We start from the raw sequence: 144,179 nt of genomic DNA on the forward strand, positions 1-144,179 counted from the left end.
ATTGAGATAATCTCTCTCTTTTTTTCTTTTTTTTTAAATAAAAAAAATAATTTCTAAGATACATTGTTTTGGTCTCTGATTTTATCTGAAGTCATTGCTACAACTACATACAGTAGAATCGGACAGGAAATATAATATCTCGTTTACAGCCATTTTGACAACATGAAGAATAATACAGGTTTAAGTCCCTTCTGTGCCATACATCTTAGCAAATGGATTCATATTGCTTGTATTTGCAAAAGCAGTCAACAATCATGGTAGAAATTATGTTAAAGCTCTATTTTGGGAATCCACCATCTTGCAAATATGCACAATAAAGGTCCAGACACACCCAATAATAAAATTAGCTATTCCATTGAGTCTCCCATGGTCAGACACCATGAAATAGACACCAAGTTTGCGTTTCTAGCTCATCTGGTTCAGAAGTTAGAGGCAAAACCTATTTTCTGGGTCCTTACATTATGGCGGCCATATTGTGGCAGCCATATTGGATTTCATGGAAACTTGCAATACAAAAAATGTTCATATGTATACCATTGATCAACCTGTGAAGTTTCGTGGAAATATCCCTCAGTTTAAAATGTTGCCCTATTCACCCCCCATTAAAACTAATAGGGGCTAATATTGAGGCGGCCATATTGGACTTTGTTGTACAAATTGACCGGGTTGTCCATATAGGTTGTGATCCTACTGGGTCATAGATAATATTTCTGGTGGACAACTTTTTATGTCGGGGCAAATGCAGGTTTCCCAAAAAAAGGCTGGTTTGCCCCCTGGGTAAAATAACCCTTTATATCACATAACTGCTCCAATTAGGTGTCAGCCATCTTGAAAAATGTCTGTCATCTTGAAAGTGTCCATTTCAAAGTGACCCATGGAAACTGCTAATGCCAATTTTCACGTTTGTATCATTAACTGAATGATTCTGCCAAAAATAAGCAGTTATTCTCTCCATGGGGCAAAAAGCCTCCGGGGGCTTTTTACCCCACACGATGGGGGGGCCTATTACCCCAACGCTGTCATTGCAAAGAGTGTCATCTTAAATCTTAAACCTTTTTAATTTTTTTATTTTTTTAAGTTGATCATTTATCATAAGGCCTTCCTAATGATATACAAAAAATAAGTGAAGAGGTTCAACTTATTTACACAGAGTTTGGAACATTTTCACAGTGACAAAGAATTAGATCAGTTTATCTTAAATGTGTTTGATTGAGAAAGTTATGACCTGGATTAAGGTGAGACAATGAAATTTGGTATCCATGAAGAGCTAAGGATGCCAGGAATGTGCTGAAATCAAAATTTTTGCCACCTTGTAGTTCTGTAGTCAAATACAGCTGGGGGGCTTATTACCCCAGGGGGGCCTTTTCCCCCACTCTACCCTATAAGTTTGGTTTTGAACTGAAAGAGTTGGGGAACCCCATGCATCCCTTCGTCATGTGAGGGTGTGTGCTCCACGTTCAGATCATGGCTCAACAGAACAAACATGCAGACAGGCAGTTCCCGGGGCAGACAGTGTGGCTTCACATTGCATAGAGGCTACTGCAGATTGAAAGGTGCTTTCTAAAGTGCCTTAAGAGCTTTGCAGTCTCGCCCACAGATCTTTATTAACCTCAATCTGAAGGTGGCGAGGGATCCTAATCCACTTGAGTGTGTGTGTGTGTGTGTGTGTGTGTGTGTGTGTGTGTGTGTGTGTGTGTGTAATTGCCGCTGTCTGTCTCTTGCTCTCTGTCACCTCTATTGTCTCTATTTGTGTCTCTCGTGTGTCTCTCGTGTGTGTGTGTGTGTGTGTGTGTGTGTGTGTGTGTGCGCGCGCGCGCGTGCGTGCGTGCGTGCGCGCACATGTATGCGTGCGTGAACAGAATGTACAGTTTCCACAGCAAGGCCATCAGACTCCTATCTTTCTACTGTCTCAGAATGTTCTCTACTGTGAAAATGCCCAGAATAGTGATTATTCACATTGTGGCCACTAGATGGCCCTGTCAGTCTTACATATAGTCATACTCACTCACTTCTTGTGGCTTCCCAGTAGATGCACTCCTATTCATTCCCAACAGCCGGCCATAGCTTGGTGGGTAGAGAAGGACACTTAACCCACCCCGGCTTGAGACCCACCCCTGAGCAGCCATCTGCTGGGTAAAGCTGAAAAAGGAATTTCCTCTGCAGGATTAACAATACCAAACCTTTTATATACCCATTCCCTTTTCATTTCCTGTTTTACATCCTATAGAGCCGGGTCCAGAATAGGGACCCTGTGGCGCAATGGGGCAGATGTCACTTGATTGACGGTAGTAGTATATGGGCTGTTCCTAGAAGGGAGATCTGTTTTTATATGGCTTATTGCACATATTGCATATTGTGTTTTTCATATTGCCTATTGCATTCCTGGGCCCCTGTCTTGCTGCTAGCAGCTATATTTATTATTACCAGTAAGACACCATAAGGGCGAGAAGGGACCTCACCCTAAAGGGCAAGGTCTCGTACATGGGCGCGTGCACACATCCGACTGGGTGACAGCATACTGCTGGGCGAGCACTGGCACTTTGGCATGAGATCAACTTTCCCTCTGTGTCCTAAAATTAATATTGTCACTTTGGCTACAGTGCGGCCGCTTCTTTGTCTTTTAAAGACTATTAATGGGATCAGCTTTGACCAAAAGAATGCACAGACCTGGTTGGTTGTTTAAGTTGGACAAAATCTGTCCATGTTTTCCCAAATATGGAGATGGCTGACGTCTGACATCATAGATGTTTGATGGTGGTGCTAGCTTGAGGATTGGTTTATTACGGTCAACTTAGCCAATCAGGAAGCAGCATTCTCGGTGACGTCACCATTATAGAGTAAGTCCGTTGAGTTCAACCACACACGCAATTCCCCGAATTGCATCTTTTCTATATTACTTGTTACCGCAAGTACTGAGTTTGGTGGCGTCCCTGTCGGGTGTCTATGTCCGCTTACGCCTGCAGCCAATCACTGACCAGCATTCCAGGTGACGTCACCATCAACAGCTAATGAGCGACCAGCATTCTTGGTGACATCACCAAAAACAAGTGCGACCTGAAATGTAGTAAAGCCCTTTGCACACAGGACAGTTGCGTTTTTTGCGTTTGCGGCATGAATAAAACGCATAGGATTTGGTGTGCAAGGCTGTGTGGAATCGGCGCTGCGGATCCAAAAAGGAGTCATAAAAGGATTGATGAGTTTTTTACCGCATGCGACAAGACGCACGAATCGAACTGGTTTCGATCGAGAAAAAAACGCACGGCGGCAGCCACTCGTCGCACGGCTAATTCGGAGCCGGTGTGCATGAGGTCATAGAGAATCATTGTTTTCTTTTCAAAAAATTATATTGTCCGTTTTATCCGTGCGGTTAAACGCGCCTGTGTGCAAAGGGCTTTAGTTGGCACCACCGCAGAGTGCCAACCTGCCTACCCACACACACATACAGACAACAGTACTTGCGCACTCTGCTGGCGCACAGATAGGTCAAAGCGCAAGTTGGCACCTCGACAGAGTGCAGTCTAGTTTTTTTCACTGTGCTATTTATGTACCCTTCAATTCTTGCATAAAGCTTGAATAATTGCACCCACTCTTTCAACAAACTTGTGATGTACCGTTTAAACAGTAAAATACCAGTACTCATGATTGCTGCTATTCTTCTGTTCAGATGAACGCTTCGGAGCCATGCATGCACCCGGTAAAAAAGACTACTTGTTGAGACTTGAGTTGTGCTCGTGTTCGTTCTCTTTAAGTAAACTTGTGGTGTGACAATAAACTGAAGTTGAAGTGTGGGTGTGAGAAAAGAGATTGCATATTACACAACACACATTAAGCATCAACCGTGCAGGCGTCTTGTAGAACAAACACTAGTTAATCTCCTCTGTCTCTACAGCACAGTAGTAATGAAGAAACCACTGCAGATCAGTAATAGACACCGTCTTTGTATAGGGTGCAGGGCATTCACGAATAGTGATTTTTAGTATTCGAATTATTCGACCTCAAACTATTCGAATAGTCGAATATTCTACAGGACTGGCAGAACTGTCACATATTAAGTAAGCTAGAGGCCAACATTGTGAAAATAGCTATTTTCACAATATTTATCTGCGGAACCGAGTCACATTAAATGTAAGACCTACAATTCCAAGTGCTTGTCAGAGTGGGGGCCCCCAGTTCAAATATGTTTATTTTGGGGGTCACGACCTAAAAAGGTTTGAGAACTCCTGGTATGGTATAGAGATTTTACAAATTCATCCTCCAGGGGCATTTACAACACATTCTTATGACTTCCTATCTAGCCAAGCTTTATAAACTATATATTTTTTAAGAGAAAACTATAAAAAAAGCGAATATTCGACTTCGGTGAACGTCGAATAGTGACTTTGATATTCGAATATTCGAATATTTGGTGAATGCCTTAGTCACTATTTGAGCGGTGCTACCCATTCCACACTTGATTCTTGTAGCCCGAGCCCCGCAAGCATCTGCTCGTTTGCTAAAGTTTTGCTAAAAGGTTTGCTAAAAAAAATGTGCTCAATATGGTCATCAAAGGTAAACAAACTGGGACATGTGTTATTATAAAATATAGAGCTTTAATTTATTAGTCAGCAACATTGACGAGGAAGGAAAGATAGTCATCTATACAAGTCATTACAATAACACCAACTGTGCATCATATCATACATGACTTTACCTCAATGACCCATAGCAGTTTGCAAAACACAGAAAAATGAAATAGATGCATGTCTGCAGATTTGCAAATATATGCACTTTTCAAAAACAGAGAGGTGTGTGGGGGGGGGGGGGGAGAGAGAGAAAGAGACAGAGAGAGAGAAAGAGAGAGCGAGAGAGAGAATGAATGAATCCACAGTTGAAAAGTGTCCTCTGTATCTTATATTCCACCATAAGGGCATGAGTACATCTTTCTTGCACTGATAACATTCCCATATTCCCACAACAAGAGAGACATCCACTGACATCCACAGCAACATAGCATTTTGGACAAATATCATACACATATACTATAAATGCCATGCACACAAGGAAAAAGCCACCGTACTGAAGATGTTGGTATATATTTCCCCTCAGGATTGGTGGTGATCATCTTAAGCCTGATTTATGTCCCGGCGACAAAGTGGCCTGCGACGAAAAAAAATTAAAACGAGCACATTTTCAACTGAGAAAACTGTCCAAAAGATCAACTTTCTTCACTTGAAAACACGTTCTTTTCTTTCTTTTTTTGTCAAGCACTCTGTTGCCGAAGCATAAATAAAGCTGTAGTGGTTGTGAATATATACAATTTTAACTATATGGAGGTTGTACAAAGAGCTTTTGTTTCTTATTCTTACATTAAGTTAGTGGCACATTGAGATGCAAGATGGCAGGGCACCGTCACCTGCTCAGCGGAACTGACCAGAGGACTGAGAATGTCTGACCTTCATCAGATAACCAGTGAATTAGCACAATATTGTTGTCAGTTATAATGCTATATGCACAACAGTCACTTCCCTTACTTGTTACCAATGATATTGATTAAGGCTCTGTTCCATTCTGGTCATACAGAGTCAGGGGTGCTGATACTGTGCATGGTGGCTCACTGGAAACACTCTTGCTACACCAGTGGGTTCTTTCTCCCGCCTATGGATTGAACCAGAGGTGAGCTTTTCCACCGAGAACCGGAGTTGGTTCCGAACCGTAAAAGTTGGTTCCGAACGGGAACCACAAAATCCTTGGTTCCTCTGGTTCAATCTGGTGGAAACGCAAGCCGGTTCGCAAGAACGAACCAAGGTTCCAAGAAAGTTGAACCGGCACTGGTTCTGGAACCGGTTCTTTGCCGGTGGAAAAGGCCCCAAAGTGTCCTTGAGGGGGTTCCAAATGGCCCCTTATGGGTCTGTAACTGTAACTCTGAGAGTGTACGGGTCCATTTGGTTCCATTTGTACACTCTCAGAGTTATGGTGATCCTTGAAATTAAGACGTTTGAGAACCACTGTGCTACAATAAACGGAACAGAGCCTTCATCAGTATCATTGGTAACACCTGTGAAGGAACTATGGCAGGGGCCCAATTTCTTTCTAAAATGGCTGCTGTGCATAGAGCTTAACTGGTACAGCTTAAAACATAATCTGCCAATCGACAAACCTACGAAAACCGATATGTATTCAGCATGGAACTGGCTGGAATGACAACTCAAAGAAGGTTTGGGGTGAGCTTGAGAGCTAAAAGGAAATCCATTGAGCAGACAACATATGCTCTCCTTTACATTAAGCCACATGCAGTATTTTATTTATTATAAAGTACCGGTACTTAGCATTAATCAGCGCGACATTACCAATTTGGCAAACGGAAGGTGCTTTGTCTCAATCTTTTCCCAAACTCACATATAGCTGCCTGCTGGAGATCCTTGTCTCAAATGAGAAAAGAAAAGGCAATGTTATTTTATTTTCATGTAATTTTAGTATTGATAAAATGCTAAAATAAATAGCTCATCACCGTGATCATGTTCATAAGGATACAACATTGTGATGTAATATTCACACACAAACAAAACAAACACCTGACAGCAAATGATTTTTTGGAAGAAATGGGTTGTGCACAGCAAAGTCCTCAGTGTTATGTTAACTCAGAGCAGGCAGAAATGGTCCCTAAGGGTCCGTTTGGTTACATTTGTACAAGCTCTGAGGTGAATTAAAGGACAATTTTCTTTACAACAAGGGTTCCTATTTTACATTGTAGTGAAAGAAAGGTTTTCATTTACTGCCTTCTATAATTTCTGCGATTTTAATGATTTTGATTTCAGTGGGTGGGGGCATGCGTACTAGTGGCTAAATGTGTCTTTTTAGACACAATAATTCCCAAGATGCACCACAATCTTTCATTGGCAGATGTGACTTATGGGGGCTAGAAGTGTTATTGTAAATAGTAATAAAGAAATCACCGGCTTATTATCACTAAAATCACTAAAACGATAGAAAGCAGTAAATGAAAACATTTTAACACCCATCTTTTTTAACACCCATCTCAAATTAAAATATGAAAATATCAAAAATATGAACCCTTGTTTAAAAAAAAAAAAAAAAAAAAATTGTCCTTTAACACTGTGTATTTTACTGTGCGTAGTGTAACTATAAAAAAACAAAACTGCATTTGACTTTTTGATTGAGTCCGGATTGGATCACATGTGCCAAGGGGGTTGCTGGGGGACTGGATTCATTTAGGACATCCCTCTCCACAAAAAGAGAGCTGCGTCCGAAGGAGAAGGATGTCACACTGTCACGAAGGGCCTTTCATCCTCGCGTGACCGCGTGGTCATCGCGAGATCCTTGCAAAAGATGCAATCGGTGGGCATTTCGTGTCTCTTTGCGTGTTCAATGAAATGCGTGTTCAATGAAAAAAAATGCCTTTTTCACACTGTGCCTCTGTGCTTTTTTTTTTGCAGTAGAAAGAACTGTCCATCTTCAAAAAGAGCGACTCCTTCTGTGAGCAGGAGTTTAGAGAAGTTCTGGAATATCACTCAACCAGTGACCTGATTTCCATCACAAGGACTAAATACTGCCAGCAGTCTAATGATCCAACACGGGAGACATTTTCGCTACACGCTCTGTCTGAATGTCTCTGCATCCAACGATCGGTCCTTGTCGCTCCCCGCGTAAACCGCCTTTCAGCGTTTCTTTGCCGTTTCTCCAGAAAAGGACAAAACATAAAGATATCTTCCATATAATGACACACTGTAATAAACAATAACAACAATATAATTATTATAATAACGACAATATTTGCACGAATTGACCTATTCACAGAAAAGAAAAAACATGTCTTCTAGTTAAGTACAAAGAAATACTATTTACAACCTAGAATAAATACTGTGTACTTTTCACAGACAGTTACATAGGACCTGGTTGTTGCTTTTGTTGGCGGCTGTTGCTTTTTGTTGTCCCGTCGTGATAATTCAACCTTCCTGTCGTTTGACAAAGTCTTTCCCCTTTTTTTGAGTTTGGAGGGTGTGTGCGGAGAGGGAATCAGCATTTAGGAAGTGGAGATGAAAGGAACAGAACCCGGGAATAGCAGAAGGCTTTACGCCAAATTCACGCCAGTGGTGCTAGATGGGTGTGAACAACTGAAACCCACAAAAGAGAGACGTGGGTGGGGCTTCATGGATAGTAGGCCGCGCCTATTTCAGGCCAAAGCGCGTCTGGTTTAACTCGCACGTCGGGCAGCAGCGGCAAAGTTGGGCTTTTCTCAACTTTGCCGCACGACACTCTTCGCTGGCTCCACCTTCTGTCGCAGCGTTCCTCTTCGTGGACGATGTATTCACGGCTTTCTCAGAACACAGAAGTGGAATACCGGTGCTGATGTGAATTTGGCATTATATACCGTGTGTGTGTGTCTGTGTGTGTGTACGTGTGTGTACGTGTGTGTGTGTGAATCAGGGGTCATCGCCATGCCGGCTTGTGGTGGTTATTTTTTTCAAAATTCTATGGGGGAGCTATGGGGGTCCTTGAAAAGAAAACATTTGAGAACCACATGTCCTAGTGGACTCCTAATGTGCCATACATACTGTATGTCATAGTAAATCAGTGTTATACCTCATATTCTGAAGAAAACCTGGAGACTTGACATTCAGTAATTGGGTGTTATGATCAAAATAATAACATTATAATGCTGTGTGAGAACGATAGAATTTGCCACGGACGAGGCCAAGTCTTGCCGCAGGACACATTGTTGGTGTAAGCCTGGCACGGCCAGACAAATATCACTGCATAGATATTAGTCTGGAATCTCTGCGTATCCTGCATTTCCAAGGTCCGAATTAACTCTGGTGATAAACCTGGCCTACATTTACATAATGGAGCGCCTGATTGGTCCCTTCGGAGGGAGTGAAATCCAATCACAACCGAGCGGCGCCACAGGCCTTTTTTTCTTTTTTTTTTTTTTTAGCAATGGCAGATCCGTCTGGTTTCCAGACTAACATCAATGACCCCTGGAGTGAACGTGTGCGGCATGCGTGTGTGCGTGTGTGTGTGAGCGTCAGTGTGAATGTGTTTGTACACATGTCAAAAAACAACTTCCTCATGTCTCGGCCGGAGACGCCGCCGCTGTCGTCGTCGTCTCGTTGTCGTCGTCGTCGTGATGCCGGCGGTTCCGCGGCTTCTTCTGCTCCTTCAGTTCCTTCAGGCCCAGCTTGGCCTTGTTGGGCCCCGCCAGCATGCCCCCCGCGTCCCCCTGGAGACCCCCTCCTCCGTCCGCCAGCTGCCAGTAGTCCTGGCAGTACTGGTTGATGAGGCCCATCTCGGGCTGGCTCAGGATGGTCAGCAGGTCCTTGTACTGGCCGGCGCTGGGGGTCCAGGCGCTGGCGGCCAGCGGCGGCAGGGCCGGCGAGCCCGTCTCCACCAGCACGTTGTTGACGGTTCGCCCGGAGAGCACCATGAGCTGTGTGCGCACCAGCGTGTGCTTGAAGTTCTTCTCGGTGGACGTGCACTGGTAGATGCCGCCGTCCGACGGCTGCAGCGAGCGGATCAGCAGGCCCTGCTCCGTCTTCTGGATGCGCCCCTCCGTGCGGATCTGTCGTTAGGCGACGGGACGAGAGAGAGGCAGAGGCCCAGTTAAAATATGATTATGTTGGGGGTCGCGGCTTGAAAAGGTTGAGAACCACTGCATTAGGGTGACTCACCTCCTTCCTCCGGTCGCTGTTCTCTCTCTGCAGGTGCCACTTCAGAGACACGTGGGGCGAGCGGGCCTGACACTCCAGGAAGGTGGTGCTGCCCTCCACGCCGTACTGCACCGCCTCCAGAGTATTCTTATTGGCTGAGGAGGAGATGTGGGCAGGATCATTATTATCCTTAACCACACTTGGTTTCAAGCCCCCAGAACCACTGTAGAGCGTTGAAGCAGGTGGTCAAATCTGGGATAGCCTAATAGCATTTATTTTAAGAGAGTAAAACCTACATCTACTCTCCGAAAATAGCTGATCTATAAGCTCACAACGCCTCGCAGTGAGCTTGTAGATCTGCTATTTTCGGCCAATGTTCCCCAATCACTCAAAGGGTTTGGTGGACCCCTTGTAGTAACTCAGAGGATCCCCTAGGGGTCCCGGGTCCCCTGTTGAAGACCCTTGGTTTTAGACCAAAACCAAAACAAACAAAATAGTCAAAGAGCGTTAGAGCGATGTGCGCGTACTGAAACATCCACCTGATTTATGATACAATTCTATAGTTGGGATTTTGTTTGTTTAACTGCAGAACCTTGTTCCCGTGGTCTTTGACTATCTCAGGCACAAAGTGATGTTGTCGCTCACCGTTGGAGTTGTAGCCGCGACACTGGCGGATCGGGTTGCCGTACTTCACATCCTGCCGGCGGCTTCGCCTAGAGGGGTCAGATCAACATTCCAAAACAACAAGCTCAATTATAATGTGTTCTCAGGATATAATGTGATTGAAATAACATATACTTATAAGGAATTCAGTATTTCATTACATACAGGCGTGTATGATTCACACAATCAATTTATCAATTCTGAATCAATTCACAACTTGCAAACATTGATCATTCTTTTGCATTACTTATTATACTGAGAATTGAGCAATAGCGAAAGGTTTTTTATTCGTGCAACTTTAGCATGAAATAAAAGTACCCTTTTGTCTTAGGTTTTGTGTATTTATATTATTGAAAGAGTTGCCACACAACCTTTCTTAGCGGATCTTAAATTCCTTTTATGTACTGAATTGAGAATCGATGTTTGACTCTGACTTTTAACTGGGAATCGAAACTGAATCGCATCGTGAGATACCAAAACAATGACTTCCCCCTATCGTGTGTGTCTTTACTATGTTGGTACTCACCTCTTCTGTGAAGCAGAGTATCTGGAGCAGGACTTTCCGTCCCAGGCACAGTAAGGGTCTCGGGCCAGACAGCAGTCGGCGCAGACCTCCCCGTACACGTCACAGCGGTGGAGAGCCAGGTGGGTCACGCCCAACACAGAGCCCACATACAGTTGTTGCTGGCAGGTGAAAGAACACAATGAGGATTCCATCATTTGAGATTACAGAACATCAGTTGTTAAGTGAGATGATGGATGGAATGGAATAGAATGAACTATCTTCATAGTCATTTTTAAGGCTCACTGTTACTTACCCGCTTTGATGATATCTTCATCGTTGTGATTGGGGTGGGAATCTGTAATGAAAAGGATAGTACCGAGTATTAATGGACCTAATCCTCTTATGCTAAACGCAAAGCAAATGTCTCTTAGAGATAGAGAAACAGCAACAGTTATGCATGTAGGCCTACTGTATGTATCTAAGAAAGGACACAAGGAAAGGGGGCGAAAGGGGAGAGAGCAGGGGCAAGAGAGACTGACCCTGAAGACCTCCACCTCCTCCAGAACCAGCTCCTCAGTCTGAAGGTCATCTCGAGGCAGGACGATCACCTTCTGCACGGTGCCCCGATCTGACGGACAACAGAAAGAAGAATTGTTAAACATCATCATTACTTCATTTAAAAGGGGTTCTTCACACAATTAGAGAAAGTAGACAAAGTTAGTTTTTTGTTTGTTTTTACATTCGATCATACTGTACTGTAGTTTGCCTGTTATCCCTCTTCTAGCACATCAATACGGGACAAAATCATATCCCACAATTAAAAGAATATACAAACATTTGGTCTGAGAGAGCTATTTCTGTCTCCTTATTCCTAAACTTCTTTACCTTTTTTTTACTATTTTGAAAAAACATTTTAAAATACTAAAGCTACATCGACACGCTGTGAGCTTGTAGATCAGCTACCGGTATTTTAAATATTTAAAAAATGTTTTTCAAAATAGTAAAAAATGGCAAAAGAGTAAGGCATGGACGAAAATAAGTCCCTGTATCTCATCAAATTGGGGTCTGTAGCGCTGATGTCACCCCAATGAGACCCCAATACTTGACGTGCAAAGGATTGATGACCACTGCACCACACCACACTCGCGTCTCCTCCAAACCCAGTGATTTGTTTCACAGGATATTGGACTTACTATCTCTTGTTATGTCGAACAGCGTTCTTCACAGGCCATTCATCATAATGCGGCTGACTACAGTGAATTCAGCAGCTGAGGGTGTGTACCGTGTGTGTGTGTGTGTGTGTGTGTGTGTGTGTGTGGGGGGGGGGGGATCCCACATATGACCCATCCGTGATTAATAGTCGAGCGGGAGAAAGCGTGTGAAGTTCCGCCAAGGCAGGCTAGTATTACAGAATATTTATAAACTCACTCTCTCTCTCTCTCCATTACGTGATCCATTCTCAGATTCGACATTATGACTTTATGCTCAGTAATGGAATGTGATCGGAGCGGTCACTGACACCGCATGATGTCATTAAAAGCAGTGGTGTAAAGCAACTAAGTACATTTACTCAAGTACTGTACTTAAGTACAATTCTGAGGTACTTTCACTCTCCTACTCCACTACATCTCAAAGGCAAATATTGTACTTTTTACTCAACTACAATCATTTGAAAACTTTAGTTAATAGTTACTTTGTAGATTTTGATTATTATCACAAAATATACAATAACCACTTCAGCCCTATACCGGTATACAGTACATTTCGGCCATTTGAAAATAGCCGATCTATCTACAAGCTCACAACGCCTCGCAGCTATTTTCGGCAAAGAGGTTTGGTGTAGAGGGGAGAAGTATTGACAAGTTCAAGTGGTTAAATATCTGAAAACACAAATTGACATGAATCCAAAATACACTAATGATCGTGCTGTCAAACAATGAAACGATATGGAATCGGACGCCCACTGTCCTACTGGTCCAGGCGCATACCACTTAGGCATTGCCAATAAGGCATGGATGCCTGGCGGCGTCGCCGGTTCGATTCCCGATCCGGACAACCTTTGCCGCGTATCTCTCTCCCCATTTCCTGTCAGTCTACTATCCTATCAATAAAGGCATAAAAGCCCAAAAACAAATCCTTACCAAAATGTAAAAAAAGAAAAAGAAAGAAACCATATGGAATCTATGACAAGATTGTGGGGGTCCCTGCTTCATCTCTCTCTCAATTAAGGGGTCCTTGGCCTGAAAATGTTGAAGACCCCTGTCTTAATGGGTTGATAGGTTAAAGACAGGGTTGTGTCCAGCTGACCTGTGCCCAGGAACAGCACCTCGTAGCTCCCGTCGGCGGCGGCCACCTGGTCCACGGTGATGGTGGTGAACTCATAGTCCACGTTGGTCCTGACCACCAGGGGGCGCTTGTGCACCGGGTAGATGGCGTTGTACATGGTGGGGTGGTTCCTCATGAAGTTGATCACCTCGTCAGGGTAGTCCTTGGTGGACTTCATGTTGGGGGTGAAGGTGCCTCCGGGACACTGTCGGTGTTTGACAATGACAAAACCAAAAAGCTCATATGAGAAACTTGCAATAATATACGTAGTCTATGTAGTCTACATGTACTACTGTCAGGGTTCCCACGGTCATGAAATTCCTGGAAATATTTTGATATAAATAAATACATTTGAAACATATTTTTCCAGTACTGGAAAAGTTTTGGAATTGGTCCTGGAAGGTCCTGGAAGGTCCTGGAAAAAATAGCTATGCATTGTCTTTGGTTATTGATTTAGTTAATACCTCTGAAATGACAAATTAAACATTGGCCAAATTGTCAAATATTAGAGGCAGAGATTGTGAAAATAGCAGATCTACATGCTCACAACGCCTCGAATCGGCTATTTTCACAATAAAATTCTTAGTGCTCGTCAGGGTGCCGGGTCCCCAGTTCAAATATGATTATTTCGGGGATCACGGCCTGAAAAGGTTGAGAACCACTGGCATAAACTACCTGTCTTTGGGCATTGCACATAGGAGTAAGAGACTCGTTATTGAGCTGAATTCTTGTTATATAGTCCTGGAAATCGGGTTAAATATTCTGGAATGGTTTAGGAAAAGTTTTGGAAATTAATTGGTAAAGATGTGTGGGAACCCTGTACTGTGTGTGTGTGTGTGTGTGTGTGTGTGTGTGTGTGTGTGTGTGTGTGTGTGTGTGTGTGTGTGCGTGCGTGCGTGCGTGCGTGCGTGCGTGCGTGCGTGCGTGCGTGCGTGCGTGCGTGCGTGCGTGCGTGCGTGCGTGCGCGCGCGTGCGTGCGTGCGATTGACCGATTGAATACTTTATTAGCAGTTCGCAGAGGAAAAGCACAGGATAGTACAGTTCGGATACAAGGTCTACTAATAGGATTTAAACCCAAGAAAGCTTATTTACATTGGGGTCCCTTTGTACTCATGTCAATGTGTGTGTGTGCAACACCCAATTTCTCTTTTGGGTCTTAAGCTAAAAAGTGTGGGAACCACTAGGGTAGGGGATCTTCCCGGCGTATAGGTGCGTGTGTGTGTGTGTGTGTGTGTGTGTGTGTGTGTGTGTGTGTGTGTGTGTGTGTGTGTGTGTGTGTGTGTGTGTGTGTGTGTGTGTGTGTGTGTGTGTGTGTGTGTGTGTGTGCGTGCGTGCATGCGTGTTGGCATAGCTCACAGTTCCAGGGCGGGGGTAGGGGATCTTCCCCGTGTAGGCGACCCACTGGTAGTTGGGTCCCTCCTTGTGCGCGAACGGCCCGTTGAAGACCATGCGGATGTCAGCCATGGAGTAGACGCACACCGCCGAACCTTTAAACACAGACCTAAGGGGGGAGAAGGGAAGGGGATGAGCAGAGCACAATGAGACGACAGCTTGTGGAAACACGTGTTGACTCGTTCTCTCTGAGATAATTAGCTCCACTCTCCAAATCACTGGTCACCAAACACTGGGTCGGGACCCATTTGTGGGACACAGACACTTTTGTATGGGTCCCATTATCTTTGGCTTCCTACATTTTGTTTTTAATTATTAGTATTATTTCAAAATGTTTAAAAAAAGAGAGCAAAAAGTAATTTCATTATTGAATAAGAGAAGTATCAAAAGAAATTCCATAAATTACAAAACAAATGTTTAAGAAGTAGTGAAAATAGCCAATCTACAAGCTTGTAGATCAGCTGTTTTCACTAGTTTGGATCCCATGCAAGCAAACGTCTAATTTCTCTTTTGGGTCTTGAGCTAAAAAGGTCTAGGAACCACTGTTCCAATTATCTCTGCTCTCTCTTCAATCTCTTCATCCCAAAACAACGGACGAGCCTCTCACTGGCGATGTGACATGTTGTGGTGAGCTTGTAGTTTGTGGCTATTTTCGCTATTTACAATTTAGGCTTTTTATAGCGCTTATCCAGAGAGACTTACAAATAGTTAAATATAGTCACACAGGTTCAGTGCAGAGAGAACAATAGCTGCGGTTACAATGGACAATATTATTTTATTCGTTCAGAACGAACTCATTCCAAACAGAGATTCATAGCCAACTGTTTACATGGAACCTGAATAAAAGTATATTCCGATTCAAGCGGTATATACCACCCGTCCAGACCGGAATGGAATATTCTATTTCCAACTGAGGTGTTTACATGAGCATTTGTATTCTGAAAGATTTTTCATTCATTCAGTCATTCTGAATAGAAGTGCAATATACCTGTCCATGTAGCGTTTACCATTGGCTGTGTTTACATGGGCAGGTACTGTATATTCCATAAAAATGCACAGAATGGAATATTCCATTCCATTCTGAATTAATTTTCATTCGGGTTTGGAGGGGTGGTATATGCTGTTTGTTTCGGAATATACTTTTACGGTATTTAAACATGTAATGTTTCATGTAATTTGGGTATGAATCTCTGGTCGGAATGAGTTCAGTTTTAGTGTAATGCCTCAAGGAAACTAGGACGCCAGGTAAACAAGGAGTAGCATCTGTCTAAACAACACGGAAATCGAAATAACATTCTTCACATTTTGTGCAAAACAAAACAAGGGGAACAGTTTTTTTCCCCCGGAACCACAGAAAAGAGCCTGGTAAACGCTAATACCCCCCACCCCCCATGTGAACCTAACAACATGCCCCCAAAAATAGGTACGGCGGGGTGAGAGTGGTTAAGCTTAATTCATGCCTTACTTCACTACAACCGCCATGCACAAGCCGGCGTCTACAAACAGACACAACCGCAGCCGAGCTGTTTGACACACTGACATACAAACACCCACATAATGCCGCTCATCGCCATGGGCCCAGCTATCTGGCCGCTGCGCGTGGTGGGTGGATGTGTTTGTAGCTCCTGTCAAGAGGTCTCTATCATTAGCATCGCGTTTGTTTTTTATCAACCAGGGCTTTAAGTGGGCTTTGGAGCCTGCCTGGTAGAGAGAATGGCGGCAATAACAGCATTTTGTTTCTTTGAATCCATTTATCAAGGTATGCTTATTACGGCTATTATGGCTGGCCGCAGCGCCCGGCGTTGTGTACGGTAATGAGCACTCCGAGCCGACGTCTCCCAATTTTCCTAGCGTATAGTCTCGAGAACCCATCTCTTCAGACGTCACCTTCACCCCCCCTGGCACAGTGGTTTTCAATCAGTGGTCCGGGGACCACCAGTGGTCCTTGAGGGGGTTCCACGTGGTCCTCAGCTAAATAATGCACCGAGTGCCACGCTGCGAGCTTGTATATCTGCTATTTTTCAACAGTTAAAGCAGTCAATAATTCTAGGCCTAAATGGGTTAATATGAAAAAAGGTAAGTTGCAAACCACTACCCTAGCACTCCTCTCTCCTCGTATCCCTTGCTTGTCACCTTTGTTAGGTAGATGCTATTTTACTCTGGAGATACTGTATATCTTGGTCGCTTGTTCTCATGCTTTGTTACTTAGATTAGTTTTTTTCTTGACCACAAAATGTTAAGAATGTTATTTAGATAGCACGTTGTTTAGACAGATGCTAGGTGCATTGTTTACTTCGTATCCTAGTTTCTGTCAGGCACTACATTGTTTACTCAGCACTCTACATACACACTCTACATACAGTATGTGACTACATACTTTTTATTAGGCGCTACACTCCCTCTGCCAATAGCCTATTTAAGCTTTGTACGGCGACAGCAGATGACAACGGCAACCGGAAAGGATCAGTGCTCGATAGATCAACCTGCCGCCGTAGCAGCCATCTGTACTACGCCAAAAGGCCCTTGTTGCACCTAAAACGTCTGCTCCATAGACGCGTCGCCATGGGAACCAAGGCGTTCAGTGAAAGAGGTCGTCGCCGACGGCTCGTTGCTTAACAATTTGGACCGCAACGGCAATTGCGTCATAGCAGCTGTAGTCCCGCCTCACATCGCTGTAGTAGAAATGGGCTCCTTAAATTCCCCAATGTTTTTGTGAGGGTACCTACAATAGGGGACTCGAGGAGAACATGCAAACTCCACACAGAAAGGCCCTTTTGCCAACCCCACCTAGGGTATGGACTACCTTGTTGTTTATTGACCAGAGATTACGCTTACTGTGCTCATTTGGATATTTACATTTAAGTAAGTCGCTCTGGATAAGAGTGTCTGCTAAAATGCCCCAACAACGACCAAATGTTAAAAGTATTATTATTATTACAAAGGACAACTTAGTAGGATGAGGAGAAACTGAACAGGAATCATGATCACCTACCCTGAAACCGAGAACACTCCATAGATGACAGGATTCTTGTTGTCTTGAGTCGGCTGGATGTACACGTCCCCTATAAGACATAACATCATCAAACTGGGATTAGAAAATACTGTTCAACACGTTCACAGCAATCATAACGCAAATATTCTAACCCGACAGATTATGTCATAAATACTGATTTCTGTGAAGCCTTATTTTATACCCTGGCATACACAATGAGGTCACAAAAATAGCAGCAAAAGCATGTCTCTCAAAGTCTTCATTATTTCCACCATTACTCCAGGGATTCTTCAACAACACAAGCTAATAATGCCAATCATGACATAGTAACACTTTTTGGGGGGGCGTGAGGTGTGTGCGTGTGTGTGTGTGTGTGTGTGTGTGTGTGTGTGTGCAGGGACATGCTGGGCCCCTGATTCAGCCCGGGAAAAAGAGTTGGAGAGGCCCTCATTGCGCACTATAGAGAGAGATCTCTCTCTATAGCGCTGCTGCTGCTACTCAAAGATTTGCCATTTCAGATCATGACAAGTGACAAGCCAGTGGGCCAATTATTGTACAGTTATATTTCGTCGTTGTCGGGTGGAAACCTTGTATGTCCAAAACCGTTTGTTTTGTATTTATCATTTAAAAAATGATTTAAACTAGTGAAAACAGCCGATCTACAAGCACACAACGCCTCGCACCGCGAGGCGTTGTGTGCTTGTAGATCTGCTGTTTTCACTACTTTTGTGCAACGGTCTTGTATGATGAAGCAGGGCTTTGCTTTGCGAAAGAAATTATAAATTTGAAACTTGGAGATACAAGGTTTCTGTCCGACAGTGACGATTTACTTTGTTGGCCGCCCAGCCCCCAAAATGGAACGAAGGCCGACATTTTATTTTTATTTTTTTCCTAATGGCCGGCCTGGAGAGGCCGGGAATGAACCGGCCGTTCGGGAGTTGTCCCGCTTTTCCCAATGGCCAGCACGTCCCTGTGTGTGTGTGTGTGTGTGTGTGTGTGTGTGTGTGTGTGTGTGTGTGTGTGTGTGTGTGTGTGTGTGTGTGTGTGTGTGTGTGTGTGTGTGTGTGTGTGTGTGTGCGTGTGTGTGTGTGTGTGTGTGTGTGTGTGTGTGTTGGACATGGGACAACCAGTTGGACAGCCAGTGTTTCACTGCGGTCCTCAGTCCTGACTCTCCCAGAACTGAAACTATAGCATTTAAGTCCCAGCGGGGAATACATGTGAAATGGAGCTCTCTCTCTCTCTGGTGTACCATGGCTTTAATAGGAGCCATATGTTACGCAGCCACTCATACGGGGCTGGGGCGATTGAATCCTGTGTACCCTCTGATGGCTTAATAAATGAAGGAAAAAAAAGCACGGAGAAATAATAAGGGGAGGAAAATTGGGATCAATTTGAAGTAGACTACCTTAGTTGGACGGAATAACACTTGAGAACACAGTTCCATTTAACGCTCTCCACCAGGGGAATGGAGTCAGAGCCACCTGGTTCATGTGCAGCAAAACCCTTTACTATTACACTCTCTGTGTTAAATTACCAGTAAGACTCCCTGATCGGGAGATAAGCGACCGTCACGTCGCATACACAAACTTTAGAAGGCAATCGTAACCAACGAGGAGGGAAATATGGGAAATGGGACAGATCCATGTTGATGACATGACTTTAGAGATACTGTATAACGCTTTGCATGATTTTAGGGCAAGATCTGTAGGAGCAGTGTCCAAAAATGTGTTTAGCAAAAATCGGCCTGATGGTGGCGCTAGAAGAGGGCCATGTGAGAAACCAGGGGCTGAGGATGCTGTGCATGGTGTTTGGTAAAGAGCACAACTAGGCTTCCAACAATCAACTATTTTCCTAGTGATAATTCTATCACTATATTCTTTTTAATTGATCAAATATTCAAAAAAACACATAAAAAGTATACTGTATAGCGAATCGATGTGAGAACATTTTTTTCTTTTTTCTTTTATAATCGACTAAATCCATTGGTCTGATTAGGCTATTTGTATTTAGCAACCTACTGTACACACTCATGTGTAACACAGTGCATTGTTTTTGCTATGTTATTTAAAAGAGAAAAAATGTATTAAAGCAAAATACAAAACTATATATATATATATATAGTTTTATAATTGATTAAATCTATTAGTTTGATTCAGCGTTGCACCCCTAAGCAAGACCACATCTCCACAAGTCACTGGAAATGCCAATCACCATGAATATCTAATAATAAGATCAGGCATGAAATCCAAGCCTCTACCATTTATAACCTGGGACCTTTTTCATGGTCATTTATGAAGCAGGAAGCAAGACATCAATCTGACACACTCCACAGCAATCAAAGAACCCTACAGTAGCTGTCCCTTCAACTAGGGTCATCAAAGATCATCTTTGGACATAAGCACGTGGGGGAACGCACCATGCAGCACAACAAGCATGCAGGTTTTCACGATAAAGGATGTTACTTTGGACACAAGCACATGTGGGAACACACTATGCAACCCGCCAAGCATGCACGTTTTCAGGAAAAAGGGTGATGCTTGAGGTTTAACGCCAAAGATGGCTTCATCCAGGCTTAAACTTGGGGCCCAGCGAATAAACCATGGCAAGCTTAACTTGGCATTAATGGTGTGTAGATAGATCATTTTGTAGCTTTTATGATTTGGCAACATAAACAAAACGTAATCAAATGTATAGGACATTTCATACAACAGGCATGTGCCAGAATAGGCAAATATCAAACGTGACATAACATAAAATAGAACTTTTTTAGCTTATTATTTAGCTTATTGCATGAGAAAAGTTAAAGAATTTATTAAAATAAAACAAAACCTAGCTAAAAGCATATGAAAAGGCTTTTAAAAGAAAAGACTGTACAGTAGCAGACCTTAAATACTAGATAATCCCAGAGACTAGGAACATAATGATTGAAGGCACCATAACCTGATTTATAATGTTTTTTTTATAAGGAGGCCGTTATCTGATAATCTAAGCGATCTGTCTCTATTCAGTGAGCATGTCAACAATGTACAGTGGGAAAGAGCTATGGCATTCCATAGATTTAAGAACACAAACGTTCAAGCCAATTTATTGGTTTCATTGTGAGCCAGTGAAGGGAAGCTAAAATAGGAGTGAACATGCTCAAAGGTTTTGGTCTCAGTTCAAACTCTCTGGCTGCGGCATGCCGAACAAGCAGGAGTTTATGTAACACTTGCATTGTCGGTCCATCAAAAAAAAGTACATTACAGTAATCAAGTCGACTGGAAGTAAACGCAAAATGACTCGCGGCGGCTTTGTAATCATTTCAGACAAAGCTATCTCATTATTTTATGCAAGGGTGTGAACGTGACAGGTGATGTGTAGAGAGGGGAAAGAAAAAGAAAAAAAACAGAAATTAACTTTTGGCAACCAGAGAAGGAGATTTATAACCCATCTGACGCCGGCTTGACAGACCTCCTGGCTACAGCCTGGAAGGGAAGACGGGGGGAAGCGATGTGCGGATAATTGGAGCTCATTGCGTCATTGTGACTCTTGTTTCTGCAATGTTTTTGATGTGTCAGATCTGACGGGAGGATCCTCCAGGCTGTCACACAGGGGCGTCAACTGAGTATGGCAGGGGTATGCAGCTGCCATACCCTGGGTCCAGGGGGGGAAGATAAAAGTTACTTTTAAATATAAATCCATGAAAGTCTCTTTGTCTATCTGCGCTGGTTATTATGTTGTTAAACTACAGTAAAATAACTACAAATGCTAAATATGGTCACTTTAACAAGGTATTATAATTATATTCTCTGCACTTGTATTCTCCCCAGCTTGACAAAATGGTATATTACTAGGTTCCGCAGGTCAGCTGCACACTTGCAATGCATTATTATTAATTGTGGCACGTTTACTAACATACTAAGTTTAGCTGCACTTGAACAACCATTCCAGGCTGCCATATCCAGCCCAAGAAACCGTAGAAACCTGTGTAAAAAAACGACAAAAGTCAGTCGTTTCTTTTTATAAAAAAATTCAGACATTGTGAAAATAGCCTGCGAGGCGTTGTGAGCATGTAGATCTGCTATTTTCACAATAGAACCGTGCTATCCAAAATGTAATGCCTATTTTCCATGAGGACTCCCATCTTTGCCGTACCCTAGCTTTTACTGAACTGACGCCACTGCTGTCACAGAGAGGAGTCTCTGATTGCTGTGTACACAGACACGCACGCATGCCTGGCTGAGACGTCTCCAGAAGATCTAGATTCCAATCACGCGGATCTATCGGGATCCACGTGGGAACAGCAGTGGCTACAATGTGGATCTGGGACTTCATATGTGTGGCCAGCCTGTTGATGTCAGTCATAATATGACATATCGTCATGGTCGGGTGAAAACCTTGTATGTCCAAAGCCTTCCTTTTTGAAGCGGTGAAAGCCGCTTCCAAGGAGTGGCTTTGTCTGTCCCGTACCTGTTTTTTTGAGGATTCCCATAGATTCTCAAGGAGTGAGAATGTCTGTCCCGTACATGTCCCGTACATGTCCCGTGCATGCAGAATTGAGGATTGGTCAAGCTTCACATGACAATTTGGCCCTCCAGACAAAATCATTCATTCATTCAGAATTCATAAAAGTATAGAACTAAAGCACATAGAAAGTATAGATCTAGTTCACAGAATGTATAGATCTGGAACACTGATTTCAAAGCTCTAGTACACATAGAATAAAAATTCATCGCTTCACTTCGAACCGAGGTTTGATTTTTTGTTATTATTTTAAAAACGATTTAAAATAAGGAAAATAGACGATCTACAGTACCAAGCACACAACGCCTCGTGTGCTTGTAGATCTGCTATTTTCACTACTTTTGTACGACACTTTTGTATGATGAAGTAGGGCTTTAATTTATGAAAAAACATACAAGTTTGAAACTTGGAGATACAAGGTTTGTGCCCGACAGTGACGCATGACGGCAACATTTTGATTCATCCCTCGGCACATAAGTCATCGACTTCCATTATAAAATTAAAAGTTATTCATTATTATATGTTTGAAAAACAGGAGTACGTGGCTGGGAGCGCGCACAGGAAATGTGGTACGGCTCGCTCCAGTGGTTTGCGAGATTATCTCCGGACACACATACAGACAGACAGACTGAATCCCTTCTAGAGGCCGTAAAAAAAATCTAATCTCGTTGATCTCAGGGATTCCACATGGGAACGCCATGGCTCCAAGGTTGGATCTCGGCCATAAAGACATGTCATCTTTATGACATATATCATACGTCTGTGGCAAGTATAAATTATATGTAAAAACAACCCCAAAACATTAGTAGAGGTATATTAAGTTAGCCTACTGACAGTGTGCACAATAAATTTGCCGCGCATTGGTCGAGTGGTTTGTGAGATTAGCTCTGGGCATATATCGTCATTGTCGGGTGGAAACCTTGTATGTCTAAAACCATTAATTTTGTACTTAAACTAGTGAAAATAGCCGATCTACAGTGCAAGGCATTGTGTGCTTGTAGATCGGCTATTTTCACTAGTTTTGTGCGACAGTCTTGTATGATGGTTTTACTTTGTGAAAAAACGCACACATTTGAAACTTTGAGATTTCAAGGTTTCTGCCCGACAGTGACGATATACAAACTGTACACACTCGCGCACACATTCACACAGACCGACCGTCTCATAGACGACTAGGCTCCTGCCGAGCAACGTCATAAAAAGAGAAGGTGAAACAGACGCACATACTCTGAGCAGTCATGTGCCTGACAGAGGGGAAGATAAATGACTGCAGATAGTATACGTGATCATTTCCTCTCTGCCCCCTTAAAACAGCACGCTATCTTAAAAGCCATGAAACCGAAAACCACATTGCTCTCTGGGTGACATATAAACCATGTTGTGAAAATAACTGCACAGCCCACAATACAGTAATTGTGGGGGGGAGGGGGTAGCAATGTGAAAAAAAAAAAAAAGGGAAATCTGCTATTCTCTCTTTTTGTCTGGTAAAGAAAAGAACAGAGTATGCATTTTGGGATTTCATTGTTCTAACCTACCCTAACCGTCATTTTGTCGGGCAGAAACCTCGTATCTCCAAGTTTCAAATTTGTAAATTCTTTCGCAAAGCAAAGCCCTGCTTCATCATACAAGGCCGTCGCACAAAAGTAGTGAAAACTGCTGATCTACAAGCACACAACGCCTCGCGGTGCGAGGCGTTGTGTGCTTGTAGATCGGCTGTTTTCACTAGTTTAAATCATTTTTAAAATGATAAATGCAAAACGAACGGTTTTGGACATACAGGGTTTTCACCTGATAACGACGATAAAAAGGCCTGTTTCTGCTTCATTACAATGAATAAAAGGCAATAAAAACATCAATGCACTCACACATTCATTCTAATGGTCGTCCTCCTGACAGACATTATTCTGTCTCTCCGTCCCTGCCTTGTACTCTGTGGTCCCACTCCTCTCTGGATGAAAGACTAAATGCATTCACCTCAACCCGCCAGACATGTAAAATACTAGTACTTGAGTACAATTTTGAGGTGTCTGTACTTTAGTTACTTTGTAGATTTTGATTATAATTACAAAACATACATTACCAACTTAAGCCCTATACATTTCTGAGATCCGAAAATAGCCGATCTACACGCTCACAACGTGTGGCGATGCGATGCATTGTGAGCTTGTAGATGTGCTATTTTCAAGCGAAACATTTTTAAACGTTTGAAAACTTGAAATGGGACATTCTGCATAATGATTACTTTTACTTTTGGTACTTTAAGTACATTTTAATACCAATGCTTTTGTACTTTTACTGAAGTACTTTTGAAATCCGGACTTTTGTCTTGTAGTAGAGTATTTCTATATTGCAGTATTGATATTTTTACTTTTTACTATTTTTAAAAAAGACAACTTTTTCCACCAACACAGGACTATTTCTACATTGTGGCATAGTTAGCTGGCCTAGCGGTCCATGCACTTCACTGACAGTGCGAGTTCGAATCCTAATCCCGACTACCTTTCCTGCATGTCACTCCCCATCTCTCCCCCCATTTCCTGTCTGTCTGATCAATAGGCATAAAAGCTCCAAAAACAAATCTTAAAAAGAGTAGATTACTTCTTCCACCTCTGTCTCATACTCTACGTTCCCACTCCTCTCCTCTGGCTGAAAGACTTAAATGCATTCACGTCTCTCCCACAGCCTAAGGTACTTGGTCCACATCTGAATGTACTCGGCCGGCTCCCCTGGGCCCCCGTAGCAGCACTCTGAAGCCTCCGCTGGGCTCCATCAGGACAGCCTGAGCTGGAGACACACCGTGTGTTTCTGCAAAGAACCAACGACTGCCCCACTTGAGTATTTCTGATTTCCGATACCTTTACTTTTACTCCACTACTGTACATCTCAGTGGCAAAACTTGTACTTTTACTCCACTATGATTATTTTAAAAGTTGAGTTACTAGTTACTTTGCATATTTTGATTATTATTACAAAACATACATTAACCACTTCAGTCTTATAAACATCCACGGGTCCACAACCCTGTTGACTCGTGGATGAGATGTTAAGAGCACCATGATGTTGACAGAGGATGAGCAAAAGGGGGCATAATAATATTTTGACATTCACATTGAGTGTCAGAGCTGCTACGTTTGAACGCATTTTAACGCATGCCAATAAAGCTCATTTGAATTGAATTGAATTGAATTGAATTGAATTGTGTTGTGTTGCCCTGTTTTCATCGAGGTAGCTTTACATCTGTTCTGTGCTCAAACCTATGAAGAATAGCATTTAAAGTGAAACCCTGTATGTCCAAAAGTGTTACTTTTCAGGAAACAGCAATTATTATTTAGAGCTATTATTATTATTATTATTTAGTCACAATTAAGCTTTTCATTGGTTCAATGTTTATGAAACCCACAGACCAACTTCACTTTCAATTAACAATTGTTTAAAATCGGCCACAACGCATCTCTCTCTCGCTCGCACGCTCGCACGCACACACGCACGCAGCCACGCACGCACGCACGCACGCACGCACGCACAGCAGTGCTCTGCAGCTTCGGGAACAGCAGTTAGTTAAGATGTCAGGTCATTCTTATGTCTAAAGGACAACCGAGTCAATGATACACACTATGGGGCCGGGGGCCCAGTGGAGGGCCATCAGGATATTGTAAATGGGGCTGCGAATAACATGGCAAAACACGTTTGTTTATAGTAGGACATAAGAGTACCACGTAGTGTAGTCACATACTGTGTCAAATATCTAATATCACTGGACCAGTAGCAACGTAAGACACTGCGGACAGTTTCCAAAAACCCTGAGGTTTGCGGAAGGTTAACTATTAATAACAAGTGGGTGTGAGGTATTGTCTTACTGTACTGTACAGTATGTATAGTGGTTCACAGGGACATGCTGGGCCCCTGGTTCAGCCCGGGAAAAAGAGTTGGAGAGGCCCTCATTGAGAGATCTCTCTATAGCGCTGCTGCTACTCAAAGATTTGCCATTTCGGATCATGACAAGTGACAAGCCAGTGGGCCAATTACATGAGTTATATTTTGTGATTGTCGGGTGAAAACCTTGTATGTCCAAAACCGTTTGTTTTGTATTTATCATTTTAAAAAATGATTTAAACTAGTGAAAACAGCCGATCTACAAGCACACAACGCCTTGCACCGCGAGGCGTTGTGTGCTTGTAGATCTACTGTTTTCACTACTTTTGTGCGACGGCCTTGTATGATGAAGCCGGGCTTTGCTTTGCGAAAAAATGTACAAATTTGAAACTTGTAGATACGAGGTTTCTGCCCGACAGTGATGATTTACTTTGTTGGCCGCCCAGCCCACAAAATGGAACAAAGGCCAACAATTTATCTATATTTTTTTCCTAATGGCCGGCCGTTCGGGAGTTGTCCCGCTTTTCCCAATGGCCAGCACGTCCCTGACTCTCACTATCTCGACCGCTTAGTCTTTGGCTCATGTGAGGAGATCCATTGATTACACACACCCTAAAGTCATTTCTGACACTTGCATTATACAGTATAACTTCATTATCAATAACTGATTTCGTTTTTTAATATCCGGGATGTATAAGTTGGACTGGTGCGACACCCTTGCCTCTCCCTCTGCGGCTCGGCAGCTAAACTTGTCAGGAATCGCGAACATTTCACGCCAGAGAGATATCAAATGTTATAGATAAGATTTATAAGCAATCGGCATGATAAGAAACATGTAGCCTACATTTGAAGCAGTTTATTCTGGTTGGTTGTTTAATGGAGAATAATAGCCTCTAAACAAATCAGTGAAAAGTGAAAACGGCTCTGTATAGGTCCAGCAGACAGGCGATTTCCTCATTCTGCTGTTGCGTCCTTATATATTCCTTTGTCGTATTGTTTTAAAAGTTTAAAGGTCTACATATTTTTCCAATGCATATCAGGCCTTTGTTGACGGATTGGACGAGATTTCGAAGCTCTGGGTCCAAAACGGAATTAATATTTAATGTGTAAAATCCGCTGTATATCCATTCAAGTGAATGGTGCGGCTGTGATTCTGGTCGGAGGTCTCGGCGGAGAGGTGGGGGCGGAGCTCCCAGTACTCGTGAATTACATACAGATTCCCATGTCTCTTGAAGGTGAACCTCTTAACTCCCTACAGCCCTACAGTACGTACTTAACTGTACAAGCCGCAACGTTATGAATTTGTAGATCTACAATTTTTTGCTAAACGTGCAATGTTTGTTGACTTCATCCTGTTTTTTACTGCATTTATCATGTGCTTTTAGGATGATTTTATTCTTGGAGCTGTTGTTTATGTTTTTTATGTAGTGTTTTTCCACATGTATGTACCTGAACAGTGCGTCTAAGTGACAAAATGAGCTGAAGCTCTTCTAAAGTCTTGCCTACGATAACATGCTCAAAATAGGGAGGCCACGTTGAAAGTGGGTTAAAAAGCGGTTTACATTTGCGAGAATGGAACACAGAGAGAGAGAGCCTTGAATGACACGCGGCCGGTGAGTAAATATAGACCAGGACTCAAGTGGGGTTGAATGGACATGAATATAAAGCTGCTGGCAGGGAGGCGCTATAGGAAGTGCCATATTAGCAAACTCACGGAGCTCGTCAAAGTGCGTCTCGATGCCGTCGGCTCCGGGCACGGAGCAGATGAGACGGGCCTTCAGGAAGGTGCTCCACTTGTTCACCAGACAGCAGTGTCCGCCGTCGTCATTCTGTTGGGGACATAAATACAAGACACAGATATGGTCAAACAATGTGTCAGTCGGCAGAGCTTGCGCCTTTGGCGATCCCAGGCACCGCTATCTCAGTGTATGAGCAGCCCGGCTTGGGTGCGGCAAGCACTGGGACCTGATGGCTCCAACTCAGCAATCCATCTCCCAGGGGTCTAGCGCATTGTAACGGGGACCGGCCGATACCAACAATAAGCCACTCCCCACTCACGACCTACTACTACTGTACATGGTCACACACACAACCCTGTAAAAATGGACTCAAATGTACTGGTTCAAGTGTTTCCCCAAACTTAGGTTCGTGACCCGTTTTTACAGTAGGTTTTTATGGGCCGTGAGTGAATGTCCCATTTGTTTTAAGTTTCCTACAAATGTATAATAATAAGAAATTGCAAAGAAAATGTTATAAAATGTTAAATGTAACTTACACTTTTTTTAATTTACAAGAACAAACCGGAATATCCGATCTATGAGCTCACAATACGATGTGACATGTTGCAAGCTTGCTATTTTCACTATTAAAACAGAGCTTTAGTGGTCAATTCATAGCGTATTCATTGTACGTTTTGGTCCCAAATGTGTCTCTTCGCGTCTCGAGCTGAAAAAAAGGTTGGGAACCCCTGGACTGGTCCGTTCGTCTGTCTGTCCGTCCGTCCGTCCGTCCGTCCGTCCGTCCATCGGCAGTCTGACCCAACAGCTGTTTAAGACAACAGTCCAAGCGAACAGTCAGCGCCCGAGGGGACGTGTGAATAAACTCCAGCTTCGTGTGTCAGCCCCGCTCGCCCATCTGTTAGGGACGCTCGCCAACTTCCACTATACTAAGATGGAAGAGTGAAACCCAGGGGACGCGATTAATGAGCCCGAAAACCTTAACACATTACATAGAGTCTGAAAGATTTACGGAACCGGAGAAACTGGGGGAGTTTTCTGTGTCTGTCTGTCTGTGTTTACCGTTGCTTTCAATGGAAGGAAGGGAATTCTATTTTTTGCCCCACACTGTCCTTATAAAGATACACATTCAGTTATCCTGCATTATCCTCAAATCTATGTATTTTGCAGCCTATATTCTCTGCTTAATTATATACTTCAGGGCCGTGTCATCTCGCCGGCTTCAGCAGACAGAAGGAAAAGTCTCTTGACAAACAGGGCCTCAGTGTCTCTGGGGTAATGTGAGGCGACGCTGTGCGTAAGGACAGGGTTTGGAGGTTTGGACGGACACTGTCCCTTACTGACCCTTCTGCTGTGATAAACACAACTCACAGAAGCATCACCAATCACCAGATAAACAGCTCTGGGTGTTTATGTGTGCATATAGACGGGGGACTGCATCGCGCCACAGTGTCGCTTACAGAGAAGAATATAGAGCAGTGGTTCTCAAAGTGGATTTCGGGGACTCTCTAGGTTTCTTCATGGGGGTCTAAATTGACCCTTACAAGTCTGTAACTTTGACAGTGTACAAATGGAACCATTTGGTTCCATTTGTACACTGTCAAAGTTAGTGGGAGACCTTCAAGTTTCAACGTTTGAGAACCACTGATAAAGAGTATAGAACTTCATTCATACTTTTTCACTCGTTGGTGTCTTGCACCGAAAATAGCAAATCTATAAGCTTACAGCGTACCACATCGCAACAGCTCGTTGTGAGCTCTTAGGTCGGTTTATTTTAGGCACGCGACATTTATTTTTCGTCTATTTTTGACACTGCTGTGCATCAAAGTACATACAGTATAAATCATACTTAAATTAGGCTTTAGGTCAGTCTTTTGGCCAGCCCAAGATTTGAGGGCTGCAAGCAAGTCTGGGATCCGAGGTTTGGCTTTTAGGTAAACTCCGTCAGTGAAACAGAACAGTCCACGCAAGGAACAGCTCCCCCCCCCACACTCCCCTGCAATGGAATGTTTTCCTCACTTGGCTCTTTTGAGGAAAACGTAAAAAAGCCAAAAGGATTTTGTTTGGTTTTATGGCTGCAGAGTGGTGTGTAGCTTACTCTACAGCGGTAATTACTCATGGTGAGTAAGCACAACGGGGAGGAAAGTGGATTTCTGGATCGCTGTTGAGGGCGAGAGAGACAAAAGCACAGGACCCAACACACATGTTCAGTGGTCATCGCCATGCTGGCTTGTGGTGGACATTTTTGTAAAAATTAAGTTTTTCCCACAGACATAAGAAATTAGTGGACAATATGCTATTACCAGAAACACAGCCCTGAATAACCATATCAGGTCTGCAACTCTGAGAGTGTACAAATGGAACCAAATGGACCCTTTTGTACACTCTATATGGGGGTCCTTGCAAACAGGGCAAGAATTTCCATGAAGGCCATGGCCGGCATTGCCCCTCAGTTTGGCCTTGTGCCCCTCAAAGAAATGGCATGACCTGAGGCCACAGTGGCCTTAATGCCCCCAGCTGACTGTAGCACTTTCTCCTCTGTCTCTTTCTTATCAATATGTAGACAGACAGTAAACACCGGTGTCTCTTTCTTGTCATGTAGACACTGGTGCCATCTTTAAACCAATCCAGTGACTTTGATTGATGCAGTGCTGAGCATGGATCAGATTGTAAATACCATAATTTATCTATTTCACTGCAGTCTGCAGATTAGGTTATCATCCCTAAACCTAAAATTCAACAAATTCTTTCAATGGACTAAAATATTGTTTTATTTGATGGCCTTCCTGCCCTGGCATTTGGCCTTTGTGTCCTAAAAAATGGACAACACCAAAGGCCAAGTGGCCGTGCCCCTACAATTATGAAATTCCAGGCCTGCTTGCAAATAAAACCTTTGAGAACCAATAGTGTACCAGTGGACTCATAATGTTCCATGGTGTCATAGAAAATAAGTGTCATACATATTCTGAAGAACTCCTGGAGACTTGACATTCAGTAATTGGAAAATAGGAACATAATGGTGTGTAAAACAGAAAATCTCAAACGAACCACAGACAAGACCATGTCACAGACACATTTGTCCGTGTGCAGACATACAGTATTGATGACCCCATGTTGCAGCTGTAAAAACAACAACTTTTTTTAATTTTTCTAATAATCTGAGGTTTTTGGGTTGAGAGGAAACTCACCAGACAGATCCTGCCTATGCGGGACTGGGCCATGGGACTCTGGCCCATCTCTGAGGCTTTCTCCCGGAAGAAGAAGTAGAGCTTGTCGTCGTTCTTCTCTGCGCTGTCTGGGATGAGATGCGCGTGGATGAACGTGGGATCTGTTAGAGGGGAGAGAGAGAGGCAGAAATGGAATGAGCTGCAGTGCTGAGACACAAGTAAATGTACTTGCGGCACAGAAGTATCGCCAGGGTTGCGATCCTTTGGGATTTTAAGATTCCCGGTTCCTTGATGATTCCCTCTTCACGGTCCGATTCCTAAATGGTTCCCTTTAACGATTCCTATATATATATATCGTCGTTGTCGGGTGGAAACCCTGTATGTCCAAAACCGTTTGTTTTGCATTTATCATTTTATAAATGATTTAAACTAGTGAAAACAGCCGACTGTTTTCACTACTTTTGTGCGACGGCCTTGTTTGATGAAGCAGGGCTTTACTTTGCTAAAAAAATTACAAATGTGAAACTTGGAGATACGAGGTTTCTGCCCGACAGTGACGAGATATATATATATATATACACACACACACACACACACACACACACACACACACACACACACACACACACACACATCCCTCAATTTTGCTTCCATTTCCTCCGATATCTCCACTTCCGCATCCCAACCCTCTAAGTATCTCGCTAAAGCAAGATATCACTGATTGTTAGCGCCTGATGACAGTAGGACGCATCATGCTGCCAGAACCCCTCCCCCCGCTCCTCATTAATTACAGACGCCCACTGAGCTCCACTGCCCTTATAGCCTAAGCCTGATTTATGCATCGGAAAACAAGAATAGATGATCCTCAAGATCACAATGCGTCGCAGCACGACACCGTTGTGAGCTTGTAGATCTGCTTGTTATCCCTGCCCCTTCACTCACTCACTTACTGGGTCACTGCTGTGCCCCCCCCCCCCCCCCCCCCACCCCCACCCCCCCCACCCTGCAGCGACAGAGAAACAACCCAGTAAGGGTCGAAAGCTAAAACGTGTGGGGGGAGGGAGGGCACCGTGAACAGTTTAATGCGTGTGTGTGTGTGTGTGTGTGTGTGTGTGTGTGTGTGTGTGTGTGTGTGTGTGTGTGTGTGTGTGTGTGTGTGTGTGTGAGGGGGGGGGGGGGACGATCTCTCCACCCGTGATGAAGGGGAAAGGGCTGATTAGCAGGACTCAGGTGCCTTGACGGGGGGGAGTGACCCCCCCCCCCACTGGGGATTTGTTGTGGGGGGACGGCCGGGTCAAAGTGGAAAGCCCTGTCCCAGGCAAACATACTGGGGGGGGGGGCAGTGATGGGTGCGGTGGTGGCTGTATGCTGGTGGTTCTCAACGTGGGTCCTTGAGGGAGGGGGTTCTAGGGGGGGTCCTAAGATAAATGATTGATAGTTCATGATCAAATGGACCCTACACTCTCAGAGTTAAATTAACACTTACAGTGTAGATTGGGCTTCAGGTCAGAAAAAAAACTAAAACATATCAAATGGCGGTCCATGGCCTAAAGCATATCAAACCGGGGGTCCTTGAAACAAACAAAAACTAGAAAGGTGCAATTCTGGGAAATTGCCAAGTTGTGGTTGCACTGACGCGAGTCGCGAAAAATAGCAGATCTACAAGCTCACAACGCGTCGCTATGTGAGCTTGTAGATCGGCTATTTTCAAATATCCAAGGTATAAAATAGGTCTAAAGTGGTTTATGTATGTTTTATATTATTATAATTTATACCTGCAAAGTAACGAGTAACTAAAGTTTCCAAATAAATGGTGTGGAGTAAAAGTACAATATTTGGATCCGAAATGTAGTGGTGTAGTAAATTGTAAATACTCAAATAAAGTACAAACACCTCAAGATTGCACTTAAGTACAGTACTTGAGTAAATGTACTCAGTGACCTAAGTTTACACCACTGATAATTTCACCCCCCCCCCCCCCCCCCCCATTACTGTATGACCTTACAGCTAGACTCTGCGACTCCTCCGACCCATTTCCTCGACTTCTCCGTGACTTTCGGGGAATGGATTTGCAGGGAGGCTATCGACCATCTCTAGGAAGCGGAACAGGCACGTGGTGCGATGCAGGACAGTTCAGAATGTACTGTACGCACGGCGCCCGCAAATCAATTGAGAACGCTACAAAGGAATGAGCCTGCATGGTGCCAGCCTGCTCGCTCCGTTCCGCGATTTGTTTTGTCTCTCCGCATCACAGTCTGGAAAGCCTTGTATCTCTATGTCCCACCTGTAGGGAGGTGGGACATAGAAAGCGTCCGGAACACAACCGCGGCTTCCGATTGGTCTGTGGTGCGGTGCGGGGGCGGGGCGAATACACCAGTGTGTATTGGCTGCCCTACTCTAATTCGTTGGAACAACATCTTATCAGCAACGACGTCGCCTACGTCACAACTGACGCTCAGAAATATACGAGTCAACTGAATTATTTCCAGCAGGGACGTGCTGGGCCCCTGCTTCAGCCCGGGAAAAAGAGTTGTAGAGGCCCTCATTGCGCTGCAGAGAGAGATCTCTCTCTATAGCGCTGCTGCTACTCAAAGATTGCCATTTCAGATCATGACAAGTGACAAGCCAAGTGGGCCAATTACACAAGTTATATTTCGTTGTTGTCGGGTGGAAACCTTGTATGTCCAAAACCGTTTGTTTTGTATATATCATTTTAAAAATGATTTAAACTAGTGACAACAGCCGATCTACAAGCACACAACGCCTCGCGGTGCGAGGTGTTGTGTGCTTGTAGATCTGCTGTTTTCACTACTTTTGTGCAACGGCCTTGTATGATGAAGCAGGGCTTTACTTTGTGAAAAGATGTACAAATTTGAAACTTGGAGACAAGGTCTCTGCCCGAAGTGACAATTTACTTTGTTGGCCGCCCAGCCCCAAAAATGGAACGAAGGCCGACATTTTATTTTAAATTTTTCCTAATGCCGGCCTGGACCGGCCGGGAATTAACTGTCCGTTCGGGAGTTGTCCCACTTTTCCCAATGGCCAGCACGTCCCTGATTTCCAGACTGTGATGCGGAGAGGCAAAACAAATCGCGTCACGGAGCGAGCAGGCTTAGCACCCAGGCTACAAAGGAATAGACTGCTTCAGTGGTTCTCTACCGGTGGTCCGGGGGACTCTAAATGATGGCGAGTTGGTAACCAAATGGACCCTTAAAGGGCATAGCAGTAGGCGTGGTTTCCTGGTGCCACTAAAACAATCTCCCATGAATGTTTCCCATAGACTTTTACAAAAAATAGTTATATCAATTTCTTTAAGCCTAGAATCAAGCCATCCAGGATCCTTGTGAATCATGACCATAAAACCTTTGATTCTGTGAAATATTTTTGTAAAAGTCTATGGGGGAAATGAATGGGAGATGGCACCAGTAAAACCACGCCCACTGCTATGCCCTATAATAGATCTTTAACTCTTGAGAGCGTAAAATGAAACCAAATGGACACGTATTTGGTTTCATTTTACGCTCTCAAGAGTTAAATTATTGTTAAATGTCTGCATTACTTAATTTTCAATAAGTCCACACAATTACATAATGTAGAAGAATTGTTATTATGATCAACTTGGTCTGTTATCTCTCCTATGGTAACACATCAATACAGCATGGAATTGTGGACAAAATCTTTATCCGACGATAACAAAATATTCAACGTTTTTGGGTCTGAGAGGCTACATCTTATCAAACAGTGGTCCACGGCCCAAATGCCAAATAAATAATGGACCCCTTGATATGAAAAGGGTTGAAAACCACTAGAATAGACCAGTGTTTCACAAACCTTTTAACTCAAGACCCGAAAGAGAAACTAGCCTGGTACCTAAACTAGTGAAAACAGCAGATCTACAAGCTCACAATGCGTCGCTTCGCGCCACGCTGTGAGCTTGTAGATCGGCTATATTCAATCCTTCTCCTTCACTAACTTCTGATGTTGTTTCATTTTTGTATTTATTTCGTTTTCTGTGTCCACGACCCACAATTGGGACCCTACCGTTTAACCATCTGGAGTTGTACTGGTCCGTCCTCATGGCCGTCTGCTTGCCCAGCGTACGGAAGATGGCCGAGTCCGTCCCCATGAAGTCGATGTAGACGCCTGCGTACAGCTCTCCATCTGTCAATCACACAGAGACGGGAGGGAGGAGACAGTGGTACATTTAAAGTACATTTACTCAAGTACTGTACTTAAAGGAGTAGTTCACCACTTTTCAACCTGTCTTCATATAATAGGTCCTCACTAATGTTCATGATAAAATATCAAAGATTTTTTCTACTCAGTCCAAGTCTCCTAGGAGAGCTGTGGGAAGTTCAGAATCCATCGTCTTGTGACATCACCAGTAAGACTCCCTAATCGGGAGATAAGCGACCGTAGGTGGCTTATCTCCACAAATAGGGCAAAAATTTGTTTTTCCAAAATCTTCCTGATCCATGTTGATGACATGAGTGTAGACATGCTGTGTAGTGATATTCGTGATTTTAGGGCAAAAACTGTAGGAGCAGTGTCCAAAAATGTGTTTTAAAAATCGGCCTGAAGGTGGCACTACAATAGGGCCATGTGAGAAATGAGGGGTGGGGTCTCCGCGTTGCCTTGCCGGCCGAATAGGTACCGGCCCCGGCTCTCCCGGACGCTCCTAGCCCGAGTTACGGCATTTTATGTGCGCTGCAGTGGCAGGGGGTCCTCCACTGGGGGCGCCACCACTTTTGCATCCGTTCTGGAGCACCAGGAGTCGGTGGTCCCCGGGAATTCCCCGTGAGCAGCCCCGTTGGGGTGGTCATTTGGTCATTTTTGCACATTTTGTCTTTTTTTACATCTGGGGGTCCCCCAGGGACCTGGGGGTCCCTGGGGCTCCGGGGGTCCTTGGAGGTTGTAGTTTGGCAGGCAAGGAGTGTGTGTGTAAAATCTGGCATGGATCGGGTCAACGGGTGCGGAGATATAAGCAGGGAAAAAGTGTGACGTGTGACGTGTGAGCACATTTGGTCATTTTTTACATCTGGGGGTCCCCCAGGGACCTGGGGGTCCCTGGGGCTCCGGGGGTCCTTGGAGGTTGTAGTTTGGCAGTCAAGGAGTGTGTGTGCAAAATTTGGCATGGATGGGGGCAACGGTTGTGGAGATATGAGCAGGGCAAAAGTGTGATGGACTGACTGACTCACTGACTCACCCACGGACAGCCGGTGGAGGTTTCTACAGTAAGTAGCTCCCTACGGTCGCAATCATTTTCCAAAAAAAAAAATGTAATCAATATTTTTGAAAAAAATATTTAGATTTTTATTATCGCGAGAACAATGGCTTCCACTTTAAAATTGCAACTTTTCAGGAATAGAAAGCCTGCAGTTTCTATAAGCTGGATTGGCAATCGATGATGTCACAAGACGATGGGTTTCTGACCTGCCCACAGCCCTCCTCTGAGAAAAAAAAAATGCTATTTTTGAGTGAGGACCAATTATATGAACATAGGTTGAAAAGTGGTTGTGCCCCTTTAAGTACAGTTTTGAGGTATTCGTACTTTACTTGAGTATTTCCAGTGTCCAACACTTTTACTTCTACTCCGCTACATCTCGGATGCTAATATTGTACTTTTCACTCCACTACATTTATTTGAACACTTTAGTTACTAGTTACTTTGTAGGTGCATTATTATAACAAAACATACATGAAACACTTCAACCCTAGAGGCATTTCGGCCATTTGAAAATAGCCAATCTACAAGCTCACAATGCATCGCGATTGTGAGCTTGTAGATCGTCTATTTTCAAAGATTTGTAGACATTAGAAAACTTAAAATGGGACAATCTGTCCAAGGAGTACTTTTACTTTTGGTACTTTAAGTACATTTTGATGCCAATACTTTTGCAAAAGTGAAGGTCTGGAAGTGAATTCCAGACCTGTACTTGTAACAGATTATTTCTATATTGCAGTATTGATACTTTTACTTAAGTAAAACTTTTGAGTACTTTTTCCACCACTGATTTATATGTTGTTGATTTAGGCTTTGTTGGACGCTGTGTGAGCTTTGTCGATCCGCTATTTTTGGCAGACGGCGGTGACACACGGCGAATGCAAATTCGTGCGAATAGCACAGGTGGAACATACAAATTCAGACTGAGGATGTCCGCTGGCTATCCTAACACACACGCACGCACACACACACACACACACACACACACACACACACACACACACACACACACACACACACAAAGGGGAGGTCAGGGGCTATATGCCCTGGCTGGAGGGGTCAGGGACAGGGTATGACCACCTGCAATCTGTTGTCAACACTAGACCACCTACACAGCAAAATCCAGGGTGCTGATTTAACTCAAAGCCCATATAATACGGGTCCCTTTTTCCCTTTTTCTCTGGATTTTACTGTATACCCATGTATGCACATTGTACATACAAATAAGTCCTGAACGGAACTTGGCCACGGACCCCCCATCTCAAAATATCTAGTTCCAGGGACCCCCCAGACGCAAAATTTGAAACGTTCACTTTGAAAATACATATATTCAAAGATTTGCACACATTTTCACAACTTTTTCAAAAATAGCAGATCTACAAGCTCGCAGCGCGGCACTCGGTGCCGCGCTGTGAGCTTGTATATCTGCTATTTTTCACTGGTTAAAGCATTCAATAATCCTAGGCCTAAATGGTAAGGAAAGCACATTTGAAATGTACAATATCTTTCATAGTTTATTGAAAAACATTCTCCTTTGGGGAAAAGCTTGATTGGAAACTGAGGAATTACTGAAAGCCTTTGTTTTTCATGAAGAATCATTAACATCTATGCATATTCTACAGCATGCAAGCTATGCACGCGAGGAAGGAAACAAGTACTTACTGATTAATGCTGAAACGCTGTTGAGTTTGGGGTCATAAGGACATTTGCCTTTCCCAGAATCCACTTTGCCGGGCTCCAGACGAAAAATGTATTCCTGAAATAACAAAGGATTAAGCACGTCATTAATAATTCTATTGTTTCCATTTAGTAGGTTTAGTGTGCATTAGAACAATTGCCTTTCTGGGGGGGAAGGCAGACCTTCTCTGAATGAAACACGTCAGGGACAAAGGATATTATAGTTAGATTCAGTTTGGGTAATTTGGATGTAACAGTTGAATCAAACAAGTAAAATATTCAGACAAAGACAAGTGACGGTGATAGGGTATGGGTTGTGCGCAGCAAAATATGGACGTGTAAATCTATATACATTTTCTCTAGATTAACATAGTCAAAATATCTTTTTATAATTTAATTTATTAACAAATGCTGCCTATAATGCAAGTTGAAAGTGGCAATTTAGTGCAGTGGTTCTCAAACTGTGCAAGTAAATATCCCTTTTTACTTTTATTGCTAAAAAGATTTTCATACATTTCTCCAAAGAACCCCAAACAAATCATAAAAAGAAAGAAAAAGAAAATAGAGGTTGTAGATTGGGTCCCCCGAGTGACATCAAATTTATATTTTGGGTTTCGAGCTAAAAGGTTTGGGAACCACCAAATTGGGTCAATTTTCACTCGCACTCTGTAGTGCTGTTAGATGAGTACAGAAACCATACAAGGCCAGTTAACTCATTCACCATGCTTCTATTATGTTCTGTTAGTGGTGTGGATGGGAACCAGTCAGTGGTGGAAAAAGTACTCAATTGTTTTTGCTTAAGTAAAAGTATCAATACTGCAATGTAGAAATACTCTGTTAGGGTGCCCTCACACCAAAGTACCTATGAGAGTGGAATCCGCGTTCCGCCAATGCATTTCAATGAGAGTGAAGCGGTTTCATGCCAGCAGAGGATTTCTGCAAAATTTCTCATTGAAATGCATTGACGAAACGCGGATTCCACTCTCATAGGTATTTTGGTGTGAGGGCACCCTTACAAGAAAAAGTCCGGAATTCAAAATGTACTTGAGTAAAGGTATGAAAGTAGTGGCATCAAAATATACCAAAAGTACAAAAATGTTTGAAAATAACAGATCTACAAGCTCACAACAGCTTGTAGATCGACTATTTTCAAATAGCCTAAGTATACAATAGGGCTAAAGTGGTTTATGTGTGTTTTGTAATATTATAATTTATATCTGCAAAGTAAGTAACTAGTAACTAAAGTTTTCAAATAAATGCAGAAGAGTAAAAGTACAATATTTGTGTCCCAATTTGGCTGGGAGCCAGTCATTGGATTTTTATTCATTTTCATTTTTTCATTTCACTTGAAAGCTGGGGATCATAGCTACAAAATGATATATTGGTTGTGGAGATTGACCCAACAGTTTTGAAGATATGGCTTATAGAATGATGCCATGCTGAAATACTACTTTTGAGATATTCAAGTTTTAAATAAATGTCTAACCTGCAAATGACCTGACGATCTCTCACATTAATTAAAAAAAGTCTTATTTACATGCAGAGTTAAGCTCTGGCGTTTAAGTGAAATGTAGCCTGAAATCTATGAAATGCTTTAGTGGCTTTATCACATTTTAGTGAAAAAAAAAAAAAAAGTATTTTCAGTCCCTGTCTAAAGCTGTACTTTCCGAGATGACTGGCTCTCAGTGAGATTGGGACACATTTGGATCCGAAACAGTGGAGTAGAAGCAAAAGTTTTGGAAATTAGAAATACTCAAGTAAAGTACAAATACCTCAAAATTGTAAAGTAAAGTACTTAAGTAAATGTACTTTATAGTTACACCACTTTACGACACTGGAACCTGTCATTCCGCAGTACAAAAGGACCATCTTGCACCCTCTGTAGAATATGTTTTGTCTAGTGCAGACCAATATTGTCAGACAGGTAGAAAATATGCCAGGGGGGAATTCGGAGTAGTGGAAACAACTTGAGGCCATTCATCTTGTGTTTATAAACTTTGTCTTGACGCTGAAGGGTGACGGCTGCGTTCCGTACAGTACGACACATAAATCACTCTCGGCGCAACGCCGCCAACCTCAGGCTCATTAAAAAATAAATCTACATATTGAATGCTTTCTGGTGGAAAAGAAAAAAAGTAAATATACAGTACAGTTTGAAAGATAGTTTGGCTGTTTCCTGGAAGAGTATTACAATTTCTCTCTGTCTATTAAACCAGTGGTTCTCAACCTGTGGGTCGGGACCCCCAGAGGGGTCCCCAAATTATTTTGGGGGTCCCCAGATGATTAACTTGATATGAAACATTGTTTTCTCATTCAACAGTTAAAATATGACTATTTTGGGGGTCGTGGCCTGAAAAGGTTAAGGACCACTGCATTAAACCACTGTGTTTTAAGACACATACAGTAGCATATTGTCGCTGCCGGCCAGAAACCTTGTATGTCCATATTTATTTTGTCCCCCCCTTAAAGCCCTGGCCGTGGCTTAGTGGTCCGGGCACCTATAGGCTCTAAAGTAGCATAGACAGCGTAGACAGTGCGTCGCGGGATCAATTCCGACGATTCCGTCTCTCCCCATCTCTCTCTATCTGTTTCCTGTCCACCTCCACTTTCCACCAGAAAAAGCTCTGCTATTATAGCCATTTTAGGAAGAGCTTGAACTTGTTTGAAACTTTTAATGCATGCCCGAAATATAAATGAAAAGTATTAACAACAGCGTGTGACAAAAATAATAACTACATTGGATGCACATGGTCCTTTTATTCGCCCATTCCCTATAAAGTAATAGTTTTGGACATACAAGGTTTCCACCTGAGAGCAACCATATTAAAACGACTCCAGTCGGGTGTCCATATTGATTTGACACAACAACGCTGTATAACCTTTGTGGAAAACGGTGACACGGTTGTTTCACTTTGGATAGAACAATGCCCTCCCCAGTACAGCTAAAGGATCTATGTACAGCAGCCATATTGGAAAAAATGTGTCCCCTTCATTACTTCCTTCACAGGTGCAGTGTTTCCCCTATATGCATTTCACTGTGGCAGCCCGCCACACCTTGTTTTTGACCGCCACAGCTTGATTTTTAGGAAAGTCATAGTAGAAACCCGAAAAGTGTGCACACGCGCATGAGGAGCCCAGCCCGCCACAGTTACAACTCCATCCAAGGGGAAGCACTGAATGAGGCGTTACCAATGAGACTAATGTAGCCTCTGTCCCATTCTGGTCAAACGTAATTACTTAGGATATTCTGCATGTTGGCTCACTGGAGACACTCTGCCAAGCCATTGGGTCTGAAAGTGGGGTCTAGGGACCTTGAGGGGTAAGTAAGGGTCCATTTGGTTCCATTTGTACACTCCCAGAGTTACAATTAAAAAGTTAACACCTGTGAAGGCATTTTGAGAAAAAATAATGCTGTTGTTTGTTCCAAAGGCTTTATACCCTGTATATATATAAAATGTCACAATGCAACATGGCTCTGTTTACACAATGCTGTACCCCCTCCCAATGTATATATGTTCCCCATTTTCAACTGTTTTTATTCTATTTGTGACACTTGCTTTGGCAATGTAAACGTATGTTTTCTCATGCCAATAAAGCTCCTTTGAATTGAAAATTGAATTGAAGGAAGTAAGGAAGGGGCCCAATGTCTTGCCGACATGGCTGCTGTAGTGTGCATAGAGCCTATATAGACTGAACAGTAACTACTCCAGGTGGGCGTCAAACCTATACAACCAGCCCACCTTTGCCTCCATAGGCCCTGTAGTTGTGGCGTCCACAGCCCGACTCGTTCTCCCTCCAGACTGGGGGGCTTGTAGGTAGAGGGACCCCTATAACAGAGACACAGGGGACCACAGGGGGGCCGTGTGATTACCAACAATCAACGCTCCAGATTCGAGACCCTCTGATGGTGTGGCTCACGAAGAGGACAGAAGAACAGCCCCGAAAATGAAAAACCCGAGATCAGAAAAAAGAAAAGAAAGAAAAAACACAAGACACAGGAGTATTTCAACTCAAGATCATAAAGACTATAAACACAAGAGATCTAAAAAGGGAAAAGAGGGAAAACTGAAGTGACTGAAGTGATGGACATGCATTAGTTAGCAACCACATCCATCAGAGTTCATGATTAGACAGACTTCACGCTGTTAAAAGTTGTTACAGTAAATGCGTGCACAAACCGATCCCATGCAGGTGCATGCACACTCAAAGCTTCTTTTGTTGTTTCTCCCGAAAGAGAAACCCAGCTCGCTTTTTCTTTTCTTTTTATTTGCTGTTGTTGAAAAGAAAGGACAGCAGCCTGTGACTAATAATACCTGAACTCTAAAACAACAGCCTTAAAAACCAGTAAGACTCCCTAATCAGGAGATAAGCCAACGTGACGTTTGATACACAAACTTTAGAAGGCAATTGTAGCCAATCAGGAAGGAATATGGGAAATGGGACAGATCCATGTTGACGACATGACTTTAGAGATGCTGTGTACCGCTTTGCGGGATTTTAGGCCAAAATCTGTAGGAGCAGTGTCCAAAAATATGTTCTGCAAAAATCGGCGGAGAGAGGGCCATGTGAGAAATCAGGGGTGGAGGTTGTGCTTTGGCAGCCAAGGAGTGTGTGTGCAAAGTTTGGCATGGATAGGGGCAACAGTTCCGGAGATAAGAGTAGGGGCAAAATTGTGACGTGACGTGACGGACAGACGGAGGGAGTGAAAGCCGGTGGAGCATTTCATAGTAACTTGCGACCTGACGGTCGCGAACAATATTTTACTAATTCCAATTAATAGAAGGCAACTTAGTCAAGTCCTCCCAATTGACATGATGGCCAAGTCCTAGGTATTTTGCAGACACTGACCAGTGCAGTTCAGGAACTACACAGAACACAGTGACGGCACAGAACGCAAGCAAAACAAGCTCTGAAAACAAACCACACAGATAACAGAGAAAAGAAGGGAGGGAGGGCGTCGCAGAAGCCTAGCGAGCCACGAGACGCTGACAGCCTCAAGTGGGAACCCTTTCTGTTCTAACAAACAGGACCGCGTCCTCCTAACTAATGGCCTCTGTTTACAACCACTCTCGTCGCGGGGGGAAAAAGAAAACCTTTACAGCGGCAAAGGCAACAAAAGGCCTCGAGGGGACAGCGCTGAGTGACAGGAATGGGGCTGAAATCTTAACCCTTCATTTAAACAGTGAGACTAAACAGCCGGCACAGTGGATGGAAGTCGTCGCGCAGGGAAGGGAGGGAGACAGGGACGTGCTGGCCATTGGGAAAAGCGGGACAACTCCCGAACGGCCGGTTCATTCCCAGCCGGTCCAGGCCGGCCATTAGGAAATAAATAAAAATAAAATGTTCCATTTTGGGGGCTGGGCGGCCAACAAAGTAAATCATCACTGTCGGGCAGAAACCTCGTACCTCCAAGTTTCAAATGTGTAAATTTTTCGCAAAGCAAAGCCCTGCTTCATCATACAAGGCTGTCGCACAAAAGTAGTGAAAACAGCAGATCTACAAGCACACAACGCCTCGTGGTGCGAGGCGTTGTGTGCTTGTAGATTGTCTGTTTTCACTAGTTTAAATCATTTTTAAAATGATAAATACAAAACAAACAGTTTTGGACATACAAGGTTTCCACCCGACAACGACGAAATATAACTCATATGGCTTGTCACTTTGTCACTAATCTTTGAGTAGCAGCAGTGCTATAGAGAGATCTCTCTCTATAGCGCGCAATGAGTGCCTCTACAACTCTTTTTCCCGGGCTGAATCAGGGGCCCAGCATGTCCCAGGGAGGGAGGGAGGGTGTGGAGAACAGAGGGGGGGCTCCGGGGCTGGGTTGAACTACAAGGATGATGATGGATGAAAGGCCGTCAGTAATGATGGCCTTTCGGAGACGGATGGCCTTTCAGAGGCTTCCCCGAGCCGACGGCGGCGGGACGGGCCTGCTTGTAAACAGGTGAACGGGGGGAGGGGTTGCTTTGGATATGCTGTCAACACGCTATTCCCAGCCGTACAGCACTTTGTCAAGTTTCCCCATTCGCTTCTCCAATCTGAGCTTTTAGCACTGACTGTCCACACTGTTATTTGCAAGTGATTAGATTGATTGATTGATTGATTGACTGACTGACTGATTGACTGATTGAATAATCTATTAGTCAGTAAAAAAACAGTAAAAGATTTAGGCTAAAAACACAAAACAAGTCCTGGGGATTTAAGTCTTATTTTACTCTTTCTGCGATGCCGCACGTCAAAAACAGCTGATCTACAATCTCACAACATTTTGTTTGTCTGTCGTTAAATGGTTCGATGAATTGATTACGAAGGAAAAATCCTTTGAATCCAGTTCAATTGAACTGTGCTTTCCTGTACACAAACTGTTAAGTATTCAATCAATCAATCAGTCTTGCTTGCAGGTCGGCTATTTTCGCCAAGCGACGCCGTCATATGAGAATTCACACTTTAGTGTCCATGTGTCCGGACTCGGACACATCTTTAGACCTCTAAAAACAACTTCTGAAAAACACATGTTGCTATAATATACAGTATCTAAAATGACGGGTGCTGTACTAGCTTGAAGTGGCTGGACATAAGATTTGAATCGCAATCTCAGACCATGTGGTTCAAATCTGATTCGCCCCAAAATCAGTTTCCACGTGTTTTTCTGCTATCCCAGACTTAGATAAAACTAATCAGATTCCATTCCCGGGATAGGCCGAATTAATCTGATTTGGGGTGCCCGTCCGAACACAGCCTTGGCTTCGCTCGCCAAGTGCAATTTCGACCGGGGAATAATGGAGACCTAAGAGAGGACTTGACTGTGTGCTTTTCTTCGAGTCCCGCAGACCGTGAAACAGCGGAGGAATCGATGAAAGCTAAGAAGCGGAAAATGACGGCGGAGGAAAGCGGAGAACGTCGCGAGTGCCGAGGAGAGCGAGGAACACAAGCTGCTCCTCTGACCCCCGGGTTGATAAGACCGATACGTTCGCTTAAAGAAAGGAGAAACTAGAAGGTCAACGCGTCTCCAAGGACGCCCCCCCCGGAGAGTGTCCCGTTACCTGTGACCTGCGTCCTCGGTCCACGTAGGTGCAGATGGGGTTGTACGCTCCTGTCCCGCACACATACAGGTGGGTCCGGTTCCACGGCTCGATGAGGCGGATGAAGTTCCCGCATTCCCCCTGGAGCGGAGCAGAGAGCAACAGGTCAGCGGGATCGGAGCAGTGTCCCTTTAGCTCTCAAAATGAAACCTGAACGTGTTCGTTTTGCACGAAAAAGTTAAAGTCATGTTTCATAAAGCATTTTTCCCTGTTCATAATTAACAAGATGAACTCTAACCCTGTCCCCATTCTGGCGTGAAGAATAAGGACACTAGAATTGTTTGGCAAAGAGATTTGGGGCCCTATTTTCGTCCATGCCTTTTCCCTTATCCATAAACTTCTTGGCCTTTTTTTACTATTTCGATTTCTTTTTATATGTTCAAATAGCTGATCTACAAGCTCACCACGTGTCGATGTAGATCGGCTATTTGAAGTATTTAAAAATGTGTTTAAAAATAGTAAAAAAGGGCAAAGAAGTTTACGGATAAGGGGTAAGGCATGGACGGAAATATAGCTGGCAAAAAGGAAGGGACCTTGTTGGAAAAGTTTGGTTAATATGAAATATTTTGTACCAATTTTGTCAAAAGGTCAAACTACTGAACATAACAGATCATCTATTAATTGTGCTGTTTGCCACTCTATGTTCCAAAACAAACCCTGTTGTTCTAACATTGTTATTAAAACAACAACTCTGATACCTTGATACGGCACAAGTGTCTGACCTTCCACTGGTTCAGTAAACGATCTTCACCCTTATCTGTCTGTGACGGCAGAAGCCGTCAACAACCAGATTACCATAATCACGTCAACAACTCTGTTATATTCTATCCACTGATGAAGGCCATGTCCGCCTGTGACATGACCACTCTACACGATGACATCATTATGATATGACCCATCCTATTGTCTTGATCATATAAAACATCATGTCAACTGTCTATTATTGGAGAAGCAACGTGGGTGAATCGCTGACTTGCTGTATTATTTGAATTCTGTTAATACAATTATTTCAAACTGACTTATTGGTGTGCTGCCTCTTCCTTGTGTGGACTGTGGATACGGTATATTCTTGGGGGAAAAAGTCTTCTGGAAATGGTTTACTTTCTAAGGAATTAAAATACCCATCAGACCTGTTATTGAGCCCTGGGGTACCCAGGTCAACGAAGTATATGGGGTTTAAGTGGTTAATGTTCCTTCTCCTTTGGCTCAAAAATGAATACTAAATCTATCATTTTCATTGTTGTTGAGAGTGTGTTTGGCTGCACAGAGTGCACGCTCCCTGCTTCTCTGTGCGGCTGACCAGACTCAGGCTGCACGTCAGCCCAGAATCCATGCTGTTTTACAAGCTCTGTGGCTGCATTGCACAAACCAAGAAAAGCACTGTTCTGTTCTGTTACATTTTGCCTGAAAGGCCCCAGACACACACAATAAGCTTGTTGCATCAAGTTTACAGAATTCCCAGAGCATTGTATTTGCACGTGGTGGAGTTTCATGCTGTATTTACTTAAACATTTCTAATTAGGGCCTACTGGTCCAGGCGCATACCACATAGGCATTGTCGCCGGTCATTTCCCGATCCGGACGACCTTTGCCGCGTGTCACTAGTGTATTATTATTTTATGCTTTAACTATTGAAAAATAGCAGATATACAAGCTCACAGTGCGGCACTGAGTGCCGCGCTGCGAGCTTGTAGATCTGATATTTTTGAAAAAATCATGAAAATTAGAATTTTGACCCGATTCTATAAGTGTCTTTTGAATCCTTCTAAGGTTTTTGGAAAAACCCTATGTTTCTATGTCAGCAATCTGGCCAGCCATCGTCAAAGAAAAGGTCCTTTTCACTTAACTGGAGCTCAGTTAGTCTGTTCTTGAGAGACTACTATGTCAGTGGTGCTCAAACCTTTTCATGTGAAGGACCCCCAAACTGATATTTATTTGGCCACGGACCCACATCTCAAAATATTTAGTTCCAGGGACCCCCCAGAAGCAAAAGTTGAGTTACAAACGTTCGCTTTGAAAATACATAAATTCAAAGATTTGCACACATTTTCACGACTTTTTCCAAAAATAGCAGATCTACAAGCTCGCAGCGCGGCACTCGGTGCCGCGCTGTGAGCTTGTATATCTGCTATTTTTCACTGGTTAAAGCATTCAATAATTCTAGGCCTAAATGTTAAATAGCAAATATAATTGATATAACATACAGTATACTGTATAGTTTAATTTAGCCATTTAGAAGATAAAAAGGTATATCGGGGACAGTTTGAACGTTGCAGACAGACTGGTGAATGGTGTTTATCTGTCTTTGCCAGCTGTCTGGATGCCCTACCAACACACACACACATGCATGCACGCATGTGCACACACGCACACGCGCACACACACATGCACACACACACACACACACACACACACACACACACACATCTCCCTGGTCAGCCTCCCATCCCAGGGCACAACGCTGCTGGTGATGACAGCTGGCAAAAAAAAAAAAAAAAAAAAAGAGTACCATGCACAAAAGAGATTGTATGCAGGAAGGGGGGGATAAGCCATTTTGGCAAATCTTAGCAACATGACAGATGCACATCTCGGTCATTTCTGTGAGTGTGTGAGTGTGTGTGTGTGTGTGTGTGTGTGAGTGTGTGAGTGTGTGAGTGTGTGAGTGTGTGAGTGTGTGTGCGTGTTATTCATTGTTCCCCCACGGAGAGCGTGGATGGGATGATTGCCTTTGACCTCCCTGCTTGAACCCACATGGCCTCTGGATTGCCGCTGAATTGTCATCATCTGTCATCCCCTAAAGAGACAGCATCTGCAGTCTGCACCCAATCTTATTTCTTAGTTTAGTGATGAAATCCCGGCCCCATGCTCTCTCTCTCTCTCTCTCTCTGTCTCTCTCTCTACACACACACACACACACACACACACACACACACACACACACACACACACACACACACACACACACACATGTTACTATACTTGGGAGAACATCAACGTTTGGTAATGTTATGAATACCAAAAATACTCTCTGAGTTTTTTTTTAATCTTGTCCTCATTGTAAGCCTAATTCTAACAAATCTTTTGGAACCATAAAACAGCAATTTCTCTTGTGAGGACCAGGACAATTATTGTCCTCATGATGTCTATCAAAATGCAGCGACCGTTGTGGGGACATTTGTCCCTCAACAGATGCCATAGCACCTCAAAATCACTGACTGTTGACATTTCACACTGGACTTCAAGCAACTCTGACTTCAGAAGGTTGACATTTCTCTCGTTGTTTGGTCTCAACAAGAGAAAAATTGGTTGTGGTCTCATGTAATATTGTAATATTCTGACAGACACACACACACACACACACACACACACACACACACACACACACACACACACACACACACACACACACACACACACACACACACACACACAGATGTGCTGTTTCAAATCTTCAGTATTTATTGCTATTTTCCTGATCATTTCCTGGTTTCTTTCCCTGTGTTGCCTTTCAAAATGTTATGGAGAATTGAGCGTATTTTGGCAGAGACTCACACATAGCAAGAAACCACTCCATTCCCATTGTCAGAGAAGTTCATTAAAATAGCAAAAATAGCTGATCTACAAGCTCAATGTTCTGCCAATCCACTAGAAATCTACTGTCTTGCCAATGGCAGGACGTGGGATGTTTTGAAATGGCACATCTGTACACACACACATCTGCGCACGAGCACATGCACGTGTCGTGCACACATACAGGGCAGGGGCGTCAATTGGGTATATAAATCCATGAATGTCTGTTCTGGTTATTATGTTGTTAAATTACAGTAAAATAACTACAAATGCAAAATGTAACAAAACCGTCACTTTAACAAGGTATTATAATTATATTCTCCACACTTTTATTCTCCCCAACTTGACAAAATGTTATATGCCCAGGTTCCGCAGGTCAGCTGCACAGGTGCAATGCATTATTGTTAGTTGTGGCACGTTTAGCTGTACTTGAACAACCATTCCAGGCTGCCATATCCAGCCCAAGAAACAGTAGAAATGGGGGAAAAAATAGAATGTACTTCTTAAAATAAATGTATCATGCCTGTTGCTAAGGTATGGCAACATGACTGGTGTCTTGCACGCGCGCGAAGGCGCGCGTGCAAGACACCAGTCATGTTGCCATACCTTAGTTTTTTCTGAACTGACGCCACTGATACAGGGGCTCCTTCCAATACAATGCGGCCAGAGGCTGTGCATGAGAGGTGCGGGTCAGCGAGCGCTGTTCCAAGTGAGCATTCCAGTTGGATAAACAACACCCTGCTCTGCTCTGCTCTGCTCTGCTCTGCAGAGAGCAGGGTTATTATCCACAAAGCCCTCATCACTCCCCTGGAAGCCAGCGTGGATGCCCACCTCCGTACCCCCAACCCCCCGGTACCCACTGTGAGTGGGGAGGAAGCCGTGTGTGTGTGTGTGTGTGTGTGTGTGTGTGTGTGTGTGTGTGTGTGTGTGTGTGTGTGTGTGTGTGTGTGTGTGTGTGTGTGTGTGTGTGTGTGCGTGCGTGTATCGAGCGCAAATCGTGCCACATGGACGTTGCTACACTCGCGCGCACGCATTCGATTTTATCTGTGTTGTACTGAACGCATGAACGTCTCCTGTAATTTTCAAATGGCTTTTGAATCATAACGCGCAAACGTCGCCGTCACGCGTCCCTGTGTGCCTTCTCTTTTGTGCCTCACAGGGGAACGCGAGGTCGCGTAGTGTTAGGCGTTTGTGGCGAACGCATGTGTTAACGCACGCATACATCTAATGGCCATGTGGCCATCATGCGTGAGACGACACGGTCAAATGCAGCGCCGCCATGAACTGTACGCGTGATTGACTTGTTGCTCTGCTCTGGAACGCACGTGTGAGATGTGTGCCACCCATTTGATTCTCAGCGCTAAACCTGCGTGTGTGTGTGTAGACGTGTATATCAAATAAAACATCCAGACGTTCATGCGAGCATGCGTTGGTCTGTCTCCACTCTCCACTGTGGGCTGCATGCTCTCTGTGCTCCTTGGCTGACGTAGCAAATTTGCTTTATATAGGCCTATTTGAATTGGGATAAAATACAGACCCTCAAGGACCACCGGTGGTCCTTTGGTGAGTTGGTGGTCCTGGTGGTCCCCCCCCCAAGGACCACCGTTGGCCAAGGACCACCGTTGGTCCTTGGGGGAAGTTCCAAGTGGTCCACAGCTAAATTATGGAGAGTTGTTAACCAAATGGATCTTTTAAATCTTTAGAGTATAAAGTGAAACCAAATAGATTTCGTTTCATTTTCTGGAAACACCCCGCCATTCCGAATATATTATTTATTATTATTTGGGCGATGATGTGATGTTGAAATGTAACTTTCAGATCAGCGCATGCATGAGTCACGGCCTTGCGCCCTGCTGGTTGGGACTAATATATTAAGTAGAAGTGTGTTGTGTTTATGGACTAAAATAACAGATGCTGGTTATTTTATTTGTTTTGCCCATTTTTATATTTGCATTTTAACCAAATGTTTTAATCCTTGACTGATTGAGACTATACATATTTCGTTAATTTATTTATATTTATTTATTTATTTATTTATTTATTTAACTGTTTTTGTTTTGTTTGGTGTTCCTAAGTTGAGCCCTTCGGAATGGCTGCCTTCTGGTTAAGTTGTCAGTTAAATTGCTTTATTTATTATTTGTTTAGTTCTGTTCAGTTATGTTGTGTTTAGACCTTTATTTCGTTATTTGTTTGTTTTGTTGTTAACTTCAGCTCTGAGCAGCGGCCTGGCCTGCCGGGCTCAATTTGTCACGCACATGTCGGGCTTTGGGCTGGGTCGGGCTTGAGAAAAATAAATAAAGAAAAAAATTGGCAAGATCTGTGCTTTGCATCCCGGCCAGCAGCAGTTCCAGTGAACGGGTTTTCAGCGCTGCGGGCAGAACCATCTCCGAGCGAAGGACATCGTTGAACGATTTTCTTCATCACAATTTATCGGTGAGTATAAATTATAAGATCGGTGAGTACAGCCTAGCCTTTAACTGTTGGCAATATATACCCAATGGCCAACGTAGAATGTAGTCATCTTGGTCTCTTGTGATCTTATCATTTATTTATAAATGTATTTTATTTAATTTCAGCTGCTTGCTGTCTGATTGGATTATTCGCCGGTGCGGCCTCCCGGTGCGGCCTTGCGCCCAGCGCTGGATTTTTGGGACTATTAAACTGAACGAATAAGTGTTGATTCATACAAAGAAAAGTGCTGTGTTACGGACTAAAATAACAAATGCTGTTTATTTTATTTGTTTAGCCTATTTACATACTTTAATTTAACCAGGGAATGGGAATGTTTCGTTGCTTGACTGATTAAGGCTATTCATTCTAATATTTTATACACATACTTAACTTGAGATTGTTTATTTTAATTGCACAAATGTCGCACAACGCAAACTCAAAGGATTGTTCATTGTTAAATTGTCCTCGGGAGTCGGGACCTGTTTCACAATTGAATAAAGACAGTTGGAAAGGGGTATCATGTCTCTGTTCTTCACCAATATTTAAAATGTAATGAAAACAAAAGGCCGCCGCTACACGCACTCTGCAATTAAGCTTGTTTAGAAAAATGTCGGTCTTCGGGCCGGGCCGGTCTCCAATTGTCAATTATGTATCGGGCTTTGGGTTAGGGTTAGGTTACATTAGATTTCTGACCATTCTGGCCGCCTCCTCCCCTCATTGATTTAATTTCTGATCACCCCTCCCTCCATCGCACATAGTGTATTATTTGTGAGGAGTTGCTCACATTTAGATGAAAGGAAAGTGCTTCTGGAGTCACTTGTATATCATATATAGGCTATAGGCTAATATAATATAGGCCGATGTGTGGGTCTCTCGCCCTAGCTCGCGCGCGCTGCTCTCTGTGCCAAATCATGTCCAAATGGAGACGCTTTTGCGCAGCGAGTGAGCCAGCGGAGGGCAAGACGAGGGGCAGAGAGAGAGAGAGAGAGAGAGAGAGAGAGAGAGAGAGACGTTGCCCTCTTCGTAGATATTCATATCTTGCTAAAGTATTTTCTGTCTGGTTTATTGCTGGTAGATTTTGCGAGACTCTCCCGCCGCCGCTGGTTTTATTTTTTGATTGCCCGTTTACGAACGTTGACCGCTGATAAATAGGCTAATGGAGGAGGCATTATTATGCAGCTTGGATACATTCATGTCCCTGGACAGACGTGCACGGACGATTCCTTGTTTCGGATGACAAAGTGCAGTGCGAGCGCAAACGTATCAATTAAATATGCAAGAATGTGGCAACTTCACCCCTCCCATTCGCACGACTAAACCGAATTATATTATGAGAATGTGGCCTCACCATTTAGGCCTACTGCTAATCTGCATAGATTCTCTGCCATTCCGCCATTTTTTTTGTACCATGCATGTTCCAAGCTCCTCCATGCTCCGGTTTAGATAACTACTGTACAACGCATTTGCCCTTCGCAATAGGGCCAGGTCTGTCTGTCTGTCTGTCTGTCTGTCTGTCTGTCTGTCTGTCTGTCTGTCTGTCTGTCTGTCTGTCACGCAGCAATGCATGCATGCGCTCAGCGGAGAGGCAGCCCCTTGCCTAGTTAGTAAAGCCTGGTGTGCGAGGTTACCTAGTTAGTAGTATAGTAATAAGGGTAATAATAACCCCTCCCCCTCTCTCTCTTTCCTTTAGTTGTCTTGTTATAGGCATATAGGCATAAAACGTACGGCTAAAGTGGATCAATGGATGTTTTATAATATAATAGGCCTAATCATATCTTTTAATTACCTCAACATTTTACTTGAGTATACAGTATAAGTAAATCTACTTAGTTACTTTGCCCCACTGCGCCCAGTGAGAGCAGAGAGAGAGAGAGAGAGAGAGAGAGAGAGAGAGAGAGAGAGAGAGAGAGAGAGAGAGAGAGAGAGAGAGATCTCGGCAAGCGCCGAGGTCCATTTGGTTACCAACTGTCCAACTCCATCATTAATAAGCTGGGGATTGTGGACCACCTCAAGCCTCAAGGACCACTGGTGGTATTTGAAGCAGATGATCAGATCGTGCAAAACTCGGAATACCCCGAAACGCTTTGCGTGGTGTCACAGGCGAGAGAGATGAAGCAGGGATCCCCACAACCTTCATAGATTCCATATAGTTTCATTGTTTGACAGCACAATCACTTTTTTTGCGCAGCCTCCTCGCCAGCATGGTGCTTTAAAACGGCGAAATTAAACAAATATAGGCCTATTCGCTATATAAATATTTTGTTCGTGGGCCTGTGTTTCGCCGTTAATAGTTCTCCTTGGCTTTATTTATTTTTTCCTATAGGCCTACGCCAATGTAATGTGCACAGGAGTATTTTAGTTGCACAAAAAACAACCACTCGCCCAGAACGAACCAACGGCGCAGTACAAAACCAAGGCAGGCAGGGTCCATTTGGTTTCATTTTACGCTCTCAAGAGTTAAGGGTCTATAGTTCCGTTTGGTTACTCTCCATATTTTAACTGGAGATCACCTGCATGGAAACCCTAACCCCTCAAGGACCAACACAGCACTGGTGGTCCCCGGACCACTGGTTGAGACCCACTGCTGTAGACTCAATATACTGTAATCATATCGAACAAAAATAAATACCCTATGAATTCAATGAAATGTCGGCTTGACAAGTGTAACGCTGACACTGCATGTGTAATGGATGTGTAATGAATGGATGGATGAAATAATAAAATGTACTTTTCATCATGTCTGTTGCTAAGGTATGGCAACATGACTGGTGTCTTGCACGCACGCGAGGGCGCGCGTGCAAGACACCAGTCATGTTGCCATACCTTAGCTTTTGCTGAACTGACGCCACTGGTAAACCCCGACTCTGCAGGGTCTCCAGCGAACAAGACAGCGCTGATTTGGGACAAGCGCTAGAGCTGCAGGCAGCTCGCCCCGTGTTGCGTATCTATAGCAGATATACAAGCTCATAGCGTGGCGAATTGCGACGAGTTGTGAGCTTGTAGCTCTGATATTTTCAACGCGCGTCACCATCGTACGACGAATAGGCTGATTTTAACAGCGCACAGCACAGAAGAAGCGCAGCACGCTCACCCTTCGGGATTTAAACCATGCTGACAGATCATGATACAAAAATGATGATGTTGTTTTAATGGTTGTAGCCTACTACTTTAACCAAATAATAATAAGAATAATAGGCTTAAATCTGATAAAATAGCCTAAAGGGAGCCAAATGATATAAGGGAGACATTTTCCCAGCCGGTCACAGTGTCCGGTGGACTTTATAATTACCGGCCAATTAAACATTTTAACGGTCAATGGCACAACGTATGCTTCGCCAATATCTTTATATATACAGACAGACAGACAGACAGACAGACAGACAGACAGACAGACAGACAGACAGACAGACAGACAGACAGACAGACAGACAGACAGACAGACAGACAGACAGACAGACAGACAGACAGACAGACAGACAGACACCTGGCACCCCCTCAAGAACCACTGGGGGGCCCCGGACCACTGGTTGAAATCCACTGTCAGAAAGAAAGTAATGACGTGCTGCCGTGTATATCACCGAGAAGAAAAAAAAAAAAAGTAGGCCTATACCTCTGCCCTCATGAAAGTCAGGCAAGACTGACGTTAACCTTTATTTTATTTAGAACATAAGATGAAACCAAATGGACCCTTGTGTTCATGAATGAGTTAGAGCTTAAAATGAATAGGCTACAACACCTTACAAAGGGATCCGAAGTGTAGTGGAGTAGAAGGAAAGTAGGCTACTGGTAATTGGACTCATCTTTTTACTGTGAAAATCAGACAACTGTTTCTGCCTAAAACAACGTCACAAGAGTGCACAGTGAGCAGCAGCAGAACCAGGGCATGCAGTCACACACTTGTCGGCTGGAGTGCATAGGCCTACTGAGGCAGCAGCCTGCACACAAGAGCTTAGAATTTCAGCCCGAGCCCGACGGGACCCGACGGGTCGGCGCGGCGCGGGCCGGGCCGGGCTCAATTTGTCACGCACATGTCGGGCTTTGGGCTGGGTCGGGCTTGAGGGGGAAAAAAAAAAATACAAATATATGTGCCTGTTGCACCAAGACCAGATGGAGAGGATGAGGATGCTGCTGCTGCCGCTCCTCCGGCCCAAAATGCAGACAACGAGTTTGCAGAGTGGCAAAATGAGCACAGAGCTGACGAGGGAGAGGACGAGGTTGACGAGGTGTCTCTGTCTCTGAGCGAGCGCCCTGCGGCGGTGGGGCCTCCCGGCGCGGCCTTGCGCCCAGCGCTGGATTTTTGGGACTATTAAACTGAACGAATAAGTGTTGATTCATACAAAGAAAAGTGCTGTGTTACGGACTAAAATAACAAATGCTGTTTATTTTATTTGTTTAGCCTATTTATATACTTTAATTTAACCAGGGAATGTTTCGTTGCTTGACTGATTAAGGCTATTCATTCACACATGCATCAGCGTATAGGCAGAAGCGCTGTCATGACAGTGTCAGATCTTCTTTCAAAACTGATTCCAAATGTTCAGAAGTATTGGAGAGTATTGGAAAAAAAAGAAGGCTGTTTGTCATGACAGAACATCACATATAGGCCTAGGCCTATACAATGTATACATATCATGAGAGAGAGAGAGAGAGAGAGAGAGAGAGAGAGAGAGAGAGAGAGAGAGAGAGAGAGAGAGAGAGAGAGAGAGAGAGATAGAGACCTTTATTCACGTCGCTTTCGCTAATTCGCCGGTGAGGACATACCTTAACCGTGACAAATTAAACATTGGCCAAATTGTCAAATATTAGAGGCCTATTTCTGTTTATGTGCAACCACTTTTAACAGCTGTCTATCTGTGTGATGAGGGGCTGTGGTGCTGAAACTGACTGACTTGACGTTCTCTATATGCATGTGCAATGGGAAAATGAAATCAATCAGTCTGTCTGTCTGTCTGTCTGTCTGTCTGTCTGTCTGTCTGTCTGTCTGTCTGTCTGTCTGTCTGTCTGTCTGTCTGTCTTCCACACTGGATGTGTGGACAAATTGAATGAATTTTGATATTTTGATAAATGAATTAATAGGCCTACTGTCATTGCATAGGTCGGCCTAGGTCAACGAGTCAACCCAATTAGCGCTCCTGCAGATGGTCTGATTGGACTCTGACCAGCTCTGCGCTTCTCAAAGTTACATTAGATCATTTAAAACATTGTGGCATTATTCTCAGCCAACTAATGATAGTCTATTCTGCATTCTGGTTGTCGTCACCCCAAATAATGGATTACTTCTTCATATAATTTATATAGGATATAATGCAGCAGCACTCTTTATGTGCAAAGCCCTCTTCTATAATAATCAGATTAATTTTTACTCACAACAGAGTAAAATATATTTAAACTCTTAGATCTGCATTGTTAAACAGGCAACAATAGTGGATGGCAATGGCATAGAATTGAATGGTTTGGTCTGTATTTGAACTGGAATGAGTTACTGCTTAAAACGAATACAATTAAACCATTGATATAAGAATCACTGTACATTTACAGAATTAAATTCTGTAAAAAAAAAAAAAAAAATCTGAGATTTTTTTTTTTTTTTTTTTTTTTACATGACATGTCACGCGTACCTTCGCGGAACCATCGTGTAAAGACGCGATGCGTCCAGACGCTTTGATGCAGCGCAACGTGTGCCCCGGAGTGCCACTGGAGCAGAACTAACGCATGCATGCACGCACGCATATGTAAACAAAAAGCCATTTGCCACACATGCGTCGCTTCGCTTAGCTGGCACGGAAAAGCCGCCATAGTGCGTGCGTGCGTGTGTGCGTGCGTGTGTGTGTGTGTGTGTGTGCACGCGCTCGTGCGTGCAAATTGCATTAACCCTTTACACAGGCCTAGTCGTGCAGAGCTGTAGCCTATAGCCTTGCTGTAATTTCACATTATCTGATGATCCCCTGGTCAAAGGGATTATTGTGGGGAAAAAGATGACATTTGTTTGTCTGATAAATGGATTAAATGTTTAGCCGATTCAGTGATCTTTCTGATCTGCTGGTCATGTTAACCACTTACTCTAAGCCCTGTATAACTTTGACCCCAAAAGTATATACGTACATGGCCCCATATTCTTTTTCCTTTTAACATCAAATCTCTTTGCCAAACTACAAGATCCCACGCAGGCATTTTCCTTGAATCTTTGCCTATTATGACCTGCCCCAGGGACGTGCTGGCCATTGGGAAAAGTGGGACAACTTCCGAACGGCCGGTTCATTCCCGGATTTTTCCATTAGGAAAAAATGTAACTGTTTGCACAAAAGTCAAAATTAAACTGTTTGCACAAAAGTAGTGAAAACAGCAGATCAGGTCAGTTTCCACCCGACAACGACAAACTATAACTTGTGTAATTGGCCCACTGGCTTGTCACTTGTCATGATCTGAAATGGCAAATCTTTGAGTAGCAGCAGCGCTATAGAGAGAGATCTCTCTCTATAGCGCGCAATGAGGGCCTCTCCAACTCTTTTTCCCGGGCTGAATCAGGGGCCCAGCACGTCCCTGACCTGCCCAGGCTGCCCAGAATAAGGATAAGGTCCATGCGTTTGGGGATTAGCCTTTCATGCCACAACACACTGCCCCTGCACTCAACAGCGAACAGTGCTCGAGTGTCACGGCGTCCAAGTTCCCGTTAGAGGCTTAATTGGCGGCAGCTGTACGCAATCAGCAATCAAGAATGCAGCGATGGTAAATAAAGACTCTGCGGCTCATCACGCCGTTTGGAGGACACTTTAAAGGACCTCCTCCAGGAAACCTCATCACGTTCACAGTTTCACACATCAAATTCCAAAGATTCTCTGAAAAAACACTCTGTCCTAATAAAATGCTGCGTGATTACTGTATCGCGGCGTAATTGCAAACAAAATCAAGTGCAGCCCCGCTGCGGGGTCAATCACGCACATGGGTTTACAGCTGTGCCTTTTTCTAATTAGCGAGCATCAGTGTTTAGTCTTGGGTTTTTCTTCACAAGCCAAAGGACTGCTTGAAAGGATTGTTTGAAAAGAAGAACGAAACAAACAGAGTGCAAGTCGTTTGATGTGTGATACGACGAGCGTACACTTTACTTACGTTTGTGTCCTTCCCCGACAAGACGCACTCCGTCTTTCTCTGTGGGGCCACGGGCCAGTGGATCTGAGGACACAGCAGACAAGGTTAGTTCCAAACAACAAAACGACCTCACGTAACGTTTTCCTCAGATCTGGGGGATCAAGTGTGTTTGCGCCAGTGTTGTTTTTGACAGCAAATTTTGATTTAGTTTTAGTCATAGTCTTTTGAATAAAATCTCATTTAGTTTTAGTCATAATTTAGTCTCCTGAAAAGTTTTAGTTTTAGTCAAATTTTAGTCGACTAAATATCATGAGATTTTAGTTAACTAAATCTACAGTTGATTTAGTCAACTAAAATGTATTTTAGCAGGCCTTGGCATCGTAATGACTGATTTTACACTTGGTTGCATGCTGAAAATAGCCGGTCTACAAGCTCACAACACGGAAACGCAGTCGACACACACTTTTCGTCATAGTTTTAGTCGACGAAATCAACACTGGTTTGCGCGTGGAACTTTGGTCTTACGATGAGAGGCTCCTTGTTGATGTCGTGCAGGTCCAGGGACAGGATGTAGTCCTTGCTGCCCACGTACATGCGATCGTGGTCCTCGTCCATGAGCAGGATCCGGTAGTCGGTGGAGTTGAGCAGGAAGGAGAAATGGTGGGCGGTTCCAGTGGACCTCAGCTCTGGGAAAACAAGGGATGGAAATATTAAAGCCTGACTAATGTCAGATTCTTTAAAGATATATGTAAGCAATTTACCCCGAGTGAGAGGACATTATGCTCTGATAATGTCCTGTGTTAGGGGGTGATCGGACGAGGCGAAGCCGAGTCCGATAACCCCCTAACACAGGACATTATCAGAGCATAATGTCCGACCCCGAGTGGTAAATAGCTTTTCTACCACTTTTTTCCGTATACATGAAAGAAAACACATAGTTGTAACTTGCAAGGATCTTAAGTTACAATCATTATTGCCTATAAAACTTCCGCCATAACAACAAATAGTGCCACAAACAACATCTTCTACTCACCACCAGATGGCGCCAACTCCATGCTGAGACAGATGTCTAGCTTACGCGACCGAGTATTTCCCGGTGAATCTGTGCGCAAAGGTGGGGGCCGATGGGCAAGGAGGGTTGCGAGCTTATGAGAAACAACTAAAATAAGACCTTAAAACCTGGCGAAAACAGTTGCGTGCATTAGCGCAAATGGAAAACATTCAATTAACTTCTGAAAAGCCTACACGGCCTTTAAACAGCGTGCATACGGTGCATTAGATGAGGATAAATGAAATCATTAAATGGAAATCATTAAATTAACTTCTGAAAAGGCTTCTTCTAAGCCTACACTATATAGCCTACTAAAAACGAGTGAATCTTGCCACACGTGAATAATTGTGGTTCAGTGGTTGTAAACAATAACACAGACAATATAAAATCCTTAGTCTAGTTGTGGGAAGAAAAGGATATCATCATCATCATGGCCCCAAATAACTTTTAAATATCTTGCAATTGGAGACGAGTCTCTTACTAAATCGGCAAGAGTGCCTCTCATTTTCAATACATAAAGGCTAAGCTATAGAACCTCTCCATCATCAGCAATAGTCAGTGGTGGTGCGTGTCCCCCAGACCCCCACACTCCCAAGCCCCCACCTTTGCGCACAGATTCACCGGGAAATACTCGGTCGCCTAGCTTACAGCTAAGCTAACGTCAGTTAAAAGCACCGTTCCGGCCGTAAATAGAGGCTGTTCGCTTCCAGAAAGGCATAGGTTCAGAGAAAAGGGGCTTTAAAGTTGGCGGATTGCATTGGATCCAAATAAATCGGCGACGATAGTACGCACGTTAGTAAACAAAGGACCGCTGCGACCGTCATTTGTTGGTGGGGGGAAAGGTGTTCCGACCATAGGGTTCCGACTCCCTCCTGAAGTCCCCGGATGCGTTCATCGCGTATTGATCTCGGAAATGTGCCTCATTTGCATGTACATCCGGGCATTTCACACATTCCGGCTATTGTGGCCTCATTTACTACTGTTTTAAGCCAATCACAATCCAGTATTTGAACACGTGACTAGAAAAAGTGGTAGAAATATATTTTATATGAGATCTACTAAGCTGGATATCAGGGACGTGCTGGCCATTGGTGAAAGCGGGACAACTCCCGAACGGCTGGTCCATTCCCGGCCGGTCGAGGCCTGTCATTTGGGGTCTGGGTGGCCCAAAAAGTTAATATAACTCATGTAATTGGCCCACTGGCTTGTCTCTCATGATCTGAAATGGCCAATAGCAGCTAGCAGCAGCCCACAGAGACATCATATTGGCCCCACTGAATGCAAAAAATATTGCTGCGTGGCCTTGCTATAGCCCCACGCACTGAGTGCCTCTCCAGCTCCTTTTCCCGGGCTGAATCAGGGGCCCAGCATGTCCCTGCTGGATATGCAATCATTTTAAACGTTTGTAACAGTTTTGAAGGTTTTGGGCTATAACTAATGCCCGAATTAGGGATGCTAGGCTAAATGTGGTTACGAATCAGGACACATAGGCTGCATAATTACTGATACACTGAAAAGAAATTCAAGTAATGACCGGCCAGACCGATATCTCGGTCTAGCTCTAGAGAAGATTGTTTCGAATGTTTAGCCGCGGAAAATCTAGGAACCGTACCGAACACAAAACAAATCGAGAAGCAGACCACAGACGTGGTAACAGGAGATTTGCGTAGGCAGCTCACTTCTGGCACTGAGTTTTTAGGCCCCTTTGTGTGCCAAAAGCATGAAAGTGCATTTCTTCGTATTTCTGACAATCATGTTCTCTCCGTTTACTCTTTGCTGCCAAACAAATCTGGACACGCACGCACGCACGCACGCACGCACGCACGCACACACACACACACACACACACACACACACACACACACACACACACACACACACACACACACACACACACACACACACACACACACACACACACACACACACACACACTCAAACCGATTGTAAAAACCATGTTCCAAATCTGTTCCTCAGATTCCCCTAACTGGATTTACAGTAGCTGTCTGTCACGTAGAATGCCAGTTTATTTTATATGGCATCTCAACCATGATGGCCTGCTATTATGGGGCTTGCGGACTGGCAAAAACCTGGGTAGCCCTGGTTTAACGCAGGCTGGCAGCATTTGCCCAATACAAGAACACACACGGAGAACACACTCCTCTTGTGTTCCTTTAGTGGCTCTGATTTGACCAAACTGGACACATAAGTACTCCGATTATTTGCTCAATATCACAGTGTAGAAATGCTGGATGACATGTAAAACTCCTGCATCTGAGATGTAGTGGAGTACAGGGACGTGCAGAGGATGTTACAGAGGCAGGGGCTTGAATTAATAAAAGGGTCTTTTGGTGAAAATATCGCGCTGCGGCGCGTTGTGAGCTTGGATGTCGGCTATTTTCAGTGCTTGATACCATACTGAACTAAGCATAATCAAGTCAATACTGGAGATTGTGGGGTAATGGCATGGATTTCTACACAGAGAGGGCAATTATTTCAACATAAGATGCTGCATTCAAGTTCAGGAGAGTTTGGACAAGGCAATCATCTTGAATGCTGCCTTCAGGTATGGCATGGAAAGAGGGCATTTGCATTTTTTTCACCATAGTAAAAACTGCATTCATGGTCTGGAGAGGGCACTTTTGTTACAGACAGATGAAAGGGCAGGGGCTCAAGCCCCCTTTGATGTCTATGTGTGCAGGTGCCTGGTGGAGTATAAAGTGTTGATTAATGTAAATACCCAGACTTTGTACTTGCTTTGTACTTGTACTTGAGTAAATGTACTTGGTTACTTTTCCCCACTGATCCCTACACTCTGAAATAAATACATTTTACGAGGATCTGACAGTGCAGATGTGTTCCACATTTTTGGGTGAAGGCTTACAGACGAGCGGTAAATCACTCTACTGTAACAGTACAGAGAGAGTCGCGGCCGGGTCACACTGCTGAATGAGACGAGAAAAGAGAAGACTATAAAATGGCCATTTAATTGTGGCCTGTACTAGTCCCCGTCCCCCCACCTCCACCATCAGGTCCATCTGTGCTTGGATCTCTACAGGTGGCCCTACAACATAAGAGCTGGGGTCGTCTTACATGTCTTCCATTCTATTCCATTACCAGGGGGGCCACATATCGGTGAAGTTTTGGGACCCGACTGTTGTCTGTCTGTCTGTCTGGCCACCCACCTCACCACCTCCCCTCCCCTCGCTAACCTCATCTAGGAATTCCATACGTCTCTGTGAGCGAGCATATCGGGCAGAAACCCTGTATCTACATATTCATGGGTTGCATTTGTAGTCCTAAACAGGCCATATTGAGGACCAACACAGGTGTTCAATTTGTCTGATTGGCATAGAACCAATATTCTACGTTAATCAAAACACCTGTGTTGGTCCTCAAAATGGCTGTTGTAGGACTACAAATGCAACCCATGATTTCAACTTTGAATTTCACTGTCCGGCAGAAACCTTGTATCTCCAAGTTTCAAATGTGTATGTTTTCTTTTTCTCGTAAAGTAAAGCCCTGCTTCATCAAACAAGACTGTCGCACAAAATATATTATTATATTTTAAAAATAACATTACAAAAGAGATGGTTTTGGACTCAACCGACAGCAACGATGTGAGTGTACGGTATGTGAGTGTGACTGTCCTTCACATATCTCGAGAACCGTCCAACAAATCGCCTTCACTTTTGGCGGCTGTACTGCTGACGATCAGATCAGCCGTTCTACTGAACCGGAGTGCAGCACACATCATGCAGAGTCAACTCAAATAAAAATGACAGGCGTGCGGCTGACTTCAAAGAACACAGCACCCACTGACATATAGGGTACTGCACTATCTATAACCTGATTTATACTTAGTTTTATGCAGGTGTTGCAAGTTTGTAGACCTGCTATTCTCGGCGCACGACACTCTGCACAACTAAGTATAAGCATAACAAGTGGAGTGGTGGAGCTAAAGCAGAAGATTGTTTTTGAAGATGTGTTTTTTTTTCTTCTCCTCCTGTGATTCCTTTTTAAATCCCACGTCCTCATGACAGCGGGGTTGATGCTGTGCAGAGCGCTTCGTTCCGCGGGGCTCGTCTCACATCTCTCCACGCAACCCCCCACGGTGTCGACGAGGCCCCGCTCGCCGTTGTATGTATGGCTTCCATTTCGCCGTTTAAACAATTTGGAAATGAAATTGGTCTCAAATGGCTCACACATGCGGCCCCTTAATGGCAGATCACTCACGTTTGTGTGTGTGTGTGAGTTTGTGTGTTTCGTGTGTGTGTGTGTGTGTGTGTGTGTGTGTGTGTGTGTGTGTGTGTGTGTGTGTGTGTGTGTGTGCATGTGCCTATATACCTGCGTGTTTGTGAGAGAGTGTCTGTGAGTATTTGTGTATGAGACAGTGGCATGTGACATGGCTTGGCCGTCTGGCCACTGGCCAGTGATGTATATCGGACCAGTTACCCATATATGGAGATCCATGTACTGTATATGGATGGAGATATGCTGTGAGACCCCAAACATGCTTACTCAGTTATTCGTTGTGTGAAAATCCTATGACTATCACAACTGCCATCATACATACAATCCCTTTTATGGAAATCCCAGTCTGAACCAGCCACACAGAAATGGGCTGTCTTCCTCCATATATGGGCATTCCCATATGAAGTCCTGTTAGATATGGGTTTAATGATGACATCAGGGATCTCCATATATGGGCATAGAGTGGTTCCCATGCATACAATCCCTTTTATGCTCATACATGGAGATCCCTGTCTGAACCAGCCACACCACTGTGATGTCACCTGTTTATGCCAATATATGGAGATCCCTGCTGGTGATGTCACAGTGATGTGTCAGGGGAACCACAGTGTCAGGCGTTCCCCGTCCGGGTACGGACAAGCTGTGACGGTTCTGACAGTAAACTGTGACCTACGGTCGCAATGAATCCAACATGAAAGTGGTGTGAAAATGGTCTCCATGGTCGCTTGCAATCGGCGTTGGATGCAAGCTAGCTCTGGTCCATCGCGTCACCTTCAGTGACGCTCTGACAGACCCGTCGGCAAATGAATAGACCACGTTTTCTCAGCCCCTACCAGCGCTCAACTTGAGCCAAAATAAACAAAACTACTTCACACTCACCAAACCAAAGGTAGTTTTGCGTTGTTGAAAGTCTATTCTCCGCGGTGGTGAGCCACCACCTACTCTGTAAAATACATTATTTCTGTCATGAAATAAAATGCACGCACCTCGAGCCACCCAGCGGCCACCGCAGATACAATGGTTTACAGCCCGGAAATAAGCGGCGGTCGAGTTGGATGCACTTTATTTCATGCCAAAAATAGTGTATTTTGCAGATTGGGTGGGGTGCTGAGGGGTTCACCACTGTGGAGAATACACTTTCAACAACGCAAAACTACCTTTGGTTTGGTTTGACTCAAGTTGAGCGCTCGTAGTGGCTGAGAAAACGCGGTCTATTCATTTGCTGACGGGTCTGTCAGAGCGTCACTGGAGGTGACGCGATGGACCAGAGCTAGATGCAAGCAACCTTTCCATCTCTCTCCGTGTCTTTCTAATGTAGGTCCTCATCCAAAGCTTGTAGGGGGAGGTCAGAGTTGACCGTGCTCTTGAGCTGGCCCGGTCCTCCATGACACAGCAGAGAGCCCTGTTCATTTTCCACTCTGCCGGGTTGGGACAATCTACCCCGCTGTTGCCACTAGACAACCCCTGCCCCCCCTCCCCGCAGAGGGGTAAGGTCCATTGCATCTATGGGAGAAAGTTTGGAAACCGACTCCGGGACGAACAGGAGTCCACACGGCTTTCCCTGACATCTGTCCAAATGTAAACAGATAGTCTGTTTACACAGTTGGAAAATATGGGAGAATCTAATGTTCTTCACCGCAGAAGTACTGTACTGTAGTGTACCGCGCTGTTACTGTAAAGGACACGAATCCCCCAGCGAGAAAAGGCTCCTCAGCTGTCGGCGTGTTGAGCTCATTCTGTGAGCTGTGAAGAGCTAACACTGCCAGGGTGTAGTGTTGTGCCGAAGTTAATACAGCAAACATGGGTGGTCATATACAGTATTATGTATATTTACCTCTCGCAAGGCACGTCCCGACACATTTGCTTCAGAAATGAACACGGAGAGACCAACAGATAGAGGGGGAGATAGACAGAGAGGGAGAGAGAGAGAGAGAGAGAGAGAGAGATTCATTGCACAGGGCAGTCCAGTAACTAGAGAGCAAGGACGCAGGTGCAGGCATCGATGGCAGCCCGATGACGAATCACATCCGCGCTGGATATCTTAAACCACACACACGCACACACGCACAAACAGCACCGACACACACAGCAACATAACGAGAGGGAGGGTGGGAAAAGGTTTTCGCCGTGCAGTGCGCACAGGAACCTTGAGCTCCCTCTCCGTGTCATTCTGTAAACACCCAAGGGTCTAGTCTGAGGCTCTGATGAGGAGCCCCGGCCCCCCATGTGGTTTTCAGCGCAGACCACCATGCAGGAACCCTGTGGGTTCCCCTCATCGACCAGTAGGGCTGTCACCATCCTAACATTTCATGCGCCGATTAATCGTCACTCAAAATATAATTGCGATAAAAATAATTTAAAAATTTTTTTTTGTCGCTGAACACTGGCGCATATGAACAAAAATTTAATTTCTGTTTGGCGCAAGTTGCACAGGTCAGATATGACAAATAACCTAACTATACAAAGGAATGAAATATGGCAATATGTAATAACTTTATCCTTTATACATTTATAGAGGAAATAGCAGATCTACAAGCTCACAACGCATTGCGATGCGATGCGTTGTGAGCTTGTAGATCTGCTATTTCTACTGCTTTTTGAAAGTGTTTAAAACTATGTGAACATTTCTCAACGTGGAAATGATTATGACGATGATGCAAAAATAACTGCGATTACCTAAAATAATTGCAATTAGACGATTATGTATGTAATAATTGTGACAGGCCCAACCACCATGCAGGATTCCTTTGGGTTCCCCCCAGCGAGCAGGCACTACGCCTGGATAGCTCTCCTGGCATGATGGGCCAGCATTTAGAAAGACAGCAAGGAAGGAGATAGCCACTTCAGAACGGAACGGGACGTCACCAGCTGACATCCAACATTTCATCACTGTCGGGCAGCAACCTCGTATCTCCAAGGTTCAAATGTGTACGTTTTTTTGTGAAGTAAAGCCCTGCTTCATCATACCAGACTGTCACACAAAACTAGTGAGGCGTAGTGTTCTTGTAGATCAGCTATTTTCACTAGTTTTAAAAAGATAAATACAAAATGAACGGTTTGGAAACACACATGGAGTTGACATGTATCTGGTCAAGGTGCGGCTGGCAGCCAGCAAAAAGGCAATAACAGGACTGTGGTATAAAAGTGACCCTCCAACTTGTGAGCAGTGGCTGTGCTTTGTGGAGGAAATATATGTGATGGAGAGATTTACACACAGACTCCCACTGAGAAATGGGAGAAATTAAAACCCAAGAAAATGACACCACGAACATTTAACATGCTAAAATGTGTTACTTAAACTGTTGTAATAATGTTGACCCTGCACATTCTTTGTACATGTGAAAAAAACGGATTTTGAACATACAAGGTTTCCACCCGACGACGACGATTTATCACCTGTGCACTCAGATTAGTGTGCAGGGTCACCGGGGAACTGGTGCTAGTCACAACTTGGCAATGTGAGGAATAGGATACAGTATGACAGGGCTTACTGTAGGGCACAAGAAGTTCAAGGTTAGCAGAGATACAGAGGGACGGGTAGCTGGGCAAGCAGCACAAAAATACTGAGACTATTTGGCTAGACAAGCGACAAAGTGAAATAAATCATGCACTCCCAATAACATCAGTTGTGTTATTGGGAGTCAATACACAGCAAAATCCAGAATGTTAACTTAACACAGAAAGTACCGTTTTCACAATTTCAGAGTAAATCCCATTAACAACATGTCATGGCTCCACCACTGACCTTATCTATGTCTATCTGTCACTCAGGATCACTTGATCAATAACTGAGGATCATTTGATCGATAGCTGAGCACCATTTGATCACTACCTGTCCTGGGTCAGACCTCAGCTAATCCTGAGTGAAATGATAAGGCCGATCGACTGACTGACTCAAAGCAACTTAATTGCAGGCGAAAGCCAATAGGTCAGGAGAGTCCTGGACTCTGTCTGGGAATTGGTTGATGAGGCGGCTTTCACATCTGATCTACTGAAGACATTAAATGTTTGCTTGAAAACATACAATCACAACTAGACACAACACAAAATGCCAAGAAATCCAGCGGGAGTATTTGGAGTGACAAGAAATGTTGTATAGTTGATGACTCAAATGTACTCTTCCTCTTTGTGTATATAATTGGATTGCAAACCAACTACTGTAGGTTCATAGCACGCTGCCTACTGTATTGGAGTGTGGACACATGTGTGCTGTTGCTGTATGGAACTATATTACGAAATACGAACTGTATTCAAGGCATGGCACTAAGCATCCTACCCTACTGTAATATGAAAAATGCTCATACTTGTCCAGGTCAAGGGTGAAACAAGATAGAACATTGACTGCAGTTTTCTAGATATTGAGAAAGCCTGTTGTAAATGGAACAGTCTATCATTCGATTGCTTCGGATTTGCCAAAACTGAATGGGAATGGAATACTAATGTAAAATACAACAAAAATATATGTACAGTAATTACCTATCACATTGACCACTACTGGTATTCCGCGGTTTGTTTTGCAAGCTGGCTTTGTCATGCAATTTTCGTTTTTGGCGAGCTATACCCTGCACTTCCCCACTTGAAATGTACATTGTTGCTTCTGAGCTTTCTTTTCCAAAGCAAACTCCCACCGAGAATGAAATACCATTAACAGATCATGAAAAAAAAAGGCTCTCTGGCTGCGTCTAAACGTAAATCAAAAACGGAAAGAAAGAAAGAAAGAAAACAGCGTCCTGGCATGCTAGTCTGCTGTGCACATTCCTGGTAGGTAGGGTTTCAGCGAAGACAATCATCTATGCCTACGTGGTCTGTAGTCTCACTCAACATAAATCCGTCTTCTCGATATTATCCTCCTGTCTGACGAAGTTTAATGTTGGCCGTGCCTCTGAAAGTAAGAGGGATCGCAGAAACAAAACATAGCCTTGACATGGAGTTAAATAGTATTATTTAGAACCAACCGGTAATCGTAAATTCATGCAATGATAGGACGCGAGTTCCTGCCCATGACAAGCATATGATCTGCTTTATTTCACTGAGGATCCCTTCAAGGCCAATCATTACCAGACCCTGAGGCAGACAGAAGCAACTTAATTCCCTTTCTCTTTTTCTCTGTATGCGCGAGCGTGTGTGCGCGCGCGTGTACGTACTGTATGTGTGTGTGTGCGCAAGTGTGTGTGAGTGCCTCGATGTGCAAAGAGCTGAAAAAAATGTGTACAGCACAAAATGTTGCTGACAAAGAGATCTGTAGATAACATCACAATAGCAGTGCTCGGGTGGTGCAGGGGTAACCGTGGAGTCTAAAGGGCTTTGAATCCGCGTGTTTCCTAAACCCACCAGGATTGAGTTAAGACCCGCCTCGCGGAAGCGCCCCTCTCAATAATCTTAAGTATGAAAGTGCGTATGAACGTTAGTGCTGCTCGCTCAAGTGCAAAGCAATACTGTTCCTACGCCCTACCGATCCATTACTGTATCTGTGAATGCCCATATGTGGACATATTGTGTCTCATGTGGTCTACGACGTCAAACATCTATGATGTCAGACATCAGTCATCTCCATATTTGGGAAAATATGGCCACATTTTGTCCAACCAACCAGGTCTGTGCTTTTTTTTGGGACAAAGTCGCTGTCACCCAGGTGGATGCGTGCACATGCCCTTTAGGGCGAGGTCGCTTCTCGCCCTTAGGGTGTCTTACTGGTTACATATCTTCGTCTTATTTGATGTGATTAAACCAGTCTGAGAACTGGTCTTCAGAATGAGGGAAAAAGACGTGACCCAGGTAGGAATGCGTAAATTACGCCAGAGAGAGTGCTCTATTAGAGGTAAAACTAAACGTCCAGTCTAAAAAAGAAATAATAATACAAACTAAATCACAATAGCGTGAAACCAGCTATCTCACGACTTACACCCCAGAAGCGTGTGAATGACATCTGCTGGTAAGCCGAGCCCGCAGTCTGTCCACCTGTTGATGTGATCTTTCTGCACCCTGGTCATTCTGCACGCTGCGGAGCAGCCAAACTATGTGGCCCGCTGGCTGACCATGTGCGACCCGGCACAGCTAGCCTAGCCAGGGTAACCCGGTATCCTTGATGCACGCATTCTCATATGTATGTATACCTATGAGGGTATGGCTGCACAGTGCACACACACACACACACACACACACACACACACACACACACGCAAGCACCCATGCACGCACGCGCGCACGCGTGCACACACACACACGGTCTGCTTCCATACCGTCATTGTCGGGCAGAAACCTTGTATCTCCAAGTTTCAAAGGTGTACGTTTTTTGTTAAGTAAAGCCCTGCTTCTTCATACGAGACTGTCGCACAAAACTAGTGAAAACAGCCGATCTACAAGCACACAATGCCTCGCATGGCGAGGCGTTGTGTGCTTGTAGATCGGCTGTTTTCACTAGTTAAGATCATTTTTGAAATGATAGATACAAAGCAAACCGTTTTGGACATGCAAGGTTTCCACCCGACAACGACGGTATGGAACTCAAGAAGAGAGGGCAGCTCCCCCACAGCGTAAAAGCCACTATCAGCACAAGCAATCTGCCTGCACTGTATACCGGTATGTGTATGTGTGTGTGTGTGTGTGTGTGTGTGTGTGTGTGTGTGTGTGTGTGTGTATACGGTACGTGTGTTTGTGTGTGTGTGTGTGTGTGTGTGTGTGTGTGTGTGTGTGTATTGGGGAGAGGGGAGAGGGTATTTGAGGATGCAGACAACCAGAAAATCCCTCATTCCTGCCCAGGAATCCCTGGCTCGCCGCCCGTACGAACGCTCAGCTTACCCTCATCATGTACACGCCACGGCCCTCGTAAAGCGTGAGGTGTGCTCTCACCTTGCTGCGGCTTGTCTCCCTCTCTCTCCACTCATAAACCCCGTAAAATGTGATAAATGAGTAACGTCTGTAATGTATTTATGGCTCTCTCTCTCTCGCCAAACGGTGAACGATCTGCACGTCTACATACGTGTCATGCCATGCTCACATTAGTGGACAACGTTACTTCTTTTTCAAATGTTCTCTTTACCATTCTTTTAAGAGATTCTCCAAATCGAGTCACAAAAAGTTAAATTAATGTTAAAAATCAAACCTCGGTTCGAAGTGAAGCGGTGAATTTTATTCTATGTGTTCTAGAGCTATGAAATCTGTGTTCTAGATCTATACATTCTGTGTTCTAGATCTATACTTTCTATGTGCTTTAGTTCTATATTTTTATGAATTCTGAATGAATGAATGATTTTGTCTGGAGGGCCAAATTGTCATGTGAAGCTTGACCAATCCTCAATTCTGCATGCACAGGACAGACATGGGACAGACATAGCCACTCCTTGGAAGTGGCTTTCACCGCTTCAAAAGTACAGTAAGCATTACTCATTTACAAATAGTCCACAGAATTAGGGGAATGTAGAAGAATTGTTATTATGGTCAATGGCCTGTTATGTCTCCTATGGTAACACATCAGTACCTAAGTTTTAGGTCTGAGGGGTGTCCGCTGGCCTACTGGTCCAGTCGCATACCACTTAGGCATTGCCACATAGGCATGGATGACTGGCGGCATCGCCGATTCGATTCCCGATCCGGACGACCTTTGCCGTGTCACACCCCATCTCTCCCCCCCCCCCCCCCATTTCCTGACAGTCTACTGTCCTATCAATAAAGGCATAAAAGCCCCCCAAAAAATAGGTCTGAGAGGCTAAATCTCATCAAATGGCGGTCCACGGCTCAAATGCCCATTAAATAATGGACCTTGATATGAAAAACCACTCATGTATAGGGATAAAAAGGAGGGGAAGTAAAGTATAGACCCCTGGGGGACTCCGGTCAAAAAAGCAAAGTGCTTAACACCCACATAGCCCTTAGTATGGTGTATGGTGTAAGGACACACAGAGGACATGGGGGGACATCAGAGGGGGACAGAGCGTCAGGTATAGCGGGAGCCTTATCGCCGGTGGCTGTCAAAGCTTTGTGTGAGTTTGCCTCCCATCGACATAATCATAATCAGGCTGTCGCCACCCGCTGGGGCCAGGGACCGGTGACTCAGAACACATGTCACACACTGCAGCTGATTGCTGCTTACCTCCGCCTGTCAGGAAGAAATAATTGGTGCCAGATTACCGTATACGTCTTATCTCACAGCCACCGGATGCTTTCACTCCCCCCCCCCCCGATGCACTTCACGCTCCCCTGCCTCCAACTGATGCACGTGCGCACGCATGCACACGCGCACGCACATAGACAAGAACCACACTGAGTGGATGCGTGTGTGTATATTGTTGCAGTGAACCATGTAACCATGTAAACTATGTATGTCCAAAATGTAACTTTTCCTGAAATTGAAAAAAAAAAAATAACATGCGTTCCGATGGAACCCATGTAGTTATTATCCAGCGGACCCTGATGAAGGCCAAACGAGGCCGAAACGCTTTGGTTGTTTCTTTTAATGCTGCCATGAGCTAAATAAATGTGTTTTCTACTTTGAACTGAACGGAGCTGCCTTGGATTTTTTCTTAGTTCCCCACCTTATCAGTGCACTGTTTTATGTTACAATGGAATGGAACTAGAATCTTTGTGCCCCATGTAGTTATTATTTAGTCACAATCTCTTGTTAACGTTTTTCATTTGATTCAATATTTATTTAACCCACAGACAGACTGTTCAACCACTGTCAAACTGGCGTCCCTATATATTGATTATATATATATTATATATATATATTATATATATATTACTGAATTTCCCCCTTGGGATAATAAAGGTATCTATCTATCTATCTATCTATCTATCTATCTATATTGGGCATGTCAATACAGGTGAAAACGCTCAAAAACGGTACTTTACTTTTGCACAACAGTCATAGGACGGAGTATAAAATAGGCCATTAATTTATGTAGAAACATTAAAAGTATAACATATGGAAGATTTCTGCCCAACAGCAAAAATATTAGGTGGTGTGTATGTGTACATGTACGTACAGGTGCGTGCGTGCGTGCGTGCGTGGGTGCGTGCGTGCGTGCGTGCGTGCGTGTGCACACGCAAGAAGAGGTTTGTGCTCCTCAGAGCATCAAACCAGGGACAGCTGTCTCCCCACTGCACAAATCAAGAGAAGGAACATTGATTTCAGCCGTGTTGTTAACTTCCCGAGTGCAAACAGGAGATTATAACAAATCTATTTCTGCACTGGTGAATGACAGGAAAGGTTAATTAAAGCGTCGGGGAGAAGTGGAGGATCTCCTGACGCACTGACAGCGAAGGTCAGTTCATTTACTTTGTTATTCCAGCAGTCTGCTTCAACTTTTTATTAGCTAAACCTGACGCGTGTAGGCAAGAGTGTGCATGTGTGTGTGTGTGTGTGTGTGTGTGTGTGTGTGTGTGTGTGTGTGTGTGTGTCCGCGTGTGTGCGTGCATGCGTGTGCATACTGTATGTGTATATGTGTATGTGTAAACAAATGTGCAATTTAAGTCTCATTTCCTGCATGTCTACATATAGCCTACTGTATTTAGGAACTATGGTAACCAATACAAAATCCAGGAAATAATGAAGTTAGTCATCATTGTTCTGCCAGCATAGCCTACGAAAAACTGTCTCTCTTGTTTAACTGTACTGAACTTTACATGTTGAGTTATTCAATTATGGATATATACTGCATACATTTTAAAGGACTGACAGTTCAGCTGTTTGGTTGGTATGGTACATTATTGTAGCTCTATCCATAGATAATAATTATGTGAACTCAGCGTTATGTTCAAAGCCCGCAAGAGAAATCACCAAAGTCCCACTTTAAGGCAGCACAATGGCCAGGCAGCATTAATGATTGATGTCTGCAGGCAATTGAGAGTGTCGGGAGAAATAGTGACTAGTGGAAGATTTGCACTGTAGCTTAACAAATCATCAGTAAGCGTTGACAAATGTAAGCAAATGTGAGATTAATTGACGGAGATGTTAGAGAGAGACTTCTATTTTGCAAACAACTGCCTGGAGTAACAATAGATTGGAGGTTTTTTTAGGGCGATATCGAAGTATTTGGAGCAATGAGGCTTAAGCTGGAAAAAACACGTCAGTATACTGAGGACCAGAAGGTTACTGAGCTGTCAGATGTGTTGGATGAAGTGCTAAGCATTGTTAACTTTATAAAAGCAAGACCAATGAAAAGCCACCTGTTCACCACCTTGTCCACCTTTGTGGGTCACGGATGCATTTTCATGGGTCACTTCACTAGTAGGAGTAAAATATGCCTTTTTTAAGAATATCTAAAAGACCAGACACTACTTTACAAATTAAATGCTAATTCTAATATTTTTTCAATACAATTTCATAATGAAAGAAAATCTAAGAAATCCCCAAAATTAGAAAAGGGTTAGGGTTAGGCAAAAAAAAGTGGCACATTGTGAGCTTGTAGATCTGCTATTTTCACTAGTTTGGGTCACAGGGAAATATCAAATTTGGGATACACTATACTACTCCATACAGAGCTCTGCCGTGGGACAGTTTTGCTGTGTGTGTATACATAATGATCTGAGGGAGGTATTACAAAGCTTATGTATTGAATACTGTCAATTTATGAATCTGTGCTCCATACCATGTGATCATGGTCATGAGTTAAATAATTATGAAAAAAGGAGACGTCCTACTAGTATAGATCTACAAGCTCACAACTCACTTGCGCAAAAAAACGAAAAAAGGACAGGGGTCGATCTCTGCAGGGGGACTGCGGCCAACTACGAAAATAGGGATTAAGTGGATAACTGCATGTAAATCAAAACACGCAGAACTGCTTGCAGATGAGGAGTGGTGTGCAATACTGGCGTACATCATGGTGGACATGTTTCCCCATCTCAGTGAAATGAGCCAGGAAATAAGAAGTAAGAAGTAAGAAAGGAATGAAAATCGTCCAACAATCACTGATAAACTGCACAGCTTCTAATCAAAACTTGGGCTCAGCCAGCAGCAGCATGTGGAGAAAGGAACACTTGAGATGTCTCCCCTCGCCCCGTGCTGGACATTCAATCACTTCTGATTTGTATGGTCGGTCATTTCTCAGCACTGGGGTAGAAATTTGCCTTTTATTTCCCCTTCCCCCTTAGCTTCCATCAAAGACTCTGTGCCAGTAGAAAAAAAATAAAGGCATGGAACGTGGTTTGGAAATGAAAAACAGCGATCGAAGTTTGGTGAGTTCCGAGAATATCCAACCCCCACAGACGAACAGTGTTTTCTACAACCTACCTGGGTGAACTCAGCTCTTCAAGCCTGACTCAATAAAAATAAGAAGAAAAAGAGAGAGAAAGACTGGGAGCAGTTCACCAAGAGCTTCTTTAAGACTTTTCTTTATATAATTGTATACAGGTTGAAGTTGTCTGTAGTTATGTATTTGTATATTTGTTAATCTGCCCCTTGACATGGTGGAGTCCAAACTAATCACCTCCAGCTGAGGATAAAAGGCTGCCAGTTTCAAACAGACTGAGTGGGACATGAGAGCTGAGCACCACCGTGTCATTTGTTTGGAGCTCTTTTGTATTTTTGTCTGTGAATATAAATAAATACACCTTGTGGCAAAAGGACCCTATACCAAAGCCTCTGCGCAGAATTCCAGATGCAAATCGGGTATTCTAACACAGTACATGGTCAAATACCTGGTGTTAATTTAACTCCAGGAGCATAGAAATGGAAGCTAAATCAGTGGTTCTCAAACGTTTAGCTCGAGATCCAAAATAGAAATTCTGCGTTTTCCTGGGACCCAAACTAGTGAAATTAGCAGATCTTCAAGCTTACAGCGTGTCCCTTCGCGCTGTGTTGTAAGCTTGTAGATCGGCTCACTACTTCCTAGTTGTATTACTTTTTCTTTCATGGAATTCCTTGGATTTTTTGGAATTTCTTTTGAAAAATGTTAGATTTTCTTCCTGAAAAGTTGCTTTTTTCCCCTTTAAAAATGTAATAATAAAAAACATTTAAGAAAACTAAAAGAAAAAGAATATATATATTTTTTTCATACAATTTCATACAAATGTGCCCGCTGCCCACAAATGTTTGGGAAACCCTGACCTAAATGAACCCTTCCACCCCTGCAGCCCCGCGCCGTTGTCCTCCCCAACAGCTGAAAGGTCAGAGGTGACAAGGGCCCGAACGTGGAGGATCATTCTTGTCCTTCTACACACTTCAGCATAATAAGGATCATCTCTGGGGGCCGTCAGGGCCACGGGGGGCCATGGGGGGCCACGGGGCACAGGGACCCGGAGAGGAGGAGAGGAGGATCTCTGGGTTGAGATGATTTGAAGAGAGGGGGAGGACAGGGGATTATAGAGACATGTTGAAGGCTCCGGGTGGGAAATGGTCAAGAGAGCAGTATGGCGAGTCAGTTCAGCAAAAGCTAAGGTATGGCAACATGACTGGTGTCTTGCACGCCTTTCTTATATTAACAACTTGAACCCTATAGTGTCCATATTCTGAGAATTTTAGACAAAAATAGCCAATCTACAAGCTCACAACGCCTCGCAGCGCCCTCCCCCCCTCCAAAGAGGTTTGGAGGGGGAAAAGAGCAGACTAAGTACAGTGAAAGGTCAAGTTTATTAAGTATTATTGACCGTTCAAGTGGTTCAATATCTGAAAACACACATTGACATGAATCCAAAATACACTGATGATCGTGCTGTGACTGTCAAACAACGACACTATATCTATGAACAGATTGCTTCATCTCTCTCTTAACTAAGGGGTCCTTGGCCTGAAAACGTTGAAGACCCTGCTTTAGATGACTGACGTCACTGATGTCACCGTCACAAGCCACTGAGGCTGGTCAAATATGGCTAATTAGTGTAGTTGCCCCTGCAGGGCGACCAGACTATAGTAGTTGACTGTGACTTTATTCCATCCATATTTGGAATCTATATGGGCATAAAAGAGACAAGGACAGAAGGGTTAGCTCACCGCTCCAATAGGGGAAAGGACTGACAGATATTTGCAAGGGTGACGCACCTCAAGGCAACCACACTTGCAATTTCCAATTGCATCTTTCTAGTATTTTTTCTGCTGTTGCCTGCGTTACATTTCTGGTGTGCATAATTGACGAATCTTTTTTTGGTTGTTGCAACTGTTTGCTGTTTAGAAAGCAGAACTACTGCCTTTTTGACCGAATCTTCAATAATCCTGTTCTTGCTGTGTTACACACAAGGAGAGTGGAATGCACTTGAATCTGCTTTTTTCTCTCTCTCTCTCTCTCTCTCTCTCTCTCTCTCTCTCTCTCTCTCTCTCTCTCTCTCTCTCTCTCTCTCTCTCTCTCTCTCTCTCTCATATTTTCCCAATAACAACATTTACAATTTATACTGTACAGACCAAAAACAAAAACAAAAAAACAATGGCAATGCCGCAAACCAGCCTTCCTCTTCGTATAGGCTACCACTTCACCCCCGGGTTTGGTGAACACAGGGTTCAACTCCTCGCTTTGTTTATAAAAATGCTCTATCCCAGAGACGCTGTCTGGGCAAATAACAAGCCATTGTATGCACATGTTTGTGTATGTGTGCGTGCTTGCGTGCGTGCGTGTGTGTGAGATTGCGGTTAGGCAGATGCTTCGAGCCCCTGTAATGATGATGATGTGGGGTTTGTTGTTGTAGTAGTAGGCCATGGTGGAGCTGGCAGTGAGTGGGTGCGGGTTTGGGTTGGTGTGGGTTGGTGTGGGTTGTGTGGGTTGGTGTGGGTTGGTGTGGGTTGACGGTGGTTTCTGGTGGTCAATGGCAGTGCATAGTGTAAAGCAGTGGTTCTCAACCTGTGGGTCGGGACCCCCAAATTATTTTGGGAGGTCCCCAGATGTTTAGCTAAATGTTAACATTGTTTTCTCACTCAACAGTAAACAGACCAACATACAGTATAAGTGTATACAGGGTATTTGCAAATTTCTAAAGTGACAATTTAAGGACATTAAAGAACTTTTTAGTAGACCTACCTCTGGTCAAACATTGGTCAAATTGTCAAATATTAGACGCAGAAATTGTGAAAATAGCACATCTACATGTAACACTGGCAACAGCACTCAAATATGCAGTTCAAGGGGTGGGGGTGGGGGGGGGGCTTTGCAGAACGCTGAATAATGAGAGAGAGACGGTGTGAATGAGTGAAAAATCCCTCCTCTCTCCCCGCCTGACCTCTGACCCCGCCACTTCGAACAAACACTCCCCCCCTCCCCTCGGTCAGCTGTGCCAACACAACGGATGATGGATATATGGCGTTCTTGCTTATTTATGGATATACCTTCTAATCCTCTCCTCTGCCCCGCTCCCCCCCCCCCCCCCTTAAGCCTGATTTATACTTTGTCATAGGCGAGTGTCACGCAACAAAAGAAAACGGACGATCATCCGCAAGCTCACAACTCCTCGCGGAACGCACCGCGCCGCGAGCTTGCGGATGGGCCGTTTTCGCCGTCGCGGGAACGAAGCACAATTAAACGAGGCATTCGGGACCAAGTTCAAATTTGCATGGCAGCAGAAGAAGCCATTAAGATAAACCCTATAAGCCGCCCACCACCGCCGTATAAGCTCAATTAGCGGCTGAGGCACGGTTGTTTTGGCGGCTGCAGGTTGATTCCGCAGTTTCACTTTTATACTTATTTCAAACTTAGTTGGAAGTGAGCAAAGGTTTGATTTGGGGGTCGCCCTCTCAGCTCAGACTCCAGCGTCTCAAGGTCACGGCCGTGGCTCGCTGAGGGAAATGAGGGGGGGGGGGGGGGGCGGTAATTAGAGAGTATATTTAGAGAGGCCATTAGGAGGAAGTGTTGACTCATAAGTCCGCGAGGGAACAAACATGCGGCCTCTCTGGGTGTTCCACTCTCTCTCTGGGAAACCCACCGTCCGTGCCCCCCTCTCTCAAGTCATTTTTCACCCATAGGAGCGAATGGCTTGGCAGAGGCGGGCGGGCGGGGGGGGGGGGGGGGGGTGCGGAGGGTGAAGGCAGGGAGTCCCAGTCCCCCCCGGGGTGGAGAAGTCTGACACGGAGCCTAAGAGCTTCCATTTATCAAAGTGCGAAAAGGGAAAAAGGAGCCATGGAAACTATGGTTCTGAGGGGAGAGAGAGAGAGACACGGTCCCCCCCCGACATAGAGCTGCTTCTATACAGACCACAGAGAGGGCTCAATCCCCTCTTCGGGCTCCTGAGGGGCGAAAAAAACACTCTGCCCCTCTTTTTAACCCAATTAGGCCCAGAATTATTTAATGCTTTAACTATGTGAAAAATAGCAGATCTACAAGCTCACAGCGCGGCACTGAGTGCCGCGCTGCGAGCTTGTAGATCTGCTATTTTTTGAAAAAGTTGTGAAAATGTGTGCAAATATTTGAACGTATGTATTTTTAAAGCGAACGTTTGTAACTAAAATTTTGCTTCTGGGAGGTCCCTGGAACGAAATATTTGAGATGGGGGTCCGTGGCCAAATACATATCATTTTGGGGGGTCCTTCACATGAAAAAGTGGGGAAATCGCGCTCTTTCGAACGACCATCATTTCGACCGGAGGGTTAGCGACTCACTACACACGGAGGTTAGGAGGGTTAGGGTGAGGGTTAGAGTCCGGTGTCGAAAAGATGACATGTAGTAACAGCGACACGCTCCCGAAAAAGTTTGAGAACCACTGACATAGTAGTCTCTCAAGAACAGACTAACTGAGCTCCAGTTAAGTGAAAAGGACCTTTTCTTTGATGATGGCTCGCCAGATTGCTGACATAGAAACAGGTTTTTCCAAAAACCTTAGAAGGATTCAAAAGACACTTATAAAAGAAATGTTCGCGATTTTTCAAAAATAGCAGATCTACAAGCTCACAGCGCGACACTCGGTGCCGCGCTGTGAGCTTGTATATCTGCTATTTTTCAATAGTTAAAGCATAAAATAATAATACACAATGTGTACCCGGTCTACATGGGTTAAAGTGCAGTCCTCAAAGGTCCACAGAGGCTTTCTGATGTGTATTCTAATCATGATCTGGACGGTGGACAAAAAAGCAGCCCCTCGGTGCGGTGCCCAAGTACACATGAAAAGCCTCCGGACAGAAGATCTTACTAGCTTAGAGGTGAGAGAGCAGGGGAGTTCGTTCTCCAAGACGTTGTGCTTTCTTTCTCCAGAATGAGAACAGCAAGCACACCGAGCACTGAGAACGTTTTTGTAACAGTTCAGGGCTCTCATCCTGCCCCTGCCAAACCAGTATACCTATTACTGCTGCGCAAACAAATTAGAATGTGGTTTTCCACCGCACCGTTAGCTGTGGGGTTGATAATCAGCGGTACGCCAGAAAGAGATTACAATGCTGGCATTATAGAGCTACAGTATATAAAGGATAGGATACAATGTGTTATTTAGTTTTTTTGGGTGTGTTTTTTTTAAGCATTGTACTGGGGGCACGATACAGGGGCACTATTGTGTTGTTATTGTGCAACCCTGTGGGTTTAGTTGTGTACACAATATCGTGCACACTATAGCCACAATAGCCAGAGTATGTGAGGTGTTCTTCTCGATTGCTACATTTTACAAGTTCATGTCTCTGTTGCTTTAGAGGGGGTCGATCATCATTGTAAGACGAATAACATTTACAAAACTGTCCAAAAGTTTGTCCAAAACGAATGCAAAGTGCATTTACATGAATGCACATTGTAACGGCTTAAAGCAGTCAGCATTTACAAACATTGGAATGCATTTTTATGCCAGGTATTCATTTATATATCCGCCACTGCCCGTGCTCATATTGCATTGTATTATGTGAACGTGATTTAACGCAGCACTTGAGAAAATGCTTAACTTTTACCCCCCTTTTTTGCAACCTTTTTATATAAAACAGTGGGATTAAACTCCTGACTCGACTTTGACTACCTACAGTAAATCCTCAGGGGCAGCTCTAATTTTTATAGAAAAAGTATAGTAAAAGTCACTCACATTTCATGCTTTCTCTTTTCCATTTGTTTTAGACAGATTACAGGATCATATTTACTTACTGTGTTTATCATTGAAGAGGGTTCAATACTTGAAGTACAGTAAGGCTAATCTAAATATAGTCTCCAGTCCTATTCAGTAGATGAGTACAGTTAATTTGCTCCTTTAGTGACTTCTGTGGACCATTCATTTCCACGTTCCACTGAAATAATAGGCGATGGCCAGAGTCAGATAAGCGACACCGCCGCTTCCTGTTTCACAAGTCGTACGCGCAATCAAGCCCACTCATCTCTCCGCGAGGAGTGATGGGGAAGAGAAGGCCAATATCGCCCCGGAACATCTCCAGCCATTTTCTGTCCTGCAACAACCCCGGGGGCCCTGACGTTTCTGTTTTAGAATGTCCACCACCCTCCCTCCAGCGCGCGCACCTACCCTCCAGAACACAACGGAAGGGTGTTTGTCATGGTGGCAGCCAGGGTCGTGCTGGGCCCCTGATTCAGCCCGGGAAAAATAGTTGGAGAGGCCCTCATTGCGCGCTATAGAGAGAGAGCTCTCTCTATAGCGCTGCTGCTACTCAAAGATTTGCCATTTCAGATCATGACAAGTGACAAGCCAGTGGGCCAATTACTGTACATGAGTTATATTTCGTCTTCGTCAGGTGGAAACCTTGTATGTCCAAAACCGTTTGTTTTGTATTTATCATTTTAAAAATAGTAGTCTCTCAAGAACAGACTAACTGAGCTCCATTTAAGTGAAAAGGACCTTTTCTTTGACGATGGCTGGCCATCGTCAGAAGGATTCAAAAGACACTTATAGAATCGGGTCAAAATTCGAATTTTCACGATTTTTCAAAAATAGCAGATCTACATTTAAAAATGATTTAAGCTAGTGAAAATTGTGCTTGTAGATCTACTGTTTTCACTACTTTTGTGCAACGGCCTTGTATAGTGAAGCAGGGCTTTGCTTTGTGAAAAAATGTACAAATTTCAAACTTGGAGATACAAGGTTTATGCCCGAAAGTGACGATTTACTTAGTTGGCCGCCCAGCCTCCAAAATGGAACGAAGGCCGACATTTAATTTAATTTTTTTTCCTAATGGCCGGCCTGGACCGGCCGGGAATGAACCGGCCATTCGGGAGTTGTCCCGCTTTTCCCAGGGGCCAGCACGTCGCTGGAAGGAACGCGGCACGCCGCGGTCATCTATCTCCCATCGCCCTCCCTGTGGTGCTGGTTAATGCCTCCTCAGATTTATCTCCCCGCTCCCTTTAACACCTTCCCCTGCTGCCATCGGCCTGTCTGATCCTGCAGGCATCCTCTTACTCAGCCCCGTCTGCATACCATCCCATTGAGATAACGCAGCCATCGCGCCCGCGCAGCCTTTCTGTAGCATGCAGCATGTCACAGGTGGAAGAGGCAGGGGTGCATTATGTACAGCAGGGGTTTTCAAAGTGGGTGACGGGGCACCCTGGGGTGCCGTGAGTCCAGGGGTGCCGCGAGATCATTTGATAATATTTGGAATTTATTTGGACACTTGAAAAAATATGATTTAGTATCATTTTAAACTTGAAGTACAAAGTTATTTTCAGTCATTTCTAACCAAAATGGCTATTATCTCAATGTCTGTCGGGCAGAAACCTCGTATCTCCAAGTTTCAAATGTGTACGTCATTTGCCCTGCTTCATCATACAAGACCGTCGCACAAAACTAGTGAAAACAGCCGATCTACAAGCACACAACGCCTCGCATCGCGAGGCGTTGTGTGCTTGTAGATCTGCTGTTTTCACTAGTTTAGTACATTTTATAAATGATAAATACAAAACGAACGGTTTTGGACATACAACGGTTTTGGACATATAACCCTAACCCTACGGGTAACTGGAATGCATTTATATAGCACTTTTTCCCCGTAATTTGACCGCTCAAATGCACTTGGCAATTCACACACCCGCTACAACGTTGCGGGTAAAATTGCGGTACACATTCACTAACCCTAGCGCCTTTATTCAATGTACTTTACAACGATGTGCATTACATTCACCCGTTCACACAAACATTCATGCAGCAACTAGGAGTTCAGTGTCTTGCTCAAGGACACTTCGACACTAACTCTGAGGGTGCCCGGGATCGAACTTGGAACCTTCCGGTTCCCAAGCGGCCGCTCTACTGTACCTCCTGGGCCACAGCCTCCCACACACTCTGGATTTTACTTGTAGATTTATGGTTCCCTCATAAACTGGGAGGGAGCCCCCCAGTCATGCTTAAGGTATGCTTCTCCTTACGACGTAGAGCAGTGGTTCTCAAACGTAGTTGGCTGACGTACCCCCTTATACTGATTTCTGAAGCCAAGTATCCCCTTCCCCTGAAGGGCTTATCATAAGCTCATCAAAAAGTCCAGTTCCAATGCCAATAATATGTCAAAGATAAAACGGCATAGTGGCAAATTAACATTGATTTCTATTCAATAACAGTTGTACTAGTCAAGTTATTTGTTTTTACAATGTACAGATTATCAGGTTCACACAAAGACTGTTAATGTTTTGTCATTACCCATAACTGTGAAATGCATATTTCCATTTTCTCCTGTACCCCCTGCAGTACCCCCGCGTACCCCTAGGGGTACACGTAACCCCATTTGAGAAACACTGATGTAGAGTGCAAGGAAAATATCTGATCGTCAAGCTCACAACACGTTGGCTATTTTTGAGTACGAGTGACTACACCACTCATACGACAAAGTATAAATCGGCCTTTTACGGCCACATATTGCTTCAAACGTGCTTTCCATATGGCCTGCGCTGTCATGTTGGACACGGAGGAGAGGGTTAGCGGTCTGTGACGTGAATATTAAACAGACACAGAGTGGAACGGCCGCTGACCCCTGTCCGATTAGCATGACCAGCCAAGCCGGTTAGCCTCTATAGACTCCGGGGTCAACGGAGTCTGGAGGGGTTATCAGACAACAAGCCACTAATGGGCGGTGAGCGGCGAAGCAACCAGCTGTCCCCCCCTTCCCTCACGGTTCGCAGAGTGCCGCCTGGTCTTGCCACCGCGCACACACCCACTTGACCCCCCTCCAGTGTCTGTCAGGGGTCAGCCCCCTCTCTCTCCCCTGGCCAGGTACGTGTCAACAGGGACCCCCTGGCCCGCCCGGCACCCCCCCAGCCCCCCCTGCACTAATGCCATGTGACAGGCAGAAGACAACCAGATGAAAAAGGGATGTGGCGGAGCTGCGGAGCTGCGTGGCGTGGTCTTAACCCATTTTATTGTGTATCATTATTTTATGCTTTAACTATTGAAAAATAGCAGATATACAAGCTCACAGCGCGGCACCGAGTGCCGCGCTGCGAGCTTGTAGATCTGCTATTTTTGAAAAATCTTGAAAATTTGAATTTTGACCCGATTCTATAAGTGTCGTTTGAATCCTCATAAGATTTTTTGAAAAACCTATGTTTCTATGTCAGCAACCTGGCCAGCCATCGTCAAAGAAAAGGTCCTTTTCACTTCATGTGAAGGACCCCCAAAATGACATGCATTTGGCCACGGACCCCCATCTCAAAATATTTAGTTCCAGGGACCCCCCAGTAGCAAAAATTGAGTTACAAACGTTCGCTTTAAAAATACATATAATCAAAGATTTGCACACATTTTCACGACTTTTTCAAAAATAGCAGATCTACAAGCTCGCAGCGCGGCACTTGGTGCTGCGCTGTGAGCTTGTACATCTGCTATTTTTCACTGGTTAAAGCATTCAATAATTCTAGGCCTAAATGGGTTAAAGATGGGGGGTACATCATCTCCGTGAGGGCCCGTGGCGGCTGCCTGCTCATCCCGAGCTGACAGTCTTTGTGTTCCGTTCAGCTGCAGATGGAAGCTTCGCCCACAAAGGCTGTGACAGGCGTGCGTAGCTGCAAGACATCAATGTTCCACTCGCACATGCCCCTCCTCCCTCCACCAACCCCCCGAATCAACCACCGTGAGAAATATGAAATTGCGCTTTTACCAAAAAAAAGGAGTGCCACTCCAACTAAACCTCATTCCCTGCAGTTTCCCGCCGAGGCGGAGCTGTGTTTTCTTGTGGCGAGAGAGAGAGAGAGAGAGAGAGATTTATGACTTGATTCCTGATGCATCTTACAAATCTATAACAACATGTTACAGAACTGTAAGCGTCCCATGGATCATATCGTGATGCATGTGCCGGGTTGCTTTCATAATGCTTTTTTAAACGAACGTCACTCCACTAAACCTCATTCCCGCTTTGTGGCGATGCCGTGTTTTTTCCCTGCGGCCACTGGCGAGAGAGAATCCGCGGGTGTGATTTATGACTTGTTCCTGACGCCATCTCACGATCTACGACGAATATGTCACAGAGCGATCATAATACATTGGGCCCGATTCGTTCATGTGCCATTATAACAGAATATCTGACTTTGTTTCGATTGTTTGGCACTGCGAGCCACGGTCTGATTGATGCTTCCATGGACGTGGCGAGTTCAAGTTCCCAAGGAAAACACAGTGCCTCAAGAGAGGCCCATTGCAAACGGATCAAACAAACCATTCGTCCAGCATGCCATTCCATTAGTGGTAGACTGTACACCGGCAGACCAACAGATCAATACGGCATTGGCCTAGACGCAGGATTCTGGGGATAATTACACGCCGAACACAAACCCTGCCTCTCGAGCCTTTTAAACTCTGCAACCCTGACCTTGGCTAAGAACAACCAACACGGAGGATCCCCGCACCGAGCAAATTGCTAAACAAAAACACTGGCGCACACATGCACACAAAGGGAGCACCCCGACAAGTTATTACCGTGAACCATCTGAGCTGTTATTGTTTCGGGAAGAGAGCAGGCTCAATATTATGCTTGACCCTTCTTGTAATGTGAAACAGCAAAGCGTCGGAGTATGAGCCTAACAAGCTCCAGCACAAAGGAGCAGTGTTTTCTCAAGCCTCCCCCCAGGTTTGGGTTCATGGGTTTGGGTTCAATATTTAGACGTGGGACCCATGCACCCAGCACCTTCAAAACACCACACATACTTAACCATTTCTTTATCTTTCTACTTGCTGTTATTCTTAACTACTTTAACCACATGAACCATAGCGTCCCTGTACCGGGCGTGTCATAAGAGGCGAACATTCAGCAAAAAGATTTGTTGTAGAAGGAAAAAGGAGGGGGGCAAGCACAGGCCCCGGACACCAATCTGTATAGGTTATTAACCCTGCCATTCAGCTATTTTGAATTAACTCTCGAAATTGTTCAACGGTTTTCAGAAATAGCGATCAGCAAGAAGTAGCAATCAGCCAGCTCACAGAGTGTCGCCCTGCGTAGATATTCACTATTTGTTGTATGATTAAGTATATGGTATATATTTTGTTATCATTGTTATAGTTCCTAGAGCCTTAACGCAGGGGTCTTCAACGTTTTCAGGCCAAGGACCCCTTAGTTGAGAGAGAGATGAAGCAGGGATTCATGTCAATTTGTTTTTCAGATATATAACACTTGAACCGTCAATACTTAACTTGACATTTCACTCTATACTTAGTCTGCTCCTTTTCCCCTCTACGCCAAACGTCTTTGCCGAAAATAGCCGATCTACAAGCTCACAAGATCTACAAGCTCAGGCGTTGTGAGCTTGTAGATCTTTTTGGCTAAAGTTCTCAGGATATATGGATGCTTGGATTCAAGTGGTTAATATAAAAAAGGGAGAAAAAAGTTTCTATCACACAAAGATTTGTAGGACCCCCTGTAGTAACTCTGAGGACCCCCTGTTGAAGACCCTTGCCTGAAAGAACTGAAACCAGAAAAAATAAGTACTTGTGTGCTTATATAATGAAATGTAGCAGATCTTGAATGGGCTACCTCATTCAGCCAATAAAAAGACTACTGTCATACTGTGTGGAGAACACAGTTCCATCATCCTTCCTTAGATTCAAATCGTCTGTATTTCTGTCTGTTTTCTCTCTGTTTCATTACTCCACTAGGTCCCTCCTTGGTGAGCTAGCTCCTTTGGTGGCGTGACAACTCTTAATGCACTCGCCTGCAGGATTTCATGCTGTGGACAAAAGTGCTTCTCAGATCAGGGCTGCTGATGACATACATCAGTGAGCCCTCAGAGAGCCTCGCATGCAGCGTCCCACTGCTTTTGTTTACCCCAACAATTGGCATCATTTGTCTTGTTTCTCTCCCTCTCTCCCTTTCAAGGGACGTAAACACAGCGAACTGTTCAGAACCAGATCCCAGGGGAACAACATCGACATTACTATATGTGTGAGGACATCAGCATTTTAAGCACAGTTTTGAGATATTGTTTTACTTTAGTTGAGTATTTCCAATTTTCTGTACTTTCTGTACATCTCAGAAGCAAATATTGTACTTTTACTCCCACAACAATTATTTTGCGACTTTAGTTACTAGTTACTTTGTAGATTTTGATTATTATTACAAAACATACATTTACCACTTCAGCCCTATACATTTCGTCCATTTGAAAATATTTTCAAAAGATTACATTTTATACATTTGAAAAATTGTGTAACAGGACATTCTGCATAATCGGTACTTTCTACTTTTGGTACGTTAAGTACATTTTGATACCAATACTTTTGTACTTTTACTCAAGTAAATGTAGAATTCCAGACTTTTACTTGGTAACAGAGTACTTCTACATCGCAGTATTGATACTTCTACTTCAGTAAAACAAGCGAGTACCTTTTCCACCACTGAATTTAAGACTGACACTTAACTTTTTTTTCCTCCAATTTCTAAACGTAACCCCAAGGCCCAACAAGCTCACAACCCGTCATGCTGCGATGCATGGCGAGCTTGTAGACATGCTACCCACCCACTCGCAACGAAGTCAAATCAACCATAACTCCATCCCCAACCCCTAAACCTTTAAACTCTAAATGCCCAATCCCAACCTGAACCTTTTCTAGTTGTAAGACAGGTAAATGGAGAGGACATTTGGCACTCACACGTATAGTAATAGGAGTACACGCACACACACACACGCACGCACGCACGCACACACACACACACACACACACAGTCACACACACACACACACACACACACACACACACACACACACACACACACACACACACTTGATCCAGACACTGAGTGTAATGCAGCGGCGGAGTGGATTGGTGCGGGGGTCCGGGGGGAGAACGTGAGGAAGGAATTAGACGCCTGGCTGCAGTGAGTGACAGGGCTCTCCTGGAGGGTTGATAATTTGCTGTCTGCCTGCTGGGCATGAAGAGCAGAGGAGAGGAGAGTGGATTGATGAGGAGGAGGTGGGCTGTCAGTCAAGGAGGAAGGGCGTTCCTGCGATGGGGGGGGGGGGGCAGTGATAAGCCCCTTTTCCACTGCAGCTTTAGCACCACACTACACGACACTACACCAAAATATCTACATTTTCCATTACACAAAAGTACCCCTATCGGTAAGAAACAAATGTAACCTTTTAACTGTGATTATAATACAATATAAAAATATCGTCCCTCACCACACCATCATGCTCAGCCGTGTTTTCGCAAGAGATCTGGCTGACCACCACGATATCATCTGAGAACTTCTGTAGATGACAGGTCTTGGAGTTGAAGTTGGAAATCAGAAGTGTAGAGAGTGAACAGGAAAGGTGAGAGCACAGTACCCTGGGGGCACCAGTATTGCTCACCAGCACATCAGATCTACAGTTCTGCAGCCTCACGTATTGCGGTCTGCCCGAAAGGTAGTCCGTAATGCATGCCACCAGGACCTTTTCCACCCCCATCGTAATGCATGTTTTGTAATAATAATCAAAATCTACAAAGTAACTACTAGTAACTACTTGAGTAAATGAAATGTACCACTGACGAAGGGCTGGCATAGAGGAATGCAGACAGTGGGAATGCATTGGAATTTTGGAAATGGCGGGGCGGGGGAGAAATGTACAACTCCAGTCACAGCAGTTGGAAACTGATGTCAAGTCTTGCCCTAATTGCATTTTAATTGTAACGCGACCGGTGTTACATTAAAGTTTATACAATTATGCCCAATTTTATACTGTGTCGTGCGACGGTGTTGCATAAAAATTGTTGATCTATAGGAGCTCACAACGCGTCGCATTATGATGTAAAGTGTGAGCTTGTAGAGCTAAGATTTGAAAGACTACCGAGTCCCTCTTATCCAGCATCAGGGTCTGGAGTTTGCAGTTTTGCTAGCCTACTGCTGTCATGCCCTAGTCTATGTAGGTGTCTACATAAAAAATAAAAAAAAAAATCACCTATAATGGTTTCTAAAAAAATCATAATGATTTTCTGATTTAGTCTTTGTCCGTTTCATTACCGTCATTTGATGTCAAAAGTTCTTTCTAAAGAAGAGAATGTGTCGATGTTGACAGCCCGTCCTCCTTACTGGCGCGACGAAAGGGCTACGCCGCAATTAAAAATAAAACACCGGAGCAGACAGATGGGAGTGTTGAAATGTTTTCCTATTCCAACTAAACGCCTCGCGCGCCCCAAAGTTATGGACGTATGATTGTTTATATATCCATCCTCTTGTCGAAACAAGGAGGGTTACGGCACGTTACAAAAAACTCTTCAAACTTAAACGGCCCCGAATTCCTTTCAAATGAGGGCGCTTCATTGAAAATAATTGCAGGCTAAAACTCCCCATTTACATTCCAATGGGGCAAATATGTGCTTTGAAAAGGAAATTTGTCATTCAAGATGAAACATGTTGGCAGCCATTACACCTCTGATGGGTAATGTGAATAGTCTGGCGTGGGCGGGCCCTTCGCTCCCATTCTGCACTGCAATTAAACGCTAGCGCTGCCCAAGGTCAGGCTGACGGACAGGCTGACAGGCCTATAGATTACTGTCTGTCTGTGTAATCCATAGCCCTTTTTACAACCTCTTACTGACTGACAGACTCACCCCTCCCCTTTTAGAACACCGTGAGCCCGTTGGTTGGGTGGCTTTCATGTTTGACGGACAGACGGGACATCCTACCCGGTGACCCCGTGGCCTTTTTCTCACTCAGGACTCTCAAGGGTCAGTTTGGTTGGACAGGAGGGAAGTTTAGCGGAGTTGTCTGAGGAATTTAAATTTGCTCCAGTCGCGCTCTAGGCAGTAAAGAATGCTCCGAGTTAATTTAACGGTGGTGTAAAGTGATATGTTTTTAAGTTAAAAGGTTAGAAGCTCTAAATTCTGATAGTAATCATTGCTCTAGCAGGGGTTCGGATACCAATTTTATTCAGTCAGGAGAGACTATGCTGTATGACTTGTATCCTGTACAAGTTCTATCTGCTGATTGGATAGAATTGGTATCGCGACATCGGCCTTAACAAGTATTTTCTGTTTACTTTAGCTGGAGAGACAGGGAGACCCCTTACAGTGATTGCTATCAGAATATGAAGCTATAATCAAAAGAAAGAAATATATATATATATATATATATATATATATATATATATATATATATATATATATATATATATATATATATAAACTTACACCTCGTTTAACTCTGCACAAATGTAACCAAATGGTAGACTGTGCATTCTGTCAAAGTTACAGTACTAATGGATAGGATTTCACTGTGAATGTATACTCCATCGCATGACAGTATATAAGTTAGACGTTGTTTATAAAGGGGAGAAAGCTGCAACCCCTATGGAATCCAAGAGGGTTCTGGGATTAATATGGACCACTTTATTAAATGTGACTGGGATTTTTGAACTTCTGATTCTTTGCAGGAAATAAGAGCTGGTCTTGAATCTGCATCCTCTATCTGCATGATTAAACACCCTGTCAGTCAAACCAAGTATTCTTCTATAGCCAGATAAACAGACAAGACAAGACACATTACACGCCATGTAAACCAGCGGTTCTCAAGGTGGGGCGGTTCCATGAGGGGGTTCCAGGGGGTCCCTTGCTAAATGATGGACAGGAACCAAATGGACCCTTACGGGTTTGTAACTCAGAGGGGCCTTTTCCACCGGCAAAGAACCGGTTCCGGTTCTTTCTCCCACCTACAGTATGGGATGAACCAGACGTGTGCTTTTCCACCGAGAACCGGAGTTGGTTCCGAACCGTAAAAGTTGGTTCGAAACCGGAACCCCCAAATCCTTGGGTTTTCCAATGAACCACCATCTGAACTGGGGGACAATGGCTCTGATTCAATCTGGTGGAAACGCAAGCCGGTTCGCAAGAACGAACCAAGGTTCCGAACCAACTTTTACGGTTCGGAACCAACTCCGGTTCTTGGTGGAAAAGCTCACCTCTGGTTCATCCCATAGGCGGGAGAAAGAACCGGAATCGGTTCTTTGCCGGTGGAAAAGGCCCCAGAGAGTGTACAAATGGAACCAAATGGACCTTTATGGGTTTGTAACTCAGAGAGTGTACAAATGGAACCAAATGGATCTTTACGGGGTCCATTTGGTTCGATTCACCTCTCAAACAAAGAGTGAAATTGACACGGAGCATTATATCGTGTAGTTGCCAGATATTTAAAAAGTGGTATAAAATGGGGTTCCGTCCATGGACTAATATAATGCATATCAAACTCAGGGTCCTTGAAACAAAACAGGTTTACAATTACTGATTGTAACTTAGGTCCATGTTTCTCATGTCTGTCTCTCTCTCTACTACACCGCTCTCTTGTTTTTCCCCACATTACAGCAATTACTCTAAACCAGGCATGAAATCGGGCAAAATCAGCAAATAAGATTGTTCCTCGTTTGGATCCAGAGGTTAATAAATCGTACGCACCAAAGCGGAACAAAAACCTCCATGCGACTGATTGAATACCAACGGCGGATCATAAGAAGGTCTGCAATTCCAGCGGCATGTTATTGTTGGCGGTTCTGCTCAGTGAGATGTAGTAATGCACACAATTTGAGAGAGATAAGGCAATGTTTAAATGACCTTTCAGACTGCTCCAGTAACAGCTAAGGGCATTCTCCAGTTACGGAACGAGATTTAACTTGAACTTCAGCTTCGAGCTTGAACCACTTGCGCCCCATTTTAGACTTTTATCACGCGATGGTTATCCTGTGGCGATCTATAACAGTGGTTCTCAACCTGTGGGTCGGGACCCCCAGGGGTCCCCACATGATTCTTTGGGGGGGGGGGGGGGGGAGTCCCCAGATGACCGTGAAGACTATTAAGACTTTAAAGACATTTTTTAATTCAAGAAATGCCATTACAGCATCAAAGGTCATCAACAAACTACAATGAAAATTAGGTAAAACTTTGGCCAAATTGTCAAGTAATATAAGAAAGATGCAAAAATGTATCTATGGAACAGAGTCAGAAATGTAATACCTCAGCTCCTACAATTCTTGTGCTCGTCAGGGCGTTCAAATATGATTATTTGGGGGGGGTCAGAGCCTGAAAAGGTTGAGAACCACTGATCAAGCTCATATACCGGTAGGTCACAATTTTCTTTTAATGTTTAAAAAAACATTGGGGAATTCAGTTCACAAATTCTATGGGAGTCGTTTGTTATCTCCAGACTCACACTTTCACACTGTTACTTACACGTATATGCACCCTGATGGTAGACGCTCAGACAGGTTTAAGGAAGAAAATATTAGTCGGAAGTTAGGTTTTGCTTTTGATTTAGCTCCACGTGGTAATGACAGAGCTCAGCTATGGGCTGAGCAATGGCTTCGCTCAAAATGTGACCTTTGATAAATACTAAACTGTTTTGTACGTCATCATTATCTGAAATGTATTCTTTCAACCTACAGTTTCCAGCTTCTATAAATCAAAGCTTTCCTCATAACACCTGAAAAACTAAAACTAGGATTAGAGCTAAAGAAATACAATTCCTAAAACAAAAAGTATGTACTTGTAAAACTAGCTTATTAAACTGAAATCAAACACCAAACCGAAAACCAAAATAAAAACTAAAGGTAATAAAAACTGTAATAACTCTGGTCCGACTACCCCTTTTATACAGTATGGCAACCCCTTAGTTGAGAGAGAGAGATGAAGCAGGGACCCCCACAACCTTTTCATAGATTCCATATAGTTTCATTGTTTGACAGGAGTAGAACCGCTGCTCCTACACTTGGAAAGGAGTCAGCTTAGGTGGTCCGGGCATCTAGTACTGATGCCTCCCGAGCGCCTTCCTAGGAAGGTCCTCGGTGCACGTACCACTGGGAGGAGACCCCGTGGCAGACCAAAGACCAGATGGAGGGATTATATCTCCAAACTGGCTTGGGAACGCCTCTGTATACTCCCTGAGGGAGTGGAGGAAGTTGCTCGGGATAAGGAAATCTGGAGGTCTCAGTTGGAACTGTTACCCCCGCGACCCGATTCCGGATAAGCGGTTGAAGATGGATGGATGGATGGATGGACAGCACAATCATCAGTGTATTTTGAATTCATGTCAATTTGTGTTTTCAGATATTTAACCACTTGAACTGTCAATACTTAATAAACTTGACCTTTCACTCTGTACTTAGTCTGCTCTTTTCCCTCTTTACACCAAACATCTTTGCCAAAAATAGCCGATCTACAAGATCACAATGCCTCGCAGCGTTGTGAACTTGTAGATCTGCTATTTTTGAGAGGGATAGCGATATGTGTGAGAACTAAAGAAAGAAAGAAAGAAAGAAAGAAAGAAAGAAAGAAAGAAAGAAAGAAGTGAAACGCTCAGTAGAAAGGGGTAGGACACTTTGTCACTTTCACACATTATTTAGTATATTTTGATGCCAATACTTTTGTCCTTTTGTACCTCGCAAAACACTTTAGACAGTAGGACTTTTACTACTGTAATAAGTAACAGAGTATTTCCTGGCGGTAAATCAATTATCTCAGTACTTATTCCAGCACTGCAGTCAGGTGAGGTGTTGGACGAACCACCAGAGGCTTAAAAAGCCCTTATCTAACGCCGTCATAACCACTCATAAATCACCACTCAACCATCCGCTATGCACAGATAAGGCAAACCAACACAGCCGGATCCACGCTTTGGGATGTGGAGGAAGGCTATTCTCCCTATCTGTCTTTATGAGTGGCCTCTCCCTCACAACAACTGTCCTGCCCTATCTTTCCCATCTTGTTTTCAGTCTGCAAAACAGTCGGACATGTTATTTCTCCGCTCGGGGCTGTTTTTTGCTCGCTATTACTTGCCAGATCTTCTCTCTTTCTCTCCTTTGCTGCAAACCACAGTTCTTGTAAGCGATCAGGTTGATAGATTGCGGGATACCATACGTTCACACACAACAAGTCGGAGCTGGGGAGCGCTAGCAGAGCTGTAATGTGATCAAGACTTGTGATCGGCATGCATTTCGAGGTCCTGTGATCTTGTGGAAAAATAAGATGGGACAAAGATTTAATTTGAATTGATCTTGCAGGGTAACTGTAGCTGCAGCAGCAGGCCTAAGCTGCGACGATGCAAGTATGTCAGAGTGCAGGGTCTAGAGCCCTCATTCCTGACATGATAGGCAGATAGGGTATGTGTTATACACAAACTAGTCGTGCATTTTTATCAAGCTCAGTTCACCCTATAAACCTGTGTTCATTAACCCTGGTGTCCCTATTTTGGGCATGCCGTGCAATGGGCAAAAACGATCAAAAATAGCATAGGCCTATTAGCCTATGGTTAATTACTTGTTGTACGGGGGCATATTAAAAATAGACGATCTATAAGCTCACAACGTGTCACAATGACGACACATTGTGAGCTTGTCGATCTGCTATTTTCACTGCACGGCAGTGTCAGTCTTAAATGGTTGGAGGACCGATATATACGCTGTTGTGAAATGGATACTGACAAGAACGGGAGTATTTCAGATCGTTACTTATGACAGGCATTTTTGCGATTTAACAAGCTACAGACTTCAAGGTCAGAGAAGAAACGGTTGTTGTTGCCGCCGCTTCGTTGCTCGAATGTCATTTAAAATGTCCTGTGCTAACCATTACTCGTAATCCAAGATTGAGAAATCCAATTACTCTCTCTAACAAAATCATTTTGTTAGATGTCTCTTGCGACATCGCAGTGCATTCCCACATCAATGAGAGAGAAGTCTGCGCTGCATTATGGTACGAGCCAACCGCAAGAAAACACTCAGCGAGAACCAGCTGCAGCAAACAAGCGCCGCTAAACAGCAGGGGCGTCAATTGGGTATGGCAGGGGTATGCAGCTGCCATACCCTGGGTCCAGGGGGGAGAATACAAGTTACTTTCAAATATAAATCCATGAATGTCTCTTTGTCTATCTGTGCTGGTTATGTTGTTAAATTACAGTAAAATAACTACAAATGCAAAATTTAACAAGGTATTATAATTATATTCTCCACACTTTTATTCTCCCCATCTTGACAGAATAGTATATTACCAGGTTCCGCAGGTCAGCCGCACAGGTGCAATTCATTATTGTTAATTGTGGCACGTTTACTAACATGCCAAGTTTAAACACACTTGAACAACTGTTCCAGACTGCCATATCCAGCCCAAGAAACCGTATAAATTTTGGGGGAAAACAATAGAATGTACTTCTTAAAATAAATGTATCATGCCTGTTGCTAAGGTATGCCAACATGACTGGTCTCTTGCACGCGCGCCTCATGTTGCCATACCTTACCTTTTTCTGAACTGACGCCACTGCTAAACAGAGAGCATTGTGTAGTCGGAGCAGCCCGCGGGAGGGAAGCCTGAAATCACTGTTGTTTGTTGGTCTAATGTGTCTCATAATCCTATGGTTTGTGACGAATTAATTATGCATAGATGGCTAAATGGGACAGTGTAATCCCGCCACGGGAGTGAATAGGTGCATTTCACGCTCATGCAAACCCGGGTAAAGTCTCCAAAGGTGATTTTTCGTGACATGATTTTTATGGCGTGGTGGCTCTGCACGAGATTAGCCGTGCCCGTGTGTGTGTGCACGCGCGTGTGTGTGTGTGTGTGTGTGTGTGTGTGCGTGCTTGCGTGCGTGCGTGCGTGCGTGCGTGCGTGCGTGCGTGCGTGCGTGCGTGCGTGCGTGCGTGTGTGTGTGTGTGTGTTTTTGTGTGTGTGTTTGTGCGGCTCAGGGGTAGAGCGGCCGGATGGGCACAGCAAGGTTCCCAGTTCGATCCCGGGCTCCCCCAGAGCTAGTGTCGGAGTGTCCTTGAGCAAAACTCTGAACCCCTAATTGCTCCTGGTGAGCAGGTTGGTGCCTTGCACGCTTTCCTCCACCATCAGTGTATGTATGTGTGTGTGAATGGGTGAATGTAATGCACAATCTATGTAAAGCGCTTTGGATGAAAGCACTTTATAAATGCACCATTTACGATTTATATCAGACACTGTGCAACTTTTGGGAGACCCCGCTGGCCTACTGGTCCAGGCGCATACCACATAGGCTTTGAATACTGGCGGCGTCGCCAGTTCAATTCCCGATCCGACGACCTTTGCGGCATGTCACTCGACTCCCTGTCTCTCCCCCATTTCCTGTCAGTCTGTCCTATCCCAAAAAAGCTAAAAAACAAATCTTTAAAAAAAAGAAATGCTGTATAAATGTGAGCAATTATTATTAATGTTCAACGCCAAAAACACAATTAAGTCGTTAATCACAATTATTAGTGCGACAATGAATGGTCATCTTAAATGTTGTGATGGTGACAGGCCTGCCAGAAGACATTAGCATTGTGACAGGAGGTAAAGCTCCCAGGGGACACCTGCAGCTGGCCATTACTGTGCTGTAGCATCCATCCAGCACACAGTCCAGAGGAACACTCATCAATTCATCTCATAGCACCACATCCTACACGGAACATGAAAGCATGGGCCTGCTGCCAAGTCTGCACTGGACTGTGTGTGTGTGTGTGTGTGTGTGTGTGTGTGTGTGCGTGTGTGTGTGTGTGTGTGTATGTGTGTGTGTGCGTGCGTGCGTGCACGTGTGTGCGTGTCTGTGCCAAGGGAAGGAGTGGGGTTGATGAGAATGAGAAAAAGGCAGACTTCAAGAAAGGGACAGACAGACAGACAGCTGGACGGACGGATGGACATACAGACGGGGGAGAGCGAGTAAAAGAGAGAGAGACAGAGACAGAGAAACGGAGAGAGAAAGAGGGTAAAGAGAGAAAGAGAAGAAAGAGAGACTGAGACAAAGAGATATTATTCTTTTTTTTCCCACTGCACTTGATGCTTTGGCAATATTGTGATTGTTACATTCATGCCAATAAAGCTATTTGAATTGAAAATTGAATTGAACTGAATTGAGAAAGACAGACAGAGAGCGAGAGAGAGAGAGAGAGAGAGAGAGAGAGAGAGAGAGAGAGAGAGAGAGAGAAAGAGAACAGAGGGAGGTATACAGAGAGGGACAGATAGACAGAGAAAGAGACTGAGAGAGGGAGGTAGAGACAGAGAGAAAGACAGAGAGAGAGAGAGAGAACAGAGGGAGGTACAGGGGAGAGAGAGAGACAGAGATGTATTTAGCGTGAATGCACTGCAGTGCCAGAGTTGTCTGCCACGCCCCCACCCCCCTCCCCCCTCCCCCTCGCTTCCCTTGGGAAAACATGAATGAAGTGAATGAATGATGGAGCCTGCCCCTCTCCCTATTGAGACCCACAGCAGCTCCATTCAGCCAGGATGAGTGAGGCGGCGACGCTACCAAACAACAACAAAACACAACAGCAACATAGGAGGAGAGGAGCCCCCAACCCACCACCCCTCGGTCCCATTTCTCATTCATCCATATGTATGCCGTCTCACACACGCACGCACACACACACGCTCACAACACCACACCACATGTATGGGCACGGATACTTCCAACATGCCAATAGCCCGCTTAGCCCTGAAACGCAACTGTGTTGCTCTTAGATTTTAACCACTTTAATGATTATTTTATACTTTGTCTGTTCAAAAATAGCAGATCTACAAGCTCCTAGCGCTAGGAGCTTGTAGATCTGCTATTTTTGAAACATCGTGAAAAACGGTCCAAAGCAAACTTTTGTAACTTTGCTTCTGGGGTTCCCTGGCTGGAACGGCATCATTTGAGATGGGGGTCCGCGAAGTTTGAAAACCACTGATCATAGAAAAATACGTTAGAAGGATTTAGAAGATATTTGTAGAATCGGCGGCCCCCGGTCTATATGCGTTAGGGACACCTAGAGCGGGTTTCCTGAGAACGGCGCGGGCACACAAAGCTCGGGGGGCAGAGGGGAGTGAAGGGGCAGGGCATGGGGGGTACGGGAGGGGGGGACTTGGCATCACGTCAATGCAAAGGCCACAATGACCAGGGACGAGAGGCCAGTCCCCCACATTATCCACGGTACAGGAAACCCATCGTGTGCATGAACCCGGAAAACAAGGGGCCTCCCAAAAACCTCATGTTCCACCACGTTTTCTATTACTCTTTCCGCCCTCCGCCGGTCATCTCCACGCCGTTGTTGTCCCGTGACAGGGGGGCAGAGGCACTGTCGTGCTCCTTTGACCGCTGAGGGAGACAACAGGACAAACAATAGCCCTTGAATGTACTCCCATATTACCAGCTTGAAAGCCACAACCACCGCGGTGCATCCGAGTGGGAATGGAAAATAGTCGTATTTCAATTGGGGTTAAACGCAACGTTGAGCGTTTATCACGGCTAACATTGACAGGTCTGAAGGTCCGACTGTGTAATAATAACTAAGTCTGGGTCATTATGGACAAAATGAATTACTACAATTGTTGACCAATACCTTAAATGGTGAATGGTGCGCTTATATAGTGCATTTTCCGAAGTGCTTTACAATGTGAATAGAACAGTCCGGTAGGTTCAGAAAATGTTTTGTCACTAAACGGAAATGCAGCATTTAGAACCAGAAAAAGGCACTTTCTTATCCACCTGTTTCCGCGGGAATTTACTGTAGAATAACGTGTGTGGGAGTGGGACACATCCGGGTATTCTGGGACCGTCAATGCCGGTTGGGATTACGATTACGTTACACTTGGCTCGGCTCGCCTGCGACGCAGCTGCGAGCCGGAACTGCAGCACACCTATTGGATAAAACCTTTCCATATTTAAACCTTTTATGGTATTTTTCCGTTCCATTTACCGAAAAGCAACAGTTTTTGACACTCAACAGCCACAATATAATATGCTATACTATACAGTATTGCCCAGCCCTAGTAATAACTTTAGCATTTGGGGGACGTTGTGATCGAACACGATCTGTGCAATAACGTCACCCGCAGATCGGAAGATTTCGAACCGCAGACGGCAGGGGCGTACGTACGTGCGGTACTGAAAGACCAAAAAAAAGTGACAGGAGTTATGGGGCGTGAGTGCAGTGCTGAATGCATTAGCGGTGTTGCACTCCGGACAAAAACAACTGCAGCCCCGCGGTTTGAGATGAGCGATGCGATTCTACCTGGTGGGAAAATCAGAGACGGGATCATGAGCCGCGCCAAGAGGGCCGCGGAGGAGCGGGTCGCTCCGGAGAGGGGGAAGGAAGGAGGAGGATGAAACCCAGCTCTCACACAGGGAGCAGACGGAGCTTTTCAAATCCAGGATAGAAGGAACACGGTTATGCGAGCCTCCCACGGGAGCATGGCCAGTCTCCAACACCACACCTTTCTCCTATACAGTGTAATCACATAGACAGCTAATTGCTTCTACACACACACACACACACACACACACACACACACACACACACACACACACGTTTGTGTAACTACATTTGCGAGGACATCAACCTTTTACGATTGCATTAAAAATGGCTGAAAAATAGCCGAAAAATATAGCAGATCTACAAACTCACATGGCTTTGTGAGCTTACGGCAGTTTATCGGTGTGTGATATCGCAGAACAACGAAATCCTACAAATACTCTTACCCTGACCCCGAAACCTAACCTCTAAATGTCTATAATCTTAACCCTGAACCAACCTGAATCTTTTTCTGATTGCAAACCTTTCTCTAAAAATATCATTTTAATGATAAAACAAAAAGACTAGATACTCAAATGCAACTACTATTCTTGCAGGGACATTTGGTCCTCACAAGTATAGTAATAACACACGCGCATGTGCACGCACACGCGCGCACACACACACACACACGCACACGCACACACGCACACACACACGCACAGTTGCACACACACACGCACGCACGCGCACACACACACACGCACACACACCCCACAGTACAGGGCTGATAATTTGACATCTGATTCTCCCACGCACCTGCACCTGACTGAAGCGTTTTATCTTGAGATTCGGAGGCGGCTCAGTTTCTGCCAGAGACAACACCGAGCTGTCATTTGAGACTGATTAGCTGTGGGACTTCCCCCCGTCGAACCTCACCAAAATACGGCGTGTTGCGATTTACATTGTACGCGAGGCGACTCCAACGTGGTGTGTGTGAAAGAAAGTCTTATGTTGGCATGTCACCTTTTATATAACATTGAAAAGTTAACAAAGCACTGCACAACCGTCCAAAAGACACACTCCCAGGTGCTGGACAGAAGAACACGTCACACTGGATCACGCTCCCATAGTTGGCAATGTTTATTGAGTAATTTTGAGCTCTTCCTCTGTGAGGAAGAGTTAAGGTTGTCCAAACATTACCGGTGGTGGTATGCCAATAAATTAACTACGGGAGCATGAGCCAGTGTCCAACCCTTTAACCATTTGAACTCCAGCATCCCTATTCTGGAGGGAACATTGGGCAAAGATACATTTGGCAATGCTGTTTGGTGTAGCCAAAGTACAGTTTCAGCATAGTACAGCTACAGGTCGGTTTCACTAAGACTAGAAGGTTTAAGTGGACATTTTTGGGCAACTGAGTAAGCATGTTTGGGCTCTCACAGCATATCTCCATATACAGTATATGGATCTCCATATATGGGTACTAGGGGTCTCCATGGGTAACTGGTCCGATATACATCACTGACCAGATGGCCAAGAATTGGCGTGCCGTCGCATGTCGCCCTGAGGCGACTTACTAGTGTTTTATTATATTTGAAAAAAAATGGTGGAGATACTTCTGTGCCCTACTAGCAATCAGCACAGACAAACCTTGTTCTTAGGCAACATGTATGACATTCCGTGAGTGTGGCGGTTCTATAGGAGGTATCAGAGCCCTACAACGAGGAGGAGGCATGTGCTGAGGTTATTATGGGATGAGGGGCACTGGGGGGGTCACTTACGTTGGGAGTTGACCTGTGGGGGCAGCCGGCGTGCTCGCCTATAGCTGACGTAGGCTACACCATCTCAACCGACACTCACAACGCCGATAATGGGAAACAGGCACACAATTTGTTCTCGCTCCGACGCTCCCCTCCTCCTCCTCCACCTCCCCTTCCCCCCCAATCCTCCCAACTATCCTCCCTCCCGAAAGGCTTGGACGAGATAGCGGACCTGACACTGATGCCCCGCAGTCCATTAGCACTCTCACGGTCCTCTCTGAAAGTCTCGCCTTATCCCTCCCTTCACGTTTTCACCCACTCAGCCCTATATCTTCTTGAGCCCGTCTTCTTCTTTCCCCATGCAGAAGCGGAGACAGCACCGGTCCATCAGTTCAACAACACACACACGTCCCTGTCTGTCCACAGGGAGGAGTGCCAGCCTGCTTATATTTGTCACGTTGGCTACAGTATGTTCACACTGGACTGGGAAGCCAATTGGCTTGATCGAGTCTGAACAGCAAGGGGGGAAAATGAAAAAGAAAACACGGAAACTGAATTTTGCTAATCAGATTTAACAACATTCCTAGGTGGTTAAATCTTTCAAAATGTGATTTCTAAAGATGTGTCACACTCTCAGTCTACTCTGGACACTGACACTGAAGCCTGATATTGTCGTTGTCGGGTGGAACCCTTGTATGTCCAAAACCGTTTGTTTTGTATTTATCATTTTTAAAATGATTTACATTAGTGAAAACACCTGATCGAGGCGTAGATCAGCTGTTATCACTACTTTTGTGCGATGGCCTTGTATGATGAAGCAGTGCTTTACTTCGCGAAACAATTTACAAATTTGAAACTTGGAGATACGAGGTTTCTGCCCGACAGTGACGATATACAGTATACTGGTTGAAATCATTAAGCATTACTCACGCCTATGTCGTTACGTCATTACTAACCAATGAAACCAATGCCTATTAATTAGGTCAATAATGTCTGAAAACACAAATCCAATCGGATCACTTAGCAAATTAACAGTGTGGACATTCAGTCCTAAAGCCAGACTGAAGAAACAAATGGGATTTGCCTGCAGCCTGAACAAAGCCATAGTTGTGATATTATTGCAGTGTTCAAGACCAAATCCCCTCTGAGGGACTGCCTCTCCTCACCTCCACTAGCACCGTACCTAATGTACTGTAGGATACACCTGCATCCTCCTCACTGTGTACTGATGGGACAGACACACTGTGTACTGATGGGACAGACACACTGCCGTTTACCAACTATTGTTTCCTTTCGGACTCCAAGTGGTTCACCCAAAAACATATATTTTTGAAGCGGTGAAAGCCGCATCCAAAGAATGGCTTTGTCTGTCCTGTACATGTTTTTTTTAGGATTCCCATAGATTCCCAAGGAGTGGCCTAGTCTGTCCCGTACATGTCCCGTGCATGCAGAATTGAGGATTGGTCAAGCTTCACATGACAATTTGGCCCTCCAGACAAAATCATTCAGAATTCATAAAAATATAGAACTTAAGCACATAGAAAGTATAGATCTAGAACACATAATGTATAGATCTAGAACAAAGATTTCATAGCTCTAGAACACATAGAATAAAAATTCACTGCTTCACTTCGAACCGAGGTTTGATTTTTTCCATCGATTACTCACCCCACGGAGACTTGAATTCATAGATATTGTTTTGTTTTTGTCACATTCCTATAAGCCAATAATTTGATGACCAGCAGTGGTTCCCTATGGAGACACAAAGAGCCTGCTTTGTTCCCTATGGAGACACTCAAATGATTGCCTTAGGAATGCGACAAAAACGTAAAGAAATATCCATGAATTTTGGCGGTGAACTATCCCTTTAATCTAACCCTGAGAGCGCAAAATAATTTACCCTTAAGGTCCGGGGAACCACCGAGGGTCCACAACCACATCGACCCTTAGATTAAAAGTCATGTCAAATGGGGGGGGGGGGGGGGGGGGGGGGGGGGGGGGGGGGTCCGTGTGGCCTATTCTTATTGCACATCAAACCGGAGGTGCTTGAAATTAAACAGGTGGAGAATCAGTGCCGAAAGGTAAAGTGCAGCGTGCGTCTGACAGACAGATGGTAATAAATGAGAGGTGTCTGGGTAAACAAGGGGAGAGAGAGGCGCCCTTGACCCTGTTTCTCCTTGGCTTCAGCGTTGCGGGGGGGCGGGGGGCCGGGGCCACTGACTCGGCCCCCTCTGGGCACTACTCACATCTGGAGACCACGGTGGGGGGGCGGGGCCTGGTCCTGCGGGGAATCCAATCCTTCACAACGTCGTGTGTCGGTTTGGAAACCTTGTATGTCCAACACCGTGCGTTTTGCATTTATTATTTTGAAAATAATCTAAAACAGTGAAAACAGCAGATCTGCAAGCACACAACGCCTCGCGGTGCGAGGCGTTGTGTGCTTGCAGATCTGCTGTTTTCACAAGTTTTGTGCGACAGTCGTGTGATGAAGCAGGGCTTTACTTTACGAAAACGCACACATTTTAAACTTGGAGATACGAGGTTTCTGCCCAACAGTGACAACATTCTCTCTCTCTCTCTCTCTCTTTGCTCTACAAACACAAACACACACACACACGCACCACGCACACGCACGCACACACACACACACACACACACACACACACACACACACACACACACACACACACACACACGCACACGCACACGCACACACATCCACCCACACGCACGCACAGACAGCCACACACCACACACAACCCCCCCTCCCCCCAAACACACACAACCAACCACCCACACAAACAGACAGCCATTACCTTATGATATCAGATCCTTGTGAGAGCGAGCGCATGGTTTTTCAGCACATAATTAACCGCGACTTCACGTTTGTCTTTAATTAGCTTATGTATTTCGGGCTTTTCAGACCAGACACAACGGGGAGAGTCAGATTTGTAAAATAAGGCACAACGCTGCAATTTCCGTCGTCGTCGGGTAGAAACCTAATTTGCGTTGTCCCAAACTGTTTTTCAGGGAACGGTGAAAAAGAATGGGTGTTCCAATGGACGTATATAATGTAGTTATTGTTTGGTCACAAAGCTCTTGTTAATAATAATTTCCATTGGTTCAATGTTCATAAAACCCACAGACAGACCCAACCACCACTTTCACATTCACCTAATCATTTCCCTCCAAAATGAGCAGATCTACATGTACCTATTTTGGGGTCCCCAGATGATTAACTTAATGTGCAACATTGTTTTCTCATCCAAAAGTAAACAAACCAACATAAAGTTTGAGTGTACAGATTAGAGGGTATATGCACATTTCTAAAAGTGTCAATTTAAGGACCTTTTAATACCTCTAAAATGACAAATTAAACATTGGCCAAATTGTCAAATATTAGAGGCAGAAATTGTGAAAATAGCAGATCTACATGCTCACAACGCACGCCTCGCAACGTGAGTAGATCTTGCGCTGCGAGGCGGTTTGTGAGCATGTAGATCTGCTATTTTCACAACCGTGAACAGTGTTGCCTCAACTAACTCTTAGTGCTCGCACGGGTGTGTGTGTGTGTGTGTGGGGGGGGGGTCCTCAGTTAAAATATGATTATTTTGGGGGTCGCGACCTTGAAAAGATTGAGAACCACTGTTCTAGATCGCCTACTTTTGTGTGACGACACTGTAGTATGAGGAAGTACGGTAGGACATTAGTTGAAAGTTGAAAAATGGATTTACGACTAGGTTTCTGCGTGACAGCAACAACCTGCACTGTGCCTTCCCTTCCTGTGGCAGAGAGAGAATCACTTTTGAACCCTGTTTGGTTTGGGAGAGACGTGACAGGTAGAGGCTGCCATGGCAACCAAACCAAAGCACTGTCATATCGTCGTTGTCACGTGGAAACCTTGTATCTCCAAGTTTCAAATGTGTACGTTCTTTCGCAAAGTAAAGCCCTGCTTCATCATACAAGGCCGTCGCACAAAAGTAGTGAAAACAGCAGATCTACAAGCACACAACGTAGATCGTCTGTTTTCACTAGTTTAAATCATTTTTAAAATGATAAATGCAAAACCCAACGGTTTTGGAAATACAAGGTTTCACCCGACAGCGACGATATATAGCTCTATACAGTATGCTCTGCATGCACCTGAACATACAGCAGCACACGTGCGCTTTGCACACACTTGTGCATGCCAACACACACACATGTACCCAAAAACACACACGCACAAGCCACACCAAGTCCACCAATAGCGACTATGACAAAGAAAAGCAGTGATTCTCAATCTTTTTGGAGCTGTGTGGAACACAAGCTCCCCTATACGTGGCCGTGTGTGTGGGTATGTGGGTATGTGGGTGGGTGGGTGGGTCTGTATGTAGCCTGTATGTAGTAACCCTGGGTGACCAGAGAGGTGCTGTTGAGTCTAGCCTGTCCTGAGCATCAACTGCAATACACACACACACACACACACACACACACACACACACACACACACACACACACACACACACACACACACACACACACACACACAGCTCCACTTCGAACAGAGGTTCGATTTTTTCATTTCAAGGATCCCCAGTTTTTAGGCCATAAACCCCCATTTGATTTGTTTTAGTTCTTGTTTTTTTACTGTCAAATCCTCAATGTCCATTTAACTCTGAGAGTTACAGACCCACGAGAGTCCCATTTGGAGCCCTGGTTAGAAAAACCACCTACAGTAAGTGGAAATAGCGGCACTCCAAGAATAAAAACGCAAGCCAGAACATCTCAAGTGACATTTCTTATTATTTCTCCGGCTTAATGCTTTTCGGCAATCAGCCATTCCTCAAGTTTCAAGAGGTTCCTCGTTCGTCACTTTGAATCTTAAGCGGAAATTTGTCAAATCTCATGTTTTCCTAAAGTCTATGTTTTTGTTCTTTGTAATTCTCTGACCACAGTTCATTTAGCCCAGAGTGTGAAAATGGACCCGTTTCCGACCCAGATAAATGAACATTCAGGATTTGGCTGTGCATAGATTTGGGCCACATCACCAGCCATTCATATACAGTACTGTAGACTCACACTAACACTCAGGAGCAGTTTGAGGACTCCTCTGATCGCCTGTTATTCCACCCTCAAGGGTTAAACTAACACTGAGGATGATATTCTGACAGTGGAAGTTTGATGGTCAGCAGTTCTGCTTCTATTAACGTGTGAAAATCACACCTCCAGAAGCTGGAACTCTGTCATGAGTTCAGAAGCCAGTGATAATTAAAAAAAAAACAATCAATTAACAACATGGACCAGACCAAGCGCTGTTCACAGTCAAACCCTTAGTTAATTTATCTCCGAAGAGTGCTCGAGTGGAAGCAAATTGGTTCCATTTGAACACTCCTCGGAGTTAAAAGAACACTGAGGATTTTATCGTGTTGGATGATTCATGCGCAAAAAAAAAATAGAAAGAAAGACATGACCGTGATATACTACTGAAGCTACGCCTATTTTTATCCCGTCTGCAACATTTCGATCGAAAAATAGGCTGCAGGCTGAGACCTGGAAACAAGGCGCGCCCCACACACACACGCGCGCGTGAGCACGTACGCATGCACGCACACACGCACGTCCCTCACAGAGTGACTGTCTCTCACCCCTGCAGAGCGTTGCATCGCAGAGACATGAAATGGACCAGCTATTTATCAGGCTTGACAAAGTGTCCCCCATGTGATGTGAAAACATCATCATCGTTGGCATGTGTGATCCAACTCTAACTTAAGGCAAAAAAAAAAACTAGCGTTTATATGTCGAGGGAAACGGCTTTCTGGGGAAACCCGTGGATGATTTATGTGGTTCTTTTATGGGTGGGCAGGGATGTGCTGTGTACTATATGGCTATAGGGAAGAGGGAAATATACCGGGATGGTGCATGAAGGAAAAATATAAATTCATTGGAGCAAGTAAAAGCAAGCATGTTAAAAGGTTTGCACCAGCGGTTCTCAACCCTTCTTCTGGACCAGGGCCCACTTGGAAGATCTTGAAAGGAGGAGGTAGAGTGGCCACATGCATGGGAACGGGAAGGTTCCCGTCGTGACCCGCTGTGTTAGTGTTAAAACATGTAGCTCGCTGGCCTCCTTGAAAACTGCCCTGAAAATTCACCTTTCAGGAGGCCAGAGGCGGAGGTAGTTATCACTTCTCCCATAGACAGGCGAGAAGTGATCACCTTACCCCCACCCCCACCTTTTCCCCCCTACTCTGTACATAATAATGTTTTTTTATACTTGCGATGATACTGAATGTTTTTTGTTTGTTTTTGTTACATGTCGATGAATTGAATACCAAGGATCTCAACGGAAACAAGTCCGCAAGGGCTATTATGCGGTGCTCCTTTTGGGCAGGATGTTTGAACTGTACTTGTGCTGCACTACATTTGAATTGTTTTGACTGTTCTACGATATTCAATCAATCCAAACGGTGGGAGTACAACGGCCTTCCTTGCCTCTCAGTAGCAGCTTCTGTCCCCTGGAGGAGTTTCTCCCCCACTAAGTAGATGAGTGGATGTGCTTCCGTTTCTGCACCAAATCTGACTACGGCTGAAAAAGACCCATAATGGCCACAGATTACATTAATAAAAAGCAGTGTGATTACGGCTCCATTTGGATGTGTGTGTGTGTGTGTGTGTGTGTGTGTGTGTGTGTGTGTGTGTGTGTGTGTGTGTGTGTGTGTGTGTGTGTTTTTATTTTTATATCCCCCTCTCAGGGAGAGATTCCAGCACGATTATGGACTTATGCCATGGGTCACGGCTGCCATTCACTGCCTGTTCAGTAGTAGACGTATTCAAATTAGAGTGGCCTGTCCACTTTTCACTTCTCTCCTTCAAAGGGAGGATGGCAGTTTGATAGTTTGCGCACAGCAGGCTATGTGCTTCAAGTGCGTTTTTTAATTTATCGCCGGTGTCATTTTAGGATGGCGAGTCGTAATTTAAAACGGTTGTTCTCAAACTGTTTCATGTCAAGGACCCCCCCCCCCCCCCCCCCCCAAATTAACATGTATTTGTAACTATCGTGTGCCAGCCGGGAAGATGTTCAAGTTCTTCTTTGCCATTTTTTCAAGATTTTCTTTAGAACCTGTTAAACCACATTGTTGCACCTTTCAATCCGGGACAGCATCTGTGTTATTTTAGATGTTGCTATTTATATAGCAACGTAGATTTTTATTTTATATATTTTTTCCATAAAACAGGTTAAATATCCAATGTATCTAGGTTTCTGGGGACCCCCTGGAATCCCTTCAAGGACCCCCAGGGTTCCCCAGACACCACTTTGAGAAGCACTTCAAAGCAGCATTTAAAATATGTCTGGCTTAGAGGGAAGCTCAGAGGGAGGCCCCAATATGTTCTCTCAAGCAGTGAGTTATGACCACATTTACATTTAAAGAGTCAACATGTAAGACCCCCTGGCCCCAACCATTGTACTGTGACGTGTTGTGAGCTCGTAGGTTTGTAGTACGACAGGATATACTATGTAGGTTATAAGTGGTTGAGATGGTCTTGCTAGGGGGCATGGTGGCGCAGTCGGTAGCGCTGTTGCCTTACAGCTAGAAGGTCCTGGGTTTGATTCCCGCCGGGGACAGGGTGGGGTTGGCCTTTCTGTGTGGAGTTCGCATGTTCTTCCCGTGTCTTCTAGGTAGGTACCCTCACAAAAACATGCAGTAATCCTGGACTCTAGATATACTGCCTTCCCCTGGCCAGCCGGGGCGCCTGATGGAGGGGAAAGGAACTGGTTGGAATAATGTGTTCCTTCTCCGTGCTACGGGGAAACCCCCCCTCGTCGGGTGAAAATAAGCGACTTGGACGCTTATTTTACATCCTTATATGCATGAGGGCATTCATAGAAGGAAGCATGAGCTCAGTCCGTTGCTCTTATCTCCCCAGGTTGGCAGAGAGAGAGTAGCACCCAGGATTACATTAGATAATTGACACAGGGTGAAAATGCCCATAATATGGAGATCCCTGATGTGTCCACATCACTGTGGGGGGCGAGGTGGCTTGTCGTCCTGAGGTGAGTGACTAGTATGTACCATCTCAACTCCTCTTAAGAGAAACTCTGGTCACTTCAGAAACCGTGCGGCCCTCTTCCTACACGAAAGTAAGCCATTTACCATGAGAGGGAATGGGTTGTTGGCTGATTTACCACTGTTTCAGGATTGTGGCACGAGGCGAAGCCGAGTGCCAAACAACCCACAACCCTCGAATGGTAAATTGCTTTTCTACCACTTTTACCATATAAATGAAAGAAAACACAGTTGTAACTTGTGTTACAACTGTGTTACAACTGCAACACAACAGTGGGCGGGGTCCATGAGCCAACTCAAGGTTGTTGTTTGATTTACCACTTTTTTAAGCCAATCAGAATCCAGTATCTGAACATGTGACCACAAAAACTGGTAGAAACATGCATATCACCCTCCAGAGGTGGGCGGCGTACACGGTACTCTCCTCCCCACCGCGCGCCCTGCCAACCACTTATCAACGTGCAACTGGAGAGGGTGTGAGAGCGCAGAGGAGGAGGAGGAGAAGGAGGAGAGGAAGACGTGGAGAGAAAGAACCAGAGACAGGAAGGACACTATATTTAGTGCTGGAGCTGTCACCTTCCATTTTCTCTCCCCTGAATAATCCCCAGTTTGACAGTCTGTAGCCTGCAGGAGCACGAGGCTTGGCTGCCTCTGCTTGCCACGCTCTCTCTCTCTCCTCTGGAGGAGGCAGAGGAAGACGCTCATATGCAGGGGTGTCACACCGAATTCTGGGCCCCATGGGTACAAGGATTCACTGTGCCCCCCATGAATGTTTTTCATTAGGGGGAGGGGGTTTAACCCATTTAGACTGGGAACGCGTTCTTTTCAGAAGCACGTTCAGAAGCAAAATTTGAGTTACAAATGTTCGCTTAAAAAATACATATATTAGAAGATTTGTACACATTTTCACGAGTTTTCACGACTTCTTCACGAGATCTACAAGCTCTCATTGAGCTTGTATATCTGCTATTTTTCAATAGCTAAATAATTAAGGCCTTGGGCCCTAGTAACTCAGCTCCACTCCCCCCCCCCCCCCTCGTGACACCCCTGCTCATATGAGATGTTCTGCTGCAGGTGTGCGTGCATGGGAAAAAGAAAGTGGCTATTTATTCAGCTGATGAATTCTTTGGAGATGGGAACAGAAGTGACCTCAGGTTGCACTGGAAATTATAAAGTCGAATTGTTCCGGTACGATCTGAGGTCACTGCTGGTTCTGCTGACCGCTGTTGGCAGGGAGAATGTTTTTTTTTGCACAGCAAAACCTGAGTGTCGCAACGCATTGTGAGCTTGCAGATCTGCTATTTTCACTATTTCTGAAAAATGTTTATACTTTTCCTTACTTTCTTTGCATCCTCTCTCTCTGCATTTCCTGTGAAACTGTTGAATGCAGGCTTGAAAATGGCCCGAAAAGTAGCAAAATATTACCCTGAGTGTTAATTTAATTAAACCATTTTCTACACTCAAGTTAAGTTAACCACTTAAACCCTACTAGACAAGGTGAGATCCGCCACGGTTCTATACTCCTCTCCTCTCCTTTTACACGGTGTGAGCTTATAGATCTATTTTGGCGTATTATGACTGTGGTTAAACTAACACTCTTTGCGTTTTCGGCAATTTCTGAATTTCTATGAAAGTGTGCTGATACGACCCAGTGACATGTCTAAGACAAAGCCGCTCTCCTCAACAGCACAGAAAGGATGTGCGTCCTTCAAGCTCCAAACAGGCACAGCTGGTAGCTGTATGAGAGAGGAGGGATATATATGTACATTATAACACCAGATGTACAGTGAGTGGGAGGATGAAGCTGGCACAGTGGGATAGAATCCAGGGAGTTTCTACACACATACATACAATAATGAAACAAAGAAGAAAAGGAAACAACCACAACCTCTATGATCGACCCTATATGGTCGACCCTGCATGCTCTATCAGCAATAGCTAAGGCAACAGGGAATTCACAGAACAACAAATTGACTTTTTTTACACAGATTTGCTGTATGTGCAACCCCACTATATTCCACTGTATTCCACCGTCATGTTGCCTGTGGTTTGAAGATAATATGGCGCAGTAATTACGTTACGTTGGAGCTGGACGGCAAACGGTGTGTCCAGTGGCTGGACATTACCAGTAGCTTTGGTTTGATCATCATATTTGTGTTATTATGAGACCTGATTTCCTGAATTCCATATCATATTTCAAGCCTAAAATGCACTGTGTCTGTTGCCCCGCAATCTTTTGTCCTTTGAATCTCATTTATCCACTGTTTTACAGTAGTAGTGTGTCTGAAAGGGACTGGTGGCTGCCTGCGGGACTTGTCTGACGGCTTACATTTTTAATGACTGCGGGAATGGTACAGGCTAGGTTAGAACAATGTCTGCCCCCCAGGTATGCACAGTATACATACAAATCCTTCCTGTGATCGTTTAACTCTGAAGCGTGTACAAATGGAAACCAAATGGACCCTTATGGGTCCATTAACCCTTATGGGTTAATTTAACAGAAGAGCCTACAAAGCCACAATGTGTGTGTGTGTGAGTGTGTGTGTGGGATCCCCTGGGCGGCCTTTGACTGGGGAGACACTCTAGGAGACACTCTAGGAAGGTGGGAGTCAATGTTGTCTGCTGGCAGACAGGTTAGCTTTAGATAAGCTTTCAGCAGCTCATTGATCTCGGGAGAGTTCATATGTGGCGGGCCAGCCCAGCCCGGGCCCAGGCATGCACTTAGCACTGGCTCCAGTGTCGCCATTGTTTAAGAACCTTGGCAGCCATGGCCTGGGAGAGACGAGAGCTAGGAGATCACCTTTTGCTTCCCCATCCCTGTCGAATCTGGAGGAAGATCAGCATCCGTCAACAATATGCAATGCATGCAACGCAATAACGAGGACTCTTCTGTCTCTGTCTTTCTCCCTCTGTTTCTCTCTCTCTCTCCAACACCTGGAACGTGTCTGTGTCTCTCTAGATTTTAACCACTTTAACCATTATTTCATGCTTTAACTATTAAAAAATAGCAGATCTACAAGCTCACAGCGTGGCACCGAGTGCCGCGCTACAAGCTGGATGCAAATCTTTTAATGTATATTATCTTTTAAAGCAAACATTTGTAACGCAAATCTTTCTTTCTCAGGGACCCTGTAATCAAATATTTTTAGATGGCGGTCAGATACATATAATTCTAGAGGATCCTTGACATGAAAAGGTTGAGCAGAGCATTTTTAGGTATTTTTCAGGTCTTATTGGATGAATTTAAGATTTATTTTCTTTTTTTTTTTGTGACACTTAGCAAAGGTTGTCTGGATTGGGATTCGAACCCGCTACCCGCCGTCAGGCTGGCATTGCAGCCTCGGGACATTTTACATGCAAAGGACTCCGTATAATAACTAGAGAACAAACATGTTCTCCATATAATCTTCTTGCAAGTGCATGCCCGCAGAGCCATAATCGGACGGTAAGGGATGAGGCCTATTGTTGCCGCGGAGTCAAAAAATAGAACAAGACGAGTTGAGTTCAAACCGAGTGGCAGCCAAAGTATTCTCATAATGGGAGAAACGAGAGGACAAGGTGCTCACTGCTGAACTCATGGTGCTAAATGCAATCTGTCCCGAACGCACAGCCGAGCGGGGCTTGAGCTAACACTGCAGCCTTTGTGCGAATGTGACAATCATTTAAGGGTTAGTGTTACGTGAGAGCAAAGGGCCTGCCGGGTGGAACAGTCAACGGATCCAAGAAATAAGCTGTAGGATTTCGGCTGGAGGAAAACAGACGAATCACAGGACCGTCTGGCTTTGTAATTTCTCCCCGGGCTTTCTTCCCAAAGCCAGCCCTCAAATCCAGGTGTTGCACCCTGAACTAGCCGGCATGAAGCAAAACAAAGTTAAACACTTTCGAATGGGACTGGAGATTAGACTAACAGGCTATTACTTGCTAATATGCTCCCATTCTCCCACAGTGCTGGGGCAGTTAACCCCGGGGTGTGACTGGGCTCCCGTTTGAAGGGTCACAACCTTACCCCGAGCCCCCACGCCCTAAAATAGTACCTGATTACAGGCCTTGTTTAAGGGTAAATATAGGAGTCCTTGCTGGTTAGTGGCCGGTTCCCAGTCAGACACACTATTTGTTTGAACTGCTTGAAGGACAATGCAATGCCTAATAAATCACACAAGGTTGGTTCTTAACAACGTACCGTAACACACTGGCTGTCTATCAGTGATCAAGACCTAAGCACTCAGACTGGGTTGATGTTATATTATCGATATCATGTTATGAGACTAGATATCATCTGGGATCTGGGATATTGAGATTTGGCTTTTTTTTTCGTAAGCCCTATATTCAGTCATTTGGTCAAAACTATGGTGATATTTTGGTCCATATCGCCCAGCCAGTGCTATAAGCACGACAGCTATTCTCACCTTCAAACACTGCAGTACCTTTTTTAGAGAAACAATGTAATGTTTGCTCTGTTGCTTTTCTCTCTATTGTCCAAGTCAGCTGTGAATGAATTGTTTTGTTGTGTGTATGTGTCTATCTCTTGGCGGCTCATAATGGATTTATCCACCTTATGAACTTAAACAGCAGATCTACAAGCACACATCGCGAGGCGTTGTGTGTTTGTAGATCTGCTGTTTTCACTAGTTTAAATCATTTTTAAAATGATAAATGCAAAACAAACGGTTTTGGACATACAAGATTTTCACCCGACAACGACGATATCTGAACTGTCGTTGGAGTAGCGGGAACGCCACCGTCGCCCCCTGCAATATTGTGGCCCTCGGCTTGGTATGGAATGGCTGCTGTTTTGTAACAGCGCCTATATGTGGTGTCTGGCATGATGTGGTTCCCTCCTGTGTGCCATCTTTCAGCATCTAAATCCTTTTACAGGCTTTTAGTTATCCACAGCAGGGTTTCTCTTGGCACAGAATTAAAAAGAATATAATATACCAAGATTTAAGATAAAATATATCAAAGCCGTTCCCTTCCATCAAAAACAGACACATTATAAAAGTGGGGATTTTACACGGCAAAGATATTATGGCAATTCCAAGTAAGCCCCCCTGGCATCAAGCCGCCCTTATGCAATACATGCAGCTTTAGTCTTGGTCAAATATAATGTTGTGTGCTTTAAAAAGCTGACCTTTTAAAAGCATAGTGTGTGTGTGTGTGTGTGTGTGTGCGTGTGTGTGTGTGTGTGTGTGTGTGTGTGTGTGTGTGTGTGTGTGTGTGTGTGTCGTGTGCGTGTGTGTGCGCGTGTGTGTGTGTGTGTGTGTGTGTGTGTGTGTGTGTGTGTGTGTGTGTGTGTGTGTGTGTGTGTACGCATGACAATTTGGTTTACTGTTAGTCGAACTGTCCGCAAAATGCAAATCGTTACTGTCGGGCGGAAACCTTGTATCTCCAAGTTTCCAATTAAGCCCTGCTTCATCATACAATACTGTCGCACAAGACTAGTGAAACTAGCCGATCTACAAGCACACGTAGTGTGCTTGCAGATCAGCAATTTGAAATATTTTTTTAAACCTAAAATGAAAACGAACGGTTTTGGACATACAAGTTTTCCACGCGACAACAACGAAATAATGAGAGAAAGCTGGTAATGTGTGGTCGTACTGTGGTCATGATGTGGTCCTCTGTGGCCTGGGAGAAGACAAACAAGCATGGGAAACAAAAACACTACTACGTTGGGACAATAACGGAACCTTGAAGAAGACCTCTGTACACACAGAGGAGTTGAGTAACAGAATCAAACTCTGCAACACTGTGAAGTAAGCAATTTACCCCGAGTGAGAGGACATTATGCTCTCATAATGTCCGCAGTGAGGGTGTTATCGGACGAGGCGCAGCCGAGTCCGATAACACCCTCACTCAGGACATTATGAGAGCATAATGTCCGACCCCGAGTGGTAAATAGCTTTTCTACCACTTTTTCCCGTATACATGAAAGAAAACACATAGTTGTAACTTGCAAGGATCTTAAGTTACAATCATTATTGCCTATAAAACTTCCGCGAGACAGCAGATAGTTCCACAAACAACATCTTCTACTCACCAACAGATGGCGCCAACTCCATACTAATCCATGCGTCTAGCTTACAGCTAAGCTAACGTCAGTTAGAAGTACCGTTCCGGCCGTAAATAGAGGCTGTTCGCTTCCAGAAAGGCATAGGTTCAGAGAAAAGGGGCTTTAAAGTTGGCGGATTGCATTGGATCCAAATAAATCGGCGACTATAGCATGCACGTTAGTAAACATAGGACCGTTACCACCGTCATTTGTTGGTTGGGGGAAAGGTGTTCCGACTACCTCCTGAAGTCCCCGGATGTACACTGAGGTGCATTGATCTCGGACAAGTCCTCATACAACTTTGCGGCAGTTGTTTTGTCATAACCTCCGGAATTTAGCCAATCAGAATCCAGTATTTGAACACGTGACTAGAAAAAGTGGTAGAACTCACTTTATAAGACCCATTTCAAAGTCTGCAATTCCCATTTAGGCTTGGACTATGTTTTCAAAAGGCCTTTATAACCACCATATCGTTGTTGTCGCGTGGAAAAAAGTTTCAAATTTGTACGTTCTTTCGCAAAGTAAAGCTCTGCTTCATCATACAAGGCCGTCGCACAAAAGTAGTGAAAACAGCAGATCTACAAGCACACAACGCCTCACGGTGCGATTTTCAAACATTTTTTAACACTTTTACTTTTGGTACTTTCAGTACATTTTGATGCCAATACTTTGGTACTTTTATTCAAGTACATTTTGAATTCCGGACTTTTACTTCTGAGGGTGTCCTCACACCAAAATACCTATGAGAGTGGAATCCGCCTTCCGCCAATGCATTTCAATGAGAAAGGAGCGTTTTTTTTTTTTTTTTTTTTTTTGCAGAAATCCTCTGCTGGCATGAAACCGCTACACTCTCATTGAAATGCATTGGCGGAACGCGGATTCCACTCTCATAGGTATTTTGGTGTGAGGGCACCCTTACAGAGTATTTCTACATTGCAGTACTGATACTTTAACTTAAGTGAAACATTTGAGTACTTTTTCCACCACTGATTATGTGACATCCAGACAGGTTATTTGGTTAAGGTGGCTGGCCCATGAAAAAATCAATCTAGCCTGGGTTTAGAGCAATTCCCTGCACCACACTGCAACAGTAACATAATTAGGAGCTTGTGTTAAACTGTAGGTGCAGACCATGTGAAGTTGATCTGTGAAGCATAGAGCGAGCTCCAAAACCAATTAGAAACAAGAAGGAACTCAATTAAAAAATAAGTTGAAAATAAATGAGCAACTTTGTGCAGAGTAAATGTGAAACCAGCAGACTGTGAAATCCAACTCGATTAGAGAGAGAGAGAGAGAGAGAGAGAGAGAGAGAGAGAGAGAGAGAGAGAGAGAAAACAGGCAGGTAAGCAAAACAAAATGAAGAGGGAGAGAGAAAGAGAGCGAAAGAATAAGAGAGAGAGAGAACAGAACAAGAGAGAATGAGAGAGAAAGTGAGAGAGAGAGAGAGAGAGAGAGAGAGAGAGAGAGAGAGAGAGAGAGAGAGAGAGAGAGAGAGAGAGAGAGAGAGAGAGAGAGAGAGAGAGCATTTTTGTGGCCAATTAAAACTCTTTAACTTAGGCAGCAAAATCCTGACAGCTATTTTAACTCTGAAAGTGTAAAAACTCTCATTCATAAAATCTGAATCAGAGGACACACCTCAACTCTAGGACATTTTTTACAACAAACCTGCTGTGTGTCTTTTTAAACAGCAGGGGGAACAAAACTATATGTTCCTTAACAGATCAATGCCAGTACAATCACAACAACCCAACGCAAAGGCATTCACTCCTTAACATCATGGCAGCCGCATCAAACAAGTTTGCATAATCATCACAGGGAGATTGTTATAAGCCAACAATCACAACGCTTCATATTCCCGTTAAACTGGCGGCATGGGAGCAGAGATCCACGGATGCGATTGATGTGATGCGAGGCGAAGAGGATCTGACACTCGCCGGGGGTCTGCTCTGAGACTGATCGGAGAGTCTCATGATGAGCTCCACATCTACACCAACAACCACTTTACATCTTAACCACTATTAACCGTCCTTTTATACATTGGCTATTCCAAAATAGCAGATATAAAAGCTTACATAGCGTGGCAGCGAGTGCAGTGACTACAGTGACGCGCTGGGAGCGAGCAATTTGTTTGTGCCCAGCCAAGACCAGGTAAAAAGTCCCATTTTGAGCACACTGTTTTAGTCTCTTGAACTGAAATGAAGACATGGCCCTGAATAGAAGGAACATAGTAGGAAGTCGGCCCTTCTCGGCATCCCAGTCTAATCGCTCTGCTCCCCTCTCCTCCTGGGCAGATAATCAGAATTTCTGTTGGGCAAGTGACCAACCTGGCGCATGCCAAGCAATGCTTTCAACTGGCACTGACACATTAGCCTTTCCCAATACACACAGAGAGAAAGGAAAATCATACAACTACAGTCCAAATAAAAGCAGTACGTAACTCAATCCATCTGTCCTTTCACACGCACGCACGCACACACGCGCGCGCACACACACACACACACACACACACACACACACACACACACACACACACACACACACACACACACACACACACACACACACACACACACCAGGGACGTGCAGAGAATGTTAGAGAGGCAGGGACTGGCATTTCTAAAAGGGCCTCTTGGTGAAAATATTGAAAATAGCCGACCTCCAAGCTCACAACGCGGCGCAGCGCGACGCATTGTGAGCTTGGAGGTCGGCTATTTTCAATACTTGATATCACACTTAACTAAGCATCATCAAGTCAATACTAGAGATGTGGCGTACAGCTTGGATTTCTACACAGAGAGGGCAATTCATTCAACATAAGATGCTGCATTCAAGTTCAGGAGAGTTTGGACAAGGCAATTCTCTTGAATGCTGCCTTCAGGTATGGCATGGAAAGAGGGCATTTGGATTTCTTTCACCATGGTAAAAACTGCATGCATGGTCTGGAGAGGGCACTTGTTTACAGACGGATAAAAGGTGTCTATGTGTGCACGTGCCTGCACACACACACACACACACACACACACACACACACACACACACACACACACACACACACACACACACACACACACACACACACACACACACACACGCGCTTTGTGAGCCAGCGGTGCCAGAGAGAGCCTTACCTTTGAAGGACAGGAAGACCCTGGGAGCAGAGAGGGGCTCGTTGGGGTTAGGGTTAGGGTTAGGGTTGGAGGGGGCCAGAAGAGGAGACCCTGATGTTAAGGCCAGGGAGGCCAGCAGCCAGCACAGTTTGACCCACGGCATGGCGGTCCCTCTACTTCCACACAGAGGAGATGGTGGTCCCTCTGCGTCTAGACAGAGGAGATGGTGGTAAAGGTCCACGAGCTGAGGAATGGAAAACGGTGGAGATTATTGGAGCTCTGGTTCCCAAACGCTATGTTACTGTATTTCAAAACATTTTTAAAAAGCTACGATTTTCAATGCAATGAAATAAAAGAAAAATCTAAGAAATTCCATAAATTAGAACATTTAAAGACCCAATGAAATGACTATTTTGGGTATTTTATTTTGAAGTTTCAGTTTGAAAAGGAAGCCTGTGTGTTTCTGAACCAATAAGAGGGGACCAGCCCTTCAGGCGATGGGATTTAAAATCTGAGTAATGGGAGCCAGCAATGGGAAACAAACAGGTGAATGTAATCAAAGGTTCATTTATATGCAAGCGGACCTGTCTATGTCATCACTTTTTGAATTTCTGTTCACAGGAAGTAATTAAGAATGGCCTATTTAGGGACCTTTGATATAAATATACACACAAATTGTTTATTTTCTATTTCTTTGGCATCTAGTGTTAGGTATGGCAATATTTTCACTACAGATATGCTCTAAAAGTGTGAAAAACATGTTTTTGATTTCACCCTGTCTTTAAATGTTTTAGCAGGAGTGAAAATAGGCAATCTACTAACAGTCCAAGCTCAGAACTTGGCTGTTTAGGTCCTGGGTAAACGTCTAATTTCTCTTTTGGGTCTTGAGCTAAAAGGTTCGGGAACCACTGGATCGGAGGATAGAAAAAAAAGAGTGGCTCTTGTCGACCTTTGTTTGATTTCATTTTCAAGGACCCGCAATGCTCTTTCTTACCTCCAATATAGTTAACTTTGTTTGCTTTTTTCATGAAATTCATTTCCTTTATCATATTACAGGATCACAGAAAAGTTGCTAAAATAGCAGAATACCAAGCTCAAAAGGCGCTTCTGAATTTGAATCCTGAAATGCAACAGTTTTGGACATTATTTATGAGGTTTCCCTCCGACGGCAACGATATGCAATAATGCAACAGGCCATAGATAGACTCCCATATTGTCACTGTCGGGCAGAAACCTCCTATCTCCAAGCTTCTACATACAGTATGATGTTCTTTTGTAAATTAAAGACCTATACTTCATCATACAAGAGTGTCGCACTAAAGTAGTGAAAATAGCCGATCTACTGTGCTTGGCAGGGTTCCCCAATAGGCGGCCCGCGGGCCATTTGCGGCCCGCGGGGGGCTACTGTCTGGCCCACACCAACCCCACACCAACCCCAGTAATAATGGTGGTATAAGAGCAGCAACAACACTAGTCGTCTTTGTTGGGTGGAAAGCTTGTATCTCCAAATTTGTACGTTCTTTTGGAAATCATACAAGGCCATCGCACAAAAGTAGTGAAAACAGCAGATCTACAAGCACACAACAACCGCGAGGCGTTGTGTGCTTGTAGATCGGCTGTTTTCACTAGTTTAAATCATTCAAATGACAAATGCAAAAGAACGGTTTTGGACATACAAGATTTTCACCCGACAACGACGATTAACTGTCACTGGAGTAGCGGCTAACGCCACCGTCGCCCCCTGCAATGTTGTGGCCCTTGGCTTGGTACCCTAGACATGATTCGGCCCTTGGGGAAAACTAATTGGGGAACGCTGTTGTAGATCGTATATTTTCACTACTTTAAATCATTTTTAAAATGATAACAAAACGAACGGTTTTGGACTTACAAGGTTTCCACCCGACAACAACGATTTGATACCATTGTGATCTCTGGGACCCCAATCTACAGTGTAAAATCCTCAGTGATATAGTTCAACTCAGCAACAACAGACCTGCGAGGGTCCTTGACCGTTTGGACCCTTGGTGGTCCCCCAGACCAGACACTGAGAACCGGAGCAACAGGGGACCCATCAATGCACTTGATAGCTGATCAGATTATTTTGCTGCTGAACAGCAGGTAACTACTTTCATCTGATAAGCACCATTAAGCAGAATCCAAGCAGTGGAAATGCGGTCCTTGAGGTGCAGGTTCCAGGGGGTCCCCAGCAAAATAACTTAATATAGTTATAGTATCAAAATAAGTTCATACATGGCTATTCGGAAATAGCCAATCTACAGACAATTTCACAAATTTCAAAAAACTGAAAAATGTGGAATAATGTGCAAATAGCCTATTAACAACACTGGCACAACATATTCAAATGAGGGTCCACGGCCAAATACATACATGTGGGGGTTCCTTGAAATTAAAATGTTTGAGAACCATGTAGCCTATAGTATAGAGTGGATGTGGTATAAGAAAAGCCCTGATTTACACTCAAATGCTCTGTGAGATTAGTTGTCAAACCAGATGCTGTATAATACTGTATCTGTATCAGTCCTTGCTTCTTTGTTCTGCCTCTCATTGCGTGTTCTCTCGTGCACAAACTGACTACACTACAAGAAATACTATGCCATCACGTCATACGCCTTAGATTAACTCTGGTAGCCACATGGTTTGTGTGTCTGATTGTAGCTCATTTCGTGCTTAGAGAGGCACTACCTTCCACCATCCCTGGCTGAATGGCAGAAAATAGACACTCCTTTTCTGCAAGCTTTGATGTGTCAGAACAAGCCAGCACTGCATGCTTTCTGCGCCCTGCTATACCCCAGTCCTCACGCCCTAATGTTGTTAATACTGAAACACAAACAAATGCCTGTTCCTGTCGAATGCGTGGGCGTCGCGCATTAATCATAGTGCAGATTAATTATGATGGCTGCTACGCCAAGTCGCCAACTGAAATTGGCGATATTTTACGCGTAGGCTACGAGAGGTCATTACGCACGGCGCGCATAATATCCTGGGCACAAGAATTCAAGGCAAAGCGTATGTTCTGACCCAAAATAGACGTAATAAATAATAACCACATGAATGGCTAACTATTGTTTGTTAAGTCAATCAGATCGGTAGATTATGTCAAAGGCAGTAAATGCACAAAAGGAGGAAACAATGCCATCTCCGCAGTTTTGAGCAGTGGTTCTCAAAGTGGGGTCCGGGGACCCCCAGAGGTCTTTAAGGACGTTCTTAAGGGGTCCACAGCTAAATGATATTTATGAACCAAATGGATCCTTAATGGGTCAGTAAGAGTGTACAAATGGAACCAAGTGGACCAATTTGGTTCCATTTGTACACTCTCAAGAGTTAAATTAACGTTGATTTATAAATCGGGGTCTCAGAGATAGAAATGCCATTAAATGGGGGTACGCGTAGCCAATAATGCATGTCAAACTGGGGGTCCTTGAAATTAAAATGTTTGGGAATCCCATATAGAGCCATATGGGGAGTCCCTGGCATATCTTTTCAAATGGGGGTCCGCGGGCAAAGTGTCAATTTGGCGGTCCTTGACATGAAAAAGATTGAGAACCACTGGTTTTGATGATCCAAAGCTTTAGGATGGTGTTATTAACCCCCCTGGCATGGCTCTCTGCTTGTAAACTTGTATAAACATGGTATGTATGTATGGGGTCAAGCTGCCACTCGGGGAGCACAGCGATCAAGTTCGTATTGAGCCCTAAAGGTAGACCTAAGCAGACTCATACAGCCAAAATAGAGCGTGACCTAGCTTTGAATTATAAGACAAGAGGGCAAGCTCTGTTCACCTGGGAGTGAACGGACACGTGAAAATGAGTTACAGTAGGCTATAGCGTGTGTCCATAAATACAAATTATAATAATAATAAGAAAAGCAATCAAAACACCCCTCACATAAAGATATTTATTTATTATTTATTAAACTGGGCTGAATAAGGAGGTCTAACTAAAAATAAATATACGGGGGTGATCATGCTATATCTTAATAGTAATAGGCTAAACCAATCAAAACACAGATGCTTGATAATGTAATCGAACATCGCATATCAATATTATTATGTGGCTTAACAGTCTCCTCGTGCAACATGCATCACTCCCCTCAGCTCGACTCTACAGTTTCTCATTACGGACAATCAATTAAACTTGACTGGGACTGCCACGAAAATGTGCGTTACAACAAAGAAACATATTGCATACCTCTTTGTTTATGTCGGTGAAATATTATTGTCGAGTCTGGCCAACATTTAGAAAGCACTCAGCCAGGATCCTTTTAGAGCTCCTCCGTCAGTGTATCCGCGGCAGAGATAGGCTACTGTATTATCCCTCACGATTCCCGCAAAGAAAAGGCAAACAAAAGCTTGTATCCAAACAAATCGCACTTGATAGGCTACAACCAACTGAAAGCTTGAGATGGACTTCTCATTCGAGTAGGAGATTCGGTTCAAACCCAGCCAAGTGAGGCGGAGTGTTTTCTTTTAAAAACACGAACAGGAGAAGTAGTGGTTGTGTTCAGACCGTGCGCTGCTGCGCGTAAAGATCAGCCCGTAGTGAAGCTCCGCGCTCGCCGCAGGTGGATAGACTGCTCTCCCCGGCCGTGGACAGGACACACCCATGGGGCGGGCACTGGTACTTACCTTGGCATCTAACGGTTCTGTTCCAAGTTTAACACAGAATCTCTCCATCTCTTAGCCTCCTTTACCCCCATACAGGTGTGATCAGAGGTGGAAGAAGACGTTATTCAAATGTTCTACTTAAGTAAAAGTATTAATACTGCAATGCAGAAGTACTCTGTTACAAGTAAAAGTCAGGAATTAAAACGTTGCTTGAGTAAAATGTACAAAAGTGTTGGCATCAAAATGCACTTAAACCTACCAAAAGTAAAAGTGATCATAAGTTATAGTCATATATTAAATGTCCTTTTTCAAAATGTCAAATGTATAGAAATCTTTTGAAAACAGCCGATCTACAAGCTCACAAATTATGGACGAAATGTACAGCCTATATAGGGCTGAAGTGGTTAACATATTTTTTTGTTGTTGATAATAATCAAAATCTACTATTTTGCTATTCTTGCTATTGTATGGGGCGGTTCTCAGCTGTGCCAGAAAAGAATAGGATATGCAATGTATGTGACCTGAAAGATGTTGAAAATGAATTTCATTAAATGTTTTAGTGTACTCGAGTACACTCGAGTACATAGATCTATGACGACTTGAGGCTGAGGGTCCCTTTGTTTGATGTAGCCTAATCTAAAAAAAACGAAAACCTGAGCTGTTCTGGGAATTAATGGACAGAAGTGGGAGTGGTTGTTTAATTATGAAGTCTTTAAGACGCACATTTTGTTTGAGTCAGTCTCAGCTTTTCAAATATAGCTTGAGTGTTAAAGTTATTTGTTTGATCATTGTTTGTGAATTGTTATGTTGGTTCATTGTCAAGTCAAATGAAATGTCAAAGTGTCCTGTAAGTCCATATGGGCTGGGCTTCCTTGGAAGCATGCAAGACACTTTAATAAAGAAAAATCAATCAATCAAAATCTACAAAGTAACAAGCAACTAAAAATTCAAATCATTAATTTGCCTCTGAGATGTAGTAGAGTAGAAGTAAAGTATCAACAATTGTAAATACTCAAGTAAAGTAAAAGCACCTCAAAACTGTACTTAATGTAAGTACAGTACTTGAGTAAATGTACTACTTTACACCAGTGCACACCCATGGGGCGTGCACTTACTTACCGGTTCCGCCCCAAGTATATAACAGATATCTCTCCATCTCTTTACATTTATCTCCATACAAGGTGGGATACAGCAGTGTACCTCAAACCTTTTCATGGCAAGGACCCCCAATTTGACACTTATTAGCCTGCGGACCCCCATTTGAAAAGATATGCCAGGGACTCCCATATAAGAGGAGATTTCTATGGCTGTAGCAGTGATTCTCAACCAAGGACCCCCAGTTGGACATGCATTATTTAATGGCATTTCTATCTCTTAGACCCCAATTTAGATTGTAAATATCAATGTTAATTTAACTCTGAGAGTGTACAAATAACCAAATGTAGGGTTCCATTTGTACACTCTCTGAGTTATATACCCATAAGGGTCCATTTGGTTCCTAACTATCATTTAGCTGGGGACCCCCTGGAACTTCCTCAAGGACCCCTGGGGGACCCTGGACCCCACTTTGAGAACCAATGATCTGACGGTTCTGTTTCCGCCCCAAGTCTGACACAAAATCCTTTAATCTCCTTACCTTTAGTTCAATACAGGTGTGCCAAAAGTTACATTTAAATTCCGACTTCATCTCCATCATACAAGTTGGCCTATAGCTGACTTGTGCCGCACAGCATGCAGCACAGCAGAGCAAGCTACTGTATTCCTGCTGAAACTTCCAAACTGTATTGATGTTGCTGTCTTAGGAGAGATAGCAGGCAAATGTTGACCAAAATAACACACTTTCTAAATTCTCTAATTGTGTGGACTCCTTGTAAATTGAGTAATGCAGATGTTTAACAATAAGGGTCCATTTGGTTTCATTTTACACTCTCAAGTGTTAAAGATAAGGGTCCATTTGGTTTACCAACTCTCCATCATTTAGCTGGGGACCACCTGGGACCCCCCTCAAGGACCACTGGTTGAAAACCACTGTTCTATCTCGTCGTTGTCGGGTGGAAACCTTGTATCTCCAAGTTTCAAATTTGTATGTTCTTTCGCAAAGTAAAGCCCTGCTTCATCATACAAGGCCGTCGCACAAAAGTAGTGAAAACAGCAGATCTACAAGCACACAACGCCGTTGTGTGCTTGTAGATCGACTGTTTTCACTAGTTTTTAAAATGATAAATGCAAAACCAACGGTTTTGGACATACAAGGTTTTCACCCGACAACGATGTAAAGACATATTTGAAGTATAAATTGTGCAGTTCCTCTAGTCTATTGCACAGTCCATGATGCACTGAGTTTCTTTTACTGATAAAGGCTCACATGTTCTGTCTTGTGGCGGGAGGTGACAGATGGGGATGCTGAGTAGGTTTGAGAATACATACATACATAATAAATACATAGGTTACCAAGAATTATTTATATTCAATGCCATTGTGAACACGTTGCACGTGGTATAATGTCTAATGTTTGAGGGGTGAACACATGCCTGCTTGCATGCATGTGTTTGAGATGCATTCATGCATGTGAATTGTGAAACGGCATGCATGTGAATGAGCCTTTTTACTTTTCGTGTGCACATTGCATCTGTTCTCTGCTTCAGGGGTCTTCAACATTTTCAGGCCAAGGACCCCTTAATTGAGAGAGAGATGAAGCAGGGACCCCCACAACCTGTTCTCATAGATTCCATATAGTGTCATCGTTTGACAGCACAATCGTCAGTGTATTTTGGATTCATGTCAATTTGTGTTTTTCAGATATTTAACCACTACTTGAACAGTCAATACTGATAAAGCTTGACCTTTCACTCTGTACTTAGTCTGCTCTTTTCCCCCTCTACACCAAAGCTCTTTGCTGAAAATAGCCGATCTACAAGCTCACAACACCTCGCAGTGCGACTTTTACTTGTACTCCACAACATCTCAGAGGCAAATATTGTACTTTTTCTCCACTATACAATTATTTGAAAACTTTAGTTATAGTTACTCGCGATGTTACAGTTACAGTTTAGGCATTTAGCAGACGCTTTTAATCCAAATCGACTTACAATAAGCAGATACAAAACATCACAAGATAATATGTCAGTACATCAACAGCAATATAACAAGTGCAAATGGATATCTATCTAGAAAAAAAAAACACAATATAATCAAAGTTCTAAAAAACCTAAAAACAAATGCTAACTATCTTCATGTATGATGTGACATTGTGAGCTTGTAGATCTGCTATTTTCAAAGGATTTTTTTATACATTTCATACATTTGAAAACTTATGAAATGGGACATTCTGCATAATGAGTACTTTTCCATTTTGGTACTTTATGTACATTTTGATACCAGTACGTTTGTACTTTTACTCAAGTATATTTTGAATTCCGGACTTTTTCTTGTAACCGAGTATTTCTACATTGCAGTATTGATACTTTTACATAACACTTGAGTACTTTTCTCACCACTGAGGTTCATAGATAGGGGCTGTACTTTTGAAGATAGCCTAGAGGAGGCCTTCCTTACCAAGCTGTTGAAGGATCCAAAAAGTGGGCCCAGGTCATTTCACATGTTTTTTTTTAATTGGATAGTGTCCGACAGAGGCTTGAAAATGCCAGGTCTTTTCATGTTTATTAAGCTTTCAGCATGATCACAGATGTTTAAAAAGACAGGTGCCATTAGAAATACTGAATTATTTTTGCGATTACAATATAAAACATAAAATCTAAAAATGCATTTGTCTAACTAAAAATGTAATAACCTAAATCTAAAATCCACTATCATTTATATGTATGAATGGGATTACATGGTGATTTCTTGTATCTCTCAGCTTTGCATGATGGAGTATCCAGGTCGTCTCCATTCCTTGTTTGGCGACCAGAGATCTCCTTCCTGAGATGGGGTAGCCAGTTTCTGAAGTTGGACAGCTTCCTTGCAAAGTCAAGAAAGACACAGTTGAGTGCGCCTCTCTGCTAGGGTGCACATGAAGTCTGGTCAGTAGAGCCACCCATGCTGCAAGCAAATACAATATCTGTTGTTGGCAGCCAGCAACACAATGTGGAAAAAAACAAAGCATTGGGAATGAGACATAGTAATAGCAGACAGGGATGTGCTGGGCCCCTGATTCAGCCTGGGAAAAAGAGTTGGAGAGGCCCTAATTTTTTTAAAGTTATATTTCGTTGTTGTCGGGTGGAAACCTTATACAGTATGTCCAAAACCGTTTGTTTTGTATTTATCATTTTAAAAATGATTTAAACTAGTGAGAACAGCCGATCTACAAGCACACAACGCCTCGCACCGCGAGGCGTTGTGTGCTTGTAGATCTGCTGTTTTCACTACTTTTGTGCAACGGCCTTGTATGATGAAGCATGGCTTTGCTTTGCGAAAAAATGTATACATTTGAAACTTGGAGATACACGGTTTTCTGCCCGACAGTGACGATTTACTTTGTTGGCCGCACAGCCCCCAAAATGGAACGAAGGCCGACATTTTATTTAAAATGTTTTCCTAATGGCCAGCCTGGACCGGCCTGGAATGAACCGGCCTTCCGGGAGTTGCCCCGCTTTTCCCAATGGCCAGCACGTCCCTGAAACAAAGCATTTGGAATGAGACATAGTAATAGCAGAGAATGTTGTTGCCGGCTGCAGGGAAAGAAGCAAAAAAACAAAACAAGGACAGGGTGACTTATGATACGGTGAAAATGTTTGTATTTGTTTCTGACAGCTGTTGTAGAGCTCTTTAATGCAACACTTTGAGGCTGGTATGTGGATACAGCTTGTGCTTCTCAAAAGAAACTGGAAAAATGCCCAGATACAGATAAGACCGAAACCTTGACTCCCTGGGCGGAGGGAGGTTCATGGCATGCACCTCCTGGGGACTAACACAGATTAGGCAAGTCTTTTTCTTTTCATCTCGCTTGTAATCCCTCTTCTGTTTAAATCACGATTTATTTATCCGCTAATCCAGTTGATTAATTATTCCATGAATGATAACAGATCTTTATGGCAATTGAGTTGCAGTTTTGACTTATTAGGGAATCGGGAGAAATGTGTGCATTCCTAAAATTGATTTAATTATGGGTATTGCGTTATAGTTTAATTATTGTGTTTACTGTGTTATCGTATCAATATGAAGGCTGTAAAATCCTCGGTGTTCACGGATCCATTTGTAACTCTGTATAGCAGGGGTGTCCAAACCTTTTTCAAAGGGGGCCACATTAGAAAATATTAAAACACCCAAGGGCGACTATATCTCCTGACAAAATGTACTTTCGATCGGACCATAACAAATACATATACATATGTGGCGCAATTATACGACTCTATTTAACTATCATCATCGATATTTACAGGTAATATCAATGGTCTTTTGTCAGGTGTATGCTCTGAACAAAACACAAAACTCACATAACCAAATGGTACCAGAAGTGCACTGCAAGGTAGAAAATACAATGAAATAGCATTTCTTTGGCCCCTTCGGAATGAGACAACAGGGAACAAGGAATCCTGACAAATTATACAATACAACAGGGTTCCCCAATAGGCGGCCCGCGGGCCATTTGCGGCCCGCGGGGGGCTACTGTCTGGCCCCCACCAACCCCAGTAATAATGGTGGTATAAGAGCAGCAACAACACTAGTATATTGTTGTTGTCGGGTGGAAATCTCGTATCTCCAAATTTGTACGCTCTTTCCCAAATCATACCAGGCCGTCACACAAAATTAGTGAAAACAGCAGATCTACAAGCACACAACGCCTCGCGGACGCCTCGCGGTTTGACGGTGCTGGTGGGCTCTTTATAATACAATTTAGGAATGGGCCGTATAAAATGTGTCCTCGGGCCGCATTTGGCCCCCCGGCCGCACTTTGGACACCCCTGCCGTTTAGGGTCAATTTGGTTGCATTTCTACACTCTCAGAGTTGAATTACAGTAACTGTGTAGGAGGATCATATACTGTTGATATATTATGCTTTTAAAACGGTACGTTTACAGCCCCTGAAGGGTCGTGTGATAAACTATACAATACATTAACCTTAAGTCTTCTGGGTATCACAATGGTCTGATTTAGACATAATAAGAGCACTCCGCGGTGAACGAAAATAGGTTCTATGGCTGCTACTTTGAGTGTTCATTTGTCCAAATAATGTCTCACAAAGGGAAAACAATGATGACACCGGTCTAAAGGATAGCCTTCACCCTGTGACTGCATGGGCTTTGATGCTTATAGCAGAGAACGGAGTAGAGTGAGAGCATGCAGGCCATTACAGTTTTTAAATTTCCCTTGATACCAGCAAAGAGCTATGAGAAACAATTACCTTTACAGTTATGAGCACACCCACATTCATGTTCCTCTGTTAATATGAATTTTGTAATCTTGGTTGTGTAAAATCATCAAAATGATGCCTGCGCTCGCTCTCTCTCTCTCTCTCTCTCTCTCTCTCTCTCTCTCTCTCTCTCTCTCTCTCTCTCCTGTGTCTGTCTGTGTCTGTCTGTGTGTGTGTGTGTTCAAAGCCTTTTTATTTACAAAAGGCCTAATGGTAGAGAGAGAGACAGGACATGTGGAGAGAGAGTAGAGCAGGAGGGCTGGGCAACTTTGATGATGGAGAGAGCCATTATGTTTCTCACTCCAGAGCAAAAGAACGTCTCAGCAAGAAAGGACACCGATGCGTTTTTTGGCACCACGGCTATGCACCATGACACTCTCGGTGGCAAAACTAGCACCGGAAGTTCGATGAATAACATTGGAGTCTATGAGCTGGGACAAAAAAATAATTCTTAACGATAGAGACCCTTATAAAATACTCGGCTCAGGAATATAAAAGAAGACATGTCACACATTGTTTTCTGCTGTGTTGCTTTTCGGTGTGTGCGCTGTATAACATTATAGAGGCATCTAAAGAGCACAAAGTACGTTTCTGAACTTGCTAGTATCGCGACTCTCCACCATTCCCTGTCTGGAATCCAAATCTTGCGATAGCTCCGAGACAGAAACTATACCTGTCGCTGTTTAGCTGCCTCGATAACATTATGTACTGTGCACATCGAAAAGCAAGTGATTGTAAAAATACCTGTGATATGTCTTCTTTTATATTCCTGGAGCGATTATACAACAACGGTCTCTATCGTTCAGAATTATTTTTTTTGTTCATGAGTTGTCCCAGCCGGCACTGTTATTCATCGAACTTCCGGTACGAGTTTTGCCACCGAAAGTGTCAAGGCACATAGCCGTGGTGTGGGCGTGTCTTCTCCTTCTCTGAGTCTTCTTGCTCCAGAGGGCCACAACGCATATAGGCTGTCGATGAATTGAATACAAAGGACCTCCAACGGAAACAAGACCACATGGGCTATTTTGAGGTGTTCCTTTTAGACAGGGTGTTTGACTGTACTTGTGCTGTACAATTATTTTGTTTTGACTGTAGGACTACTTGTACTGTTCTTACAATTCGTCACTGTTGTGACTATTCGTCACAAAAATAGTATATCTGTAGCTCAAAACGCACAGCTGCACGACACATTTTGAGCTTGCAGTAAATCTGTAATTTTTTTTATCTCAATCCTGAATACATTTTTGCAATTTTTGAATTGGAATCCTGAATAGTAAATTTGTATTTAATTTCAAATGCATTTAGTTATACGTATGCTATCTTTATGAACTTAAATACTAGTAAGATGCCTCAGGGCAACAAGCGACCTCACCCTTTGCGCCACAGTGATGTGGACATCAGGGATCTCCATATATGGGCATAAAAGGGATTTGTTCCCCCTGGCACCACAGGGATCTCTCTAACAGGGCATCAATAATATTGATGACATCAGGGAATATATGGGCATAAAAGGGATTCTGTTAGTGTGACATCACAGTGAAGCCAGAGCGTGATGTCAGAGCGGCAAACCCATTCTGGTAGAGTGGTTCCCCTGACATCACACAGTGACATCAGAGCCTGATGACATCATGATGACACATTTTGACGGTCTATGGGTTTGCCCATAGAAAAATGTGTACATGGACACGGACAAGCTGTGACATTTCTCATGGTAAACTGCGACCTTCGGTTACAACAAATACAATGGACATAAAGTCAATTACAAATATTAATACTAGTCATTAAGCCACTAATAGAGACTGAAGTCATTAAAACGGGTCATGTTTGCATGGCCACATATGGCCCCCAGGCTGCCAGTTGCCCATGTACGGAGTAGAGCAGGGGTGGGCAACTTTGATGATGGAGAGGGCCACTATATTTTCACACTCAGTCCAGAGGGCCACAATGCATAATACAGGCAAACATCTATCTATAAATGCGACAAATCTCTGTCTGTCTGCGTGTTTGTCTGTTTGTAATCCGCGTATCTCGAGAACCGTTCGTCCCACCGGCTTCAAATTCGGCACGCAAAAAATGCCATGGTTACGTATTCTGATGTTCCTATATGGGCATAAAGTGGACGCAGACAGACAGATAAAACAGGCATAAAATGGACGCAAAAAGACAGATACAGATATCTCCATATATGGGCATAAATGGACACAGGCAAACAGATGGTCGAAACGGGTCCTATGACAACAGGTATAATGGGGTTTGCATTAAAGGGGGAACCAGCACTGTGTCTGCAACACAGTCGGAGGCACAGACAGATACAGAGATCTCCATAATGGGCATAAAGGGACACAGACAAACAGATACAGAGATCTCCATATATGGGCATGAAATGGATGCAGACAGACAGATACAGATATCTCCATATATGAGCATAAATGGACACAGGCAAACAGAAATGGACGCAAAAAGACAGATACAGATATCTCCATATATGGGCATAAATAGACACAGGCAAACAGATGGTCGAAACGGGTCCTATGACAACAGGTATAATGGGGTTTGCATTAAAGGGGGAACCAGCACTGTGTCTGCAACACAGTCGGAGGCACAGACAGATGGTGATGTCACCAAGAATGCTAGTCCCTCATTGGCTGTTGATGGCGACTTCACCAAGAATGTTTGTCCCTGATTGGCCACACGGACATTGACACCAAGAATGCTGGTCCCTGATTGCGCACTTTGCTGGGGCAAGTAACAACAGCATTTCTTATGGATTATAAAAGAATGGGTCTTCTCGCGTATCTACAGAGTAACTTTTTCAGTTTTCAGTTCCCACCTGATGTTGTGTGGGAGTTCTGACTGCTCCAGACAGTGCTGAATAACTGCTAGCTTGCACAACGTCTTCAAGCTAGGACTCATGTGCAATATGTACAGGCCATCATCTGCAAAATGGACGATCCGGTCTCCTACCATGCAGTACGGTTCGCTCGTGCGTTTCCTCCTGCATTCCCCCATGGACTTAACCTTCTTCAAGCGGAAAGTCTCTGGGTCCAACTTCCACAGATATTTCATGTAAAACAGATATATGTACATTGTAGGCAAAGGCCAAATGACCCAAGTGCCTGTCTTCAAGAAGTGGTGCAGAAGTCTTGTTCAGCCAGCAGTTGGTCTCTGTGTCAAACACTCTGAGGCCGGTGTAGTGGGACCCCCATGTTCTCCGCGTTCCCCCAAATACAAACATCTTTGTCCCGATGATGGTGGCAGAGTGATGTGATGAAACTTGCGGTGTCGTGCCTCTGTTGGTAATACTAGACCAGACCATCATGGCGGTGTCCAACTTGTATGTGTTATTAATGCTTACATACTTCCGTTTGAATCCTCCGTGGATAAACATGACATTCCCCAAGACACAGGCTGAATGGTTGAACCTCGCCTTTGGAACAGTCCCTGAAATCTTCGGTTTGCACCACCTGTGGGTGCCGACGTCAAATGACCAAAGCCTGTTGCACCACTGCCCTTCCCAGCGTCCACCCCAGATGTAGATGGTGTCTTCTATCAGCACAGCTGTGTGGTCCTTGCGTGGGCGAAAGTCACGGTCACGTTCACTGCCAGGTGGAGGCAACGTCCGCCAGATGAAAGACAAATTCATCTGAACCTCCAATGCAGAACACTTCGTGTTCCACGGCCACGGTGGGCCCACAAACAGCATGATGGCCTCTCACATGTTGGGTCCAACTCAACATCTTTGCATAAAAAACACGACGGCAGACAAAACAGTACTTCTCAAACGCTGAACTCTAAAATAACAGTTATTCCATCGTGTACATCACTTATAAACAGTACAGAGCGTCCTCCATGTGTACTGATGTCATGTTGATGACTTCAGTCTTCGAACCACATTATTCAAAACTCCAAATATGGAATTTCCACCCAGACTTACATGCTGTTGTATCCTACTAACTCACCTTCCAGTGAGGAGCCCCCACCGGGAGGATGCAAAGCCTTCGTCCTGCTCATAGAGTCATAGAGAGCTATTCATTTCAATGCAAGTAGCTCAGTGGAGTTTTGAAGCATGCAGAAGAAGCTAATCCAGGCGCATTGCGGGGGAAATTAGGAAACACGAGTTTGCCAATCTTGCTTACGTCACGAACGTCGAACGTTGTCGGTTAAACCCCATGGCAGCGCGCTCTTATCCTCGTGCATGTAATTAACAACAACACCCACATGAAATCTTTGGGCTTGCTGAAAGGCGAGACCAGTATGTTCTCTCAGATCTTTATAGACCAAGTTTATTCTCCTCAAAAAACTGGCCAGCAGTACAAATTTACACATTTGTAATTTCAGATTAAATAACACAAGAATACCAAAGGTTACTGGCAGATATAAAGGGTTGGAAAGAAGCCAGAGGTTTTGCAATTTATGTAACTAGAAGCTGGGCCACCCGTTCGTCCCACCGGCATGTGCGTTCTCCATATATGGGAATAAAATGAATGCCCGTATGCGGAGCTGATGTCTGTCATCAGAGTTTTCCGCAACCGGTACTGTGTGTGCAGAGATCTTCATATATGGGCATAAGTGGACAAAGACAAACAGATGGTCAAAACGGGTCCTATGACAACAGGTATATTGGGGTTTGCATTAAAGGGTGGGGCATTCATTCCCTATTTCAAATTCGGCACGCGCGTTCCCCACCGCAGCAGGTAGTGCAGTGCTCGGCCTCGACCCGACCCGATACACGATTTTCTGGAACCAGCACGAAAGGTTCGGATTCTGATGTCTGACATCAGGATTTTCCGGAACTGGCACTGTGTCTGCATAGATCTCCATGTATGGGCATAAAATGGATGCAGACAGACAGATACAGATATCTCCATATATGGGCATAAATGGACACAGGCAAACAGATGGTCAAAGATCTCCATATATGGGCATAAAGTGGACGCAGACAGATACAGATATCTCCATATATGGGCATAAATGGACACAGGCAAACAGATGGTCAAAACGGGTCCTATGACAACAGGTATAATGGGGTTTGCATTAAGTTTGTCTCCTCCTCCATCTGTTTGTCTGTGTCCCTTTATTCCCATTATGGAGATCTCTGTATCTGTCTGTGCCTCCGACTGTGTTGTAGACACAGTGCCGGTTCCCCCTTTAATGCAAACCCCATTATACCTGTTGTCATAGGACCCGTTTTGACCATCTGTTTGAAAAAGCGACAGAGATCTCATATATGGGCATAAAATGGACGCAGATAAACAGATATCTCCATATATGGCATATATGGGCATACAATGGACGCAGAATCACAAAGATCTCCATATATGGGCATAAAAGGGACACAGACAGACAGATACAGAGATCTCCATATATGGGCATAAAATGGACGCAGATAGACAGCTATCTCCATATATGGGCATAAAATGGACCCAGACCTATAACTGCAGTGATCTCCATATATGGACATAAAATGGACGCCGACAGACAGACAGATACAGATACTGTATCTCCATATATGGGCATAAATGGACAAGGCAGACAAGATGGTCAAAACGGGTCCTATGAAAACAGGTATAATGGGGTTTGCATTAAAGGGCGGGGCATTCATTCCCTATTTACATTGTTCCGAGTTGGCCAGGTCGCCGACTAGACGCTGGGCGGCCCAGCTTCCATCTATCTATAAATGCGAGAAGTCTCTGCGTGCGTGCGTATCTGTCTGTAATCTGTAGATCTGCTATTTTTGATATTTTTTAATTGGAATCCTGAATTTATTTTCGCTATTCTTGAATTGGAATACTGAAATGTAAAAATTGTATTTAATTTCAAATGCATTTAATTGTTCTTATGTTAACATTATTAACTTATATACATTGGCAATAAGAAATACTAGTAGTACTAGTCATTAAGCTACTAATATAAACTGAAGTAGCCTAATTAAAGCAGGTCATGTTTGCATGTTTGGAATGGTAACAGCTGAAATCAATAATATACTATTATAGTATTACGATATTAACCTGAGGGCCGCATTAAGTGAAGGTGGGGGCCGCATGTGGCCCTCGGGCCGTCAGTTGCCCATGTATGGAGTAGAGGAATGACATTCAGAAAATGGTCCCGCTGTCTTGCTTGGCGGTGGCACTTAGAGACGTGGAGATGTCGGCATATTGAGTAGGGGGCACGTCACATATTGATGAGGGCGTATTCGACAAGTGTGGAATAGTGGCATATTAATAGATCCTGGCATTGTAAACGAGGGTGCAGATAGGGCAAAGTTTGAGATCCCATCCATGAAGTTAATTTAGGAACATTTTGGGTGTGGGGGAAATTATTAGCATGCTTTTGATCAGAGATCCGTTTTGTCTGAGAATTAAAACACTATTTGGATGTCTGAACTGCATCTTTAGACAAACAGAAAACCTAGGCTGGACTATGTATGAAATGCTGGACAATTATGGATTGGCCATCGGGAGAATTCTTGGTGGGCCGGCACTTCTGTGGGACAGGAGAAAGCTGTGTGTCTGTGTATGTGTGAGTGTGCGCGCACGCGAGTGAGTGCATGCGTGCGTGCGTACGTATGTGCGTGCGTTGCTGTTGTTTTTGTCCTTGACCTTGGCTGACCAGCCCACAAAGCGCAGAGATATCTCTATCTCTGTCTTCTTTTTGTATGCAATGTAAAAATGTCAACGTGCACCACAGGAGGCCAGGGAGGGCAGGTCATAGATTCTGATGGGTGGTGTAACACGCACCATAACAGGATCTGAAAAGAGAAGAGAGGAAAAAGAGGGAGCTGGGTTTCATATGCAAATAAACAATGTTTAGTTTTAGTTCAGAAAGATGTTCCAAGCTAATGATACAGTACTAAGAGGAAGCTACAGTAAGCTGGTGATATCTTACACATTACCAATAACTTTGATGGGAATGAAGGGGTGTCACTGGCTCAGGGGTAGAGTTGCCGTCTTAGAACACGGAGGGTTCCAGGCCGGGTTCCCAGTTCGATCCCGGGCTCCCCCAGAGTTAGTGTCAAAGTGTCCTTGAGCAAGACTCTGAACCCCTAGTTGCTCCCGGTGAGCAGGCTGGTGCCTTGCATGGTTTCCTCCACCATCGGTGTATGAATGTGTGTGTGAATGTAATGCACAATCTCTGCAAAGTGCCTTGGATAAAGGCGCTATTTAAATACACCATTTACCATAATTACCTTACCTCAGCAAACTCATAATAAAGAACTACTTGAGTACTCATACAATGAGTCTGGAGAGGCTCAATAACCTGCTAATACTTGATATTAAGTGTGAACTGGCAACACAGATGCACTGTAAAGACATTAAAAAGGACAATGCATCCAGAAAGACAAGGAAGAAGGTGGTATAATAAGCAAAGATGAATATCCTATAGCCCCATCACTAAGTCTCCCAGTACACATGCATGTGTAACCTTTGAAAATGTGAATTACACTCGTCATCTTCGTGTGCAAGATTAAGCCTTATTCAATTCAAGGTTTTCCATAGACTTCATTACTGTAAATCTAAGCTTGCCACAATTTATCCTGGAATTGACGACAAGTGCGATAGATGTGCCTTATCACCGGCAACTCACACTCATATGTTCTGGTCCTGTCCCAGACTGGTACACTTTTGGACTGAAGTCTTTGGAGTGCTATCTGAGGTATTCTCGGTTCATTTGGAGCCCTCTCCCCATATTGCCATTTTTGGAGTACCGACGGACTTCCAAATCTTGACCACAAAGAAATTGAACATATTGGCATTTGCCACCTTAATAGCAAGACGTAGAATACTGCTGGGGTGGAAATCACCAATCCCCCCCTCAGTCGCTATGTGGCTCAAAGATATGATGAGTTTCCTAAAATTGGAAAAAATCAAATTTTCACTCAGAGGCTCAGTTGAAAAATTCTTCTCCTATTGGCAACCGTTTATTAACTATTTCGAGAACCTGGAGGCACTCCCAACAGATCAGCCTATACCATAGACACGCTCATTGGTTTGCTCAGTATATGTTTGGTCAAATATAAGGAATATACATTGTGTAGGGACAGGATCTGTAAATGTTCCGCCAACACAATACCTGTCTAAAACTTGATGAGGATATGTGTGTATCGAATAGTTCAACCCACTGATGACTTTACTGTGAATTTTTCTTTTTGTTTTTTTCTTCTTTTTATTTTTTTTCTATTCACCTTAAATGTTCTGTGGACTGATAGGACAATGACGACAATGGGGGGGAGGGATGGGTTGGGGAGAAAAAAGAAAAAAGAAATGTCTTGATTATACTGTAATGATGTAAACCCATTGTTTATTTGACATTGACATGAATAAAGATATTCTTAAAAAAAAGAAAATGTGAATTACTCAAACTCTTGTTCTCGTAGTTCTATCAATATAGTATTGTGACCTCATGCAGTCAATGTGATGAGCAGTGGTGGAAAGTTAAAGTGTCAATAGGCTACTGCAATATCGAAATACTCGGTTACAAGTAAAAGTAATGTAAAAGTACGAAAGTGTATCAAAACTTAAAGTACCAAAAGTAAAAGTACAAAATGTTTGAAAATAGCCGATCTTCAAGAGCACAGCGCATCGCATGTGAGCTTGTAGCTCGTCTATTTTCAAATAGCCACGGTATAAACACGGTATTGTAGTGGAGTAAAAGTACATTTGGATCTGAGAAGTAAAAGTATAGGAAATTGGAAATACTCAAGTAAAGTACAAATACCTCAAAATTGTTCCTATAAGTACAGTACTTTACACCACTGTAAAGGTGGTTGCACACTGCACTGCGTGTTTTCGTTGCGTTTTGGAAATCTGAAAGCTGTAGGCCAGGGAGAGAAAGCGGAAAGGGAGAGAGAGCAAGGGACTCAGTGCAACAGCTGCGAAAATCGGAAAAAATCAACCCTGGTCCGAAAATAAATACGAAAAACCGGCGGCAGTGTGCAAACGTGATTGACATAATGTGAGGTTGATTTTTTTATTCGCGCACTCCGAAATTCACTCCAATATTCGGCCCGAAAAACGCAGCAGTGTGCAAAGACCTTTAGTGAGAAACTTTTTTTCAGCATACCCAGTTCCAGACCTGGCTGGAAAGCTTTTAATTCATTTTGAAGTGACACTCGACCGGTGTAACTTTGATAGTTGTAACTTCATCAGTCAGTGATGTTCAGGTTTTTGTGTTATCTCCGTAGAGGTTTTACTTGTGACAGTTTTAACAGATCACCCAGGCTGACTGGAACAAAGCAGGGGCGTCAATTGGGCATGGCAGCTGGGTCCAGGGGGGAAAATAAAAGTTACTTTTAAATATAAATCCATGAATGTCTCTTTGTCTATCTGCGCTGGTTATTATGTTGTTAAATTACAGTAAAATAACAACAAATGCAAAATTTAACATAATGGTCACTTTAACAAGGTATTATAATGATATTCTCCACACTTGTATTCTCCCCATCTTGACAAAATGGTATATTTCCAGGTTCCGCAGGTCAGCTGCACAGGTGCAATGCATTATTGTTAATTGTGGCACGTTTACTAACATGCTAAGTTTAGCTGCTCTTGAAAAACCATTCCAGGCTGCCATATCCAGCCTAAGAAACCGTAGAAACCTGTGTAAAAAAACTGTCAAGTCTTTTTTTTTTTTTTTCAGACATTGTGAAGGCGTTGTGAGCATGTAGATCAGCTATTTTCACAATAGAACCGTGTTATCCAAAATGTAATGCCTATTTTCCATGAGGACACCCATCTTTGCCATACCCTAGCTTTTGCTGAACTGACGCCACTGTAACAAAGGACCAGAGTTATGTAGCCTGTTATGTTACTCGAACAAGCAAGTAGCACCAACCACGTCAAAATAAGGCTATTCATCTTATAATAGACCCATAGCCTGGAGCCTGGGGCCATTTGTTGGGCCAAGGTTGCTTTCAACAGCTTTGCTCCTATCGCCACACTGCAATGTAAAGTACCATACAAGGGAGGAAAACAAGGTCATCCAAAACTTTCCAGCTTCAACAACTGGGGTATACAGTAGTCCCACATTACAAATAAAACCATCGCTTGACTTGTGTGTAGCAGGGTCTTCAACAGGGGGTCCGGGACCCACAAGGGATCCGCAGAATCACTACAGGGGGTCCTCCAAATCTTTGTGTGATAGAAACCTTTTTTTAACCATTTGAACCCTAGTGTCCATATTCGGAGAACTTTAGCCAGAAATAGCAGATCAACAAGCTCCCAACGCCTCGCGCTGCGAGGCGTTGGGAGCTTGTAGATCGGCTATCTTCGGCAAAGAGCTTTGGTGTAGAGGGGAAAAATTGCAGACTAAGTACAGAGTGAAATGTCAAGTTTATTAAGTATTGACGGTTCAAGTGGTTAAATATCTGCAAACACAAATTGACATGAATCCAATATACACTGATGATCGTGCTGGCAAACGATATAGAATCTATGAACAGGTTGTTGGGGTCCCTGCTTCATCTCTCTCTCTCAACTAAGGGGTCCTTGGCCTGAAAACGTTGAAGACCCCTGCACTATGTTCAAAAAAGCAACGTAAAAGACATCACTTGGAAAAAACTGAAAGTTCATGGTTCAACGGGTGGAAACTGATGTGAATTGATTGATTGACATCACCCACTGCACACGTAAATGTGGTAGAAACAGAGCTTCACTTTCTAACCACCTGCCCACTACCAAGACATAAGAGACACATACTTCCCACAGATTACACACACCCGAAGTGAATTTGAAAACTCGACAAAAGATGAAAAACTCCCATACCTACTGGGAGAAATACAACAATGCGCGCGAACACTGCAGCAAGATTTGTGAACTGTTGCGACAAAAGAAGTCTAGAAACACGCAACCACCCTAAGGACTACAAACCATGGGTTGACATCTAGACCTACTGCACATACAGTATGAAACAGAGCTGATACCTTTAAATGCATTTTGAGGACAAAAATGCTGCTATTTGTACCCTGTATATATATAAAATGTCACAATGCGAGCTCTGTTTACACAATGCTGTACCCCCTCCAACTGTATATATGTTCCCTATTTTCAACTGTTTTTATTGTATTTGTGATACTTGCTTTGGCAATGTAAACGTATGTGTTCTCATGCCAATAAAGCTCCTTTGAATTGAAAAAATGTAATTGAATTGATTGACATCTTTATTGACAAAAATACATGAGCAGGAACAGATTGTATCTGTCAGAAGAATAAAACACAATGATGCTTGAGAGCATTTTTGTTGTTGTTTTGTGCAATTTCTGGCAGCCAGAGTATATATGGGCCCCTTGGCATGGAGAATAATGGGAACCCCTGTAGCCTAGATAGGCTTTACATGTACTGTACAGGGAAAAGATTTTACTACAGTTTATGCACCATACCAGTCCAAATGGCCTTTGTTTCTAAGTGCTATGGATCAGCCAAGTTCTTCAGTAAGGCTACTACCAGTAACTATCATTACTGTCACATTATTCTCCCTCTTTCTTACGCAACTCCTGCGTTTTATTCCCCATTCTCCTCCTTTTTCACTCCTCCCGTGTTTATTGTGGCCAGCAGCTGCATGTTGCTCCTTCCTTTTAATCAACAATATTACTTCCATCTTTAGGCCAGTGACGGCCTCACCATCTGTCACTCGCGTGAGACAAGAGGAGAGTAATTACTGAAACGCTGGCTTTGGAGGAGAACGGAGGAGGAGAAAGAAAAGTCCTTCAAGGTTTCCAGTGTTTGCCTGGAGTTGCCGTCTCCCGTTGTTACCCGAGAAGTAAAGTTTAAGAGATAATGCAGAAACCAAAGATCAGAGTTGGGGTGCCAGACCACAGAGGAAAAAAAATGCCATCATCAATACCGTTGATCACTTGAGTGCATTTTATAAGAGATGACGTACTGGCCTTTTGTTCTGCATAGAACAGGAAGTACCGAAGACATGGTACATTTAACATTTTAAAACACGCAGCAGGGATGCTGTGGCTGAGTTCATGTTGGATGTTTTTTTTTTCTAGTGTATTCTTTACAAAAAGAAAGTGCTGACCGTGTGAATCAGTTTGAAAGCTATTCAAAAGAAAAATAAGATCCTTTATTAAATTCCCATGTGAAATTCTGTTTCAGTTTCACCCAGCTGATGGCCGCTTGGGGAGAACAGTCAGGGCATGGGTGTCCAAAGTGCGGCCCGCGGGCCAATTGCGGCCCGAGGACGAATTAGCCAGTAGCTATGCCCCTCCCCTAAAAGCTTTTGTCCAATGCTAGCTTAGCAACCGGCAGCTTGCCAAGGCCGTTGCCAAGGCAAACCTTGGCGAGCAGGAAGTTATTCTAAGCTAGCATTGGACAAAAGCTTTTTGGGAGGGGCATAGCTACTGGCTAATTTTATACTGCCTGCAGCTTCATTCCTAAAGTGTATAATGATTTATAAACGGCCCGCCAGCACTGTCAAACAAGAATTGCTACATGCAAGAATCGCTCCCTATTAAAATCATGCTATGAGGGGCGGCTGTAGCTCAGGAGGTAGAGTGGGTTGGCCAAATCCCAGCTTCTCCTGTCTACATGTCAAAGTGTCCTTGGGCAAGACACTGAACCCCAAGTTGCACCCGATGAGCTGGTTGGTGCCTTGCATGGTGTGTATGAATGTGTGTGTGAATGGGTGAATGTAATGCACATTGTAAAGCGCTTTGGATACAAGCGCTATATAAAGGCACCATTTACCATTTACCATTTATGAGGCGATGATGTGTGTCTAGATGGGTGAGCCGAGAAAAACACTTCAGCAGAGACCAGTGAAGACCTACACCTGGTGGCTTGAAACATAATTTGAAATAGAAAAAAGGATATTGTCATGGCACTTTATATCTTGTATTTCAGTGGTTGTGGTCAAACAGTATCCATATGGCATTTTTACATTGAAGTTTATTTTTTAATTAATTCTTTCAGACAGTGTAATTGGTCCAGATTCCTTGTTCCCTGTTGTCTCATTCTGAGGGATCAATATTTTATTGTATTTTTTTACCTTGCAATGTGAAATAAAGCTGAAAAAAGATCAGCAAAGTTAGCTTTCACCAGCATCGGCAGGTTAAGGTTTGGTTTAGGTGCTACCTGGCGGCGCTCTGTCCTCCCGTCCCATGGGGAGGGGACGGGGACGCGGTTCTCCTGTGGGGACACGACTCGCGTCCCCGTCTCCACCTGACGCAGTGGCGTCAGTTTAGAAAAAGTTAAGGTATGGCAACATGACTGGTGTCTTGCACGCGCGCGAAGGCGCGCGTGCAAGACACCAGTCATGTTGCCATACCTTAGCAACAGGCACGATACATTTATTTTAAGAAGTACATTCTATTTTTTTCCCCAAAAATGTCTATGGTTTCTTGGCTGGATATGGCAGTCTGGAACAGTTGTTCAATTAAGTGCGGCTAAACTTGGCATAATATAGTAAACGTGCCACAATTAACAATAATGCATTGCACCTGTGCAGCTGACCTGTGGAACCAGAGAATATACCATTCTGTTAAGATGGGGAGAATAAAAGTGTGGAGAATATCATTATAATATCTTGTTCAATTTTGCATTTGTAGTTATTTGAATGTAATTTAACAACATAACCAGCACAGATAGACAAAGAGACATTCATGGATTCATTTTTACAGTAACTTGTATTCTCCCCCTGGACCCAGGGTATGGCAGCTGCATACCCCTGCCATACCCAATTGACGCCCCTGCCTCCCTCAAAAAGATGTGACTTTCTTATGACCCGAAGGTACGTTATGTCAGGAGATGTAGTCGGCCCTTTTGTGTTTTAATATTGGCCCCCTTTGAAAAATGTTTGGACGCCCCTGAGTTAGGGTTAAGTGTTGCTCAGACAGGGACACTTTGGCACGTATAGATAGGCGTACTGGGCCAAGAAAGAGCCGTTGGCCGCCGCGTCCACGTCCATGGACGCGGCCGTGGACGCGTCCATGGACGCGGACGTGAAAAAAACGTCCGTGGACGCGAGGCCGCGTCCACGGACGCAAACGGCCGGCCGTCCCGGCCGTGGACGCGGCCGTGGACGAGGCCGTGGACGCAGACGGCCGGGGACGCGGCCGTGGACGAGGCCGCGGACGTGGACGCAAACGGCCGGCCGTGGACGAGTCCATGGACGAGGCCGCGAAAAAAAGGCAGCGAAAAAAAAAAAAAAAAGTGTCTATTGTATGTATTTTTTGATGGAGAATTCAAATATGACCTTCTTTTTTGCATAGGACAACTCTAACCTGCATCAATTGGTATTTTATAATTGCCAATTGTACCCTATCCATCTGAAAAACAAATTGGATGTCTATTGTATGTATTTTTTGATGGAGAATTCAAATATTACCTTCTTTTTGGGATAGGACAACTCTAACCTGCATCAATTGGTATTTTATAATTGCCAATTGTACCCTATCCATCTCAAAAACAAATTGGATGTCTATTGTATGTATTTTTTGATGGAGAATTCAAATGTTACCTTCTTTTTTAGATAGGACAACTCTAACATGCATCAATTGGTGCATCAACCTACTATCTATCTATCTATCTATCTATCTATCTATCTATCTATCTATCCATCTATCCATCTATCCATCTATCTATCCATCTATTTATTTATACTTCACCTTTAGTCCAGAAGAGAGTTCAGCATCAGGAACTTGCACACATGTAACTGTGTCATGACTGTGTCATGGAGCTAAAACAGGGCTATGTTAAATACTCAAAATGACTCTGATGGACCAATCAGGGTGGTGGTGGGGGGAGGGATCAACAATAGACAGAAACTGGATAATGCTTTGTTAACTGTCCCACCTAAGTCCCTGCTAGTCTGAACAAACATCACCTTCCCTCTCATAACACTACTACTACTACATTTATATAAAGCTGCTCTTGCATTTGAATTCAAGTCTGACACAAGTTAAGGTTAACTTAGGTAGTATTTCATTTTGCTGGCTTTTAGGGTCTGTGTGTGAGTGTGTAGGCTCACAAATTATTATAATTGTCATTAAGTGACTCTATCTATCTATCTATCTATCTATCTATCTATCTATCTATCTATCCATCTATCTATCCATCTATCCATCTATTTATTTATACTTACTGTTTACATTTTATATACATATTTATTTCTATATAAAACTCAGTTGTGTGGAGTTATTGTGTGCCTTTTCTTGTAGCTAAAGAGTCCATTTGTTCACTAGACATTAAGTCAAGGTTACTATTTTGAGTTGAAGCTAAGTGTTTTATTGCTTTGTGGTTTAACATGATTTAAAAGGCAAATTCATTGTTATGGTTACTTTAGAAGACTGCTTTTGCATTCATGAGTTAAAAAGAGAGCCAAGCTAATTCAAAGAGTTAAGTTAAAGGAACACAAAACATGACCTAACTCGCTGCCATTGGACAGACAGTTACAACATAGGCCTACTCTTATCTTTCACAGAACAGACAATTATCATCTGTTTTATCTATTTGAGACTATGTAGCTGCTCTATGGGAAATAGAGCATTATATCAGCCTATTCAATTGATAATGACCAATGGGTGCCAGTTTCTAAGTAGTTAACCATATTAACATAACAATATATGTGGCCTAGACATGGATATTGCCCAATCAACTCGTAATCTACAGAAATGTCCACCACATCACACAGTATAAAACTTAGTAGGCTCAGTGGATTCACCTATGTTAAATCATGTCAGGTTAGTTTGGTTCAAGGTTCAAGTATAATAATTTATGAGACAAAAATGTAAACAGCACAAATGTACAATCACATCTCGGCTAGAATGATAACATAAAGTCCTGACTACTCCTTGTTATTGTG

The 144,179-nt window shown here is 43.9% G+C and overlaps 1 protein-coding gene across 1 annotated transcript; it reads right to left on the bottom strand.

The window, feature by feature from the left end:
* Nucleotides 1–9,064: 9,064 nt before the first annotated feature.
* On the bottom strand, nt 9,065–117,568 carry LOC308286322 (semaphorin-3F-like; the record flags this gene model as incomplete). The annotated part of the gene is made up of 18 exons (XM_080727320.1): nt 117,421–117,568; nt 58,416–58,576; nt 57,912–57,974; nt 44,745–44,864; nt 41,442–41,528; nt 37,687–37,780; nt 34,842–34,961; nt 30,822–30,961; nt 27,612–27,726; nt 17,522–17,591; nt 14,494–14,638; nt 13,120–13,342; nt 11,352–11,440; nt 11,126–11,167; nt 10,834–10,991; nt 10,290–10,357; nt 9,666–9,799; nt 9,065–9,556 (listed from the first exon to the last, which is right to left on the bottom strand). Exons 1-18 carry the CDS (start codon nt 117,560–117,562, stop codon nt 9,065–9,067), a joined length of 2,463 nt encoding a protein of 820 aa, XP_080583446.1. The 5' UTR covers nt 117,563–117,568.
* Nucleotides 117,569–144,179: the final 26,611 nt, after the last annotated feature.

This window comes from Nannobrachium achirus (genome assembly GCF_963921795.1).
Source record: "Nannobrachium achirus genome assembly, chromosome: 6".
In the NCBI taxonomy this organism is placed as follows: Eukaryota; Metazoa; Chordata; class Actinopteri; order Myctophiformes; family Myctophidae; genus Nannobrachium; species Nannobrachium achirus.